Source organism: Cervus elaphus, chromosome 20 (genome assembly GCF_910594005.1).
Source record: "Cervus elaphus chromosome 20, mCerEla1.1, whole genome shotgun sequence".
NCBI classification, from domain to species: Eukaryota; Metazoa; Chordata; class Mammalia; order Artiodactyla; family Cervidae; genus Cervus; species Cervus elaphus.
In genome coordinates, this window is record NC_057834.1 from 98,127,034 (window position 1) to 98,254,514 (window position 127,481).

Here is a 127,481-nt window from a genome sequence, read left to right on the forward strand (position 1 = left end):
GCCTGGGAAACAGCAGGGGGTTGACTGGTTTCTTCAAGTTGCCAGCTGCCTCCCACCAGAGGCCTCTGGAAACCTATAAAGTTTCTTACCTGCCCTTCCAGGTTGCAATTTCAAAGAGACAATTTTATGAGACAATAATTAGGTGTTTCATAGCTCTTTGGGGTTTTCTTGTTTGTTTGTTTGTTTGTTTCCCCTATCTGGGAACAGAAATCTCCTTAACAACATGCAAAATGGTTGAATGTCCACTTTGTTGCTCTGTGCTGGGCACTTTGTAACATTATTTTGTTTAATGCTCACCACAACCTATAAGGTTGATCTTTTCACCTTTTTTTAAAAAAGAAATAAATATCAAAAAGGGATGTAATTTTCTCAAGCTTATTTATACAGTTAGTAAGACTTAAAGATGAGCAGGAAATGGCAACCCACTCCAGTGTTCTTGCCTAGAGAATCCCAGGGACCGCGGAGCCTGGTGGGCTGCCGTCTATGGGGTCGCACAGAGTCGGACACGACTGAAGCGACTTAGCGGCAGCAGCAGCAAAGATGAGCATGAGTGAGTCTAATGTCTGAAATGTATGAGGAAGGTGAAAGAAAAGGTGAAGTGGAGAACGGCAGGGCAGGTGCTGGTGTGTAAAAGGGAGCAGAGGTGGGGATGTTTATTGCTTAAATAAATCCATGTACAGATAAGGTTGAAATACTGATCTTCCAAGCTCTGGGTTCTAAATAGCTGCTACTTAAGATTAGCGTGTGAAGGGAGGGACTGGGAAAAGTCTTGTACATATACACAAAACAAGACAATGGGACTCGGAGAAAGACGGGAAGGGTGGTTCTGTCTGGAAAAAAATAAGTATTTTAGAGGAAACTGAATATATATATTCATAGACACACACACACACACACAGAGGAAGGGAGAGTGGGAGAGAGAGAAGTGACGCTGAATAATAGAGTGTGAACCCAAAACGCCTGCTCACATTCACAGGCACCAACTATGAGGAAATACCAACAGCGGAGGAGCCATGGGGACGCCATTCATGGATAAAAGCTATTTATGAGAATGAGAAGCCTCAGAGTGGGATTATTATGCTTGTTAGGTCCCTCTGAGAAGTAAATTAGGTGTTTGAGTAGGTAGATATAATTCTTTTCTATTTCTATGTTACATTTACTGCAATGACAATCATCATATGCCACCCTTGGCTTCCAGAGGGGACTTTCTCAACTCAAGGAACTGAGCCCTTCTCTGTGCAAGCTGCTGTGCCAGGCTGTGAGAGACACAAAGGCTCAGGTCATACTCTCCTTGTTTCTAAGAAGCTTGCAAGCCAGAGGCGACAACGCAGCACATATATAGATAGGTGTGCAAACTTCGGTGCAGGGAAATATGCCAGATGGGCATTTAATCAGTAACTGCTATGTAGGAATGGGATTGAGGGAGGGGGAGGAGTTGCAGTGGGTCCACCTGCAGTTATTCATTTATTCATATGTTCATTCATTCATTCATCCATCAATAAACATGCATTGCACATCCTTAAGAACTTCCATATGCCAAACCCTTCAAATAAATCAATGGATAAATCAGGATCCCCAATTTAAAGTCTAATGGTAAGAAACTGGAATGATCAATTTCAGTTGGCATAGTTGGATTGCACCCTTGGATTATCTGTCTTTTGGACAATCTATCCAATGACCACAAACCCTTGGAGAGGAGAATGGCTACCCACTCCAGTATTCTTGTCTGGAGAATTCCAAGGACAGAGGAGCCTGGAAGGCTACAGTCCATGGGGTCACAAAGAGTTGGACATGACTGAGTGATTAACATACACATGCACTGGTGATTGGGAGTAGGTTTTAGAATAGGATGTTTTAATGTCTAAACATCACTGAGTGTTTTTCAGAGTTCAGTACCAGATGTTGGCCTTATTAGCACTTTTGTCAAATAGAGTTAATCACTCAGGAAGCTCCTAAAATATGTTTTCCAAAAATAATTATAATATGATAAAATTTTAGAGCTGAGAAAGAATCAGTTAGTGATCAGTTTTACTAGTCTTTTAATACCAGGGTTTTGTTTTCACTTAAGGGCTCCTAAATTTAATTATCATTATCATCAACATCATCATCATCATATCTTGCAAGAATACTGTGAAGCAGATACTATTACTATCTCCATTTTACAGATGAGAAACCTGAGCCTCAGAATGGGTAAGTGACTGTGTAATGACTTACAGTGATCACATATAGCAAGGGGGCAAAGCTGGGATCTAGGCGCCATCCTAGATCCAGCAACTCAAATGCTCATGCTTGTTTCTACTTAGCTGTGTTATTCCCTTGGGAAATATGGATCTAATAGTCACTTTTAATATTCATAAAGACATAGCAGACATTGTGAGTTTTTTTTTAAGGCAGTTCAGGGTGATGAATATGTGTCTGCCCTACACTCAGTTTGGCAGTTTTGGTAATCTCAGACAAGTTAGAAGTATTGATAAGCAATTAGAAATATCTGTTTTTAACTAAATTGGTTGTATACGTACCTGTTCACAATAGGGGATAATCTTTGTGAGGAACAGGACTTTAAGTCTCCAGTTTCCAGATGTGGACACTGGAACCTAAAGAGTTAGGCCAGTTATTCTGAAGAGATGCATTTGTGTGTTGTAGCAGCTGATAAGAAAATGAATTGAGAACTCACTAATCTTAAACAAATAAACCAATGCAACTAGCTAAGAATATCTAATGGACACAATTCATACTTAAAGTGCATTGGATACCATTTCTTCTTAAATAGTGAAATGTGGTATCAAATGGAGAGTAAATCTTGATACTGAATCCTGTCAACCTTACTTTAGAAATATCCCTTGGTATTAAAAAAGATATTCTAACCCTAAGGCAGTATTATTTAAATGTGTGGAAGCTGGCAGCTTGCTGAAATGAGAACACAGAATGGGGAGTTAACTAGCGGTAGAGGAGAGAGGACATTCTTTCTTCTTTTATATGATGCTCTGGAACCTCCTCCTGAAGAGGGGAAGAAAAGATGTAAAAAGTTCTGAAAAGGTAAAGAAGGAATACAAATAATCCACTGCTGGTCTATCTATGTTTAGGTACCAGTCAAACTGTTAACCCCAATTCTGTGCTCTTCTGCCCATTTGCCATTTGAACTGGTGTTCTTTAAAGATTATTAATGACTATTTAGTGAGTAACAGCTAGACTAGGGCTCCTCCAGGACAAGGGCAAGTGTCTTCATATCTTGGTACCCTCAAGTACTTAGAAAAGAAAGCTCAGGACAAATTAAGTATGTGCCTATTGATTAAAGGATGAAAGGAAAGAATAAATAAATGGCAACTATATCCCCAGAACTGTTAAAAACTGTTAGATGTCAAGGAGATGGAATGTACATATTGTATATATATATAGTTTGGCACCTGTCCTTAAGGAGTGTCTAGTCTAGCTGGAGGGTAGAAATGAACACTTCTAGTAAGTGTAACCTGCATGGCATCTTCTATAAGGGCAATGAAAAATCAGAAACAGAGGAGGGGGGAGACAGGACTTGGGATAGTCCCTTGGCATGAAGAGGGTGTAGCTGGAGGGGAGTGTCAAGAGACTAGGTGTGTAAGGGGTGGTGGGTGGTGGAAACGGTGTATGTATGGGAATAGGGTGTTACCAAACCAACGGTCTATTGGGCAGTGTGAGTGATACTGGCCAAGTGGCCAGTTTATGAAACATGGAACAACCAGGCCCAGGAATTTAGGCTTGATGGAGCAGGAAATCTCTAGGATCCCACTTGCCTTTCCCCCTGAAAGTTAAGCATAAATATAAATATATCCTTACCAAAAAAAAAAAAAAAAAGACAAACATTGTAACTTAATATGTGTTCCCTCTAAGTCAAATAAGGTCCCGGGCTTTTGAAATGCACACTGTGGGTTTGCTTTCATATTCACTTATTTATTCATTCCACAAAAGTTTACGGAGGACCTACTAGAGCTAGAATTTTGTTAAGCACCACGGGGGGTACAAAGATGAATAGCACTCGGTCCCTATCCCCAGGAATTTACAGCTCAATGGTGGAGACAAACGTGTACACACTAGTCCTTGCAATAGGAGGTAAGAACGTAAACACAAGAATTGTAGGGCTTAGTGCCTGAAGATATCAAAAGGAGGTGGTTTAGAAAATAAACAAGATTTTTCAGATGAGTTGGTTTTTAAATGAGGTTTAAAACTCCGATGGGGTAAAATATATTCTTTTAGGACAAGAGCCAGAGTTAAGGCTCTGGAAACCTATGGAGCTGGGGGGATAATGTAGTAATGAACAGTGGCCTGATTTGGCTGGAGCGCAGGGTTCTTCAAGGGGTGCAGTGGGGGTATTTTGCTGGGTGTTTGCCCAATAACGAGGCTGGGATCTGGCAGAAGGAAGCCCAGCTGAGACTTTATTCCTCATCTCCGTGCTTTGACTTAAGCATCTTTTGGGTCCCTTTAAAAAATTCTCCTCTTTCCTAAAGAGAGTTCTAGCAGTTGGGGGCGGGGACCATTTCCTAAAGTCAACGCGTAAGTTAAAGGTCTGCAAAGCTGCCCACGGGTGATTTAAATCTCGCACCAAAAGAGGAAACGTGTGGGAAGCGGAGTAGGGGGAACCCACTAAACAACAACAGCAGCCCCCTCAACCATACCAGCTCCTGGCGGGACAGGCTGCCTGCCAGACCCGGGAGTGGGACACCGGCACCCGGCGGAGCTCGGAGCCCCGCACGGGCGGGCAAGGGGGAGAGGAAGAGAGGGAGGGAGGGAGGAAGCGCGAGAGGGAGGGAGGAAGAAAGGGAGGGAGGCGGCGTCATGTGATCGCTTCCCTGCTCCTTTAAGCGTCCACAGGCGGCGGAGCGGCCACAATCACAGCTCCGGGCATTGGGGGAGCCCGAGCCGGCTGCGCCGGGGGAATCCGCGCGGGCGCCTTTCGTCCCGGTCCCATCCTCGCCGCGCTCCCGTACCCCTGAAGTTTTGCAGCGCCTGGAAAGGAGGCGAGGGAGAAGGGAGCGTGAGCGGAGAGGGAGCAAAAACACACCCTAAAACATTTATTTCAAGGAGGAAAGAAAAAGGGGGGCGCAAAAATGGCTGGGGCAATTATAGAAAACATGAGCACCAAGAAGCTGTGCATTGTTGGTGGGATTCTGCTTGTGTTCCAAATCATCGCCTTTCTGGTGGGAGGCTTGATTGGTAAGTGCGAGAGCTGCAAACTTTTCCCCCTTTCTCTCTTTTCGGGCCCCTTCCCTCTTTGCCTCTCGGGCTACTTGTTACAGTATCACTGCCTTGCTTCTATGATCTAATTAGTCCGGCTATTGTGCTTAAGAAAGCAGAGCTCCATGGGGCTCCGTGGGGCACAATCCAGTCTAGTGGCTGAGAAAAGGAGGGGAAAAAGTTTTGGCCTAGTTTCAGTATCCACTTGAAAGGAAAGAGGGGGGTGGCGGGGGTGGGAATCTTAAGCATGGCGACGGATCGCGCGAGGAAGCGCTGGGTTACAAACTTGATTGCTGCTCCCCCCGGCTTTTTCCCGCGTTCCCCCCTTTTCCTCTCGGTTCCCTCCCAATCAGCTCTGGGAGGGCAACGTAATCGACTTTATTAGGAACAACTGAAGAGTCGGAGAACTGCGCCCGGCGCAACCCCGAGCCCTGTTACTGGGCTGTGATCTCTGCATGTGTAAACGCTTTTGGTTGTCTCAGCTGGGGGTTGAGAGTTTGCATTTTGGGTCCTGACCTTCGTGCCCTCTTGCTTCCTCGCCGCATCCCCAAGCCACCCCCAGCCGTGGCAGTTGGCGAAGTCCGAGCCTGGGCTGGGAGCTTGGATGGGGTGAGGTTCGGTGGGAGAAAGTCCTCGGCCAGCGCCGCGGGAAGTTGGAGAGGTCGGAGGGAAAACGCCTATCAGAAAGGTGTTGCATTTGGCCTCTGGGGAATCTCCCTTCCCCCATTTCTTAGAGCCCCGAGAGCCTGTGAGCCTGGAGCCCCAGGTCTTGCCCTGGCGCCTCGGAGGGCGGCCCCCGCCACAGCCCCCCGCAGGTGACAGCTTCCCCCGGGAGACCTCCCCTGGCGTGTATCGCCCGAACCTCTCCAGCTAAACAGGCTTCCGGGTGAAGAGGATGGTTTCATGGACCTTCCACTCAGAAGACTCCCTTCTTCTCGCTGTGTCTCCGTCTCATCTCCATCCTCCCGCCCCTCCGCACGGTCGCTTTCCCCTCCCCCTCGAGATTCAGGACGTCCCGGCGCAAACTTCAGCGCCAACTTCGCCGCGGGTGCGGATGCAAGGCTTGGCTTCCTTATTTCGCAGATTTGTACAACTTTGGGGAGCGGAGAGTCCACGGAGGGGCTTTCTGCGAGCGTCTCTTTTCCAGAGCCCGCGTGGTGCTGGTGTCGTCGTAGTTGGGAGGGCTGCACAGGCTTGGGCACCTCGAGTGGTGTGCGTGGCGTTTTGTCTCCAGGCTGGGGTTGGATGGGAACAAATGAAAGGGAGTCTGGTTCTGTAAATCACTGTAACATCCAAGCTAACAGTTTAAACAAAGGAGAGTGGGTGAAGCTTTCTCAAGGAGAGAAATTTCTAGAGGAGAACATGCCTTTCTCTGTGTATGTATCCACAAAGCAGAAAGAGGTTCCGAGTTTTCCAAGCTCATATCCTCAGTTTGGGTCAAACAGCTTAATTTTTTTTATTCTTGAAAACCTCCCCGCCCCGACCCCGATGAGCTCCTGTTTAGCTAAGTGCAATCTCCATGTTACCCTGTATTGGATTTTTCGAGGCTCTTAATACATTCTCTACTGGGAGCTGAAGGCAGCCTTCCCTGTGCCCTCACAGTGATTATGCAGCGGTTACAATTATACCTCTTGTCTCCCTTGATGAGCAGTTGCAGTTAGATGCCATTGGATCTTGTGTGATTTCAGTGGCAGACCATAATTAAAATTTCTTGCACCTTGCGCTTTCAGAATTAAATTGGCCTATTATCCCTGTCTGACCTTCATCCTCTTTGAGGTTTTTGCACAAGCAGCGAACCATTACACACAGTGCCCTGGTATTTGTTGGTGTGTGTTTCTTTTTCCTTTTCTAAAGCTGATCTAGCCCATTATCCACTGTTGTAGGTTTCTTAGAGCCTTTCTGGAACTGGCATCATTTCTGGAATCTTAATATGGAGGAGAAGGTCCAAGGGCACTCATGAGTGGCCGCTGGAGTTGCCATAGGTTCAGAAAGGTTGCGTGTTCAAAGAGAAGTTTGTTTGGAGTAAACTGGGCCAAGGGTTGTTTTTCCAATAGAATTTTATAGTGACCGTACCTGGTGACAATCTGAAAAAGTTAGTGATAGGTCTAGATTTCCCCTCAATATATGAACTGCTTCAGTCCCAGCTTTCCTTGAACAAGACAACTATTTCTGTATAACACTTCTTGGGGAAAGTTGTGAAGTTTACCTCTTACCTTTCCTCCTCCCTCAGTTGCCAAGACTGTGTCCCTAGTTCTGGCCTGAAGGCTGAAAAGATCAGATCCGTTTCATTGTAAACACTTTGAATAGTGGCTTAGCCTTTATCTCAACCACTTAGAGAGTGATTTGGGGGGGGGGGGCTGTTAAATCTAAAAACTTAGGTATGCTCCAAGACCCAAATATGGGAAATATCAACAAAAGGTAAGTGATATGTTTTCCCAGCAAACTGGAAGGCAGGTGAAACTAAGCAAAGGATGGAACTTCGAGAAAGTGGACAAGTGGAATCAGTAGCTCAAGGAGCAGTGGAAAGTCTAAATCCAGAAACCTTTGCTTCCACCCTCCCCAGTAAAAGGAGAGCTCCTTCACTGCTCAACCCTGTTGATGGTAGGAAGTCAGGTATCTTGCTTATGCAGTGTCTTTCTAATTCATTTGCAGAGGCCAAGTGAGAAAGTGAAATTTTCACTTTGAATTGGCCTTGGTATTTTGGTATAATGTTCCTTTTTGATCACTGTTGTCCTAGATGAAAGGAAACATTACTGCCTTGAAAGGGGAGGAGCTGAATGGCAAAGCTCCTTATTCTAAGTGTGTAAGTACACCACACACATATTCGCAAAACAAAAATGACCCCCACCCCAAACAATATTGACAAACCATGCACCTAAGTTGATGAGGAGGCACCTTTTCAGTTAACTAACAGGCTTCAATCTTCTCATTGGTAGGTTGATGAGTTTAAGATTCCTTTCAGTTATGAAACTGTATGAATTTCTCAGTGCTTTTGAGAGTTTTATATGACCTTCAGACTGGCGTTTGGTTATAGCTTTCTAGAATTGATGGAGGAAAATTTAAACACTACGTAAAAAGGAAATAAGAGGGATCTTCCCCTACCCCAACAACCTTCTTACAACCGAGGTTTTTTTATTTTGGTTTATTTGTTTTTGTACTTGTTTTGTTCATTTGTTTTGTGCCAGGGTCTATATACTGCTAAACCTTTAATGGGATTTTGCAAGAAGGCTCTGGAAAGCAATATCTTATATGGTAGAATTTGAGATACTTAAGAATTCACTGAATTATGCCATGCCATGCTTTTGTACAAACTTTGAGCCTTTATAAAATCATGCATTTGATTATTTTCTTATGTATTGAGAAGGCTTCCTAAGTGGATAACTTATTTTGTATTTAGAATTCATTTAAAAATATAAGAACCCCTGAAGGAAAAGAAAATATTTTTAAAGATATAGCTTAATCTTTAGCCTTCTTAAAAATAAGCCTGCAGAAAATTTAAAAAATAATTTTCCTTTGATTTCACGTTTGGTGAATTTTGTTCCTGGAGAAGCAGCTGCAGGGTGGTGGAAGGGGGGAGGGGAAGGAGACCATGTTCCCTGAAACAAGAGTGCAGCCGACTAAAAATCATGAACTTGATTCCCTGGTCTATTATGTGCAATTTGCTCAGCTTCAAATTAGTCATGTCTGGGAGATATAATGGTTGGAAAATCGGGTCACCATTCCCACCTGTTTTAAAGACTGGTAAGAGTATAAAAGATCAGGATTGGATGAATAGAAAATTATTGCATTGTTTTAAGCGTACCCATAAGTGGGAACATTCCAAACTTAAACCCAAATAAATATCAACAAACTGACCATTATTATTTCTTTAGGAAAGATTACTTTCTTTCAGAGGCTTAGTATGTGAACAATCTTTCATTGTTTTTTATGCTGAGAATTTTTATGCTGAGAATATTATGTGTGTATATATGTATGATGTACATACATATACACACATTTACTATCAGTTTTCTCAGTTTTAACATGGACTTATGACTGCTTTTCAAAGAGCTAGCCCATGTCTTTATGCTATTGTTGTTTGAATAGGTACTGTGAATGGTTTTGATCATGGTCCATTCATATAAATAGTTTTTGCTACTGTCACTTATTGCAAAGTGGCAGGATTTTAAGAAATTAAATAAAATTACAGTTATGCAAAGTGTATAAGGGTTTGTTTCTCAGTGTAGTCGGTTTTAAGCTTGTGTGGTATTTATTTTAGCATATATTAATAATGCAATACTTGGCAGTCCTGAGTGTTTGGCTATCTGTTGAGAAAAGAACTAATAAACTGACTTTTGGTTGAGGTTACTCCACATTTTTCTGTATTTGATTCTGCTTTTTATTTTGTAACATTTCATATTTGACTAAGCTATGTCATTTTTTTTTTGGTCAACTACCAGAATATCTAATATGGTTGGTAAAAGTACTGTGGAACTTCAGAAATTCTTTTGTAAAGAGTGGAAAATCTTTTGTAGATTGAAATTACATTATTTAACTTTTAAAAAACTAAGCTGTCTCCTTGGGTATTGCAACAAAATCAATGCTAGTGCTAACAATCTCTAATCATGCTTTCATCTAATCATTTAGTACAGCCTGTCTAGCCTTCGATTGGAACTTTCCCTTTTTCTTTTTCAGAGTAAGAAACATTTCCTTGAGATAATAGTGTGGCTTTGTAAGATTTTCAAGTTCCCTGCTTGGAACCCAGACCTAGACTCAAAGTCTTTCCTAGCTGGTTGACATTTTGCAATAATGTGGCCTTTAAAAAGATTTTTTTTTTTTTAAATCCATGTAGACCGAGGAAAGATTCTAACCTTATCTTCCTCATAAAGATGTTTCTATGGAGATTTAGAATTTGAAATTGTATGAAAGTCCTTCACTGAGAGTTCATGAATGGTACCTGCCTAGTGTGCAAAATATTGGTTAGAGCCTAATGTGTACCTAGGACAGGACTACAATGCTGACTGGTGCTTAGAAAAGATCAGATTTGAAGCCTGAGTATCATAGGGGAGCCAGAGGCAGAAAAGAGTCCCTCTTAATACAGGTTCACTAACAAAAGATTTCCTACAGTGAGGTTTCTAACATGATGATAGTTCTCACTTGTTTATAGAGAATTTGAGAGTATGTGAAATGAGAAGCCTTGTTAATTATGTCATCAAATTGCTGTATTAATATTTCATCTTGAAATAAATATATTAACAACATAGATAATTTAATGTGCATTAAATGTGTACTATGTACCAGGCTTTATTTAATTTGAGCCACACAAAACTTGCCACACTGATGCTGTTGTACTCATTTTACACACAAGAAACTGAGATACAGAATGGTCTAGTAAAATTGGTCAAGGCCGCCTGTTAATAGCTGCTGCTGCTGCTGCTGCTAAGTCTCTTCAGTCGTGTCCGACTCTGTGCGACCCCATAGACGGCAGCCCACCAGGCTCCTCTGTCCCTGGGATTCTCCAGGCAAGAACACTGGAGTGGGTTGCCATTTCCTTCTCCAATGCATGAAAGGGAGAAGTGAAAGGGAAGCGTGCATGACTCTTAGCGACCCCATGGACTGCAGCCTACCAGGCTCCTCCATCCATGGGATTTGCCAGGCAAGAGTACTGGAGTGGGGTGCCATTGCCTTCTCTGACCTATTAATAGCTAGTCAGGGTCAAAGCTAGGATTGGATTCCAGTCAATCAAGAATAATCAACTATTAGGTACTCCTGTGCCCACCTGCCAAGGCCTTGACTTCTAGGGCTGAATAGAAATGATTTGAATGTAGGCATGATAAATAAGACTGCAAATGCAAATAACCTCCCATTTTTAACCATTGGGTAACATGTTAAAGGAAAAAAATTCAAGTCTGATGATAAGTGAAATGGAGTCCAGCGGTACTTAATAAAGCAGAGCCTTGCCAAGCTAAAGGAGGACAACTTCTGGGAAGTCTACATATGCCAGTCCACCCAGTGTCTTCAGGTTCTAACCAGTCCCTGTAATTCTGTGAATCATCTAGATGGCTGAGCAGCCAAGTTCATTAGCCACAAGGCGTTTGAGTTCTACGGCCTTAAGGAAAATTACTTGATTTTATTTTCTCTAGTTAGTGGTTTTAACATATTTAAACAGTTATAGAGGTCTAGGCTTTTTCAAAGGAAGAGGAGAGAATAAGTCAACTGAGGTTGTAGAGATTTTAGAGGGTGTGGTTTGGCAGTGATAGCAGAGCAGTTGAAAGAAGAGCTTCATACCGAAAGTTGAAAATTCAGTTTCCCCAAAGGATGATTTTTGTTTATATACACACCCATGCCTAATAATGAGGGCGTTTCAAACCAGAGACTTGCATGCTGATACCTTGAATAGGTACATCTTGTTCTTTGGAAAAAATGCTGATAGATTTTCTCTATTGAAAGATTTACTGCTGTCAGTTTTGGTAGAGACTCTAAGAGATAATGGGAGCCAGAGAGCATCAAGACGTGAAATGATCATGTCTGTTTCATTGGTCTTGTGTTTTCTCAGAGGTGGTATAATGGTGGTGCAGTAGAACAGACAAGTGTGACGTATGTGGATGGTTCCCAGAAACAGTGTCCAGATGGGGATGGGAATTGAGAGGAGGGTCTTGAGGCACTGAAGTTCTCAGACTTGACAGTGAAATGTTTTGCATTTTTCCCTTTTCTTTACAGGGCTAATCTAAAAGGATTGATAAATAACAGAAAAGATCAGCTGATATGTTTTAGAACAGGGGTCCCCAACTTCTGAGATCTAGTGCCTTATGATCTTAGTTGGAGCAGATGTAATAATAATAGAAATAAAGTGCACAATAAGTGTAATATGCTTGAGTCACCCCAAAACCATCCCCTCCCACCTGGCTCTGTTGAAAAATTGTCTCCCATGAAAACTGGTCCTTGGTGCCAAAAACATTGAGGACTGTTGTTTTAGAATACACAAAACCCTAAGGTTCTTTAACCCTTTAACACTAGCTCTCCCTCCCTCTCTCCCTCCCCCACCATGTTCCACACACAATTAAATTTTGTAGAGGAGCAAAAGCAATAATCAGAGTGTCATCTGACCAGTAGTGAAGGATTTGGCCAATTACGATATGTTGCCTTTTTGAAGATTTACTGGGTGACTATGGAAAACATTTTACATGTTGTGTTGATTTATTTAGTGAACATAACAACCTAGAGCAGCAGGTACTTTCTCCAGAGTTCAGATGAATCTGAGGTTCTCATTTAATCACATCAGGATCTTTTCGGGTTTAATAGAGATAGTCAGTAAGAGGCCTGGCATTCAAGTCCATGATCCTAAACTCAGTCAAGCCATGCTCTCAAGTCTAATGTCACTCTCCTTCTATTGTTCCTTCAGTTTCTACTGGAAACAAAGAAATAAGTGTGATGAAACATTCTACACAAATTCAGTAGAAGGTGAAAGTTCAGACTGGCTTGTTCTGATTTTACCCCTTTCCCAGACCATATGCTCCCATTATTGCCTGGGTACTATTCACCGACCTGGTTACTTTCTGTACAAATAATCCCAATTCCTAAAATATATTATGCTGGGAAAGCTTGAGGGCAGGAGAAGAAGGGGGCAACAGAAGATGAAGTGGCCAGATGGCATCACCAACTCGACAGATGTGAGTTTGAGCAAACTCAGGGAGATGGTAGAGGATAAAGGAGCCTGGTGTGCTGCAGTCCATGGGGTCGCGAAGAGTCAAACACAACTTAGTGACTGAACAACAACAAAAACATATTAACCTTTTTCAACAGCTACTGTAAATGTTGACCAGTGCTTACAAGCCATGCTGGGGAAGGCTGACCCTAAGATAATTATGCCCCAGCTCCCCCTGCCAAAAGAAATTATTGCACATAGCCAACAGTGACTGATAGTTGGAATCGAAAACTCATTGAAGTTCCTGACCTGAATGCCAGCTAGACTTAGCATACACAGTAGGTCCTGAATATTACTGTTGAATACAAGAGAGGTGGATGTGGATGTGGAGGAAAGAGATAAGGGTAGCATGTGGACTCAGGAAAGAAAAATTAAGGCCTCTGTAAACAGATGAGAGGGCTTCCCAGGTGGCTTTGTGGTAAAGAATCTGCCTGCCAAGCAGGAGACACAGGTTTGATCCCTGAGTTGGGAAGATCCCCCAGAGCAGGAAATGCTAACCCATACCAGTATTCTTGCCTGGAAAATCCCATGAACAGAGGAGCCTGGCAGGCTACAGTCCAGGGGGTCAGAAAACAGACGGACTCCACTTAGTGACTAGACAATAACTACAAATACATGAGAACACTCTTTGGGTCTTAGCTTATGCCTGGATTTCCAGAATCTACTTCTGATGCCACACACTTTCCCCAAACTGAGCTAGTGTTTCTGTCTTCAATGCCTGTTTAAATCCTGGGACTCCAAGTGCAATTTCTGCTCCTTCTTTTTTCTTCCTACTCTATTCTTTTAATATTCCTTGGTAAAGGGTGTTTTTTTTTTTCACTGACCCATAGGAATTATAGGGCCTTCTTAATCTTCCAGTTAATTCCCTGGATTAACTCAGAGGCTTTATCCACAAATACACATTTCCAAGAAAGCAGAAGTGATTGAAAGAAGAGGCCAAGTTATTACATTTGTTTTGGCAAGGCATTATGATTTTTCTTTAGGAAGAAGGTAACCGATCCTTAAATGATGCAGTCTGTCCCCCCTCCCTGCTCCTTGCCCCGCCAGTCCCAGATTAATAAGGTTAAGCTCATGAGAGCTGGCTGGGGGCCATTAACTGCTGCTTTTAGTTTTGGGCTAAGCTCCTCCCAGAGAGACAGCCTGGTGTCAGGGCAGCATCATGTCGGTGAGATGAACTTGACTGTAACTTAGCAGACCATCTGTGGTCTCCGTGATCTCAAATAAGTTACAGAAGCTTCTTGACTCCAGCCCTCAACTGTGATGTGGGGCAGAGGCCTCCTATTTCATGGATGATTGTAGTGAGGAAGCCACGATCCCGAGGACAAGGCACCCTCTGGATCCTCATGGAGCCAGGGCCACCAGAGATGTAATTCTCAGAGGACTTTTTGCTGAAAACATCTGCTTAACCCTGTATCCGTCTCTCCTACTTTTCTTTCTCTGTACCTCTCTGCTCTTAGATTTGGAAAAACGTAGCCTTGAGGTCGTTTATTTTCTATTCTTTTTCTTTCTTGAGTCACCACCACTTTGTCAAACACCTCCAGATTCATGGATCAATTTAGACAGAGGGAAGTGAAATAACCCAAAGCATTACTCATTTTGGGTTTGAGAGTGCATACAGAGTTCAACTACTTTCTAACATGGATTCCCATTATAATTGTTATGCCTCATAAGGTGCCTTCCCAAGATGGTAGATATAATAATATTGTTGCAGATAACTAGTGAAAAAGAATATGAGTCTAAGTTGTTATCCTAAAGCATGCACATTTTGCTCCAGGTCTATTACTTTGGCTTTATACACAATTTTAATAGAGGTTGGTTATGCCATTTTCTAAGTCTACAACAGTTGGGATGATTTGCTGTAGAAATTCACTGGCAGCAAAGAGATGTAGGCATGTGGTAAGTAATAGGAGGACACAGGAAGAGAAAGGGAGCATTCCCAGGGTTGTGGGGTGTCTGGATATAGGCAAACCATTTCACACTAGAACCCTCTCCCACCCCCACTGCAGTGGCTTCATTACGTTATAGGCTGGCGCATGTTAATTGTTCCACTCTAAAGCTGTGTGATCTTAATGCTTGCCATGGGTGCAGCTTTTTGGATCCACAGTATCTGTCCAGTTTGGTATTATTTGGGCTCAAAGGGAGCTGTGGAACTTTCTGCTATTAAATTGCAAAGTTGAAAGGGCCTTGGAGATCATCTTGTCTCACTTCCTTTGAGGAGGGATCAGAGTCCCAAGAAAGGGAAGAGGCTCAGTTTACACAATTAAGTGTCTTGGTTTAGACTCAGACTCTAATGACGGTCAGCACTCCAAGCATGTATCTCCTCCCGAGTTGCAGGGTGAAAATCATCAGATTTCTATCTGAGACCTTCGAGTTATTGGGCAGAAAATTCCAGTTTGTGGTTCTTAAAGCTCTGTTGACTTTTCTGTTCCTTGAAAATAAAATAGTAATAACTTTACTGTCCTCTCCTGCTTGCTTTTGTGTACTTAATATTCTTAGCTCATTTCTTATGAAGCAACAGGATTGTATGGAATGTTAAGCTGTTCTATGTGGATTTTAAAGAATACTACATACTTAAAAACAAGCTAAATTCCTTGCTTTCTGAGAGGGTAGTATATCCCCTTTGTCCTGACTGAGAAACTGTAAATTTAAAATTAAAAAAAAAAAAAAAATACATGTACTGTGGTCCTTACCAAATTGAACCAAAGTGCCATTCTCATGTTTTAAGATTTCATCAGTCTGAAGCTTCTTGTCTAAAATTTTGTGACTAACTTTTGTGCTTCCAGCGGGTGTTTGTGGCAGGCATAATTCTGAAATTGTAGTGAGTTTAGGGGAAGTGACGTGCCCTATATTTTTTGGATCTGTTTTACATACCAAAGAAACAACAAAATTGCTCATGCTTTGTTTCTGCCATTTCTTCACTCTGAAGGTAATTGAAAATAGGCCTCATACCATTGTGACTGACAAGCCTATTTTTGTGATTTTAGAGGTACAAGTATTACAGGGTAAATTCTTTTATTTTTGTTGATATTAAGCAGAGTCACAAAGCACTGTTTTTTGCGTCCTCTGATTTAACTATAATTATTTTTTTTTTTTAAGTCTGTGTTTAGCATGCAGGTCTTCAGGTGATCACAACCAAAAAGTTGAGTTCGATATTTGTGAAACCCAGCCATCTCTCAAGGCAGATCAGGTTTTTTTTTTCCTGTTCGTTTTACTCTGGGTTCTTATGTATTTTATCTGCTCTCATTTAGGTTGTAATTCGCCTGAGAATGGAATGCCTCAAGTGGAGAAAACACACATCCCCACATTCCTTTCTTTTCTCTGGTCTGTTGAGCTAGTCCTGGCTTGTGTGAAATGGGCTCTGACTTTAGCTCCTGCGTGCCTGGGCTATGGGAAGTTGTAGATAAGATTTTAACTGAAGCTTTGGAAAGATTGCACCAGGAGCCTTACTGTCACTTAAAAGAACACACCTGTACTTAGAAGGGATCCGCTTCTGCAAAATTGTGAGGTGGAGGTGGGGAGGGTGGGGAGGGACTTGTCTGTGTCAGGCAACTCCAGGGCCTTGGACATCCTTTCAGGCACCCTTCCTCCTAACTGTACAGCATTTGCCTGCTCATGAGCCAGCCCGTGTTAAACCCTTGGCTGGCATTGGTCTTTGAACATGCCCAAACGGAACAGAGTTCTGCTCTATGAGAACATGCTGTTTCTGGATAATAGGTGATGAAAGAGAAAGAAACAGGATAATTTGTAGACACCCAAGATTTTTAAATGAAAAGTATACTAAAGTCACCGTTCAATTAGCATTTTCTTTTTTCCTTTATAAATATCAGGAAATTCTTTCATGTCCCTTCTTCTCTACCCTACCTACCTGTTAAAAAAAACAGAGAGAAAATATAGTTTGGGAGAAAGATGAGCAGTAGGCTTGGTATTTAAACAAAATCAGCACTAGTATCTATTTGAGAAGATCACATTTCCAGGTCAGGATGTGGTTAGGTACCGATACCAAGTCTGTCCTGGGAAGCCACTGACTCTCTGTGCATCTCATGTTAGAGTAACTCTCCCTGCCAGGCAGCGCTGGTACAGAAATTTGAAAGTTGCCTTTAATGACTTGGGGTGCTTATAAGATTCCTAGGAAATTGTTGCACTGAAAAACAGCATGGTGTTAGCTCCAAGTTTTCCATATGTTTCTGTTCAATGATAGACTTACTGATCCTTGCATTCAAATAATCAGATTTTCTAACAAATGGCATGCAGTTTTACGGTTGATCAGTGTGTGTGGTCTGGTTTGTTATCCAACTTGGACAAACCATATGCATGTTATGAACCTCAACTTTCTCATCTAAAAAATGTCTCCTTCCTAGGTGGTTGTGGGTTTAAATGAGACAAGTTACCTGTGCATATGTGCTCGATTGATCAGTATACATTAGCCATTTCCCTGAATTCGAAGTTGACAAAATTAACTTTTTAAAGTTTTTTTAGTCATCCCACATCTAGTTAGGCTCATGGCAGCTTATTTCTGCCTCTTAGTGGATTACATAAAATTAGAACCCCAGCCACCCTGCTTGATCACTTTCCCGTTTAGCATAATCCATGCAAGCCAACAGTTCAAGAAGCATGTCATCCATACATTTGGTGAACTAGAGCAATTAACTTTTTGATCCAGTTAGTGATAGTTTTCATTAAGATTTAATTTGAATCTTAAATTTTGCCTTTGAAAATGCTTGCCAGTACTCATGGCTCTTTGTAGCATAGATGAGCCTAGGTAGCTTGAGTTTTAAATGACTATCACTCAATGCGTGGAAGAGAGATTCCATCCATGCTTGCTGCATAGCAAATCCCAGTTGTTCATCTGTTTTACATTATAAAATTGAAGTCATCATCCATTGGGAAATGTTTTTACTTCTAGATAGAACGTAAATGACAAAGACGTTTGAAAGTCAAGCTTCAAGGAAAAAAATGATCTTTCCCTTATAAAATATTAACTAATTCTGAAACTTTAGCTAGAATTACCATGGTGTATCATAAGGAATTATAAAGAAAAAATAAAGTTAAAATATAGTTCCTATAAGACTGTAAGCTACATGACAACATGTCATCTATCTTGTGCATCTTTATTTTCCATGATTACCACAGGGTGGTATGGTATAGATGCTCAGTAATACTTTTTTTTTCCATTTATTTTTATTAGTTGGAGGCTAATTACTTTACAATATTGTAGTGGTTTTTGCCATACATTGACATGAATCAGCCATGGATTTACATGTATTCCCCATCCCGATCCCCCCTCCCACCTCCCTCTCTACCCGATCCCTCAGTAATACTTTTTGAAGAAATAAACACCTTGCATTTTGGACCTGTTACAGAGGCAGCCAAAATACTTCAACTTTAAGATCAGCCCTAAAATTTGTAACACTCTCTTCTGGGCTAGTCTTTTATAACTAAAAAAAAAAAAATTTTATTTGTCCAGTTTTGGCTGTGCTGGGTCCTCAATGCTAGGTGTAGAAACTAAGGCTCTTCTCTAGTTGTAGAAACTAGGGCCTGGAGAAGTTGCAAGGAGAAAAGGTTTGAACCAAAATTACAGACTGCTAGAAGAATGTTTCATTACCTATGCCTACTGTTACACTGATTATACTACCAGGTCTGATTTATGTATTTGGTCTTTGTTTGGCTATAAGGGCAGATCAAACCAGTCAGTCCTAAAGGAAATCAACCTTGAATATTCATTGAAAGGACTGATGCTGAAGCTAAAGTTCTAGTACTTTGGCCACCTGATGCGAAGAGCTGACTCATTGGAAGAGACCCTGATGCTGGGAAAGATTGAAGGCAAAAGGAGAAGAGAGCAGTGGAGGATGAGATGACTAGATAGCATCACTGACCAAAATGGACATGAGTTTGAGCAAACTCCAGAAGAAAACGAAGGACAGTGGATCCAGGCATGCAATAGTCCATGGGGTCTCAAAGAGTCAGATGTGACGTAGCAACTGAACAATCCATACTAGTTGATAAAGTTTGCTTGGAAAAAGGGAACACACCTTGTACATGAATTTTGAATATTCAGATGGGAATGTGAACCATAATAGAGTTTTGTGATTTCTTTAAGAAGTAAATGTGTTTCTTCTGTTCCATGAGGGCTGTTTTTTTAGGAGCTTTTTAAAAAAAATATGACTTGCTTAATTTTTTAAAAAAAACTTTTAAAGATGGAAAATGCATCTTTCAAAGTTTTCTTTCTAAAATTTTGCAGATGTATTTATGGTTCTTCTTAGAGATCAGTAATGTATTTATGATGTCAACTTTTATAACTGCTCTTGACAAGACAGCACGAGACATTCGAATAACCACCTCTGCATTCCATTGTGCTCAGCTTGTCGGTCTGGTGGGTGGGAATGAATTCATCCACACATCCTTCCAGGTTCATGAACAGTACTGAAACATGCTGTGCAGAATATGTGCCTGCCGGCAAACAGGAACCTGGGCCTATTGACTTTCCAGTGGAGATGTGGGAACAGAGATTTGAGAAGAAGATGTAAACCGAAAGAGAAGGAAGCAAAAACCAGGGAGAAGCCACACAAAAGCTGGACTTGGACTTCTCTTAGCCACACCTACCTTTCATTCTAGAGGTGGGAGTGTTGGGGAGGGGACACAGGCTGGCACAAGAGTCGGGGGAGAGGTAGGGGAGTGATGAAGAGAAAATGGAGGCTTGAAAGAGGCCACAGAAATTCCTCCTTGGTTGGGTCATCACACATCATCATTCAGGCCTTCCTCTCTAAAATAATGGCACTTGTGTATGTGTGTTCATGCACTATGAACCTATCTACTGCTCGAAAGGCTAGGTAAAGCCACACTGGAAATGGGAGTTTGCTATTCTAAATGTAAGCAAGGGTTTGGAAGGACTGAATAGAAATCCTGTTTCTTAACAAGGTACATAGCCCTTGTTGGCTATGTGGTCTTGAAAAATTATTTAAACTCCGAGTTAGAGTTTCCTCATCTAGAGTAATAGTGCTTGTTTTATAACATTGCTGTGAGGATTATGTGAAATAATTTGTGAAATGAAAACTGTGTGTATAGTAACTTGCAAACAGTAAGCACATAGACTGTGCTGCATGTTATTTTATTATTAGTCTTATTCTTTTAAGCCAAGAATGAACTCCCAGTGTGAAGTCTCGCAGAGTTCATAAAAGGTTTTCTGCCTGCTCTGAACCTGGATACACTGGTCCAGGGAGAAGAAGGTGGTTCTAGAGTCATGTTTAGATTGCTTATGTGAAATTAAACTCTAGTGACTAGCAAGACACATTTTTGTTGCCTCCTAATTTTATTTGTTTTCAACAAGAATACAATGATGTTAAAGGAATTAAAAGCAAAGAAAAAAGGAAAAGAATCCTCCTAAAATCCACCATTTAATACAGTTCCATGTTAATTTTTTATTCTTTCACACTTCTGTTTGACTATTTCCAATTTTATATAAAAGAAATGTAAAAGCCTAGTTAGCAGAGGCTCAGAAGTTTATTGTTTATGCCTCTACCAATTATGTGCTTTCTTTGGAAATTCAGCAGTCAGTTCCTCCTCTCCTTCTAAAACTCCTCTCTAATACTTAACTCAAGATTGCTTGTTGAACCATTGAACCATGGGAAATTCATTTTCAAAATCTGCTTAATTGCTGTGAGACTTTTAATTTGTTCTGGATGATGGTGCTAATGTCTGGGAACTGGGACTGAAGCCCTCCAAAGTTGTTAATTCAATCAGCTGCTGTGTCCTTGCCATGCCTAATGAAGGGGGGGGCATCCAGACCCCTCTCACAAAGAGGCTGGGTCCCTCCTGACCACCTCGTCAAAGATGAATAAGAGGGGCCCCCAAGTTAGGTCGAACACTTGGGGCAAATTACCAGGGTGTCAGTCCACATTATCCAAAGCCCTGGGTTGTGCTTCCCCAAATAATTATTTGGTAGGTTTTATGTAGGACTCCAGAGTTTTAAGGCATGGTTTTTGTGTGCATGTGTTCACACCTGCTAATCTGAAAAATTCTTTAATCACTGAGAGCCCATTTGGCTCTGTCTGCAATCTGTAAGATCATAAACATAACCTCCAGACTATTGATATTCCTGTTAACCACTGAAGTTTTCCATGGCGCGACTGGTGAAAGCTTGCTCTGTCTTCATGATAAATTAGCTTGTTTATTCCTCTTCTGCTTATTTCTATCCTGCTGTTGGTTAGTGTAATGAAGCAGAAGTCCATTGTGTATGTTCATTGGGTAGCGATCCTCTGGCACCAAAGGGGGTAATTGAGTAGAAAGGCAGAATGCTGTTGGTGCATGGGAGAAGTTAACACCACATGAGGTCACCAGGCTTCAAGCTTTAATCAATGTGGACACAATGCAATTGAGATTTTGAAAAGGGTTTGTTTATAGTGTGAGAGTAAGGGTCAGTAGTTAATTTGAAATGCTGTAGGTGTGTTTTCCTTGAACCAAGAAGGTACAGAGCATGTGTCATAGAGGATTGTAAATATCCTCAAGGGAGGGATGTAATTGGGGTGGGGGTTTAAAAAGAAGGGCATTTGAGAACTTCAGTATTCTTATTATTGACCCATCCATTTTTTATTTAAACTTTTATCATTCTTCAAAACTGATAAAGAGAGTGTAGAAAAAACCTTAAGTCTATAGTATAGAGGCACAGCCTTACCAAGAAACAACCTTTTTTTTTTTGCTTTCCTTTGGGAAGATACTTGAAGTGCTATAAAATATCATTAAATTACTAAGAGTAGTACTGAGTGCTAGTTCTCAAAGAATTCTCACTCTCAAACTCTCAAACATTTATATCTTTTGGATTGTTAATTGCAGTGGCTTGAATGAGATAGAATGAAAACCCTTAACCCTATACTCATTTATGCTGCTGCCTTTTTCCATTTCAGGCTCCAGTCTAAACCATGCATGTCTGTCTGCTTTTTGCATTATCTTTGACATTTCTCTCCATTACTTAAGTATCTTTAGTTTCAACAGCATGGAACACCACACTTTTATAATCCCCCTTCCAATTTGAAAGTGGAGAGGGATCTGTCCTTTTGTTGCAAGGAAACTGCAGACCAACGTCTGGTTTTCAGAAATGACTGTGGGAAGAGAATGTGAAGGCTATGCAGAGCTGATGACTAGATAGGGACTCAGAGATGCTTTGTTAAGTGCATGTTAAACCTTTGATGAATTCATACTCCTAATACCTTGTATTTGTACAGTGCTTTTATCCTTCACACTTTCATAGGAGTTATCGCATTTGATCTTACCAGCAACTGAGACAGGCCATCTACCAGGAATATTCACATTTTTAAGTTATGGACACTGAAATGGAGAATAGCTGTGTTTGTGGTTGGTTTTGTTTGAGAGGGATTGATTTGGTGAGATCTATTTGTCATGGAATTACTCTGAGGATTTGAAGAGTAATTGCTACATGATGATAGGATAAAGAATGGGAAAAGAGCTTTTTTTTTAATTTTTAAATATATTAATTTTTGTAGAAGTTGCTGTATGTTAACCAAACATTACTTTAAGAACTATCTTTTAGGACAAGTTCATGCCATCTGTGGTTCATCGTCTTTAATTTCCCATTGTAACACTCAGCTGCTCTCTTAAACAATTGTTAAGCAAATATGTAAAAAATATCTTTGAAGGAACAACAGATTTTAGCCATTGAAGGTGTTCAGGTGTTTTGACCTTTCCCTGAGCAGAATCTCAGTCCTTAGAACCCTATGGAAAATCTTACAGACGGAGCCATGGAGCACCTTGAGATAAGAGTGAAACTAATTTACTAATCTTCGCTAGTAAATGATGCTGTATGGTTACCCACTATAGTAACTCTTCCCTGGCCTGCCTTTCTCCCTTCAAGTCATGCCAACAAATATGCATTGAAAGGCCATTTCTGGTGTTGGTATGATAGCCCATAGAATGGATTATCATAATTAAATTATCTAGTCTCCTACTGTTGGACATTAACGATATTTCCTCTTTGGGGGCTATATAGTAGCAATACTGGGAAAACCTCCCTTGTAGCTAAATTTTTATTCATACCCTTATTTTTTTTTTTTAGCAATTTCACATCTGTGAATTTATCTGAGGTCAAAAATCATGCCAAAAAGTTAAGACAAAGAAAAGGAATTTGCCTGGCAGTACAGTAGTTAAGACTTTGCACTTTGATCCTTAGAGAACTAAGATCCCACATACCGCATGGCCAAAAAAAAAAGTCATGCTCATTTTAAAAGATTTTGATAATAATCTCCGCTTACCCTTTGAAATCAATAATAACCACTTATATACCTCATAAGTCAATCCTGGGAGTGTTCCAATCCCTGAATCTTGGCCAGTACTAGGCATTACTTTTATTTTTTTAGCAATTTTGCCAATGTGCCAAGAATGTTGTTTCTATTAATTTACATATCTTTGGTTACTAGTGAGAGTGAACCTGTTTCCATATGCTTATTGGCTATTTATACTCCTTTGTGACTTGTCTGTTTCCTTTCTTTAGTATGCTATTTTCAAAGCTGACCATTTTTGTAGTACAACTTCTTAGAGATTAGGGAAAGAGGAAAGACTTACTAGGGAGAATGGTTCAACCTAATTCCGTTGATAGCAGGATTCTTCATTTCCTTTGTGGTACCTCCCTTTTCTCAATATCAGACCATGAGGTTTAAGAGATTCTTCACCTCTGACTCCAGTGATGGGATGTGACCAAGCCACAGGGGCATGTGGCTCAATTTAGTCTAATCAGAATGAAGTCTGAGACTTGTGGAAGCTACCAGGAGGAGATGTCCTCTCTGTTTATTATTGAACTTGAACTCAGATAACATGAGCCTGGGACTAGAATCCTTCCCACGAATCCCGAAAATGAAGCTAGTAAAATATAAGCTAGAATTCAGTGACTGTAAAAAAAAAATGAGATCTGTTGATAGAATTTGACTTCTCAAAACAATCGCTATCTAAAGACCACTCTGTCTCTGGACATTTTTCATTGTCTGTTTGCTAATTTATTGATTAATTTTTGCTCAAGCAGCTTGATGCAGGGTTTCCTATCTTTTGCAACCAAAAGATCCCAGACAAATACACTTACTATGCCTTTGGTTAAAGATAGATCAATGGAGACCACTACTCTATCCTAGAAAGCATATTTGGAGAGCTTGCTCATGTCTGGTGGAATAGGCTTTTAGTAGCAATTAAAAAATAAAACTAGGCATGGAACCAACCTCTGTTAGGCACAGCTCTTCCAACTAGAGCAGTAGTTGAAATGGGGGGGTGTGTGTGTGCGTGTGTGTGCGTGCATGTTGCACCACTGTTGGAGCACCAACTGGCTGGTAAAGATCATTAGTGACAATTCTTGGAACTTGGCCAGGCTGTTGGCTCTGAGGCAAAGCTCATTGCAACATGTACTCCTGCTGAGCTGGATGGGTGTGTGTGAAATGAATGGCAAGAGGATGTCCTAGCAGCTAAAATGAGGTTCTTGAAGGCACAGGAGAAACTTTAATGACTACCCAAGTAGACTAGTATTTGAGGGGAATGGTTGGGAAACTTGAGTAGGTATTTTGATGACTCGAAGATTTTTTGGGACATCCAGAAGTCTGTGAGGCAGAACAAACAATGAGCTGGTACATGTTACTACAATCCCTGAGCTGGGTTAGTCATGGGCTATAGAAGGAATGCACACATGGATCTTGCCTTCAGGCAACTTAAATTTGACTGGAGAGGCAAGAGCGATAAAGTGAAGTTATTTGTTAAGGTCAAAGTGTTTGAAATAGACTAAGTGTTCTAAGTATTTTCTAGATCAGATAAAAGTAATTTTTTTTTTAAGAATTAGGGAGTTTGACCTGGGCCTTTGTGGTATGGGTGATCATTGGAAGTACAATTTGATGTGCATAATTCAAGGCAAGATTCATATCATTCAAAGTACTGAATTAAGAATAAACTTAATAAAAAGCTATGAGTGGCGTATCAGAGAAATCTGGTTGTAGCCCATTTGCCTCCCTAGACATATCATTTAATCCCTTATGCTTCTTGCCTTTGATTATTTGCTATGTAGAGCTAGTAATGCTTTCCCATGGCAAATAAAAACAGAGGCATGTTTTTCTCAAAGCCAAATATGTTGGCCTTTACCACTCATTACTTTTCTTTGTGTCAAGGGCATTAAAGTAAGTCCTCAGAGTCTTTGACAGATTAGAAATCTGTTTAGATACATCAAGAGGCATAAATCATGATAATCTGCTCATCTATCTTGTCATGGAAAGAAAGCATGAAGTTAATGAGTTGAGATCTCAAGGAACCTACTTCTCACCAGCTGTGAGACTAGGTTTAGTATCTTGTCTGTAACTTGCCACAGATCTGTACATCTGTAAATAAGATGTGTATGAAGGCAGGGAACTTATGTTCTGAAATGTACCAAAGAAAGATAAGGTGGCCCTGCTTTAGCTGAGTAGACAGGCGGGACATATATACAAATATCATTAATAAAACAGCAGGATGTGGTAAAAATGTTAGGTAGTATTCACTGAGCACTTACTATGTGCTAGGCAATGCTCTGTTTTATATGCATATCTTGCCCCACTGACATGGTTGAGCTGGAACTTTGAGCTAAGAATCTTTGTCTTACTTGCTGTTTTCATGTTTAAAGGTCTAGGGAGACTGGATGATCCTGAAAGCACCGATTTTGACCTCTTTAACTCGATAATTATATTTTCTTTAAAAACTGCTTTCTAAAAGCAGTGGTTTTAGGGACAAAACCTGGGGGTGGCTGTAAATTGACTAGAAAGTTTACAAATACCCATAAGGACAGGCATTGTGTTAGTCATTGTGGGCAAATCCATTCAGCCTAGAGCCTTCCGTCTGTATTTCCCTTTGTGAACTCTTTTGCTGAATGTCCCGTCATCCTTTGTGAGATGAGGTCCTGTTCATCCTGTCTGCTTTCACGACATAAATGTTTTAGGAACTCTCCACAGACTGGCTGGATTGTCTCTTTGGGCTATGAACAGATTGTGTGGGTGATGAGACAAGTAGGAAAAGACTCAGCAATCAAAACAGGGGGGTGGAAAGCTCTTTCTCTGGCTCTCAGAATGGAGCCTGGACACAAAGGGAACTTCGTTAATCATGCCTCCTTTGTAATCAGAATGGTGGAGGCATTTTTTAAAACCACAATTATTTTGTCCTCTGTCTCGTCTGAGTGAAACCAATTGTTAATAGCTAATCAAGGAGTTAAAAATTTCCCAGACATGACCAAGCAGAATCAACTTCACTTGATAAAGTAGTGGGTGGATTCTGGTTGGAAAATCAAGTCAGGTGTGGTGACAGGCTTCTTGCAGACGTGGTGCTGACATGATAGGAGCCCCTTGTCCACGATCAACCTGGTGGCAGCTTTGTGCTTAGCAGAAAATTTCACCTGTGTTTGGAAATGGGGAGGAGAGAAGCTTTAGGAATTTCGGTGAGTTAGAATTCAGTCACTTTGTAATACTAAGCAAATACTGAATGGACAGCTTCAAACATCTCAATTTACTGAGCAACTTGGACAACTTACTTGTTGAATCTTTCTGTAGTCCCTTTCTTAGAAATTGAAGGAGGATAATAATCTTTGCTACCCACTTAATGGGTGCAAAATAATGAGAATGTAAATGCTTTGTGTGTCCTGGAGATGAAGAGATAGGGAAAATTCCCTTAGTGTTATTCATATTTAATATGGTAAGATGAATCAGTATTTTTTTTTTAAACCTGTTATTATTTTAGCACCTCTTCCCTTTTACAAGGGAGGTTGTGTGCCTTAGCAGAAGTTGACTTTGTAACAATTTTATTTTCCAAGACAGGTCCAACAAGTTTACAATGTGGCTGGTTTTCCAAGTGGAAAGTTTGAGGTTAGCCCTGTCCTATCCATCATTCTCTGAATCTAGTGATGAATTGTTCATTGAGGCATATCAAAGATAGTGAAGCCAAAGGCAATATTAGCATTTAGAAGAAAGCTAATGAACTATTCTTCTAATTACTCCTTTATTCAGTCACTAAGTCATTTTTCGACTCTTTGTGACCCCATGGCCTGCAGCACTCCAGGTTTCCTTGTCTTTCACTGTCTACCAGAATTTGCTCAGACTCCTGTCCATTGAGTTGGTGATGCTATCCAGCCATATCATCCTCTGTCATCCCTTCTCCTCCTGTCCTCAATCTTTCCCAGCATCAGGATCTTTTCCAGTGAGCTGGCTCTTCGCATCAGGTGGCTAAAGTATTGGAGCTTCAGCTTCAGCATCGGTCCTTCCAATGAATATTCAGGATTGATTTCTTTTAGGCTTGATTATTTTGATCTCCTTTCAGTCCAAGGGACTCTCAAGAGCCTTCTCCTTATCTGGATGTTTTTTCTGTTTTCTTTAAAATACTGAATGGATTTTTGAAATCAGATAGTGAGAGGTGGCTGTAAATTCCAAGGAAGATGCATCACAGTGTATCTTAGAGTTGGAAAACAATCCTTTAAAAAAAAAAAAAAAAACCCTACTGCACTATCCCGTGTTCATCTATTCAGAACAGAAAAAAGTCCCCCACAAGGTCTTCCTCTCTTAACCTGTTTCACCTAAATATTTCCTTCCCAGGAAAGATTGGAGTCTGCCTTTCCTGTTATGGCAATGAGCTACTGCTGGTGCTCTTCGCTTAATAGAGGCCTCCAGCTTTCCCCACCCTCTGTTTTCACTGGAATCTGAAATTTCCCAATTCTTTAGAAAAACAGAGATTCTTGTTTTATAAGGGACCTGAGAATTTGTTGAGTCTGACCTTACCAACACTGGGATCTCCCCAACAGCCTCCCTGCCAGCATTTTTCCATTCCAGTGACAGTTGCTCAATAGACAATTAAAATTGTTTAATTTTTCAATCTAGTTGAAACACTATGATGGTTAAATGTTTTTTCTTATGATTCAGTGAAAAACTGGCTTCCCTTACCAGATTGTATTATAATTCATTGTAATTTTCACTCATGAATCCTGGATTTTCCTTTTAGAATAACCTAGAACATGTGCTGCTTCCCTTTTGTTAGACGGTGACTTTTCAAATGTTGAGTGGGCCAAAAAGTTCAAGTATTGTGTTGGCTGAAAACTTCATTTGGGTTTTTTCGATAAGATGACTATATCATTTCTGTCTCTTGACTTTCTCTTTTCCAGGTGAAAACACCCTTTTCTGATAAGATTCCTCACCATACTTATTGTTTCTATATGGTGCTTGTATTCTCAGTCAAGATGAAGTTTACTTCTGCTACCATGGCAACCAGATACTGCTTGTTTCTGCTTACAGGAAACCACCATTTTCCTGTTTTCAGCAGGAAATCCATAAATCAAAAATCAACTTATTAGTATCCTTAGAACAAACACATCTCTATTACTGGTGATCAGCTTAGTTCGGAGAACACTGAGTTCTATAACAATCTATGCACTGACCTCCCCATTTTAGCTCATGTAACTTATGCCAAATGTACTTCCCGTATATGTCTGCATTAGTTTTTCTCATTAGGAGAAACAGTGTGACCTAAGATAGAGACTCTGGACCTGCATGGATTTAGGTTTAAACCCCAGCTCAACCATTTATTGGCTGTGACCTTGTTTGAATTATTTACATTTTCAGAGCCTCATTTTATTCATCTCTAAATGGAGATAATGATATTTACCACTTATTGCTGTATAAGAATGAAAATCAACCCAGTTAAATCCTCTGTACTACTTCCCGGCTCGTAAGAAATACCCAACGACAGGTAACTTTTATAATCATTTATAATTTGTAGATGACAACTGATGCATAATGCAACCAGTCCAGCATGTAGGCAACTATGATGGTTATGGACTGAGGGCCTGGAATCCCCGAGTGGTAAACTCTGAAAAGGGAGTTGTCACAGGTTGGTTTAGCAGGGTATGAATTCTTCATCTAAGTCTGAGGGATTGGGATAAAGCAGGAGTTCTTAACCAGGGTTAATTTTGACCCCCACCCCTACCCCCCACCTCCCCAGAGGATATTTGGCAGTGTCTAGAGACATTTTTGATTTTCACTACATTCGAGAGGAGAGAAGATGCTACTGGCCACTAGTAAATAGAAGCCAGGGCTCCTGTCAAATACCCTATGGTGCACAGAACAGCTCCACAAAATTTATCTAGCCCAAAATGTCAATAGTGCTGAGGTGGAAAAATTCTGGAGTGGAGGTAAGGGTACAGGGTAGCCAGGAATATTAAGAGGGAATAGGCATGTGCAGCTCTCTGACTGTAAAGAGCTCAGACTTTGAACAAGATATTGAAATAAAATGATGATCTAGCATAGCTACAGCTCAAACCTCATATGGTCAGCCCCTAACTTGCCTTTCTAAAATGTCAGTCCTTTCCATCTTCCCAATGTCATGTGTTATGTGCTAATTAAATAAGTCCTGCCAGAGGTTTGTATGAAGTTTTTGCACCTATTATCTTTTTTTTTTTTAATGCAGCCCCTATTTAAAGACATGACTGACCTAACTGATTCATCTTGAAGTAGTGATTCTGTCAGAGAAATGGGCAATCCACCAAAAATGAATTTAAAATAGTATAATAACTGAAGTTCTCTATTCATACTGTGAAACACAGTAAAGAAGACATAATCAGTAGCATTGCTTCTGGAAATCCCCATTTTCTTTGATGTTTCTAACCTCTGTCTTCCAAAATACCCCTAAAACCGCCGCAGGTAAAATTCTCTGTAATCCAAGCCCTTCTCTTCTACTTGTCCCTTTTCTCTTGACTATGTGTCATGAAAACTCAAAGAATCCATTTGGCAGTGATAGTGGAACGCTTGTTGGGGACCAGACGAGGGCATGCAGCAGACCAGCATTGCCTATCTGCAGGGAGGAGTAGGGAAGGCCTACATTAATACTCTTGGCTATAGTTATTTTCTAATAATTTATGAAAATGTGAAAAAAGATGTTAAAATCCCATTTCGCTGAGGAGAAAATTAAGAGCTAGTTCTGTGTTCAAATAGCATGCTACTTAGGATATCCCTGGGATATTTCTTAGGGAAAGACATCTTAGATGTTCAAGTCAAAATTCTGATAGTATCCTCTCTGACTGTTGAGAGCCTCTGTTTTTAATGACCCAAATTTCAGACCTTTTAGTTCTTTGAATGTTTAGATAAACACATCCCTGGAGGGAGGAGGGAGAGACAGGATAGAGAGCAAGGAGTATGTTGCCATCTCCCATCAGATTCTTCTTCGCCATCTGCTTGCAGCATCCTTACTATCAATAGTTAACACTCATTAAGACCTTGCTATGTGCGAGGTACTGTGTGTGATGGACTCTTTTTATTAATTATTTTTATCTTTACAACAAACTTACAAGGTGGGTTCTCTCGGCAAACTTTTCAAAGGAGAAACTGGCGTTTTATAAGGCTATGTAGTAAATAGCCCAGCTAAATTGCTAGTAAGTAATAGAGCTGGAATTTGATCCCAAGTTTTTCTGAGCCTAGAGCCCTCACTTTTAAATTCTCTTATTATGTTTTTGTAGATGCCTACAATAATCTAAAAAATCTTTCCAGTGAAAACATTTCCCTTGCTGCACAGTAATTGTTGTTTTCTCTTATGGAACTTTTTTTCATGAAGGGCAATCTGAATAAACTTTGAAATATATTAAGAACCCAGCAGTTTAAATGAAAATCTGAATGAATGTTATGAATTGATGTCTTGTTAGCAAATTTTGCCCATGATCTTTTGGCTTAGGGCAGTGTTTGCCGCGATTTCCATTTCTTCTGAATAGTAGACTCAGCTCTGTTGAGCCTATCTCTATCATCCTGAAAAATAGAGTTTGGACATACTCCAGATTATTTCATTGTATTGGAATGTCTTTGTGTTGTGTTATACTGTGAGTGTATGGGCCATCAGCTAGAAGCTGGAATGGAGCTTTTTGTTTTTTTCCCTAAATGTTTTCATTATGAGTAGATTGGACCACCTTCCCATAGTATTTATTATAGAGTATATTTCATTGTGCTGAATTCATCAGGATGAAATTTTACATACACAGGTGGCTCTAGCTTGCCCTTACTTTCCGGAATAGTTTGTTGATATCACTAGTTGTTGGAAGATAGAAAACACCCAGAGCCCATTTCGGCCTCAACAGGCAACAGAAAGTGTAGGAGATTACAGTCTTTTCCTCTAACAGATGTGAAAATAACAAGGAAAATGAGATAAGGGGCTAGATGGGTAAGGCATGACAGCCTATAGTATCAGCTTATACATTGATTCTAATTTAAAAGGGTATGTTTTAACCTTAAAAAGAATGACTTTCACCATGACATGGAATATATAAATTATCTTTAGAGTGGAAACATTTCTAAGTTAGGAGTGTCTAGCAGTAAAAGCACTGCCTTTTACAGTTGAGAGAACTGGGGGCTCAAGCTTGGTCGAATGCTTTGTCTGCTTAGTGGTATATCTAGTGCTAGAAAGCCACAATTCCCATCCCTGGGATAATTTATTCCACCAAGATTCTTATCCTCAAACTTGTAGTAATTCAGGAGTAGCAAGCCAATTTGTGGCCAGAGTTGAAGCTCTGAACCTATAAAGAGTGCTCATGAAATGTAATGATGGAGAAGGCCTCAAGGCAGTCTTTCATCCCCATCCAGGGCAGATGTCCTCTGCACTTTTTTGTTTTTTTTAAAGATTTATTTTATTTTTTGGCTGTGGTAGGTCTATATTGCTGCACACAGGCTTTCTCTAGTTGTAGCGAGCAGGGGCTTCCCCGAGCGATGGCTTCTCTTGTTGGGGAGCATGGGCTGTAGGCAACCAGACTTCGGTAATTGCTTCGTGTGGGCTCAGTAGTTGTGGCATATGGGCTTAGTTGCTCCATGACATATGGGATCTTCTCAGACCAGAGACTGAACCAGTGTCCCCTGCTTGCAGGGTGGACTTTTAACCACTGGACCACCAGGGAAGCCCGCTCATCCTCTGTACTCTTTGCACTTACCAAGTGTTAGTAACAGGAACCTTCCTCACATTGATTGTCTTCAACTGGTTAGGTCAACTTTGGACTGTCTGATTTTTATTGCTCTCAGATTTTCTTCCTTCGAACTTGCAACATTGGAACCACCTAGAATAATTCTAACTACTCTTTCAAATCTTAGTCATTTGTGTATTTGACCTTTTAGCTGTAACGCCCCCCACTTCATATAAACTGAGCTCTTCGATTTAATAAGCTTTATACTCCAACTTCTATATAGTCTGACTGTCATATGACATATCACTCAGTTTCTTTTGATCCCTCTCCTAGCAAATGATATGGCCCATGCAAAGAACTTGGACATCCTTAACTTCGCTCTCTCACTCCCATGCCCTCAGAGTCTTTACCCTAACTAGATCTTCACTCTGGTCACAGTTGCATTTGCCTGTCACCATTCAGAAGCTCTGAGTGTCATCTCAAGACTTCTGTACCATCCTGTGCCCCACAGTTCCTTGAATGTCAAATATTCCACTGCTTTGCTTTGCTACTCTTTTGAGAACTTTCATATGTAATTCATTGGACCAGAAAGAAAAACTCATTTAGAGATGCAAGGTCAATTGATCATACAGACAGCAGGTTTCTGTCTGAACTGTTTTGTAGATTTGGTCTCAAAAGTATGATTTGATGCCTTTAAAAGGAAGTGACTTGAAATTCACAGGCAAGAATACTGGAGTGGGTTGCCATTTCCTTCTCCAGGGGATCTTCCCGACCCAGGAATCGAACCCATGTCTCCTGTGTCTCCTGCCTTGGCAGGTGGATTCTTTAAGTCTAAGATGTGAATATTTTATCTCATTTTGTCTCCTATTTTCTTTCCATTGTGCAGGCCTTGATCCCTTCAAGGCAGTGTTGGCAGGGTAAATAACTATCTTACCTTGGTGAACTTTAGTTTCCAGGAAATATGCTAAAGAGTAGTATCTAAACATGCTTCTATAATTTTAATATTGGCTGCAAACCCTTTGGAAGAATTTTTTGCTTGTCTGCTGTTTGTCTTATACACCTTCTTTTGGTGTGTGAATTTACTTTTTTTTTTTTTTTTTCCTGTGGATTGGGGTGTGCATGTTTCAGTTTAGGACAAGTTCATTTTTATCCTCAAAATTCAGTATTCATTTCATATATAGGTTAATGAAGATCTGCGTGAACCATCATGTGCTCAGTGGAAATGAGCATATGTACAATTGTGAGGCTGGCATCACAGAAGGCAGCCGTGGCTTCTTCCCAAACTCTCTGAATGCTAGTCTAAATTGTTCTTTGGTATAGGTGGGCCATGGATGTGATACACTAAAGACATATTTAAATAATCTAATGGATGTTTGATAAAAGCTTGTTAGATAAATCGAGCATAACAATGTGTTTATTATGACATAAAGACTCTTCAATGTAAATAGTTCATTTCAGGTTCGGAGGATCTATATATTCAATCTTTGTGCTTGATGCTATATAAGACTTGGTCCCTCCCCAGTGGAACTTATAATTTTGTAGGGTTCAGAAGCTATGTTTACAAATAAAGTAAAAGGCTCTAAAAGAGACATAGACCAGATGATAGTGACATCAGAGGTAGTGTAAGGATTATTTGTTACTGATGGGAAGTTGGTGGAGGCCTTAGATGCTGGCATGTTATAGGTATTTAACAAATTGAATGAAGGAGATGGGACTTGAGCTAACACCTGGACCTGATGAAAATATTAAAATATTTAACCTGTATTTAGTGACTTTACCTTTTTTAAATTTTTTATTCCACTGGGTCTTTCTTGCAGCACATGAGCTTTCTCTCTTTGCAGGGAGCAGGAACGACTCTTTGTTGTGGTGCGGTGGCTTCTCTCATTGCAGAGCATGGGCTCTGGGGTCATGGGCTTCAGTCGTTGTGGCAGAAGGGCTTAGTTGCTCTGTGGCATGTGGGATCTTCCCGGAGCAGGGTTCAAACCTGTGTCCCTTGCATTGGCAGGTGGGTTCTTAACCACTGGACCAACCAGAGGAGTCCTATAGTGACTTTACTCAATTTTTTGTTATTTCAGTGTTTTAAAAAACCCAATTCCTAAGAATGTGACCATTAAAATTTCAGTTTACCCTTAACATGTACCTCTACCTCCAGTTTTAAGGAATTCACAGAGTATAAGGTCCAGTTTTTCTTGAGTAATCAGGGAAGGGGAAATGATTATTCTTAACATTTGTGAAATTCCAGATAAAGTCATTAACAGACCTTGCTTGACCTTAGCCTCAACTTGTACTGCCCAACACTAAATTTTTGACCGTTCAGCATGTCCTGTACTTTTGTTCTTTTCCTAAATGGATCAGAATATGGAGAAAAAATAAATCAGTAAACTCCATGACCCTCTTTATTGGACCCTAAGGTCTCCATTCCCTAATATCCTGAATGTGTTAATACATTGTGACTTTCCTATTTTGTTGTCACTGAGAAAAACTTATTTAGTTCAGGCTCTTATCTATTCAGTTATTTCCTGAACGTTTCCATGGATGTGGTGGAGAACTTGCCCTTTCCTGAGTCAAGTTGTGCCATTGTCTGTCTACCCAGATTATCAATGAATTCTTCCTTCAGTTGCTCTGAATTCAGCCTCTGCCTCTCATTTGTATCCTTGGCCCTTATTCTGCCTACGAGGTCTGTCACAGATTCTTCCATGGCAACTTCATCATGTGTTCCTTGAGTTGGATCTTCTCTAGGTGAAATATCCCAGACTGCTGGCCCAGAATTTGAGGTTAGAACCAAAACTCTAGTAAAATTAGTTTCGAGTGAGTTGAGTGTATTTTGGGAGCCTGTTATTCCGTCACCCTTTTATGGAACTTGGTGGAGGCCATCTGTTGCTGACTGTAGTCTTTCCAGAGAAGCTCTCGGTGGTGCTAGGTAGTGCCTTGTCTGTGGAGCTCCTTATGGTCCTATTCAGTCATCCTTAGCCATCATTTTGCTCTGCAAGTCACCTCTCAGGTACTAATAAGTAGTGAGGGCTAATAAATAAGCTGGCGATCGAGGCAGTGTGGTGTATTAGAAGGAGCAGCAAATGTGAAGTGAAGACCAGAGTTCCAGTCCCAGCTGTGCCACTTACTGGTGGGAGAAAATCACCAATCTAATGCATATGCAGTGGGGACCATTATAATGCCAACTTGCCCTGTTTAATAATCCAAGTGTCTGAAAGTACTTTGTAAAATGCAGTGTGCAAGTCATATATTAGTTAATGTTCATGTTTATTTTTAACATTGATAATATTGATAAAAGTAGAATATCTGTAATTTATAAAAATATATGTCTGATAATAATAATTATAGGTAATAGAAGTGTGACATTATTATAGAGTGTCATACATACTTCAGAACAAAGCAGCTGTTTCTCCTAGAAGATTTAATTTGAAGGTTTTCTAACCCTAGAGTGTCACCCCACAGATGTGCCAGTGGCAAGCTCACCGGCTTGTAGAGCCAGCTGGCTAACTTGATGTCTTCCCCACCCCAGTACTCTGCCAGAGCAGCTTTGGGGGCCTCTATAGGGACTCTTGAGAGATTTCCCACACAAGAGGTGGTTTGCCCTCCATGCTGGGTTTATGAGATCATCGCCAAGGTAGTAAATTATAAGATGCTATAATTCACTTTCCATAGGTGGTCTTGGCTGCATTCCACAGCCTTTTGGCTGAATGGTGGCTGATTTTGACACAGTGGCACAAAGTCAAAAATTCAGCCCAGATAACTGGTTTGCCGAGTGATGAGCAATAGGATCAACAGATGAGCCATTTGGTTTTTCTTTGGAGGCCTTTTTTGTTCACTTCATGTGTGTTTAGTTTATAGTGTTCTGAGTATTTCTAAAGTGATGGAGAAACAGTAACTGTAGGTATTTTTCAGAGCTAGAGGTTAGAAATGGTGATTTGATATACTCTTGTCAAGCTTCTTAATTTAATCGCTCTTTGTTGCCAGACACCAAAGTTGAGGGTCAGTTTTTTAACCTGAATTTGGGATTGCTCCCCCAATTAGCATGTCTAATGGTTGGCAGATTTTATGTGCTAAACCTCTGGCAGGGCTCTTTATGTGCATTTTATTATTTTTTTAAAAAGAAAAAAAAAACCTGGCACTAATCTTGAGCCTGAAGAAACTTCATGTTTACCACAGCATTTCAAATACTATGTAAGAATTTGGCTCAGTTTCCCAAAGCACTCTAATTTTTTTTTTCCTCTTGGTTCCAACACTCCTCAGTTCCACGGGATCCAAGCCAGGCAAATAATGGAAGCCAAGTGGTGCTTCATGTTTGCTGTGTGGATTCTGACAAATGTAGAGTAATTCTTCTATTCTTCAAAGCTGTTACATCTTTGGCTCCAGAACAATTGAGGTTGCCGGCTAAGCATTTAAAATCCTCTCATACTAAGATATAAACATATACTACTTTTCAATATTTTTTAAAAGAAAGAATGAATTACACCAAGTGTTTGCTACAATTTATGAAACTTTGATGTCAAAATGTCATTTATTCATAAGTTTCTGTTGTAGGGAGCTGTTTTAAAATATGTGCTTGAATTGTGTGTGTACAGTACAAACTACTTTGCATTCAACTCTGCTATGTGGGGTGTGTGTGTGTTGATAGTGGTAGGTTAGTGTAGAGGATTGTTCTGCTATGTTTAAAAATTTAGCTTTCCTAGAACAGATGTTAGCATAATTAATTACTACTTACTGAAAACTGCTGGCAAGAATGAATTACATATCACTTAGTGTACCCCATTACATGCACTAGGGCATAGCTAGGGTAATTCTGAAAATTACTTCCCCAGATCTTGGTCCTGTACATCCACTCTCAGTTCTCCAATAATTGAAATTGAATTGTAAAATAATATTTCACTTAGTAATCTAGTAAGATTTAATTGGTCTGGTTGAAATATAGGAGAATTTTATCTTCAAATCAGTGGCAGAGGTAGAGTGTCTGGCCATTATAACTTCAGAGCAATTTCAGTAAAGGAATTAACAGACTGAGTCAGTTAATTCCAAAGCACTAAGTCAGTTTAACACAAGTATTTACACTTTCTTTGGCTGAAAATTTTGAAGTGGTCATTATTATGAGACATTCTAAAACTGAGGTACATGTTGTGGTAGATGCTAAGAAATCTTTTTTAGAAACTGACCTAGTGGGAACAGTAACTAGAATCAGCTCAAGGAATTGCTAGTGTCTGAAACCTCACAACTAAATCAGATAATATGACACGGCTACTTTGTCCCTATGGTATATGCCACATGTATCTTTTTAACTAGAATTCATGTGGGAGGTTTCTGAATTTGAGAAAGGTAGGTAGGGTCTCTGAGGGAGCTCTATTTAATACATTTAAATGCTAATTTCTAAATTTAGCCAGATTCCTTTATGTTAAATAAGTGTTTTTCTGGAGGGGGGTCTTTGAATAAAAATTGTGGTTGTATAAAAGATATCCATCTGGTCTCCTTGGTTTTTGCCATTTATGTACCTCTTTCCCTCATGCCCTTTCTTGGGAGGGGATCAAAGAATTCTAAGCAAACCCTGGAACTGTCCAATGGACTTAAATGCCTAATTTATGTCTTATAAATTCTCATTTAGGCAAGCATAGATATTCGGATAGGCAAAGCTTAGAACCAATTTGAGTATATAATCTTTTATAAATGTCTTATACATACCATTCATACCCAGGCAGTGGAAGTTTTCTTTATATTACAAAGTGAAATGGATATTGAGCCATTTAGCGTTGTATCAGTAGTTCAGGTGAAAGTTGTGGGGGCTTAAATTATCCAGCTGTTGCATCTACTCTCTACTTTTAACATATAGTCATAGACCAAGTAATTTTAATGCCCCAAACATTAATTCCATCCTTTAAAATCAGTTTCAACTCCTTTTTAAAAGTAAAAGTCTAATATTCATTGGTAAACCAAAATCTTTTGGGGGGCAAAGAGAATAAATGGGATTATGAAAAATTGATAAATCAATTATTCGTGTTTATAGAGGTGCAGAGATCATGACAGCAGATTTTGAATTAAGACTAGATTTCAAGAGTTAAATCAACCTCCCTCTTGAGTCAGCAGAAAGTATCTGTTAGCAGTTGTCTGCATGTTTTTATTAAGAAAATTTTTTTGTCCAGCTTTATTGAGATGTAGTTGACATACAGCACTGTATAAATTTAAGGTGTACAGCATAATGATTTGACATACAGACATCATGAAATGATTGTGTTTTTAAATCAGTGTGTATGGTTTTTGTTTTTTTCATTTTTGTTAGCTAGGATGCTATTAGAAAAAGAAAATTCTCTAAAATATTTCTGAAATGGTTGACTATTTTTAATTAAAATCATTGGTTTTTACTTTGAGGGGTTCTGGTTATTAATGCTTATGAACATGAATTATCCCTTTACCTGGTCTATTTTCCATATTCCTTCACCTTGAACCCAAAGCAGATTAATCTTGAAATATCATTTTGGTTTCGATGAGAGTCTTCCTCTCATTCAGTGATGGCTATTCCTGATAATGGAGACTGCAAAGCTCTTTGGAGACCCTATTGCCTTCTCCATTCCTTCTGGGGCACCCTGTTAGCTACCTTGTAGCTACCTCCAAGATATCAGCTTGTCTTAGAAGGAAAGATCCGTGCCCCGCCCCGCCCCCGCCCCAAATAAAAATTCTGTTGTTTGTGGGTCTCTTCTTTATGTTGCTATATAAGTGAAGCTGAGACTCTTGGGAGCAGAAGCCAAAGCCCTTGAGAGAACTGTACCACTGGTCAGAAAAAGCCAAGGGCTGTACCAAGGTTGGTGTGATCCAGCATTTTCACTTATTAAATGATCACTTTTTAAATTTAATCCTCAAACACAGACCATGCAATTAGCCTTCAGTATCTGCAGATCAACCAGCCAGGGACTGGTCTGCTGATCAGGAGGACTGACTATACTGTGTCATTTTATAGAAGGGACTTGAGCATCCTCAGAATTTAGTATCTGTGGGGGTTGTGGAAGCAATTCTTAGTGGACACATAGGGACGACGGTACTGTGATTTTCTAGCTATCTTCTGACCCAGCACATGCTCTTCTTCAGTGCCTTCCCCACTCCTGTCCCCTTTTCCACCGGCTAATGAACACCTGCTCTCTTTGAAGTTTAAGTCCAGGCCTCAGGCAAGCAGCTCTCCCAGCCCTCTTCACAAATGATGCATCCTGTGCAAACATCTGTAAGGGCACGTTTCAATCAGGATGTCCTTCTCTGCCAGCTACTCACCCTCCCACACTAGACTGTGTGAGCAACTCAGGCTCTGGGACTGTCATTTGTCTCTATCTTTAGGTAGCACAGTGCCCACATAATAGTAATACTTCTAGATAATTGCTAAAGGAATCGTCTTTATTTGTAATAAAGCAAAGAAATAAATAGTCTGTGTTGGCTTAAATGGAGACCATGTGTCATGTCAGCATGTTGTTTTAATTTTATTTTAAATTTTCTAGGAGGCGACCAAGTCTTGTATCTCTGTCCAACTCTCTAATTATGGGGTTTGGCGGGAGTAGGGGCTAATGATTTGATGTTGAGTCAACTTTGAGCATGATAGCGGTAGTGGTTGGCCAGATAGCAATTTGTAAACTGGACAGCCATTTGAGATGCCATAACAGGAAGCTGACTGGAGTCAATGAATATTCTTCCAAAAGAAGTACAGGTTTAGTCATTGTTCACTTGAGTTTTTATTCAAGGTTACATTGTAATGGTGACTGGAATTTTTGCCTCATTCTAGTGAATTCATTTCTCCTAGCTTCCAAATATCCAACTATTGCCCTTTCTCAGGTAATGTCAGGGTAAATATAGTATCACCACAGCTATAATTACTTTTTCCTGTAATTATTTATGTATTGTCTGTTTTCCCCATTATTTTTACATTCCACGTGGCTGGTGTCTATTAGGTTCACTTAAGTACTTCATGTATAGTAGGTACTCAAGGTATATTTGGTGAATGCAATATGACCCTTAGTAATAAATTCACTGAAAGGTCACCAACTTTTCAAAGAGGCTTCAAGTTGTGTTTGTTCAGTTTTCCACAGCCTTGAATTAGAAGTCTTATTGATTTCCTATCACTTTAAAATTAAAGGTTGTATAGTGTCAGATTTCACAGTTCTCCATTATAGTGGAGAGGTGGAGGCCAAAAGTATGGTGTTAAAAATACAGATTTAAAAAGTAGAAAATACAGCTTATGTTTAACATGGTAAAGAGGACTGGTCTTAAAATGGGGTGGTGTTTTCAAAGGGTAGCTTGTGAAGGTATTTTCAAAGAGTAGCTTTGGTGCCTTCCTGGGAGAGTGGTATTAACCCGCATAGACTAACCCGTCCACAGTGCCTGGGCATATTCATTTTGGGCCTGATGGCTCTACTAAATTGTACTGATGTGGAAGTAGCTTTAGGCCACTTGTTTTCAACTAAATGTTATATGGATGGGTAGAGGGGACATTTAAAATGTGTGCCAAGGCAGCTGGATGATATTATATTACTATCCTAGGAACACTGAGGAGTGGTTATTTTTAGCTTTCACCTGAGCAAACATGACTCAGTTTGTTGACCTGAATCCATCCAGCCCCCTTCTTAAATACACAAACTATTAATCCCTAAAACCACGCTGGTGACTAACTGAGGCCTTCCTTATGTATAACTGTTGGTTAGTCAACTGGGGCTTGTTCAAAGGTTACAGGTAATTTCAGCTTCTCGCATCTCGTTCTTTTCTCTTACAATAAAATCTTTCACAATTCTAAAAAAATTTAAAGACAGAAATCAGAGTTCTTTTGACTTTTAAACACTGTTTTGTGACCTGTGTATTCACTGGCCATAGCTGATGAAAACACCTGCTACAGTAGCCAGCCAGCTAGTAGCTGTAGACTTTGTTTTTGGTTTACATTGATATGCTCTCTACTTAAGAAACACCTGGAAATTCACTTTTAGCTGGAGTAGGAAGTTGTCTTGAACTGTAAATATATTATTCAGGAAACATTATTCTGTTTAACTATCAGCATGTCTGTTTACTTTCTCAAACAAGTGTTTTGCCTTTTGAGCACTCCTAGAAATGGAAAATGTTGAATTAGCTTCAGGTTTTTAAAGTTATGCAGAAGGTTTTTTTAGACTAGATTTACTCAAGTGGAGAAAAATACTTGTGATTCTCATATAGCTTGAGATGCACTTGTGGCTTCTCCAAGTTATAATGTTTATGAAAATATTAGTATTCCTGGGATATTTTTCTCTCTGCGAGAAACACTAGACTAATGAAAGAATGAAAATAATTCAGGCTGCTACAAAGGCAGGCGTTCACCATGTCCATTAAAAATGCGGCCTTTGTGCCCGTAAAGTGTTCAGCTTCTCTGTTATTAAAGTTTGGAATGTGGCTTTGGAGGTTAACTAGAAACTCAGATAGTTATTTTTCATTTTGGTCTAAGAAGAGAGTGACTTGTTTTTCAAAAGGATTAAAAAAAAAAAAGAAATGAAAAAAGGTTAGGTTCATTTTGGAAGAATAGAAGTTTTAAAATGTAGTAACTATTTTCTGCAGCAAATAGTCAGTTTGAGTATGTTAGCCAAAAATAGAATTCATGACTTTCGTCTCCCTGTTTATACCTCTAACCACATTAAAAGGAGTTTAGTTAAATATGCCACTTGATCTTTGTAACGTTGGTGGACTATTTAGCTGAGTCAGGATGACCAAAGTTTGATCGATTCATATTTCTAATAATAAGTAAGATGTCTGATTTCAGATGGATTAGGTATAAAATGTCTTCATGATACATTTTGAGTTTTAAAGAAAAACTTCTCTGGTTTGAATTAGTGGCGGCTCTGTGTTGCAGTATTCAGGATACTGCACTGAAGGGCTTACAGATAGAGTTCAGCAGTGTTATGTTTTCTGATAAGTTTTAGTAGGCATTATCCCAGCTTCCTGGGACTATAACGTTTTACTTCTCAAAATTTACCATTAGGATGGATATTTAGGGGTAGAAAAATGTGTATTTGAGTATTAGAAGTAGGGCAAAGTATTAATAATACATAATACATACTCGAGTCATAAATGATTTTTTTCTCTTACTTTATATATTCGTCTAGTTGCTATTTGATCTCTTCCAAATAAGAGATGATTTCTGTTCATTAAGTGTCTGAAAGCACAGTACATCAAGTATCATATGTACCAAATTAAAGATATTTAAACCATGAACATAAACCATAATTTATGTTTTCCATTCACTACTTTCAGAGAAAAGCTTTATAAATAGATTTTAAAATATATTGTAATAGAAGGATCTACATGAAGCAAACAATGAAAATTTTCAGAGATATCAAAATGGACTACATTTAATAAAGACGTAATCTCTGTTCTTAGGTGAAAAAACTAAGTGTTGGGAAAGGAGACTGACTTTGTCCACATTAATTTATAGAGTTACTGTAATTTCAGTCAAATCCAACAAAAAATACAAATATTAAATGGAGTAGGGGAGGGGTTTTACTCTATCAGATATTGATATAAACCATTCATTTACATGATTTAAAATCAGTTGGTTGAGCCATGAATTTAAAGTTCAATACATGGAAAAAAAGAAAAAAAGTACAGTACATGGAATAGAGTAGGTTGTCCAGAAAAAAATCTATTGGTAAACATAAGACAAAGGTGCTATCATAAATCAACAAAAGAGAAGCATTTGTTCAGTAAGGAATAATTTAAAGATTTAGAAAAATTAGATTTTTACTTCATCCCTTGGTGCAAACCAAATTTCAAGTGGATCAACTATTTAAGAGTTTTTAAAAAATGAAATTGTTAAAAATAATAGAAAGTAAAAAGGTGACTACTGAATCTGGAAATTAGAAAATCTCTCTATATACAGAAGAGTGGAAAAAATATAAGGGAGAGATTATATATGAGATCTGGAACTTCTCTGTAGTATTAAAATATGCCATAAACAAATGAAGGCAGCAGATGGAAGAGCTGAGGTAAATTACTAACAAAACATATTAGGTAAAGAATTATTCTTATTTATAGACAACCTTTTCAGATCAAGGGGCTCGGGTGTAAGTAAATTAAATTGGTATATCACATGATTATTTTGCAACCACTAGATGAAAATTTTTAATTATATGGAAAATACTTACATATAACAGCTAAAATTTTGTATTTTTTCATGTACTTTCAAGCACTGTTCTGAATGCTTTCCATAGGTCAACTTGTTTAATGTATATAGTGACTCAGATAGTTACTACTAGGATTGCCATTTAAGAGATAGTAAAAGTAATACACACACAGGTTTAGAAATTCACCCCTAACTTTGCTAGCTTGAATTAATGGTGACACAACCAGAAATGACAGAGCCAGGCAGTTTGGCTCCACAGGTTGTGTTATTTACCACTGTGCTACTTTGCTTTGCTAAGTGAATAGAAAAGAAAACACTACAAAACTATGTATGGTATGACCCTATTTTACAAAAACATATGTTAATATTACTATGTATTTTAAAGTTATACAAATTAATTCCTCTATGAATTTTTATCTTAGTATACACTGATAGAAAAAACATAATATTTTGATATTTTTACAGCAGTGGTTCCTTCTCTCAAGTGGGATTTTGGGTAAATGTTGTTTTGAACTTAAACATTTCTGTATTTTGAAACTTTTCTTTTATAGTGATATGGCCATTTTATAATTACAAAATTGTGTTGTTAATGTTCTATCAAATGATCCCTCTCAAAATGCAGGGATCATATTTTAGTATATCCCTAAAGTGTCAAGTCAGTGTTTGGGTTCCCACTCTCTGATAGGTACCTTCATTGGGATCCCAAAGTCAAAATAATTCTTTCTGTCAATCAAAAGCAGTGTTGTAGAATTTCAGAGTGTAGAAAAGCCTCAGAAACCAACCATCTTGATTGAATTTTAGAAGCCAACCATCTTGTTTCTCAGATGAGGATCCTGAAGAGATATACTTTGTTTAACCAATTTATTCCAAATTACCGGAGAGTAAGTCATTCGACCATGCCTCAGACCCCAGGTTTCCTGACTTCAGACACTGTGTTCTGTGAAGCCCCAGTGCCCTCCAAGCCTTCAAGCAGGTGAAAGTGAAGCATAGTTGATTCTTGTGACATTTGTTTGGCGTGAGGAGATAACTGAACAAAACTGGCTACACGTGTTTTCAATCACCAGTTATTTATTGAAAGAATACAATGAGAAGGCTCTTGGGTATTATGACACCTCTAGAGATCACTGAAGGATCCTCACCTGGATTTGGGAGATCTCTTGGTTTTAATAGGGCTTCCTTAATAGGTAGCTCAGTTGGTAAAGAGTCTGCCTGCAATGCAGGAGACCCTGATTTGATTCCTGGGTCGGGAAGATCTGCTGGAGAAGGGATAGGCTACCCACTCCAGTATTTTTTGGCTTCCCTGGTGGCTCAGCTGGTAAAAAGAATCCACCTGTAATGCGGGAAACCTGTGTTCGATCCCTGGGTTGGGAAGATCCCCTGGAGAAAGGAAAGACTACCCACTCCAGTATTCTGGCCTAGAGAATTCCATGGACTGTATAGTCTATAGGGTCACAAAGAGTTGGACATGACTGAGTAACTTTTACTCACTTGGTATTAATAGACTTTCCTGGTGGCTCAGACAGTAAACAATATGCCTGCGACCTAGAGGCCAGGCTCTATTCCTGGATCGGGAAGATCCCCTGGAGAAAGGAAATCTTGCCTGGAGCATTTCATGGAGAGAGGAGCCTGATGGGCTATAGTCCATGGGAGTTGCAAAGAGCTGAATACAGCTGAGCGACTAACACTTGATATTAATGATCCTAAGTTATGGAAGGCAGTGTGAAAAATGGAGAGGACAGTAGTGGAAAGAATGTTAGCCAGAATTAGGTACTTGCATGGATGATTCTTCTAAAACAGAAAAACATTCTCTTTTCAGCTCCAGGACCCACAACGGCAGTATCCTACATGTCAGTGAAATGCGTGGATGTCCGTAAAAACCATCACAAGGCAAAATGGTTAATGCCTTGGGGACCCAACCAATGTGACAAGATCCGAGACATCGAGGAAGCAATTCCAAGGGAAATTGAAGCCAATGACATTGTGTTTTCTGTCCACATCCCCCTCCCTTCCATGGAGATGAGTCCTTGGTTCCAGTTCATGCTATTTATCCTGCAGCTGGACATTGCATTCAAGCTGAACAACCAAATCAGTAAGTGCACCCTCCCTACCCCCTCCTGTCTTGGGGAATTTCTCTCTTCAGGCTTTTCAGAGCCAGTTATAATAGGAGTGAAATAATAGTGTTACTGGTGACAATTATTGACTGCCTTCTACTTACTAGATGCGTTTCTCAGTACTCTACCTGAATGAACCCATTTTATCTTCCTACCAGTTCCTAAAGGTAGGTCTTATTTCACTTTCCAGAGAGAAAACTCAGGCATCAGTGAGGTTGCCCAAAGTCAGAAGGCCAGAGAGTGGAAGAGCTGGAATTCAAAGCCAGGCAGCCTGGCCTAGGAGCCCTGCTCTAGGCAAGTTCCATGCCTTAGTGCCACAAGGGAGCTGCCAATGGAATGATTGGAGAATTACTGAAAGGTCCCATGTTTCCAAATGTCTCTTCTGGTGAGGCTTTGAATTAAGCCATTGCCCAAGAAAAATATACCTGTCAAAATGGGAACACCAACCCAGGAGCTCCCATTTTCCCATAAAATCAGGTTATTTTTCTAGTTTGCTCAGTTGTGATTCAAGACTCTGAGGGCATGAGGCATATCAGCATTTTGTGAGGGGGAGATTGGTGATTTTTGAGAGGCAGATTCACTTGTGACATCTGGAGATAATATAGGGAATCTGTCCATGGATGAGAGTACTTTTTTTAATTCTAATTTTCTTGTATCAGAAATTATTGTGATACATAATTGTTTTAATTTTACTCCACTTAGGAGTTAGAACAGTATATATGCCTGATTGACATTTTATCTGGAACAGATTATGCTGAGATCATTTTTCAAAATGTAATTCTACCCCTGATTCATTCAATCTCTTACTCATTAATTCAGACTGTTTTTGAGTACCCACTGCTACCACACACTGAACTGATGGCTGGACATGTAGATACATATGAAGACACTGTCCTTCAATGGGCTTACAGTGGAGATGCCAGGCAAATAATCAATCATTACAGTACAGTGTCCAAGGTATACCCAGGAGCTGTGGGAGTATGAAGAGAAGGCTTTAGAGCAGAGAAAGGGAAGTCTGCCTTGGCATATACACATACACACATCTGTGCACGTGTGTGTGTGTGTGTGTGTGTGTGTGTGTGTGTGTAGAGGTGAGCAGACAGATCTTTGAGGTGATATTAAAGAGTGAAAATTCTGACAAGGAACTGGAGATGAGGGTGGGTGCAAGTGGAAGATCATTTTCTTTTAAATTTTTTATTTATTTACTTTGGATTTTTTTTTTTTTTGGCTATGCTGCATCTTAGTTGTGGGATGTGGGGTCTTCAATCTTTGCTGCAGCATGCAGGATCTTTATTTGCTGCATGCAGGATTTAGTTCCTTGATCAGGGATCAAACCTGGGCCCACTGCATTGGGAGTGCAGAGTCCTAGCCACTGAACCACCATGGAAGTCCCTGGAAGAGCATTTTAGCTAGAGGGAGTGGTTGATGTGCACCTGGACCTTCATGTTAATAACAACCTGACACATTCAAGTGGTACTTCCTATGTCCCTATTCTCTTGCCTATTGGCTTGCTTGCTCATTCATCGCTTGTGTAATGCATTTATTCATTCAAACTTACTAAGTCTCAACCATGTGTTAAGTACTAGATACAGAAGATACAAGATTGAAAAAAGCACTAGGGGAGAAATGGTTGAGAAACAGACACTTAAACATACGATTAAGAAAGCTAAGTGCTATAATGAGAGGCGTATACAGTATAATGTTTGAGCTTCAGGAAGGGAAATTTGCTGTGAGGTTAAAAACAGAGACTAAAACCAATGTGTATACCTTGAGGTCTGGGTTTTGTATTCCTAGTTCCCAGAATGTATTCAAGAAAAGGAGAATTAGGATCATTAGAGGAGCCATGGGAAGCTGACACGGATAGATTAACTGATTTATGTTCTGGTGTGAAGGTCAAGGACACAGTACTCTGTTTTCTGGGCTGGTTGCCTGTTGTGTATTTCCATATAATATTCTGAGACAGACTCCTAACTCCAAGGGTAAAGGAAATGATTTACTCTGTAATAGAAATTAAATAATTGCTCTGTATTGGCTGTATTAGTGCTGGGTAACAAATTATCCTAAAATTTAGCAGCATAAATCAATAAACATGTATCATCTCCCTGTTTCTCTGGGTCAGGAATCTGGGCAGTCTTAACTTGGGAGTCTCTGGCTGACTCTTCTGAGGTTAGACTCAAGTCATTGGTCTGATCTACAGTCTTATCAGAAGGTTGAAGCCTCAACCAAGCTTGCAACTGGCATCTAAAGAGTGGGACAGTTTTGTGAGGCTGAGCCCTTTACCTGTGGAATCTGATGTTATCTCTGGGTAGATAGTGGTGTCAGAATTATTGGATGTGTGGGAAATTCCACCCTCCATCCTAATTGGTCATCAGAACCTACTACATATCTGAATAACTTCACAGAGGAGTTGCTTCCCATCATATATTAAATCTAAACATCAAAAATACCTATGTTGTGCTCGCTTCGGCAGCACATATACTAAAATTGGAATGATACAGAGAAGATTAGCATGGCCCCTGCGCAAGGATGACACGCAAATTCGTGAAGCGTTCCATATTTTTGAAAGATGGTAATGACAACCCTATATGCAAAACAGAAAAAGAGACACAGATGTACAGAACAGACTTTTGAACTCTGTGGGAGAAGGTGAGGGTGGGATGTTGCGAAAGAACAGCATGTATATTATCCATGGTGAAACAGATCACCAGCCCAGGTGGGATGCATGAGACAAGTGCTCGGGCCTGGTGCACTGGGAAGACCCAGAGGAATCGGGTGGAGAGGGAGGTGGGAGGGGGGATCGGGATGGGGAATACGTGTAACTCTAAGGCTGATTCATGTCAATGTATGACAAAACCCACTGAAAAAATAAATAAATTATAAAAAAAAAATACCTATGTTGATGACGCTTTAACTAAAACACTGCTATATGTAAATGAAATGTGTATGTTTTTTTTCCCCCAAGTATATCTTCAGGCTCCAAAAGACATTTTATCTTCATCTAGAAAAAGAGTGGATTAAAGATTCTTAAACAACATCCTTTAAATGTCTTGTAACATGAATATCTGTACTTAATAGGGACACACTAAAATTCTAATAAGATGGACAACTAACAGTTGCTTCAATAAATAAAATAAACTGGAACCATCAAGAAAACCAAATTGATCAAAAAATGCTTATTTTGAGCAGTAGCTCTGATGGGGCCTGTTGACTTTAATTTGAAAATGTTATCTGTTGGGTTCATGAGAATATTCTTTCCTTAAGTGCATTTTCTTTGCTGTTTGCTAATGGACACTAAAGAGGGCATCAGTTAAAGAGGGATGGTGTGCCTTTGCTGAGTTATATAGACATATACATGTAATAATATTTATGGGACATAGTAGGTCTAGGTGTCCCCCCGATCCTTATATTAAAGAGTATGTGCAACCTCCTGTCTACCTTTTACATTTTATCATTGTTTGAATGCCTTTTTGATAGCAGTATGTGGGGCAGAAGAAAAAAGATTGGGAATGTGGTTAATAAGATCCTATTATATGTGGATGACTTTCTGTTTATTAAAGATTCAGTGCTAGCAATATTACTTCAAATAGAAGGAAGAGTCAAGACCAATCCTGTTTTTTTTCTTTAAGCTTTCCTAGGCAGTCTATGAAATGAGATTCAGATTTCAAATAATAAGAGATTTCACACTTGGACTATGAAATTAAAGTTAAGATTTTATATACACATGTGGAGTTTTCATGTATCTTTTAAGGGTCCTTAAGCAGACAAAATAATCAAAGGACTATATATTTTACATGACACAGTCATTGGAGCTAAATTGTTTATTCCTTTTAAACTTTCAGTTTAAGATGATACAGGTTTTGGCTAGGATTTGAGATCTTGACTATCCCTCAGAAACTGAATAAGCATTGATATTCACTTTAAAAACTGGTCATTGTTTCATCAATTCCAAGATTTCATCAGACTCATGTCTTGAAAGTGAAAGTGAACGTGCAAGTCGTTCAGTTGCGTCTGACTCTTTGCAAGAATTCTCCAGGCAAGAATACTAGAGTGGGTAGCCTTTCCCTTCTCCAGGGGATTTTCCCAACCCAGGGATCGAACTGGGGTCTCTTGCATTGCAGGCGGATTCTTTACCAGCTGAGCCACAAGGGAAACCCGAGAATACTGGAGTGGGTAGCCTATCCCTTCTCCAGGGGATCTTCCTGACCCAGGAGTTGAACCAGGGTCTCCTGCATTGCAGGCGGATTCTTTACCAACTGAGCTATTAGGGAATCCCTATGACTTTGGAGGGGGAAATAATGATATCATAGAATAATTTATAGTAATAAAAGTGTTTAGAGAATGTGTATATTTTACTTGAGAAAGATATTCCATGTTTGTTATGCAAAATAAGTAATCTATATTTGAAAGAGCAATTTTAAACAGAATTCCTACTTTCATTTTGTAAAAAAATATTTATTTGCTGTGCTGTACAGCGCTGCATTTGGGATCTTAATTCTCTGACCAGGGGTTGAATCTGCATCCCCTGCACCCCTGCATGTGGAAGCACATGGTCTTAACCACTGGTTCCCTGAGGAAGTCCACCTACATCGATTTTTTAAAAATAAACATTTAAATAACCTACTATTGTCATTCATTGCTAAGTATGAAAAGTAGTAACCACTTCAACTTGTAAATGGTGATAGTTTTAAAAGGGCTTTCCTGATAGCTCAGTTGGTAAAGAAACCTCCTGCAATGCAGAAGACTCTGGTTCGATTCCTGGGTCGGGAAGATCTGCTAGAGAAGGGATAGGCTACCCACTCCAGTGTTCTTGGGCTTTGCTTGTGGCTCAGATGGTAAAGAATCTGCCTGCAATGCAGGAGACCTGGGTTGGGAAGATCCCCTGGAGAAGGGAAAGGCTACCCACTCCAGTATTCTGGCCTGGAGAATTCCATGGACTGTATGGTCCATTGGGTCGCAAAGACATGACTGAGCAACTTTCATTTTTAAAACAATAGTCTGCAAGAACTGGGAAGGGAAAGCCAGTCAAAGAGAATCTAGAGACTTCTAGATACTTGAAAACTGGTTGTTGTTGTTTAGTTGCTTAGTCATGTCCGACTGTTTGCGATCCCACTCACTGTAGCCTGCCAGACTCCACTGTCCATGGAATTTCTCAGGAGAGAATACTGGAGTGGGTTGCCATTTTCTTCTCCAGGGTATCTTGCTGATCCAGGGATCGAACCCATGTCTCCTGTGTCTCCTGTATTAGCAGGCAGATTCTTTTCTACTAACGCCACCTGGGAAACTGGACTGTTCAGTAAATGCCAACTCAAGGTGGCTCTCTGTGTCTCATCTGTGGATACTGAGGGTCTACTGAACTGTTTTGTATAGGCGACTTGAGCATCCATAACTTTTAGTATCCACTGGGTGGGGATTTGGGGGTAGGGGGTGGTCCTGGAACCAATCTCCCGTGGATAATGAGGGATGACTCTACGAATTCTGAGCAGACCTGTCTGTCGAAATCTGTGTTTGGGTCAGTGGTTGACTTTTACCTAAACATTTCAGAGGCATGGGATTAATGTGTTTGTCAGGGCACAAACATTGGTGCTTCCTTAGAGCTGAAAGGGACACAGGACTTCAGTTTTTGCTCTGGAGAGTTAGCAAATGGAGGGAGTATGAGTAGACTAAAAGATATCAGAAAAAAGTCAGCCTAAACACCTAGTGTCTGGATGGTTAATTGTTGGAAAAAACGAATGTTTATCTATGTGATGACTTAGATTGTTCTGTAACAACAAATTATCTTATTTGAAAATATCATCTAGAGTGGATATATACTTTTCTTTTTATAGTGTTTTATCAATCACTCAATTTACATCGATATTTTTAAAATACAGATTTGGGATGGCCGAAATCGTACCCACTTGTAACATAAAATCACTCTACTGATTACAACTGCAAGTCATATACTTGGCATAACCTCAGACTCTCTGTGGGGCTTCTTTTGAGGAACTTGGGTGCTGAGACCAAAGAAAAAGGTGTTTTATTTATTTATTTTTTCAACATGTGTCTACCCAGCTTTCAAATTTTCTATTGAAATAGAAGCACTGAAATTCATTGGCAGAAAGCATCAGGATGGATTGATCTGTCTTTAGCAGTAAATCTAGCATTTTCAGATGTCTAAAGAACTCTTAGGCTGAAGAAGTACTGATAAATGGTGTGGAATGGGGAAAGCCAGGGTGTTTATTCTGTTCTTAGGTAATGAAGTCATTATGTTTTGCCTTGAGCTCTATGCTGTATTCTACAACTGAGCATTAAGTCTTAACTTGTTTCACTTTTGCAAATGACTACATGAAATGATCAAATTATTTCTCTAACAAGGGATTTTTCTTTTCTCAAACTGAAAATATTTCTTTGAAATATTTCTAGTAAAAATATAGAACATAATTACTCAGTCATTTTTCAAGTTAAATGTCTGAGTGTCCTGGGAGAAAATTGCCTAACTTTTTATGAAATGATTGTACTCTTCCATTTGTGTAGCTGTTATAGAATGTTAGGTAGACACCAGATGAAGATAATTAGGATAAAGGAACAATCTACTGACTGTAAAAAGTGAACTGTCACTTTATCTAAAATGATTAGGGGAGGATTTATAGAAGGGAAAAGATGGAATCCTTTTGTGATCTTATTGTTGACCACCAGCAAGAGCTGTGGTTCTTAATTCTGTATTTTCGGATACCTCTTGGGAAGAGTCCACAAAGAGAGCTTAACGGAGCAGAAGATTCTCTATACCATAAAACAGTAACTGCTGTGATGGAGCAGACCATTGGTAATATGGTATCCACACAACAGGAATTCCATGCTTCATCAGCTAATCCTCTTTAACAAACTATATTGAAGCAAGCCACTGAGAAGAAATCTAATTCTACCCTCCCACTCCCATTCCCCCACCTTCCCTAAAAGAGACTTCTTTGGTTTATGGCTATGTTACAGTCTCATAAAGAAACCTTTCTGAATGGATAGTTTTTATTACAGGCTAGTGACACCTCATGTGAAGAGTTGACTTGTTGGAAAAGACCCTGATGCTGGGAGGGATTGGGGGCAGGAGGAGAAGGGGATGACAGAGGATGAGATGGCTGGATGGCATCACCGACTCGACGGGCATGAGTTTGAGTAAACTCCGGGAATTTGTGATGGACAGGGAGGCCTGGTGTGCTGCAATTCATGGGGTCACAAAGAGTCAGACACGACTGAACAACTGAACTGAACTGAATTGAGTGACACCAAGAAAAAAAGCTTCCTTGGTGGCTCAGAGGGTAAAGTGTCTGCCTGCAATGTGGGAGACCAGCGTTCGATCCCTGGGTCGGGAAGATCCCCTGGAGAAGGAAATGGCAACCCACTCCAGTATTCTTGCCTGGAGAATCCCATGGACAGAGGAGCCTGGTGGGCTAAAGTTCACGGGGTCGCAAAGAGTCGGACATGACTGAGCAACTTCAATTTGAGTGACACCAAGAGTTTTAAAGTTCCTTTGTAAATTTCTTTACCTACCCCAGCATCAGGGGGGGAAGAAATAAAAACTTTAAATTTTTCCTCTTCTCTCTCCCCACCCCCTCAAAGAAGATAAGCTGAGAAAGATGCAGTAGCCTTAAATGGAGTGGGGTTTGAGGTGGTGAGTAAAGGTAGAGAGGTTGTCAATATTCAAGATGAATTTACATGGCCCGTCCTCTTTCTTATGGAGTTGTGTTTCCTCTTCAAACCAAGGCTAGAACCTAGAATTTACAAGTATAACTCCGTCTTACCTACTGACTTAAAATAGAAAGAAACTAAAATCACAGGAGAGGACCATATTTTGTTGATTATAACCCAGGATAGTGAATATTAAAGACATCATGTTTGTTTACTCTTATTCATGGATTATCTTTCCCTTTGAGGGAATCTTCAGGCACAGCTTTGAAATTAACCATTGTGAACATGTTTATATTGGCAGGAGGGTAAGAACCTTTGGCTTTATTTGGGTGTGATATGTGTAAACCCATGACTTGGACAGCATCCCTATAAAGCTGTCTGGATCTCTATACTTTCTGGCTCAATGGTTTTGTATTATGTATTTCCAAATGAAAAAATCCAATCAAGAAACAGAGTTGGACTCTTTTAACACCTTCCCAAGACTTTATTTATTTATCTTTTTTAATGTTTATAGTTTTCTATGACTTCCCAGGTAGCTCAGTGGTAAAGAATCCATCTGCTGATGCTGGAGACATAGGAGACACAGGTTCAATCCCTGGGTTGGGAAGACACTGAAAGAGGAAATGGCAACCCACTCCAGTATTTTTGCCTGGATAATCTCATGGACAGAGGAGCCCGGCGGCCTGTGGTCCATGGGGTTGCAAAGAGTCTGACACAACTGAGCACGCATATAGTTTGCTATATGAGATCCCTCCCACTTTCTTCTAGTCATCCATTGACTTGTTGGTCAATTTAGCATTAGAATGTAGATTGTGTTGGATTGGTCTCTAGTCTTAGCAAAACACTCATCCATGGTGTTGAATAATTTGTAGTAATTGTTGCTAAACATCCACTGTGTGATTGCAGACTTTGAGCACTGGAAGAAAGGTTAGAATGCTATTTGGTCTAATAATATAAACAGGAACCTATGGGTAGACTTTAAGGACCATTTGAGCCCCTGATACTGTGTGAAATTTTAATTCTATTTACTTGTGTGCATTTTGGGAATAAGAGGTTTTGAGGCTTTGGTCAGATTTTCAATGGGTCCCCAAATGTTAAAGGACTAATTTATGAGATGAGGAAACCTTATAATACTTGCCCACTGTAGCACAGCTGTCTGGAGAGAGAGCAGGATCTCCTGGTTGTGTATCAACTGTGTAGACTAAATATACAGGCCCATGAGGCTTCTATCAAACAGAGACCTCTAAGATTCTTAGACAGAATGCGCTGGTCATTCTAAAACGGTGTATTTTCTTTTTTTCAATCTCCCAAGTTCAAGTTCAGGAAATGTAGTGCAGTCTAGAATCTAGACTAGGAGGTAGGCTGGTCCTGTTTATAGTGCCACAGCTGCAGATCACCCACGTGTCTCATTTCCTGCTCTGAGTTTAGAATATAAATGAGGAGATTCTCTTTGCATCCATAACAAGTATATCCTGGTTACTAAAATAAAAGCCTGGTGACATCAATGAAAAATGTGAGCAGCAAAGCCACCACAAGCAGCAGATTCCTTGATGGTGCCCCACTATATATAAGACATTTTCTGCTTTTTTACCTCCTCTTCTAATTTTGGGTATTGTCAGTATTTAAATGCCAGTCAGTCATCACATAGCTAATGTGAGGTTATTTTATGGAAAATCATACCTTTATTTTGGGTGACCTAAGAAAATAAGAAGTAAAATTATTTTCTGAATGATACTTCTGAAAGCAAAAGAAAGTTAGATGGAGAAAGAAAATCCTTTGTTATACAAAGCAGAATTTTACTTTAAAAAGTGCCAGGGACTCTACAATGGAAAAAACCACTTTCCTCAACAGCTTCGTACTATCTACACACTGATGCTAAAAATGGTTCCAGTTCTTCTTTTGCTTTAGTAATTTAGTGCTCATGGTGTTAGTAGGAGAGGTAGTAGTAATTCTTTGAAGGAAGAGGAGGTTCTGGTTTTTCAATTGTTCTGGTTTAGGTTGTTCCCTAAGGTAATTGTCCATTGAATCTTATCTTTCCTGCCTTACTGGTTATTCATATTATGACCACAAGGGAAAGCCCAGGCCTGACCTAACAGACAAGATTATGTGTTCTTTAAATGTAAGGACTAGGGGAACATAGAAGAATTCAGTGTCTTTAAAAAAAATTGCTGCCATGTAGAAAAGTTTTAATAAATGAAATTGTTCAGCAATGAAAGGGCTGTCTCTCCAGGTAGTGAGCAGCCTGTCATTGGTAACAATCAAGCAGGAGTTGGTTGAGGGGGCAATCATAATGATGACCACAGTGATAACTTGCATTTGGTGTTGATTTCTTTACAAAGTACTTTTGTACTAGAGATGCTGGTGGTTGTCTGTGTTGCCAGCCACCTGGTTTGGCCTCATATCATTTTCTTACAGAACTTGTCTATTTCCCCTCCCTCAGAGTGTGGACTTCCACCATGCCTCCTGAATGGGCACTTGGCCACATGATCAGTCCCTCAGCCATAGCTGATTGGATTAGGATAGGCCCTTGCCCCAAGGGGGAACAATCAGATTCTGTCTTATAAGAAATTGGGGTTCACTATTTCTAGGCTCACCTTCATTGACATTTAAACTGAAAAGTCCTGAGGGCTACCTGGGCAGCCATCATTCATTACATGCCTGGAGAAGCAGAGAAAGTTGGTTGGCAAAGTGGGAAAACCGGATACAAAGAAAAAGTGGAGATGAAGGCCCATGGGGTATAATTACAATCGACTACAAGTGATGAATCTCTCCCTGACTGTTTTATCTTCCTGCTTCTGGTCCCTCAGGCTTATTAGCACTTGAACTTCTCAAGATACCTTTGTATCCTTCCAGCTAATTCTACTTAAGCTAGTGGGTGTAAAGTCCTGTTACTTGCAAACAAATTATCTCTGAGTAAGATAACTTTATTTTTATTTCATCTGATCATCTCAACAGTTCTCCCTTATAGAAAGAGAGGAAACTGAAGTTAAATGATTTGTCCAAAGTCTCCTAGCTGAGAAATAGAGGGGTTGTAAGTGTAAGTGATCTTGGGAATCGAGTGCCTTGATCCCACTGAGTCTATGGCATGAATCCATCGATAGTGCCCTGGAGAGGCTTTCTGATCTGAGTGGGAAATCGTACGAGATGACCCCTAAGGTCCCGTCCACTCTGTGTCTCTTTGGCTGAGAGTCCATGACTCACTTAAGGTTCTTAGACTATAAAAATCTCATGAGTATCCCTTCAGCTTTGTGAATCAGTTACTTCAAAGACCCTCAAGAGTGAACCATTTTAGAAGATGGCTGTTAAGTGGGGATGGATGCCCGTATGTTAGTGGGTAAACTTAGTGTTGAGTGAGTTTTCTTGTCTTTCATTTTGTTACGTGTTACCTTGTGTTCATTTCTAGTCCTTGGGTAGGCAGACAGGGTTGGTGTACTGGAAGTGTATTTTTAGGCTGACATTAAAAAATGTATCATAGACACCAACTCAGGAAGCAGTTTTTAGGTGAGTCAGTATATAAATAACCTCAAAGAGTTTTCATAAAGGGATGGTAGATCTTTTAAATTTAACAGCCCAGCTTCTGAGGCCCCCTTTCCAAAGTCCTACATTCACTTAGTGGTCATTTATTGGGCTTCTACTGTGTGCTGGCATTTTTTACTCAGAAATTAAGGTATAAAGATAAATCCTTATTTTTCATAATACAGTTTCAAAAAACCTCATGGTCCTTCTTTGTTTACTTCTCTCTATCCTGAAAGACTGAATTTTGAGGGCAGGGACTGTATTTTGTTCATCTTTGTGTCCCCATACTTAGCATAGCCCCAAGAACAGTAAATACTTGAGATGTACTCAAAAGAATTAGTTAGGAGCTCACTGTCTAGTTAGAAGAGAAAGAAACAAAAAAATCACACTAGTGTGTTCAGTGCTAAGTGCCCAAAATATTCCATGAACACAGGAGGGGGAAATGATTAACTCACTGTGAATACAGTTTTTTAATTGAGCCTTGAAGGGTGGAGTCTTAATGAGAGATGGTGGAATCTGTGACTCTCTACTATCTGTTGGCAAGGAGACAATCCAAGGGCAGCCTTATTTTGTTCTGAAGCCAGAGTATTGGGCCAAAAACTGGACCTGTCACTTAACTAATTTATGTGACACCTTTGGCAAGTAAGTTTCTGAACTTCCTTATACTTCATTTTTTTATCTATAAAATAGAGATAATAGTAGTACCACGCTTATTAGCATTGTTTTAAGGATGAAACAGTAATACATATGAGGCTTTTACATAGTAAGTATACAGAATAAATGCTCAATAAAGGTGAGTTACTGGACTTGAGCAGAGAGAAGAAATGTAAGTTCTGAAGAGAACATAGTAGCCCAGAAATGGAGCAGGCAGCAGGACCCAGTGTGTAAAACAAGGACCTGAACAGATGCTAGCCACAGGCCTTTCACTGCTTAAGGACAGTGGTTCTTAACTTTGGGTCAAAGACCTTGACATTGAGAGAAAAATGTGCACAAACTCCATACAGATACTTTGTATTCATATTTCAACTGAAGACCTGAAGGTCATCAGTGGGATTCAGAGGTTCGTGAATCTCAAGGAAAGAGTTCTACCTTCATAGTATAGGGAGACCCCCTGGGTGCCCGGTTGCATGTTGATCAGCAGTGAAGCAATTGGAGAACACCCTAAAATAAAAGATGTGGGAAATTCTCAGCACCCTTAGGAGATTATGTGCACAAGGGATGATTTAATCATATTTGTAAACATGAATATGTAAATTACAATATTGGGGAATAGAGTAATAATTCAAGAAGGGAGCAGAGGTATGTGGAAGTAAACCTCTTAGAAGTCTGCAAATGGAGATTATAGAAATTACGTGACTTCTCCAAAGTCGTCTGGGTTGCAGCTGAGGAAGGCAGGACTAAGAACCCTGTTTTTCCACCATGAAATACTGTGAAATAACATGTTGTATGCAGAAGATGGTAAATTCCTTTGTTAGAAGAATTTCATATTAGAGAGAAAAGATGAGCTCCTAAAAGAAAGAGAGGCTGATTTGGTGAGTTGCCATGATGACTGGGCTAAGAAATTTGGAGTTTGAACCTTAAGAAAAAGAATTGAAAATCACATATTTAGTACTGAAATGAAATGTGGAATTCAGGATTTGAGACTTGTAGCTTGTCCTTTGAATTATACAGCAGCTGGAAATTGATTTTTTTTTCCTTCCCCCAATCTGGACTTCTCACATGGTGGTCTTCCCAACGGGAGGCATCTGTGAACTTTTTAATGGGAGAAGTCATAAAGCTGGGTTAGGGCTGTGTTCGCACAAGGCTGGCTTCCGAGGCAGGTAAAATCTAACTCCCCTTTTGCTTTTCAGCCACAGACACAGCCATCGCTGCCACCACCAGCTGAGTAACTCAGAATCTAGGGGTTGCCAGTAATTGTGGGTTTTAAGTCACAGAGGAAAAAGATAAGAGGCGAGCAAGGCTGGTTTTTTCACAATTAAATGTTGCCTCTCGGGCTCGTCTGTCGGCAGGAATCCAAGAGGTCAGGACCCACCAGCCATATTATTTTTCTCCCTGGCTGCCTGCTGTCACTCTTATCCCCTCCTCATTCATGGGAATGAGGAAAAGGTGGGTTGGAAATAAAAAGCTTTTGCTAGCCTACTTTTTCCTTTACGAAACTTGTCGGAAACAAAGCTTTCCAGTGAAACAGACGGGATCCCTTTAGGTAGCTGGCTTGTCCTGGCGACAGCACAAAGGTATTTTTATGGGGGGGAAGGAAACCATTGTTGAAATGTCCTCTTGTCATTTAATAGTTGTGACATTGTTTTTTCTCCAGGACTGCTGTGTACTCTGGGATTTTTACATTTGTTTCTGTTTAACTCTTTATGTTAGTCAACATCAAGTTTCTATCCCTGGTCACGCCAACTCCATTGCAAGTGCCCTGAAGGCAGGAATTGTTTTACTGTTCTTTGTTTTTAACACAGTGCCGCCAAGGTAGAAGGCAGTTAAGCATCTGGTGGTGTTTTCATTTACTGTGTTCAAGAGATGTTAAAAGGACCTTAGTCATCATATGTTCAACATCAGAATTTAATGAAAGAATACAATGTGTAAAGTGACTTATTCCAATTGTACAGCGAATTAGTGACTTTCCCAGAGCAAGAAACAGGTCTCATCTCCTAACTCATGATGTCATGGGAGAGGCCTGGAGTGATGAAGTCAGGCAAACCCCATTCAGTTTGCCTCCCTCCCACACTGATCCTGAGACCACATGCCTCGGTTTCCTCATTTTGAGATTACAGATAATCTTCTATATCCGGCTGGCACCTAGGTGTGGCTGAAAATGTCTACACATAATCAGCACTCAAAAATGAGAGCTTTAGAGAAACTTTGTTTTATGTCTTTTAAAAATACAAGACCTCCTTTATAAGAAAACACATTTCTGTGATCTCTTCACCATCAGAAAATGTAACTTGATTGCTGTTGGTGAGAAAAACTTAGGAGGGATAGCAGGCTAGTGGGGCTCTTGGGAGGATGCAGCCTGGAATGGACCAGAAGTGGAAAGTGGTCCTGCCCACAGATAAGAAAGGTAACAAGTGCCATGCCTCGGCCCGTGTTCCATCAGTCCTCGATGGGAGGGAGTTGGGTTGGCTTGTTCAGCAGTTGGTCAGGAATGCCTGCAGCACCCGCCATGCTGGGCAAGAGGCTAGGTAGAGATGTTGGGGGTTGGAGGGGATGCACAAGTCAGTGGGCCTAACTTGCTGCAGGAGTGAGATGAGTGTAAGTGATGGTAAGCCACACAGTGAGAGAGGGAAGGGCCAGGGGCTGAGGGACAGGCACTCAGGAGGACAGTGCCCAGGCTCAGTGTTACTCAGAGGCAAGTGTGGGGGAGGTAGGTGCACGGAAAGATTGACCGAGATGGGGCGGGGCGGGGGGAGTGCCAACATTACTGGAAAGGAAAGAGTCTTTCAAAGGAGAGACTGGGAGAGGTGACTGGGGAGGAAGAGCAGGAGGAACCTGCTCTGAGCATCAGTGGCTGTTACTGAGGGAGGAGTGATGAAGGTCTTTGGGGCCCGACCCAGAGCTCTGGTTTTTGGTTATCCTTCACTCTCACAGACATGGATGCCTTCTCCACCCTCTCTGTGGTGTTGAGTCCGTCTGTCTCCTGGAAGCCTGAGCAGCTCCCCCACATTGTCCCATTGCTGCCTGGAGCTCAGGGAATGCCCTCACTGATGATCAAGGGGAGGACCTCATCTGCAAATGAGAACCCCAATCCCCACCTGTGTGCTTAGTCGCTCAGTCGTGTCCGACTCTTTGTCACCCCATGTAAGCCCACCAGGCTCCTGCGTCCATGGGGATTCTCCAGGCAAGAATACTGGAGTGGGTGGCCATGCCCTCCCAGGGGATCTTCCCAACCCAGGGATCAAACCCAGGTCTCCTGCATTGCAGGCAGATTCTTTACCGTCTGAGCCACTAGGGAAGCCCCCCATCCCCACCTAAGCCACATGAAACAAATACTCTGTGCGAAGAACACTGGCCTGACTCCAGCAATAACACAGCTGTTGAAACAGCTTAGTCACCAGGGCGATGGAGGTAGTGCGGCGCGGGAATGCGGGGTGCAGAGATCTGACATTTAGCTGGCTGGCAGCCGCCCCGGGAGCCAGCACCGATCTGTGGGAGAGCCTCGGAGAGGGTCCGCTTGCCATTCACAAGCATGTCCTTGTTTCTTTTGAAGCCCAACCGTAATCCTCTCCCTGGGCCGGGCAGACTGTGAAAGAAAACTGAAACATTTTGGGACCGAGGAGAGGACAACCAAAATGGTTCACTCCTCTGAGACACCTGGTTTCTTTCCCTTAATGATCCATGTTTATTTCCTGGATAATATATTTTTTTTCCCCCTGCTCCAGGCTAGGCAGAGTGTGATTTAGAGGAAGGTTGAGTGGGAGGAGGGGATGGTGGGGAAGAGCTCTTATCTAGAAAAATGTGACTTTCTTAGCTTTTAGGTGTAGGAAGAAGCAGGCAAGTCCTGGCTCTCCTGCCTGATCTTGCTTGAGCTTCTGCATCTTCATCCGTCAGAGCTCCTGTCTGAAGGACGCTGGGCAGATCTGGGCACACTGCTTCCCCGGTTTCAAGCAGGGTTTTAGGAGGACTAATAAACTGCCACGGAGTGACCCCATCCCTCCTCTAGCCCTTTGAAGAAGTGACCTTTGTGTTTTCTCTTTATCCTGGACTACTTCTGCACTGTTTGTTTTGGGAGCTGTTAAGTTAAATTAGCCATCCCTTTCCTCTCCTGGTTACTGTATGAGAATGCAGCTGTCAGTCTGTAAACTCTGCCATCATCTATTCTTAGATTCAGGGAGAATGAAGCCCTCTTCTCTAATTGCATTTGGGGGGGCGGGGGAGGGCAGGTAGATTTTCATAACCATCAGCTGTTCTTCTAAACGCTCTGTGCACTGCTGGCGTCCTGGGGAGAAAGCAAAGCAGCCCCCTGTGCGTTTCCCTCCCCTGGCTGTCAGGTTTGTCCTCACTCCACATTTATGTTGATTATGGTCAAATAGGAAAGAGCTGTTGCCACATTTGCTCTCCAGTGTTTTAACACTTGCCAGCTTGGATGGTTCTGATTTCTCTAGCTTTGTCAGGAAATGATTGGTTCATTGTTGAGTTCAGGTTCCTTGGAAAACAGGGAAGATCCTTCTGGTGACATTTACTAGGAGAGTCAATAATCTTAAGTATCCTGAGAACTGTGTAAGTGCAGCAGGCCTCAATTTTTTCGAGATCTCTCTACCCTCTCCTCCCCCCATCCCCGCCCCATCCCAGTCTGCCTTTCACACAGCTGCCGGATCTCTCTGCTTAAACATCCTTCTAAATAAGATGCTGCAATGTTCAGAGCACATTTCTTCTCTTTCTTAGCAGATGCTTCCTCATCCCAACCTTGTCTGTTTTCTCTACTCCATCTCCCATTCCCTGCCATATTGAATGAGTTGATTTCTCTGACTGCACTGTGCTATTTTGTGCTCCCATGACTCTTTAGCCACGTGATTCCCTCTGCCTATAATCCCTTCTTCCTTACCTAGTGAACTCTTACTCATCCTGTGAGTCAACAGTTAAACATCCTTTCTTTTAGATGAGATACTTCAGAAGATTGTATATTCTGTGCTGAGTTTCTCATCCCCCTAGCTAGTACTCTTGACATCTTATGCTGACTACAGTTGTCCCTTGATGTCCCTGGGGGTTTGTCTCCAGGACCCCTGTGAATGTCAAAATTCACAGATGCCCACGTCCTTTATATACTGCACCTTTATATGGTACAGTACAGTCAGCCTTCCATTTCTGCAGGTTCTGCATCTGTGGATACAGAGGACTGACTGAATACACCTATTTCATATGCACTGCCCACATGGGGTAATATTCCTTCCCTGGTGGCTCATTAGTAAAGAATCCACCTACCAATGCAGGAAGTGCTGGTTCGATCCCCGGGTTGAGACTATCCCCTGGAGAAGGAAATGGCAACCCATTCCAGTATTCTTGTCTGGGAAACCCCTGGGACAGAGGAACTTGGCAGGCTATAATCCATGGGATCACAAAGAGTCAGACATGACTTAGCAACTGAAAAACAACTGCCTTCCTTACCTTACTGTGAACAATTGAGGACAATGACTCTGCCTTGAAACTAGTAGGTGCTTAAATGTATTTGGTGGAGGAAAACAGGGATTGGATGGTCCAACTAGCATTAGAGGTTTCAGAGGTATATTATTCCATCATGGTGGCTGCATCAGCTGTTATGATTTCTCAGTTCCTGATGGGCTTCTTTTCTGTGCCGGAAAAGTAGGCTTGAGTAGATTATCAGAGACCTAACATGTCATACCCAAATGAGTGCTGTAGATTTTTCTTCTCTGGAGTCTTACCAGTAGTTCAATCTATTCTCTTATCTCTGTAGATGTGGACAGGCATGATTATTGTTGTTCAGTTGTTAAGGCGTGTCTGACTCTTTGTGACCCAGTGGACTGCAACATGCCAGACTTCCCTGTCCTTTACTATATCCTGGAGTTTGCTCAAATTCATGTCCATTGAGTCAGTGATGCTATCTAACCACCACATCCTCTGTCACATTTTTCTCCTTTTTGCCTTCAACCTTTTCCCAGAATCAGAGTGTTTTCCAGTGAGTTGAGTCTTCGCATCAGGTGGTCAAAGTAATGGAGCTTCAGCCTCAGTCCTTCCAATGAGTATTCAGGGTTGATTTCCTTTTGGACTGACTGGTTTGATCTCCTTGCAGTGCGACGGACTTTCAGGAGTTGTCTCCTCCTCTACCCCTACTAGCCCTCTCAAGCAGAACACTATTGCAACTCCATACTGTAATTCAGATGGAGCAGGAGGAAGGGAATGATGACCCCCTCAGGCTCACTCTGTTTCCACCCAGTCCTAGAGAGCAGGTGTATTGCTCCTTGATGGTACCCTTGGCCAAATTTGAAGAACATCCTTTTTTCTGAGAGTGTGTGTGTGTGTATACATATGTGTGGGGGTGGGAGAAAGGAAGCAGGCTGTAGGGGAAATAAAGTGAATGCCCCCAAAATAGCAGGCTGTAGGCTACACACAAGTGGTATAGAAATGATGGAGTGACAGAGAGAATTTTGGATTTTAAGGCAATTTGGAGAAAGAAGAATTATATTCATTCATTGATTTGGCAAATATTTAATGATGTTTTGTGAAGACATGAGTGATGTAGCTATGAACAAGACCGAGGCAGTCCTTGGCTCTCAGAACCTCTCCAAGTGGGAGGTGGGTAGGCAAAGAGACAGAGGCGAGTAGTCAGTAGCTGAGCTGCAGTAGGATACTTGTTACAGCAAGGACACACAGGGTCTATAGGAGCAGGAGGAGAAGCCCTCCATCTGGTTTAGTGGGTGAGGGAAGGTGGGAATGAGTCTGTAGAATTCTAGAAGATGAGCAAGTGTTATTCTGGCATGAGGGGGGATGCCAAGCACTATCTTCAGAGTACTGTCTGCAGCCCAGAGAAAAAGCTCTTCTGTAATATACCCTCTCAAAGAAGGTGCCCAGTAAAAACCCTGTGTGCTAGCAGGGACCCCAAGTGCAGTAAGCGTAGATAACTTTTAGTGAAACTGAAAAGTAAAAGTTGCTCAGTTGTGTCTGACTCTTTGCAACCCCATGGACTATACAGTACATGGAATTTCTCCCAGGCCAGAATACTGGAGTGGGTAGCCTTTCCCTTTCACAGAGGGTTTTCCCAGTCCAGGGATCGAACCCAGGCCTCCCACATTGAAGGCGGATTTTTTACCAGTTGAACCATAAGGAAAGCCCAAGAATACTGGAGTGGGTAGCCTATCCCTTCTCCAGGGGATCTTCCCGACCCAGGAATTGAACCCGGGTCTCCTGCATTACAGGCAGATTGTTTACCAGCTGAGTTATCAGGGAAGCCTTAAAAAAGCAGTCAGCATTTCTTGAGTGCTTACTGTATACTAGGGCTGTGTGAGTGACTAGCATGTGTAATCCTCACAACCATAGGACATGGACACACTGTCATCCCCCCTTTATAGAGAAGTTCGGTGGCTTGCCGACCATTGCACAGGCACCAAGTGGTCAAGGTGGTCCCTGATCCCAGGCTGTGTCTCTCTGGAGCCTGAGCTCTTATCCATCTTCAAGGCTGGAGGTGGGATGGCAGGCTAAGGTGACCAGTGTAGCAGGCAGGGATAGGAAAGCGGTTGTGAGATGAGATCCTGAGATGCTAACCAGGAGCCAGGTCTTAGTCTTGTATGCCATTTATGGAGTTTCAGGATTAGACTGAGGGCAATGTAAAGGCATTGAAAGTATTTTAGAAATCATCTAGCTGACTACAGTGTGAGAAACATACATGGGGCATGTGTTTGAGTCATCTAGACCTGAGATGATGGTGGCCTCAAATAAGGGCTTGCCTGGTGGCTCAAATGGTAACGAATTTGCCTGAAATGTGGAATACCCAGCTTTGCTCCCTGGGTCTGGAAGATCCCCTGGAGAAGGGAATGGCTACCCATTCTAGTATTCTTGCCTGGAGAATTCCATGGACAGAGGAGCCTGGCAGGCTACAGTCCACAGGGTTTTAAAGAGTCGGACATGACCGAGTGACTAACACTTACACTTTGAACAAGTGGAGGGTGGTGGTGAGGAGAGAGAGGGAGATAAATCTGTAAGACTTGATGAGCTCAGAATTTGGTGGTTTGGCTTTCTTTTGCGAACTGTGGAAATAGAGCCATCCATCCAATGGGAAGTGGGCATGCAGATTTGAAACTCAGGAGGGAAATCTGAACTTGAGAGGTGGCTGATGCCCCAGGAAGTGATGAGACCCCTCAGAATGAGTGTGCTGAGTTGGAAGGGGAAGGAGTGGGATTTCCCTGGTGGTCCGATGGTTAAGGCTCCATGTCTCCACTGTAGGTGGCTTGGGTTCATTCCCTGGTTGGGGAACTAAGATCCTGTATGCTATGCAGCCAAGAAGCTTAAATAAAATAAGGAGGGGAAAAGAGCTACTCTACAACTCAGTGAACACCAGGATGTGGTTTTTCTATATTCTGTTGTCCTACCAATTCATTTGTTTACAAAACATTTGATGCCCCAGCTACTTTTTGAAATGTATATCCTTTAAGCAGTCCAGTAGGACGCAGTAGGGCTACGTGGATATTTTCTGAGAAGATGTCACTTTGCAAAGGGCCTGATGTGGGGAACATTCCACCGTGTCCTGCTCATATTTTCATAGACAAGTTACTTCAGTTAGGAGATACTGCTTCAGAATATAGCAAGGGATCATTCTGATGATGCTTAGAAAAATGTCTTACATGTGAAAAATATTTCTCCACAATGCAAATGCTTGACATGATGGGGTAAAAGTGAGACAGGTGAACTCAACTGTTAGTCTGGTTTGTGAAATAATTGTACTCATTCATTTTATAACTACCTCATACCCAGGCCTGTAGGGCATCTTAAAAAAACAGCCAGGACCAAATTTATAATTAGCTGAGTCCATTTTTGCCAGACCTAACCATGGATATAGGACAGGGTTGGTTTTGTTATTTCCTTAATTGAAAGCGTCAAGAAAATACAAGCCAGGTCAGGGAGTTTTTGATCAGGGAAGGAACGCTGGCATAAATAACCCCAGATTATATGTCTGCAGGAGGCTGGGAGGAGGCTGGTCTGCACGGCCTCCTTCTGAGGTTACCCAAACAAACCTGGTGACTGGCAGCTCCCCTATGTAATGTGGGAATGTGTGTGAGCATTTTAAATCTCTAATTTTTTCTCAGGGCAAGGGTCCAGGGAAATCAAGTTTTCTCAGGGAACTGAAAAGCTTTTGACAACCATAAAATAATTCTTTATTTTCTCTTAATGTAACTTGCCCTCCCCCTTTTCCCCTTTATTTCTTTAACTGATCAATAATATCACCTAATCATCATGGGACTGGATGGAAAAGAAATGAGGATTTTTAAGTGTTTATATGCCAAGTGACTCTGTCAACAACCTTGGGAAGTAGGTCCCCACTGTTGCTATATTGCAGAGGTGGAAATGGACTTAATCAAAAGTCACTTAGCTAAGAAGACATAAAGATAAAACTGAAAAGTGGATCTGTTTGGCCCCCACACTCTGTAATATCCTGACTGGCAAATGCCTATTTCCAAAAGTGTAAGTAAGAAGCATTCTGATGAATTCCTCAAAGAAGGCTCATCTTTCATAACTTCAGCCTCTCTCCCAGGGGCCATTCTGACATTAAGCAGCTGCCCTAGGTTTTTTGGGGTGTTCACGCTGTTTCCTAGCTCTTTGTCCCCCCTCCCCCATCATTTTTGGCTTATGCTGAGGACTTGCTCACCTCTCTGGCTTTCCACTTGTCTTCACAAAACTGATTGGCAAACACTTTTCCCATGAAGGGCAGGATGGTTTAACTCATGCAGAGATAAATGCTTCTTAAGGGTATGCTTGGTCTGTGTGTCCCAGTGTGGGAAGGCATGGATCTTTCTGCTTGTAATGGTACTCGGTCTGGATCTGCTCCCACAGAACCCTGCACTCCAGGTTCCTCATGTCAGAGCACTGCTTCCATAACAGGGTGGAAATCCCAGCTGTGCCTTTCCACACCTCCCTTCCCAGTATTGAGAATGGATTTTCCGAGCAAACAAAATGTTATCTCCAAAGTCATTTGAGAAATGTGAGTCTCAGACAGCCCACAGGACAACAAGGCTGCTGGTCTCATTTAGGTGTGGAAAGCATGCATCTCAAATCTATAAATGCCCTATGCTGATACTTTACAGCTTCACCCCATAGAACTGGTGTAACCAGCATTCTTGTCTTATAGAGAAGCTTCTCCGGGAGCCAGAGGTAGTCTTGGCCTTCCTGCCATTCTCCCAAGGAGTTCAAATTGAATGCTTCCCTTTTATTCTCTCTGTGGAGGTGGGGAGGGGAGTATTGCCCAAACAGTACTGTAGGAGTCATGAGACCAGTGTTTTATTACCTGCAACATAGTCATTAAAGCTGAGCTTGTTTCCGAATCCATTGGAGACAGAAGAGAAAGTGATTCTGGCGGCTGACTTCACAGCTCTGCTGGGTTCCTCTGCCCAGTGTTTTCCTTTCTCTGTGTTTTGTGCTCCAGGTTTGGATATGGGTTCATAGTGGGAGGTTCATGTCTCTGAAACCTGGTAACTATTTTGAATTAAAGTAGATAGGAGACTTACTTTCATATCCCTTATGAAATGATAAAAACAATAGCTAAACCCACCATGCTTTCAGCACTGATCTAAGAATTTTTCGTGTAGTAACTGATTTAAAGATCACAAAGTCCTAGGTGTATGCTCGGTTGCTTCAGTCATGTCTGACTCTGTGCGACTCTATGGACCGTGGCCATCCAGGCTTCTTTGTCCGTGAGATTCTTCAGGCAAGGATACTGGGATGGATTGCCATGCCCTTCTCCAAGGGATCTTCCCAAGCTAGGGATGGAACCCATGCCTCTTCTGTCTCCCGCATTGGCAAGTGGGTTCTTGACTACTAGCACCACCTGGGAAGACCCAGCGTCCTAGGAGGCAAGTCCTCTTCCAACAGGGTGAAGAAACTGTGAGTGTCCATGGGTGGGGGGAGATCACAGAGTCCTGAGAGGGGAGGCTTGCACGTCACTTGAACTGGCCATTCTCCCTGTGTAAGAACCACAGGCCATGAAGCTCTAGAAGCTTGAGTCTGATGTTTCTAGGGGAAGCTGAGTCTTGGCTTCTCTGCCTTATGAACAGGAATGATAACATCTGCCCCAGACAGCACAGAAAGTAGGGAGGTGATCCATGAGGATTAGGCAGAGCCTGTGGTAAATTTCAGGAACAAAATAGAAAAAGTTTAGAAAGAACTTCACTTGATGGTAAAATGGGAAGAAAAGAATAGTGGTATGGGGCAGTATGAAAAGTGTCTCCCTTCACCCCAAAGAATGATGTTTTCTTAGCTGACCTGGGCAGAGATTTTGTTTCCTTTTGGTGGTTTTATTTTAGATATTTATTTTTATTTATTTGGCTGCATGGAGTCTTAGAGGTGGCACGTGGGATCTCCATCGCATCACACAGGATCTTTTGTTGTGGTGCGTGGACTCTCTGGTTGTAGAACGTGGGCTCCAGACCATGCAGGCTCTCTAGTTGCAGCTCGCAGGCTTAGCTGCTTCACTGCATGTGGGATCTTAGTTCCCCAACTAGGGATTAAAACTGCATCCCCTGCATGACAAGGCAAATTCTTAACTGCTAGACTGCTGGGGAAGTCCCTTCGTTTTGTTTTTAGTGAGTTGGTTATTGACATTCAAAAATTGAGAGATGTATAACCATCTGAATCTGGCTTCTCGAAGCAGCAGGTCTGGAAAGATAACTTATGCTGTCTCTTGAGGGTTGGAGTTGAAAGCAGCTGCCCCCCGTACATGGGGCTGTCTCCCGTCCCTGATCACACACCAGGTTGGGGCCAGATCCAAGATCGGAACACAGGTGTCGCTGGGCTTCCAGCTCCAGGCAGGGTGGGTCCCTTTATCCTTCTCCAGGCAGTTTTCTGCAGTGATGCTCTGTAGGTCTGGCCATTCCTCTCCTCAGTTCTCAGGTTAGAGAATTGCAGCCATGCTCCCAGTGGTCTCCTGGAAGCACTGCATGTTTCTTTCCCCTAGACAGTTGTGTTTGGTCAGTTAAGTGGCCTTTGCATGCAGTGTGCTTGATTCAACTATTAGGTTTCTTTTGAATTCTGTTTCTGCCAACAAAGATGGTAGAGGGTGATGGGGTCTGGGGGAACCAGACTGAGGTGTAAGGCCTAGCTCTGCCACTTACTAACATGTATTCTTGGGCAGTTTTTCTATCTGACTTCTTCCTCATAGGATGGGTGTGAGGATAAAAGAGTACAGTGTTCACACGGAGCCTTGTTTTTATTAAAGACATACCTGTTCATGTTTTGTGACTCATTTGAGGGGCTTCTTTCATCACAAGTTACCCAGTTTTCTTTAAGCAATACAAAAAAGATGGTTGTCTGTTAAGAAGGTTTCAAAATCGTTCTTTCTCATATTACCAACAATACAACTTCAGGCAAGTCACTTCATGTCTGAGGGCCTCAGTTTACTTACTAATCAAAAGGAAATACCCATGCCCACTTTATAGAGTTGTTTAGTAAGGTCATTTAAATGAAAGCACAGAAGTCATGAGGGCCTAATAGAGAGTAATTGTACATGAAAACAGTCTGTAAAATTTTTGTTTTTAACAGCATATTTTAAAACAGTTTGGAGATTCCCACCAGGTAGCAATAACTCTTAAAATAGGAAGACAGACAGGAGGCAAGTGTGTCTGGCCCTTTCTCTCCCTGAGGTACCTGCTCTGTAAGGCCCACCCCTAACACTTGTGGCGCTCAGGGCAAGAGTACCTATGAAGGCATGGCTGCCATATGTCTACATATTCTATAGTAATAAATCACACCAACAAATTGTTAAGCCAAACAAGTCCTATCACCCAAATGTAGCTAATCTATCTTCATGATGAACTGGAAGTCTGGATTTGAATTTGGGATTCTTGGACTCCTTGGGATTCTGTGTCAAAAATGTGATGGGTCAGGGAGTGTGGGTTTCTCAATGTCTTTTCTTCCCATCCCTGACTCCATCCCACACAAAGAATATGTTTATGTGTGGACACCCCGCCCTCCAAGCTCAACCTCTGTCCATGTCCTCCTATAAACAGCAGCCCTTTGATCACTCATGAGCCCAAAGGTGCACAAGTAGTTTTGTAGTTCCCTTTGGGAGACCAGATCTGGGGAAGTTGTCCTCCTCCCCAGGATGTGGAAATAGGCTTAGAGCTGTCTGAGTATGTATTCTGGATTCCTGAGTTCCTGGGCCATATTCTATAAATTGGGGGAGAGGTTAGGCTCTTGATAAGCATCTCCCTTTCACTTCAGGGTCTTCTCATCCGGAGAAGAAATGAACAGCTGGGAAAGGGTGAGACAGAGTGGGACCCTTTATTTATTTGCTAATTTTATATATATATTTATTTATTTACACTGGGCTTCCCTGGTGGCTCAGATGGTCAAGAATCGCCTGCGATGCAGGAGACTTGGGTTCGATCCCTGGGTTGGGAAGATCCCCTGGAGGAGGGCATGGCAACCCACTTCAGTGTTCTTGCCTGGAGAATCCCATGGACAGAGGAGACTGGTGGGCTACAGTCCATGAAGTCGCAAAGAGTCGGACACGACTGAGAGACTTTCATTCATTTCTTTATTTTTCGCTGCTCCGGGCCTTCGCTGTGGTATGCGTGCTCTTGGCTGCAGCCTGTGGACTTCTCTCTTGTTGCCGTGCATGGGTTCAGTAGTTGCAGCTCGCAGGCGTCTCTGGTTGTGCCATGTGGCTCTCTAGTTGCTGTGTGTGGGCTTAGCTGCCCTGCAGCACGTGGAATCTTAGTTCCCTGACAAGGGATCAAACCCATGTCCCCCTTCATTGGAAGGCAGATTCTTAACCACTGGGCCAGCAGTGAAGTTCCTAGAGAAGGACCCTTTAAAAGTCTGGGGCCGAGATTCAGGACCTCTCCTGCTGTGTTGTATCTAAGGCCAGTGCTGCCCTGAACCCTGGCCCTCCAAGGAGCTCAACATAAGAACTGATAACTTCCTTTATACCTTTCCTATTTATGCTGTTGAGTTCTGTGGAAATGCCCTTTCAATAGAGTTGACAGTCCCAATTCCTAATCCCAGGGTTAGAAGTGAAAAGGAGGTAACTTGGTACCTGATACTCAACTCACAGATGGAAGCTCTGGCCAGTTCTTTCTTTGGACCACTGAGGCTGCCAAGCAAGGAGCAGTTGTAGTCACTCTGGCTCCTAACCAAGAGGATATACAAACTCTGATTATTGCTTCTGCCAAGCCAGGCATCCCGCAGTTTCTTACACAAACTCCTATTATTCTGCATTCTCAGCCCTGGGTCTCTGCACAGCCTGGTGTCCTCAAGTCCAGGGTCTCCTCCTGGACTGTGTGGAGCTGAGAAGATGGATGAGAACTGGGGTTCCAGTGACTCTGTGTATAGACTTTGACCCCACTTCTCTGTCATCAGCATCTTGCCTTTCCTGTCTTATGCAACACCTGGTACTTTCCAGTTCTGAGTGGCTTGGGGGGGTCTATTGGACATATTGGCTCACTTTTTCAAAATATCCCTTCTGTGGAGTTTCAGCTGTGCCCATCTTTGTGGCTGCCAGGAAATCCTACTTCCTCTATTTTTCATCTTCAAAACAATTGTTGCAATCTCTGATCTGCTCCTGTCACTATCATTTTCCCCCCTTGTGATTTAATGGCTTTTATTTTCCTTTCCTGTTTTTTGTTTTGTTTTTCGGTGGAGTTTCAGGAGTGAGATAAGGAAAACACAGGTGGCCAATTCACCATATTTGACTGAGGATTTATTATCTTTAGTTATTTTTTTCATTGAAGTATAGTTGATTTACAATATTATATTAGTTTCAGATATATAGCATGGAGATTCAGATTTTCTTTTTTGCATGTTATACTCTATTCAGTTATTATAAGATAATGGCTACAATCCTCTGAGCTATACAATATGTCCTTGTTGTTTGTTTTATACATAGTAGTTTGTATCTCTTAACATCATACCCCTGACATGCCCCTCCCCGTCTCCTCTCCCTACAGGTAACCACTAGTTTGTTTTTTATATTTATTTCTGTTTTGCCATATACATTTGTTAGTATTATTTTAGATTCCACATGTAAGTGATAACATACGGTATTCGTCTTTCCCTGACTTATTTCACTAAGCATAATATTCTCTAGGTCCATCCACATTGCTGCAAATGGCATAATTTCATTCTTTTTTATGGCTAATATTCCACTGTGTGTGTGTGTGTGTGTAATTGTACCACATCTTTTTTATTTATTTATTTATTTTTCAGGTGAAGGATAATTGCTTTACATAATTTCGTTGTTTTCTGTCAAACCTCAACATGAATCAGCCATAGGTATACATATGTCCCCTCCCTCTTGAGTCTCCTTCCTATACCACATCTTCTTTATCCCCTCATTTGTTGATGGACGCTTGGGTTGCTTCTATATTTTGTGTTGAAACTATGGCTGTTATGAACATTAGAGTATATGCATCTTTTTGAATTAGTGTTTTTGGTTTTTCTGGATATATACCCAGGAGTGGAATTGCTGGGTCATATGGTTCTGTTTTTAGTTTTTGGAAGAATCTCCATGTTCTTTTCCATAGTGGCTGCACCAATTTACATTCCCAACAGCAGAGTACAGGTTTCATTTTTCTCTACATCCTAACCCCAACTTGTTACTTGTAGACTTTTTGATGCTAGCCATTCTGACAGGTGTAGGTAATACTTCATTGTGCTTTGACTTGTATTTCTCTAATAATTAACAATGTTAAGCATCTTTTCATGTGCCATCTGAATATCTTCTTTGGAAAAATGTCTTTTCAGGTCTTCTGTCCATTTTTTGACTGGGTTATTTGGTTTTTTTAAATATTGAGTTGTACCACCTGTTTTTATATTTTGGCTATTAACCCCTTGTTGTTTGCATCATTTGTAAATATTTTCTCCCATTCCATAGGGTGTCTTCTTGTTTTATTATCGCTTTCCTTTGCTATGCAAAAGCTTTAAAGTTTAATTAGGTTTCAGTTTGTTTACTTTTGCTTTTATTTTTTTGCCTTGGGAGACCGGTCCAAAAAAAATACTGCTGTGATTTAAGTCAAAGAGTGTCCCGCTTATATTCTCTTCTTTATAGTGTCATGTCCTACATTTAGGTCTTTAATACATTTTGAGTTTATTTTTGTATATAGTTTGAGGAAATGTTGTAATCTCATTCTTTTACATGTAGCTGTCCAAGTGTCTCCAGCACTGCTTATTGAAGAGACTTTCTTTTCTACATTGTATATTCTTGCTTCCTTTGTCATAGATTGATTGACCATAGGTGCATGGGTTTATTTCTAGGTTCACTATTCTGCTCTGTTGATCTATGTGTCTATTCTGTATCCATACCACACTTTTGATTACTGTAGCTTTGTGGTATAGTCCGAAATCTGGGAAGATGATACCTCCAGCTTTATTTTTTTCTCAAGATTGCTTTGGCAGTTCAGGGTCTTCTGTTGTCCCATATAAATTTTAGGATTATTTGTTTTAGTTCTGTGAAAAAGGGCATGGGTATTTTCATAGGTACTGCATTCCATCTGTAGATAGCTTTGGGTAGCATGGCCATTTCAACAGCATTAATTATTCCATTACAAGAGCATGGGAGATTTCTCCATTTCATTGTATCATCTTCAGTTTCCTGCATTGGTATTTTATAGTTTGCAGAGTATAGGTATTTTACCTTCTTGGTTAAGTTTATTCCTAGGTTTTTTACTTTTTTTGATATCATTTTAAGTGGGATTTTTTTTTCACTTTTTCTCTCTGATAGTTCATTATTAGTGATTGAAGATTTAAATGGTACTAATAAAAGAGTGGGCACTGATGTTCATTGGGAGTTTTGTCTATATCAGAATAGCCTCACATCCCTTCTCTCCTGCATTATTTCTTTCTCTTCCTAGATTTCCTCGGAGAGCTAGGGATTCGCACTGTCAAATTGTCTTCAAGCCACACTGGGTCAGGGATAGTAAAGCCCCAATTTTCTAGACAGCAGCTATTCTTACCTGTTTCCTATGTGACATGGAGTTAAGGTTCCAGAGCCCAGAACTGAGCCCAGTCTCATAACCGCAGTGGGAGCTGGCTCACCCTGGTCATTTTAGAAATGTAGTTGTGCTTTTTTCCCCCATTAAGACTCCTCTATTCTGAAGCTTGCTCAGCAGAGTATAAAACAGACCAAATGGATAGATGTAATTTTTATCAAACTAATCTCTTTAATGAGCTCTGTGATGAGTTAAACCCATTCATGGTCCTTACTGATACAGAAGTATATTGAATGCTCATTTGTTTAACTATGAACTTATTTTAATATTCCTGCCTGTGTATAAGTCATCTTAAATTTAGAGAAACCCTTCACATCTTAAATTAACTTTGTCCACACTCTGAAGAAAGAGTTTTGCATTTTAGAGAAGCAGGAAAGCCTGTATTTGAGAACTTCTTGGGGAATTTTAGAAAGGTTCTTTCAGACGAGAATGTTCCTGAAGAAAGCACCCAACGTTCTTGTCATTTATCTGAGAGGTGGTGAAAAATCTTGGTCATTTTGATCAGAGAGGAGAGGACAGATGAGCTGTAGGTTTCAAGTACTAAGGCACTTTTGTGGAAAAATGACCTCATGTGCCATGGGACTTATATAGGGAGATGTAGGACCAGTGGTATAAATTAAGGAGGATACATGTTGAGTTAGAACCTGACCATTTGGAACTGTCTGTGAGAGACTATGACTGCCGTCTCTGGAAGAATTTCAATGGGAGCTCTTTGACTTCTTAGCAGAGCAGTTGGTTATGGGAGGGGACCCAGCATCCAGCTCAGACATTCATCCTGTGATTTTTAAGTCTTCAGAGTTGGAAAGTCAGGTTTGGTGCTTGATAGGAACTGATACATCTCTTTTGTCTTATTGGTTTCCATGGTGGAGCCTAGAAGAGTTTTAAAACTGTTTTTCAAGTATCTTACCAGAAGCCATTTCTGAATTGTGCATCCTTTCTTTTGCAGGAGAAAATGCAGAAGTTTCCATGGATGTTTCTCTGGCTTACCGTGATGATATGTTTGCTGAGTGGACTGAGATGGCCCATGAGAGAGTGCCCCGGAAACTCAAATGTACCTTCACCTCCCCCAAGGTAGGGTACCTTGACGTCCTAGCTGATGGGGTTTTTATTTGGTTTCCAGGTATGTGGGAACATTTGCTCAGACAGATTCCTTGTTCCTAAGCCGACATGACCCACAAAGGTTAGTAGTCACCATCCTTTGTCCTAGGAGAGGGCAATCTCGATATTTCATGTCCCTGCAAAGGAGCAAAGAACAGAAGAAGGAATGTTTGTTTGAAGTGATTTAGTTGTTTCTCTAAAATACCTCCATAAACATAAGCTCTTTGTTCTTTTGTTAATCAGTTAAAAGTGTTTGAAGAATGTTGCTTAGTTAATTTTAGGTGGGGAAATCTGTTCCTACTGGATCAATGCGTGTGTCTGCTCTCTGTTTCTTAGGCATCTCTGTTGCCAAAATCAGCGTGTAGGTGTGAAGACTGACAATCCCAGGGAACAAACATCATAGACAAAAAGAAGGGCCTGAGGGAGGAATCTAGTTTCCTTTGGGACCTCTCAGTCTTTCTGCACATCTTTAGGACTCTGTTTCTTTGGTTCTTCCAGGAAGATTTGTTTAACCACCCAGAGGGAGGAATGTCACTATCCTGCATTGAGTGTAGGAAGACCCTTTCTCTTGGACGAAGGCCTCAGAATCTTGAGGAATTAAAATATAGGGATGGATTCGGTGACCCTCAGAGAACAGTGGGATTTGATTGTATAAGGACCAAATCAGAATTAGCGGGGGCCCTTTTCCAGTGCCAAGTGCTGCCCTCAAACATGCCTCCCCAAGATTCTGTCCCGCTCACCCTCCCCCACCTGCCAAAGTCTCTGAGGTTGAAATGGAGCCGTAGTTACTGTTACTCATGGTTACTCACATTCCTCAAGAGTGTTGACAGGGAGCATCACCAGCTAGGTGATCTCTGATGTCCCTTCCCGGACAGAAATAATCTTATTTTCTTTGCATGAAATGGAGGAGAGGCCAAACTGCACTGAAGCACTTTCCTGATTATGTTGTTTATCACATCTTCAGGTCAGTTGCTGCTGAAGAATTTGGCTACTTTGTAGTACCTGCTCTGTTGATCAATTTAGCGCTTCACTTTTGCTTATAACTGCAAAGTTGGGTTTTCCTGTGGAATAGTAAGGATGACAGGTTGAAGCCTCTGAGAACCATGCCCCCATCCTGCCCTGAAGAGGACTAAAAGGGGGCTCTGCAGGTTCATTACTGTTGGTTAAAGGCCTGGATTTGGAGCAAAACATTCCCCGGTGGCTCAGTGGTAAAGAATCTGCCTATAATGCAGGAGATGCGGGTTTGATCCCTGGGTTAGGAAGATCTCCTGGAAAAGGAAACGGCAACCCACTCCAGTATTCTTGCCTGGGAAATCCCATGGATTGAGGAGCCTAGCAGGATACTTGGCTTCAATTCCAGACCATTTCACTCACTCACTGCTTTCCCTCAGGCTAGCTTGCTTTATCTGCTCAAGCTTCAGTTTCTCCTTTGCCAAATGAAATAATAATTAATACCTGCCTGTGGAATCTCTGTAAGGACTAGATAACAGAACGAATCTTACCACTTGAATCTAGTCTGGGACATGTTTCACCAGACGGGCCACCAGGACAAAACATATTAACTAAAACTCTCATGGGCCAACCATGCACCCTACACATAAGCATCTTTTGGGACACCTGGTTATTGTTAAGTCTCTCTTTCCCTAGGGTTCCTAGACCAGAGCTACAGAAAGTGTGGCCTAAGAATTAACAGCATCAGCATCACCTGGTAGCTTGTAGGAAATGCAGATTTCCAGATTTCACACTCCAAACACAACAATCAAAATTTCAGCGTGTTCAGACCAAGGAACCTGTGTTAACAGGATTTCAATGCCTTCTCTTAAGCTTGATAAAGTTTGAAAGTTACTTCAGTAGATCCTTTCCTTAATGATCAAATGTAGGGTTCCCCCCACCCCAAATTCATCCAGAATTGTTTTGAGTAGGCCCTTGGGGGTTATCTATAGGTGAAAAGGAATGGTAGAGAGGAACTGGAGGGAGCAGAAGAGAGATATGTGATATTTCTAGATCTTTGTATGCAGTGGAGGAAATTAATTAAAACCTTTCTAACTATTGCTGCAAGTTGATTGCGTCATTCAAGGGTAAGACTGGTTGGATGTTTAAAGCTAAAGGATATAAAGCTTTTGGATATGGAATTTCATTCTCAGAAAAAGGGAAAAGTCATTTCTCACCTTACTTAAACTCTTAGAGGGCACAAGAAGCAGAGTCAGGGGAGGTTGTTAGGAAGCCTGCAACTGCTTCTTAATGACAGTTGCTTAATTATCTTTAGGATGATCCCTTTCAAGAAAGATACTAAACCTTGAAAAGTGTGAAGGAAATGAATCATGAAATCTATGCTTTTTGATTGCAGTGAAATTTAGACTTGAGTCTGAAGATTAAATGAGAAATTGCTTTAAAGCTTTTTAGTCCCTGGTGGATTGTGAAGTTTAAAAAAAAAAAAAAAAGTCAAGTTGCCACCTGCTGTAATTTGTCCTAATTAGCCAGTCTCATGCTGGATTTAGGGGAGGGCTGAGGGGGCTGGGGAAAGCAAAAGAAGGGAGAGAGAGCAGGAAATCTTTCTTTCTAAGTGCCCTAAATACCGTCAGAGTCAGAACCTCAATGCATAAAGGAAAGTCCCCAGCAGGATATGGTGAATTTGTCTGAGACAGGTAGGACAGGCCAGGATCCCAGGACCCTGTGTGTCTCTCTAATCTGTTGGATTTAAGTACATTTGTCTCATGTGGTGGTGCTACCTTCTGTGTAGGGACAAGGGAGTGGAAGACAGGGGACCGAAGACCCATGAAGGGGCATTAGAAGGAACTCAAGAGATCACATAAGTAAACCTTCTTGCTTTACTTAGGGGGCTTCCCTGGTGGCTCAGATAGTAAAGAATCTGCCTGCAATACAGGAAACCCAGATTTGACCCCTGGGTTGGGAAGATCCCCTGGAAAAGGGAATAGCTACTCACTCCAGTATTTTTGCCTGGAGAATCCCATGGAGAGAGGAGCCTGGCGGGCTACAGTCCATGGAATCGCAAAGTGTTGGACATGACTGAACACGCTTTACTTAGAAAGAAAGTTAAGACCAAATGAGGTGGATGACCTTCCCCAGGTACCGAGTAAGGGGTGAGGTCAGGACTAGAATTTGAACCTCTTGACTTGAAGTTCAGTGCCTGCCTTCTTGGCTTGAAGGTCATGGCACAGCATTCCTTTCTTTCTGCTGCATTCACGTGTCCTCCTCCCTATCAGAGCTGGAGGCTGGACTTGGAAGTCCTCAATCCAATTCTGCCACAACTTTTGGGACCTTGGGTGAGACACGTAATGAAGGCAGTGGCATTAGTAAATAAGTTTTTTTGCCTTCAAGCTCTCAACTTCTGTAAATAAGCTTATTGGAAACACATCAGAATATCCACTTTTTGCTGTTACAAGAGCAGGTAATCAGCCTCCTTAGTTCAGTTTCATCTGAGGCTGAATTAGAGCCTATACTGTATTTTCAGCCGTTTTGCGGAGTCCTTCCTGCCTTGATTTATAAGTAGAAGAGAAGGGAACAGAGGAGAGAAAGATCTATACAGGAAGACTTATCCGACTTGCAGCTGAGGTTTGGAAAAGAAGGATTCTTTCTACAGAAGAATTTTTAAAACTTCAAATGCCATGTCTAATCAACTGGTCATTCTGATAAGAGCCCCTAAGACCTTAGAAAATGACAAACGATCATGACTGATCAGTGATGTCTACCATGAGTAGGAAAGGAAAGAGGGAAGCCCATGAGCCAGGTCTGTACCTGCTCTAGCTCTGTTTTTGTCATTTGTGTCTTCTCTCCCTGTATGCAGGTCTGTTTATTGCACTCTTAAGCTCTGACTGTCTAGTAAATCGCTCCCCCACCCCCAAGATCACAGAAGGAACAGACTCCTTGTTATCTTTCTTTCTCCTCTGGACTTTTTGCTCTGAAGATTTACAAAAGCTTTTGGAGGCCCTGAGAATTCAAGCTCAGGAATACCAAATTCCATCCCTCCATCACTTCATCAGAAGGTACCAGGCAAACATTAAAGCTGAAATACAAACCCAGCATGAAGGCAGACACTTGTCTGGTTCATTGGGAAAGAGTCCTCAGTTGCTGAAGCTCCTGCTTCTCCATGCCCATACTTGAGAGCTTCCCCCACCCCTCAGCTAGGCCACAAAGCTTTGTGTCCTGTGGGGCTGGAACAGAATCTTGTTTTCAAAAGCAAGCTGTGCCCCTACTCACCAGTCTTCCCCTGCCTTGTGCTGGGTGGTACCTCTTAAATTGCTTGGCAGGAAGTCCAGGAGGCCTTCCTAGCTGTTGTTGTTCAGTTGCCAGTTGTGTCCAACTCTTTGCGACCCCATGGACTGCAGCATGCCAGGCTTCCCTGTCCCTCACCATCTCCTGGAGTTTGCCCAAGTTCATTTCCACTGAATTGGTGATGCCATCCAACCATTTCATCCTTTGTCGCCCTCTTCTCCTTCTGCCTTCAATTTTTCCCAGCATCAGGGTCTTTTCCAGTGAATCGACTGTTTGCATCACATGGCCAAAGTATTGGAGCTTCAGCTTCAGCCTCAGTCCTTGCAATGAATATTCAGGGTTGATTTCCTTTAAGACTGACTGGTTTGATCTTCTTGCAGTCCAAGGGACTCTCAAGAGTCTTCTCCAGCACCACAATTTTTCAGTGCTCTGCCTTCTTTATGGTCCAACTCTCACATCCATACATGACTACTGGAAAATCTGTTTCCTTGACTATATAGATTTTTGTCGGCAAAGTGATATCTTTACTTTTTAACACACTGTCTAGGGTTGTCATGACTTTCCTGCACAGAAGCAATTGTCTTCTAATTTCATGGCTTCAGTCACCATCTACAGTGATTGTAGAACCCGAGAAGAAGAAATCTGTCACTGCTTCCCCCTTTTCCCCTTTTATTTGCCATGAAGTGATAGGACTGATGCCATGATCTTAGATTTTTTTAATATTGAGTTTTAAGCCAGCTTTAAAAGATAAAAAGGACTTCCTAGAAACTGTGCTAAATGTTTATTTAATTTCTGCTCCCTTCTGCCATTTTGTCTCTTGGGCAGTTAGAAAGATTTAAAGGCAGAAAATTCCAAGAGGTCATCTCTATCAACCTAATCTCCTTATTCCACTCATCCCTTTGTATCTTCTCCAAATTCCAAGGCTCCTTGAGTTGCTTCTTCTATTTTTTTTTGGGTCAAATCAATAAAAAGTAGATATTTCCTGCTTCATGTAGCATCTCCTACAGGCCAAAACTATGTAAACAAGTGATCATGATACAAGAATGTGATGAACATTAGCAAGGACTTCCTCCTGAACATTTAAGGAGTTGACTGTTCCACAAAGCCATACAGTATCTGATAGTACGCTGCCAATTAAAAGTTCTTATATAGCCCTTATAGACCAGGCTAGTCTGATCTGAGGCTGTAATAAGGATTGAAGAGCTGAGAAAGGTGTTGAAATAGAAGAAATCCCTGCTTGTTACCTGAGATTTCTGGTTCCACCTCAAATGTGGCTGGGTTTTATTTTGGGGAGGGAGGGTGGCAGCTTATATAAACCCATGTACCCTATTGTGTGTACCTCTGATGTATACATTTAAGCCTTAGCTTTTAGAATTGGTGATATGAGTCAAAGGCAAGACACTTCAGACAGTTTATTGGAAATGGTGACCTTGCCTCAAACCCTCTACTCTTCTTTCAGACCCTAGAACATGAGGGCCGTTACTATGAATGTGATGTCCTTCCTTTCATGGAAATTGGGTCCGTGGCTCATAAGTATTACCTTCTAAATATCCGGCTGCCTGTGAATGAGAAGAAGAAAATCAACGTTGGGATTGGAGAGATAAAGGATATTCGGCTGGTGGTAAGTGAATCTGATTGATCACAGTAGTGGTATAGGTTCTTACCATTTTGTCTCTTTAGTAGGGGAAAAAGTAAAATGTGGAGTAGATTTTTTAAACCTAATTTAGGTTTTTTTAAATCTAAAAAGCAACTGCATATTTATTGTAGAAAATTAGAAGCACAAATAAACACATAGTAGAACATGAAAGTTATCTGTAATATCCTACCATCTTGAGAAACAACCATTTCGAGGTTTTGTTATTATCTCCTTCTTGATTTTTTTCTGTGTGTGTAATGTATATATGTGTGTGTGTGTGTGTGTGTGTGTGTGTGTATGAATATATTTAAAATTGTTCCCTTCTAGAGAAGGAAATGGCAACCCACTCCAGTATTCTTGCCTGGAAAATTCCATGGACAGAAGAGCCCAGTGGGCTACAGTCCATGGGGTCACAAAGAGACACAACTGAGAGACTGAGCTCAATCCTTCTCTTAAAAAAGGGGGGGCGGGGAATCATATTCAACTGACTCTTCCATTCTTTGCTTTTTAAAATTTAATGGTATATTATAAATATAATGTAAATATACTTTGCGGTACTGCTTAGCTTTCCACAGGGTTTATTCACCTTATATATACCAGTGCCATCATTTGGGGCCTCTAAGATAGCTCCAATTTTTCAATGAAAACCTTGGAGAAAAACCTTTGATCATGTTCCTAATCATTCCCTTAGGATAAAGTGAGTCTATCTTCATGCCTTTTGATTTAGTTTTCTACAGTGCCTGAGGAGGAGTTGAGGGGAGTGTGAGGACATTACCTGCTGTGAATGTTAAAGCTCTTGATCTTGGAAGTTCAGCAATAAAGATCTCCACTTACTGCTCTTCAAAATGCATCTGCTGGTAGAAAATAACACCCAGATATATTGACCTTCAAAATTATGATTGGTCTCTATCTAGGGAATTCACCAAAATGGAGGCTTCACCAAGGTGTGGTTTGCCATGAAGACCTTCCTTACACCCAGCATCTTCATCATTATGGTGTGGTATTGGAGGAGGATCACCATGATGTCCCGACCCCCAGTGCTCCTGGAAAAGTAAGAGCTGATTTTGAAGCACTCTTAAGAAACACTGGCACAGCCTGCCGTGGACCTGTTGCTGGGAGTCTAGTTCAAGTGGTCAGTGTGTTATTTGGACTGGAGATTTGACTCCTTTTTCTCCTTCAGCTTTTACCTGCAAGTTATTGTTAAATCCTAAGGGTTCTACTGCCCTCATATTTCCAGCTGTCTGTTCTCTCTTTGCTTTCTCACGTTCTGTATCAGATACATTTCTCTGATACAGTGGATGAACAGCATTGTTGCTCACTAATCCCAGCGCCTCTCAGCACCTCTCAGCAAGGATGATTTTCCTGTAGAGATAGCCCCTTCTCTCCCACATTATTGACTTTTTGCTTTAGGTTGGGTTATTCCCATTAATATACAAACACACTCTTCCATCCCCTTTCTTAGTTAGAACTCTTTGTACTTCCCCTCAAAGCTACTGCATCATTTTTCGGCTCATCTTTACAACAAAATTCCTCAAAAATCTTGTGTATATATCTTCTCCTGTTTTTTCTTGAGCCCCTTCCACCCCTTATTAAAATTGTTCTTAATAGGATCACCAATGACCCCCACCTTCCAAATCCAATCCTCATTCCTCAGTCCTCACTTTTCTTGACTCATTGTCAGCATTTAGGTCACATCCACTATATCACCTAAATCAAATCCCTTATGATTATACAATGGAAGTGAAAAATAGATTCAAGGGAACAGATCTGATAGACAGAGTGCCTGAAGAATTATGGACGGAGGTTCGTGACACTGTACAGGAGGCAGGGATCAAGATCATCCCTAAGGTAAAGAAGTGCAAAAAGGCGAAATGGTTGTCTAAGGAGGTCTTAAAAGTAACTGAGAAAAGAAGAGAAGTGAAAGGCAAAGGAAAAAAGGAAAGCTATACCCATCTGAGTGAAGAGTTCCAAAGAATAGAAACGAGAGATAAGAAAGCCTTCCTCAGCGATCAATGCAAAGAAATAGAGGAAAACAACAGAATGGGAAAGACTAGAGATCTCTTCAAGAAAATTAGAGATATGAAGGGAATATTTCATGCAAAGATGGGCACAATAAAGGACAGAAATGGTATGGACCTAACAGAAGCAGAAGATATTAAGAAGAGGTGGCAAGATTACACAGAAGAATTATACAAAAAAGATCTTTATGACCCAGATAACCACGATGGTGTGATCACTCATCTAGAGCAAGATATCCTGAAGTATGAAGTCAAGTGGGCCTTAGGAAGCATCACTACGAACTAAGCTAGTGGAGGCGATGGAATTCCAGTTGAGCTATTTCAAATCCTAAAAGATGATGCTCTGAAAGTGCTGCACTCAATATGTCAGCAAATTTGGAAAACTCGGCAGTGGCCATAGGACTGGAAAAGGTCAGTTTTCATTCCAATCCCAAAGAAAGGCAATGCCAAAGAATGTTCAAAGTACCGCACAGTTGCTCATCTCACATGCTAGCAAAGTAATGCTCAAAATTCTCCAAGCCAGGCTTCAACAATACATGAACCATGAACTTCCAGATGTTCAAGTTGGATTTAGAAAAGGCCAGGGAACCAGAGATCAAATTGCCAACATCCATTGGATCATTGAAAAAGCAAGAGAGTTCCAGAAAAACATCTACTTCTGCTTTATTGACTATGCTAAAACCTTTGACTGTGTAGATCACAGCAAACTGTAAAAGATTATTAAAGAGATAGGAATACCAGACCACCTTACCTGCCTCCTGAGAAATCTGTATGCATGTGAGGAAGCAACAGCTAGAATTGGACATGGAACAATAGACTAATTCAAAATCAGGAAAGGCTTATGTCAAGGCTGTATATTGTCTCCCTGCTTATTTAACTTCTATGCAGAGTACATCATATGAAATGCTGGGCTGGATGAAGCACAAGCTGGAATCAAGATTGCTGGGAGAAATATCAATAACCTCAGATATGCATAAGATATGTCTTTATGGCAGGAGGCAAAGAAGAACTAAAGAGCCTCTTGATGAAAGTGAAAGAGGAGAGTGAAAAAGCCGGCTTAAAACTCAACATTCAGAAAAGTAAGATCATGGCATCTGGTCCCATCACTTCATGGAAAGTAGATGGGGAAACAATGGAAACAATGACCGACTTTATTTTTGGGGGCTCCAAAATCACTGCAGATGGTGACTGCAGCCATGAAAGTAAAAGACACTTACTCCTTGGAAGAAAAGCTATGACCAACCTAGAGAGCATATTAAAAAGCAGAGACATTACTTAGCCAACATACGTCTGTCTAGTCAAAGCTATTGTTTCTTCATTCGTCATGTATGGATGTGAGAGTTGGACTATAAAGAAAGCTGACTGCCAAAGAATTGACAGTTTTGAACTGTGGTGTTGAAGAAGACTCTTGAGAGTCCCTTGGATTGCAAGGAGATCCAAACAGTCAATCCTAAAGGAAATCAGTCCTGAATATTCACTGGAAGGACTGATGCTGAAGCTGAAACTCCAATACTTTAGCCACCTGATGGGAAGAGCTGACTCCTTGGAAAAGACCCTGATGCTGGGAAGGACTGAAGGCGAGAGGAGAAGGGACTGACAGAGGATGAGATGGTTGGATGGCATCACTGACTCGATGGACATGAGTTTGAGCAAGCTCTGGGAGTTGGTGATGGACAGGGGGTCCTGGTGTGCTGCAGTCCATGGGGTCACAAAGTTGGACACGACTGAGCAACTGAACTGAAGTGTCAGCATTTGGCATGGCTGATCACTCCCTTTTTTTCGTAGAGCCTCCTCCACATTCTCACGGTTATTCACTCCTTTGCTGACTGTCACTCAGTCTCCATGGCTGTTTCCAGTCATCTTTCCAACCTCTTAAGCTTCTGAGCTGAGGCCCGGTCTTTGTGTTGCAGGAAGGGGGACCCCTTCCAGGGCCCGAAACTGGGCTTTTGTCTAACCCTTGGAAATGAATTGTCCGAGGAGACACATCTCTTGCTTTGCCAGTACATGTGTCTCCTCGGACAATTCATTTCCAAGTTTTAAGACAAGAGCCCAGTTTCGGGCCCTGGAAGGGATCCTGCTTCCTGCAACATTTGGACCTCTTCTCTTTACTACCTACATTTGTTTCCCCAGTGATCTCATCTAGTCTTGTGCTCTTAAAAACCATCTGTACTCTGATGCTCTTCATGTACATGGTCAACCTCAGCTACTCCCAACTCTGGACTCTAGTATTCCACCCGTTTACTTAAACACCTTCATTTACATAGAAATGCACCACATACAAAGAAAAACACTTGTTTTCCTCCCACTTCAAACTTGCTCCTCTTTGGGGCATCTTCATCTTAGGAAGTAGCAACTCTGTCCTTTCAACTGCTTAGGAGCAGCTGAGCAGACATGTAGGAGGCATCCTTTACTCCACTTTTATTCACACCTCTCTTCCAACATGCCAGGAAATTCTCACCATTTCCTTATCTACCACTCTGATCTAACCCTGATTTCTCGTTTCTCACCTGGATTATTGAAATAGCCTCTTAACTGCACCTCTTATTCCCATCATTTTATTTCCTGCAGTCTATTCACACAGCAGCCTGGCTTTTTCTTTTAAGTAGAAATTGGATCACTTCGCTACTCTGTTCAAAGCTGTCTGTTGGCTTTTCATTTCCTTTACTCTGGCCTATAAACCTTCAGTGATCCGGCCCTTCACCACCTCTAATTTTATCTCCTGTTCTCTTCACCACGGGCCATCCACCTTGATGGTGCTCAGACATGACCAGCATGCACTCCCTTTAGGGCCTTTGCACTTGCTGTCCTCTTCATCTGAAATGCTCCTTCCTAGATACCTCTGTGGCTCAGCGCCTCATTTCCTTCAGCCCTAGTATAATTTCCGTCTTACAGGCTTTCTCCCATCTACCTTATTTAAATTGCCTCCCATCACTCTCCATTCTCCCACTTGGCTCTTTTAATACTTCTTCATAATACTTATTCTCTATTTATTATCATTCCATCTCTACCCCTCTGCTCACCCCATCTGAATACAAGCATCACTAGAGCAGGATCATTGCCTACTTTGTTTACTTCTATATCCCCAGCATCTAGAATAGTGACTGGTACACAGTAGGAGCTCAATAAATATGAATTTGTTGAGTGAATGAATGAAATGATGATGCTCTATTTTTAAACCTTCTTATTGGATCCTCAGTCCTTTCAGGATAAATTTCAAATTCTCTAATAATGTATGCAAGTTTCTTTACCAGCTCAGCCTTTATATATATATATATATTTCTCTGGTCTCATGGCCTGTCATTTCCTGATATGTCCCATATTCAGACCCCCAAATGCTTCAGGCTCTTCTAGGCTCCATCCAGGCTTTTCCCTCTGTTTGGAATGCCCTTCCACCTCCCTAACCTTGACTTGCAACTAAGCTTAATTTCTGTCTCTGTCAAAGTAAGAAGTCCTGGTAGCAATCTGTTGTACTCATCTATCATATTGCTTATCACACTTTATCTGGTTCAGCTACTGAATAGCCATAACGGAAAGAACTGGTCCTATTCATTTAGGTATCTATAGCCCTAACAAAATGCCTGACACATGACTTGTGGGTATGAATGAAAGTATGGATAAATCAGTAACAAAATAAATGAAATTTTGATAGGGAAGTGGCCATTAATGGGAGAAAAGCAAAATAAAAATGAAACAAGCAGCTAAAATAATTTGTATTTCATATTCTTTGGAGTCATGTGTTATTGAAATTAAAATGCTTGTATGATTCATGTTTGCTGAGGATATCATAATAATGAGTGTTCTTAATGATCAGGTTAATGATACCCTGAATAGGTAAGAGAGGATAATTATTGGTATATTCAATGAGGTCTGTGTAAGAAGGCAAGGGAGGGTGAAAACATTTAGGAAGCACTTAATCTGAGGTGGCACCAAGATAAAGTTCAGAGCATTCAGGTTAGGTTCAATTACTGTGTAGAGGGATTAATGTAACAGTCCTTCATTCTGCAGTGGTGCCAATGAAAGAAGACATTTAGCGTCTCCATGTAGATACTCGTTGTAATGAGAGCAAAGAAACTGATCACATGGCTTCAGTGCCTATATGGAGCACCTCATATCCCAAAACTGAGTTTTGATTTTTAAATAAAAAATGTTTTGCCTTCCAGATAAATAAAATAGTTTTCCTGATATTTTTCTCACCATCAGAGTCATCTTTGCCCTTGGGATTTCCATGACGTTTATCAACATCCCAGTGGAGTGGTTTTCCATTGGGTTTGACTGGACCTGGATGCTGCTGTTTGGTGATATCCGACAGGGCATCTTCTATGCGATGCTTCTGTCCTTCTGGATCATCTTCTGTGGTGAGCACATGATGGTAAGTGCATCCTGGGCAAGGAGCAGTGGTGAGGCAGAATAAACTAGTGGTTATAGAAGTGGGCTCAAGAGCCCTGGAGTCAGACTCATGGTTCAGCTTCCTGCGTCACCGCTTATCAACTAGCTGGCATGTGACTTAATTGCTCTGAATCTCAGGTTCCTCATCTATAAAATGGGTTTTAAAGGCTAATGGGTAGGTTTTTTGTGAGGTTTAGATGAGATAATGTGAGTAAATATTTAGCATAAAGTAGATGCACAAACATTAATGATTATCAGCATTTCCTGTCCTTTGACTTCAGCTCTGCTTGTCCCCAGGACCAAGGTGACCACCAGAGAATGTGGGCCAGGCATTTTCCAGCTGGCAGTGGGTTCAGGTGGCCTAGTAACCCCTGTTACCCTAAATGCTGACCTCTCTGGTTTCAGTTTGCACAGACACCAAATCATATTTCAAGAGGGATTGATGATACTGTGGATAAAAATAAGAATGGTGCAGCCATCACGCTGTGGCTAGGATGATGTGCCAGTTGGAGCCTGGTCCTTGTGTTAGGCACATGAGCCTCATAGTAGCACGGACTATTTTTAAATTCCATCATGGTTTGATCACGGCTTGTGAAGCCTTGCAGCCCTTCCAGGAGAATAGTGAGAGGAGAGAGAGGCTTTTTCTTACAGCTGGGTGGCACTGGGGGTCCTCCAGCAAGCTGCACTGACCACGAGCCCTCGTCAGCATGGACGGGAATGGAGGGGACTGTCTGTTTTCCTAACTGAAAGAAATCTCTTACACTTGACATATCTTAATGCTTTCGAGTCTTTATTTTGTCCTCTGGGAACTACCCCACCTTAAAAAAGACCGGTGATAAGTCACATCGCAATTTAAATCTGAAAGAGTTACTTTATGGATGACAGAACTTCTACTACCTAAAGTATGTAAGGGAGCAAAATTTGCTACCACAAACCAAAATATCTCTTTGACGCATGAATTATTTCTAGCTGAAAACAATCAAGGATCAAAAGACTGGAAAGAGGGCTTCCCTGGTGACTCAGTAGTAAAGAATCCGCTTGCCAATGCAGGAGACACGGATTCGATCTCTGATGCGGGAAGATCCCACATGCCTTGGAACAACTGACCCTGTGTGCCGCGCAACTATTGAGCCTGTGCTCTAGAGCCCTGGAACCATACTACTGAGCCCAAATGCCCTAGAGCCCATGCTCCGCAAAGGAGAAGCTGCTGCAATGAGAAGCCCACACATCACAGCTAGAGAGTGGCCTCTGCTCGCCGCAACTGAGCAACGCCCCAGCAGAAATGAAGACCCAGTAGAGCAAAAAAAAAAAAAAAAAGGGAGAAACGTTGACCTTCCCCTTAACTGCCTAAAAGAATTTCGGTAGATGACCTGTTACCCTGAATAGAGCTATCACCAGAGATATCTGCAAAGAATATGGGCTGGGTGGTGGAGGAAAACTTGTCAAGGCAGGGCCTTAAAGATCAGCTTACTGCCTGTCCCATTGTCTCAGCATGGCCCAGCAAACATTTGTTTACCAAATGTTTGCTTTTCTATCTCCATGTGAATTGCCTTCTTCCCCTTTGAAGTCCCAAACCACTACTCCCAACATCTTCTGTCCTTAGCTGAAGACGGTATTAGGTATTAGGTCTGGTGATTAGGTCAAAGTATTTATGAAAGCAAAACAACAAATGGATCAGTTATTTAGATAATTTCTGGAAGATGTTGAGAAAGAATTGGTAAGAGTCTGTGCTGTAATTTTTTAAAATAATCAAAAACTATGTGCAATTTAGAGAAATTTTTTCCATTTGTTAGCACTATGTTGTTGGTTTTTTTTTAACCTATATCATGATTTGATACACAGCAGATAGGCAGCAAGGATTGTTGGGTGACTGACTCACCTGTAGAATTGCTTTGCTTTCCCCTATCTTTTTCTCATTTCTCAACTTGGTTTTCCTCAGGACCAGCATGAGCGGAATCACATAGCAGGGTATTGGAAGCAAGTCGGACCAATTGCTGTTGGCTCTTTCTGCCTTTTCATATTTGACATGTGTGAGAGGTAAGCAGGGGGCCTGTGGAACTCTGGACTGAAATGCATGTCACCAGGTTCACCCTCAGCTCTTTAGAACAAGTATCTGAAAAGGCGGAGGAGGTGATTGGCAGCCTGTAGGATGAAAGCAAGGACATGACCACATCCTCAGGTTAGCACTGGGATTAAGAGACAGAGCTCTCTAGAGATACAAAATATTTGAGCTAATCACATTCTTCAAACTCTGTTTCTCTCTACATCCTCTGCGACTTAGTCTGAATACAGACACCACCCCTCTGGCTGAAAAGCTGAGAGTGTGTAGAAAGGAAAGCTCCCCTTCGCCCTGTATTAATTGTGTCTTGCCTTTCCGTCTCATTTCTCTTTGTAGAGGGGTACAACTCACGAATCCCTTCTACAGTATCTGGACTACAGATGTCGGAACAGAACTGGCTGTATCCTTCCTTGATGGGCTCAGGGTTTTATTTCTTCCCGTAGCTGCCTGGTCCCCAAGGTCATTTTCTAAGTCTCACTGATGCTCTCTCCATGTGTGCTCAGCCGGGGCTTTGATCTTCAGACCAATGATAACAGCACAATTAGGGCAAATAATGAGGAGAATTAATGCTTGCTTTCAAGCCTGGGTGAGAGCAGGCAAAACGAGGAGGTTGCAGCAAGTCCACACAGCCCAGGGATCGGAGTGGCTAGTCTTGCCGCTGCCTGTCTAAATGCTCTATTATGTACTTGTTTACCACAGACTGAAGCATGACTGCTTTTTCCCTGCAGCCACGGAGGTTCATCTCAGGGCCCCCATTACTGACATCATCTGTGTGCCAGACTTCTTACAGTGACCTTGGTGTGCTGGCATCCCATGCCTCTGCTATTCATTTCCAAGACCAAGTGGAGATAAGGCTAAGGTGATTAGTTCCAGAAGAGTCACCCAGGCTTCTGGTTGGTTGGCATAAACTCTCTGAGTCATCTTCATGAAGCAGAAGTGACAATCTTAGCTTATCCCTTTTAGGATGCTGGATTTAAACATTTTATCTTTCTCAATAATATGTTAAATGCTTCAGGAAAAAAAGACTGTCCTAGGGAGAGGAGAGAAAGGCTTGAGTTGTATTCTTTCTTGATGGATAATTAATATCTTGTCATATGCTGATAAATAAGCTTTGTCCAGCCATGGTCTTTATATTGGCTTCTTGGTACCACAAAAACTTTGCAAGTAAACTAGATCAAAGTATCATTGCTTTAAAGATGAGAGAATTGAGCTCCCCATTTCTGCCATCCCACCACCAAAAAAAATTAGCTGTACCACCTGAGGACTGTTTATGATCCTTAGTCTGCTTCAACCCCTTCATTTTTTAGAAATGCTGGAGGTCCAAGGAGGCAAGTAATTGGTTAAGTTTTGCAGCAACTAACTCTTTTCCCATCATTCAAAGGCACCATTGATTTTAGGAAAGGAGTGTAGTAGTAGTTAATCGCTCAATCTTGTCCAACTCTTTGTAACCCCATAGACCATAGCCCGCCAGGCTCCTCTGTCCATGGAATTTTCCAGGCAAGAATACTGGAGTGGGCTGCCATTTCCTTCTCCAAGGAAAGAAAGCGAAACTGCATTAAATCTATTATTTAGTGAAATATGGGGCTTCCTTGGTGGCTCAGACGGTAAATAATCTGCCTGCATTGCAGGAGACCCGGATTCCACCGTGGGTTGGGAAGATTCCCTGGAGAAAGGAATGGCTACCCACTCCAGTATTCTTGCCAGGAGAATTCCATGGGCAGAGAAGCTTGGTGGGGTACAATCCATGAGGTCGCAAAGAGTTGGACACAACTGAGTGACTAACACTTTCACTTTAGTGAAGTGTAAATGCTGAGTTCACCCTTGTTTAATTTTTTTCTTTAAATATGCTACTTGGCCTGGAGTTATAGCAGAAAAAAGTTGGAGTCTGGTCATCTGCCTCCCAAGTCAGATCACTCCACCCCAAGCTTTGCTAATTGTCAGATTAAGTTTTGAAGATCAACCTCAGAGTATATTGCCCCCACCCTCAACTCCCACCTTGGCCATGTGTCCTCTGCTCCCTATTCCATCTGACAAGATTTTTCTTGTGTTGAGAGAAGATTGCAACAGAACTTCATCTTGAAGGTTTCACTTCAATACCTTCAACCTCATGCCTAGCATCCCTTATAGCAGCAGTTGCTGCTATTGTATCCAACCCACACTCCATGCTCTCCAAATTCCAGGGTACCTCAACCTCTTAATAAAAATCTGGATACTAGGCCAATGGTTCGCAAACATGGTTATACTTGGTTTCCTAGCCCTTGGAAAATCTGATTCTGTAGATCTGCAGTGGGACCTAGGCACCTGTATCTTTACTTTTGTGGTGATTTTAATACAGCTTTCTACTTGATCAATATTTTACAACCAATATCCAATATTTTAGTGCTTTTCCAACTTACTGTGCATATGACTCTCCCTAGGACCTTGTTAAAAGGCAGATTCTGATTTGGTAGGTCTAGGGTGGACCCTAGAGTCTGTATATCTAAAAGCAAGGTTCTGTCCCTCTTGTTATCCAGCTTAGAAAGCTATTTGGAACTATTGGTACTTTTATGTCAGGGAACCTCTCTAATGTTGATATTAGAATGCCAGGTTTTAATATTTTACCCTCCTGAAAATTGCCTACATATTTGGAGACAGAGAGTGTCACCCTTGAGTGAAGTGCTTGAGTCCTTGGCGAGCTGACTGTTTCCTTGACTGGACACCATCAGATGGCCTTCATCATAGTGGCTGGGATCTGCCTCTGCCTCTACTTCCTGTTTCTGTGCTTCATGGTCTTTCAGGTTTTTCGGAACATCAGCGGGAAGCAGTCTAGCCTGCCAGCCATGAGCAAAGTCCGGAGGCTACACTATGAGGTGAGCAGGAAACAGAAGGGAAGCGGGCAGGGCACAACCTTTAAAAGAATGATATGGCCATAGGACACGACTGAAACTGTTAGAAGCAACTACGCCCAGGATGGCAGAAGATTTGGCTTCCAGTAGACCTTGGGCCTCATTATACACTAATTGTAATACATTAGTATAAGCCAAATGACATACCCACCAGCTCCATGACAGTTCTGAGGCTAACGCATAAAAAGCCAAAAAGTGGGTGGTGGCCCAATCCCTGGAAATCATTCCCCCTGCCCCCAAATAATTGGAATAATCCTCCCACTCTCTAGCTTATGAATTTACCTAGTCCATAAAAACTAACCACACCATATTTCAGCACCTCTCACCTTCTGTGAGACTCCATATGTCTGTGGAGTGTGTTTTTCTCTAAATAAATCCATTTCTTGTCTATCACTTTGTCTCCGAAATCTTTTGAGGCAAAGCAAGAACCTCAACTCACCAGCAACATATTGGTGAAGCCAGCCAGGAGGATTGGGTAAACCTCAGCCTCTGGCCTCCATTATGCTCAAGAGGCACTACCTTACTTCCTGCCATTACTTGCCCACTCTCTCCCTTACTCTGTCTCTTTTGCTTTCTTACTCTGTCACCTTTTAGACTTAGCCTCTCACCTCCCTTGCCCTTGAGAGGTGCTGCCTTACTCTGCTGGAAATGGGGAAAGAGAGATCTGCCAGGCGTTTTCAAACCTTGCCACTTGGTCTTCCACTTTTTACTGTTATGTATGCACAGGGCATGTCAGGGAAACTCTCCAGCCATCCTCAATGGCATCCTCGGATGGGAACCGAGCCATATGATGTTTGCCCTTTGGGTTTACCTTATCCACCATACAAGTAACTGTTAACAGGTGAAATTGTGTAAAAATATGAAATACAGCCTTAGAGTTTGTACCATGGGCTGCAGTCCCGTCGGGAGCTCCCTCGAGTAGTAGGTCATTTGTGCCCTTTACCCCTGGGTGTTGGCAGGGCGGGGGTTGGTCCTGCTCCGCTTGGTGGTAGCCCTCACCCTCCTGGTGTTGGCTGGCCTCCTCTAGGGTCCACATGACCCCACCCTGCCCTTGTAGGGCAAGGCAGGAGACTCGAGCTGGGTTGTTGCCCACATGGCTATGCCCCTGGGGCGGCATGCTGTGGCAATGGCCTGCATTTGCTGTGCTTGACACCCCCGGGGTCCTGTGATTAGGAATGTCCCTCCGGTGTCCTGGGGTGCTCTCTCCCCCTACCTGCAGTCATGATGTCTCCACCGTTGCTGCCGTATCCGTGCCTGCACCCAGTCCCCCTGTCTGCTGACCAGAGCATGTGTGGGAAGGCACAGGGGGAGGATGACACTGAAGCCCCGGGGATGCTGCCCTCAGAAAGGAAGGGGAAAGAGGTTTGTTTTTTTCTTTTTCACACACCATCTCCCTTAATGGCCAGTGCCTGTTTTCCAAAACGTAACCACCCTTTTAGAGAAAAAGGCTGGGACTTAAAAATAGGTCTGAGAATAATGAGGGGGCTTCCCTGGTGGTGCGGTAGTAAAGAACCTGTCTGCCAATACAGGGGACGCAGGTTCGATCCCTGGGTTGGGAAGATCCCCTGGAGGAGAAGATGGCAACCCACTCCAGTATTCTTGCCTGGGAAATCCCTTGGACAGAGGAGCCTGGCGGGCTACAGTCCATGGGGTCACAGAGTCATACACAACTTAGCCACTGATCGCACATGCAGAACCATGAGGATGTCGTTCCAAAAGCAGCATAACCTGGAACACAGGGATTAATCTATAGAGAAACCTTCAGGAAGGTCACTCATACTGGGTACCATGGAGGTCAGGATAGGACACGGGCCCCATTACTGCCACAGGGGGGAGTAGCTAACTCTCATCGTGGATAAAGTTGACAGGATAGGTGGTCAGGAGCACTTGGAACCAGTCCTCTCTCAGAGAGCCCCCATGGGACCTTGTAGTGAGAGTGTTCCTCTCTGGTACAGGAGCATTTTCTCCCGAAGGAATGATGGGGTACACCTCCTCCATCCCCAAGAACTCACCCCTGCAGTGCATTTTGAGCCACTGGGACATGTTTTCTCTAGATTCTTTTTCTAAGAAGTAATTTTATTTATTTATTTTTGACCGGGCTAGGCCTTTGTCACCATGTGGGCTTTTCTCTAGTTGCAGTGAGTGGGAGCTCTTCTCTAGCTATGGTACTAGGGCTTCTCATTGCCATGGTTTCTCTTATTGTGGAGAATGGGCTCTAGGGCACTCAGGCTTCACTGGTTGTGGCACATGGGCTCAGCGGTTGTGGTTCCTGGACTCTAGACACAGGCTTAGGAGTTGTGGTGCATGGGCGTAGTTGCTCAGTGGCATGTGGGATCTTCTCAGACCAGGGATCGAACCTGCATCTCCTTCATTGGCAGGTGTATTCTCTATCACTGAGCCACCAGGGAAGCCTCTAGATTCTTTAAAACAAAAGAGCTCATTTGTTTTTGTAATGAAGCCTGGCCCCAGTATAAAAATGATGAGGCCTGGCCAGAAAACGGGAACCTCAGCTATAGTACCACCCTACAGTTAGACATCTTTTTGCAAAAGGCAGGGAAAGTTAATAGAAATTCCTTATACAGGCTTTTATGGCCCTAGTAGAAAACCCAGACCTATTCAATTTCCATGTTAGGGAACCTTGCTGACTAGGACCCATTCGGACTACACAAAAGCCCTCTCTAGTGGAACCCCTGGAAGAACAGGAGCCCCAGAGAGAAGACCCAAGTCCCAGCACTCTTCCATCATCTTCAGCCTCTCCCCCGCCTGTTAAGCGTCTTTGCCCTTCCACACCTGAAATGCAGCCAGAGCCTCCTTGCCCCCTTCAGAAAATAGTAGGTGCGTCTCAGGGAATTACCAGAGTCCACACCCCTTTTTCCTTGTCTGACCTTAATGCCTCACCTGCTTAGGCAGACTCTCAGAGGACTAGCTGGTTCACTGAAGAATTCCAGGCACTGACTCTTTCCTCTGACCTTATCTGGAAGGATGTAAATTTTATCCTTTCCCACTGCTGCATCAGTGAGGAAAAGGCCGGCATTGGGGCACAGGCTCAAAAATATGCTGATGAGTTACACATTGCCCAGCCACATCGATGCCCTGTTGGATGTGCCTCTAATGGATCCCAGTTGGGACTATCAGCCAGGCCAGCATGGTTTTGCTGGTAGGGATCCTTTGCCTCATTAAAGGGATGAAATGATGCATAATTAAACCTGTGAACTGTGGTAAGGTTAAAGAGATCACCCAAGCCCAAGATGAAAATCCAGCCCAATTTCAGATTTGATTATTTGCAACCCACTTCATTAGTCAGTCAGCCCCTGACATCTGTCAAAAGCTTCAGAAACTTGCCATAGGGCCCCAGACCCCTGTCAATCTTCTTATAGACCCAGCCTTCCGTGTTTTTAACAATAGGGAGCATGCTGAGGAGGAAAAGAAGAAACAGCATGACTTAAGGAAGGACAGCAAGCCAGGCTTTTGGCAGCTGTCATGACAAGACCTAACTCCCATCCTGGTTACCCCAGAAGTACCCCCAGAAGACTCCCACCAGGAAAGGAAGTATGTTTTAACTGTGGGAACCCTAAACACTAAAGCAAGGAATGCTGTGAAAACATGTCCCAGCCTCCATCCTAGCTGCCATGCCCAGTTTGTAAGAAGATGGGTCACTGGAGGAGGGGATTGCCCCCAGCTCTGAAGGAAGTAAGGAAATTCCCCCATGCTAGTCATGACAGTGGTTGATTGACAGGACCTGGGACCTCCCAAGGGTTCCGAGAAGACAGTCATCGTCACATGGGAGGTACTATAGGTGACCACTGATGTAGCAGGTAAGCTTGTCCAATTCCTAGTGGACGTGGGAAGCACTGACTCTGTCCAGACTTCTGACACTGGGTCCCTTGCCCCTGAAACCTGCTCTGTTGCAGAAGGAAAGCCAAAACTAAAACATTTTACCAGCCTTTTCACTTGTACCTGACTCTTACAACTGTCAAGTTTCTTGTCATGCCTGAATATCCCTAACCCATTATTGGGAAGTGATTTTCTCTTAGCTTTGGGGGCAACGCTTACTTTCTCTGAAGACCAAAGTGAAGGATTTTTTTGACTGGACTGTGTATTATATAAGACATGGATGATCCAATCCAAAATATTCCCTCAGAATCTGAAAAACTTATAGATCCATAGGAAACCCCAGGGAAGGCAAAATTTGCCACTCCTATAAAAATCACCTCAAAGGAAACTAATCACTACCCTTCTAGGCAGCAATACCACATAAAATCAGAGGTTTGATGAGGCCTCCAACCCCTAATCTAAAAATTCATTAAATACAGGCTTTTGGTGCCATGCCAATCTCCCTGTAATACATCAAATCCTACCTGGTCTTCTTCAGGAACCCTTATCTCTGCCATCTTTTTTAAATGCAAATTTTGAAAAAAGGGGTAAGGTAATTTAGAACTTGACTGGTCAAGGATAAATGGAAATCCTAAGTATCTTTTCTGTAAACACCAGTAAGAAAGCTGTCTAGATAAGTGACCTTGATTTGTTCCAACTGCCAGGAGCCCAGTTTGAATCCAACCCCTTGCAACTGATGCGTTTTACATTTTTGTAACCGACTCAGGGCTGAAATTTTGAAATGGGAATTATGAGGTCTCTGTGTTTGCATGTTTGTATGTATCTGTGTTGTAGATGTATGGTATTGCCAAAAGGAAATTAAGTGCTTATGGTAATACAAACACTCAGAAATAGAAAACTGGTCAGAACGAAGTTCAGGTTCATGTCATCTGTGAGATATTCAGTACTAAACAGATATCTGGGATTGGAGGTGCCTAAACTTGTTGATTTGATTGATACAAACATGTCTTTAGTGTCATCAACGTTAAATATAATACCTTTATTGTACCTAGATTTATTAGAGGTCAAAGAAGACCTCATTCTGTCTTTTACAAATTTGTCAACAAGAAAATTAACTCGATATGAAAAAAAGCTTTTAAGGAAAGTGGGTTGTGTGTTTTCAGTAAAAAAAGTTATGAGCAGTGGGATTGCATTTTATTAAGGGAAAAGAAAGTAAGTCTGTCTTCCAGTTGTTTCTGGATAGAAAAAAATAAAGTGATGGATACAGACAGTGATGGAGGGTTTGTGGAAACTGGACCCTGAGGAAAGGGAAATTGCATGGTCAGAATTGACTAAGTTTGGAATACATGTAATTGAGTAAATTAATTTTAAAAGTAAGTTGGTGCAGAACCTGAATTTGGGCTTTCTCTTTGTTAAAAGGACAAGTTTTCTTAAAATGTTGAATTGCCTATGATAACAGATTTAAAATTTCTTTGCCTTTAAAATCTTTTATTTTCATTTTGTTTAAGGTACAAATATTGTCTCACAGTGACTTAGATCCTAGTTGATCAAGTGTTTTAAAACTTTTTGACAAGCTTCCCAAATATTGAATTTTAATTAAAGTTCTTTTGATTTCCAGCTAACTTTGGGATACTTTAGAGGGTCCCTGAGGTATCTCAAAGAAAAATATTTGACTAGGATTATTTAGTATGTTAATTTAAATGTAATCATTTGTAATTCTGGTTACTGTAACCAAATTTCTTTATTGATTAAACTGTAATCAGATGTTTAACCTTGTGTTTCTAAGTCTTCTATGATTTATAGATATTTTTGTATTCTGTTGCTATTATAAAAAGTGCTTCATCATCAAGGAGATTCATATAAAATCTATGGAAGCTTTTACAACAGTTCCACATCAAGATGATGGCTACATGAGGATTCCAGCCCACCAATTTAAAACAAGACTCTATCCTGCCCCTGCAGCCCCTAGATCAGGCACCCAGAGATTTTTACTCCCCGACAGGCAGGGTCAACACACCTACTCAGCCTTGAAGCAGAAGGCAGTTGCCCCTCTGTTTCCCATAAGAATATGAGTGTAAAACTACTGAGAGGGGAATGAAACAGAAGGGAAGAGGACAGGGCACAACCTTTAAAGGAATGATATGACCATAGAACATGACAAGAACTTAGAAGTAACAATGTCCACGACCAGTAGACCTTGAGCCTCATTATGTGCTCATTGTAATACATTAGCACATTAAGTAATACATCCACTAGAACCAGGACAGTTCTGAGGCTAACCATAAGAGACCGAAAAGTGGGCGGTAGCCCAATTCCTGGAAATCTCCACCCTTTCCCCAAAATAATTGGAATAATTCTCCCACTCATCAGCTTATGAAATTACTCAGCCCATAAAAGCTAACCATGCCCTATTTGGGGGCTCTCAAGCCTTATGAGATGGAGCACACTCTATGGAGTGTGTTTCTCCCAAGTTTTTCTCACTTTCTGAGATAGCCCATACTCAGCCTGTGGAATATTTCTCTCTAAATAAGTTCACTTCTTATCTATCACTTGTCTGAATTCTTTTGTGACGAAGCAAGAACCTCAGATTCACCAGGAGCAGCACATCTCTGGGCTCATTGAGGAACTGGTGCTCACTGGCCCCTGCTTGATAAGAACACACACAAACACCCCACTATGCCTGGAGATGTGGGGGATATGGAAGCCTCTATTTCAAATACACAGAGATTCTCATGTGTTATAGGCTCTCTGGGCAAAATAAGAGGCTAAATCCTGCTCTGAGAGGCATCTAGCTTTCTGGCTTATCTAGGTCTTAGAGTTTTCTGTGGTATAAATGTCTTTCTATCCTCAATAAAGAGTAAACTTGTTCAGCAGGTTCTTCAGCTTTGGAATGGAATGTGGGTGCGAACTAGATAGGAGACCTGACTATAGCAGAATTGGGATTTAGCTTGGAGTGAGGCTTTATTTAAAATTCTCTTGCTGAGAATCAGTCTTTAGAGTAGGATTCAGTCCAGGTGATCTGATTTCAGTTAGCCAACTTCCAGACTTCAGTTAGCCAACTTTTCCCTAAAATATCCAGCAGGTGCTCACATAGAGTTCGGTGATCTCTGTTTACAGATCATGCCCCCTATTCAAGAGACACACTCGACAGACTGACATCTCTGATGCAGGCAACACATTCTTAATTTTTCAAGGATCCCTTGGGCTCATGCCACTTCCTTGGAGGCATGGGCCTCATTCCTTTGTGTAAAGAGAAACAGAAACTGCAGAACTACAGGGTTTTCATAGACAGCAGAAATAAGAGTCCCTGAATAAGAGGCCTCTCTCCCTGAAACACAGGTTTCCTCAGTCCTCCTCTCAGGAAAGCGGGGGTATTTTCTGAAGCTTTGCCCGTGTCTCAAACTGGAATGACACATGAGAAAATGCAACCAAATACACTTCATGTTGATTAATATGCACATTTCTTTTTGTTCACTGGAGCAGAATTTTATTACAACCGCAGAAAACTTGGATTTGGTAACTTTGAACCCTTGCAGAGAAGCATAACCAGCTTAGCAGGGAAATTAGCAGCCTTGTGACGTGCTGTGAATGTCATTTCCCAGGCTCTGGTATCACTGTTTCATGAGAGATAAGAAGCTAGGAAATATTTGGCCCAATAAAATTTTCAGCCACATTCACCTCTGCAAGAGAAATGTTACTATGTGAAATTATTTTACTGTCACTCTTAGGGATTGGCTTTACAGATTTCTTTAAAATTAGCTTTGGATAGGTTTATATTTTGAGAAAAGGATTGGTGGTAGAGTGTTAAACTATTCTTTCTCTCTTTCCTAATAGGGGCTAATTTTCAGGTTCAAGTTCCTCATGCTCATCACCTTGGCCTGTGCTGCCATGACTGTCATCTTCTTCATTGTTAGTCAGGTAAGTGGACCCAAAGAGGTCAGGATGAGAATGTCCTGAAAAGGTGCCTCTACTTTAGAGGAAATTCTGTAGAGCTACTGTGAACGGAATGAAGCAGCTGTTATGCTGGGCAGCTCATCAAGCTATTTATTTTAGGCTGCTCTGATCTGGGACTTGTTATCACTTTTCCAGAAGTAGACTGAATTTTCCTTTCAGTGCAGCCTCATAGGAGGAAAAAGTAAATAAATTAAAAGCCTGCAGCTAGATTGAAGGGCACTTGTTTCATTCACTTAAGAGAATAACTTTTCAAGCTCCGTAGCAGAATACCAATGAGCTAGTATTAATTTGATTTGATCCTTATCTAGCATTAACATAGATCCTTTTACAGTCCATCAGCCATTCTTTAAAATAATTATGTTGCTGCTTACAACATGAAATATATTTCAAAAGTCCCCTTGATAGAGCTTTATCCTTTTGCTAGTTATTTCCAAAACTCAAAATTTTGCTATACTTGAAAATCTCAGTCATGATAATGATTTTTAAATACCGGTAACTTGTTTTAGAAAGTGGAAAGTACTGTTTAAATCATGTACTGTGTTTAGTCACTCAGTTGTGTCCGACTCTTTGCAACCCCGTGGACTGTAGCCCACCAGGCTCCTCGGTCCATAGGGATTCTCCAGGCAAGAATACTGGAGTAGGTTGCCAAGCCCTCCTCCAGGGATCTTCCCAACCCAAGGACTGAACCCAGGTCTCCCAAATTCAGGCAGATTCTTTACCGTCTGAGCCACCAGGGAACTTTACGTATCTATCATTCTTTTGAGCTTCGCAGAAGTCTTACGGGTAAGTAGGATATCCCAGTTTGCTAGAATATGAAATTTAATGGCCTTAGAGACATTCCCCATTTATGCTGTCTTCCATTGGGTGAGCTGTGAATGGATTACTTAACAATTCCAAAGATTAATTTTCTTATCCATAAAATAGAGGTAACAATAGTACCACCTGAAGTAGGTGGCTGTAAGGATCATCTGAAGTAATGCTTATTAAGGGGTTTGTGGACTGCCTGGCACACCATGAGCATGAATAGCTGTCCTCTTATGAATGGCAACAAGGGTGAATGTTGTGTCAAAGGACGTCTAGTAAGTTAGGGACCAGAATCTAATCTTTCAGATTTTCTTTGCCAACTGCTCTGTCATCTCTATATTTGGTTAAAATTGAGAATGTTAGTAGTGCAGGTAGAGCCTTACGACAAGACGTGCCCCATTCAGCTAGCAAGCTTCCTTTTAGAAGAGAGGCTCCTAAGCTTTTTGTGTGTTCTGGACCCTTTAGGCAAACTTGGGTGAAGGCCCTGGCCTTCTAAACAACCAAAAGCCTCTTCTTTGTGTGTTTTTAAGTGAACAGAATACTTGGATTTAAAAGGGAATCATATAGATAGATGGTACATATTTGCAATTATACTTTTACAGATATTTCAGATCTGTAGTATAATTGATATGAAAACATGATTTCTATTGGAGACAAAATTGCAGGTGGTGCTAAAACTAGATAAATAATGGGAATTTATTTTTTACATTCACAATGGAAAGAAAGCTAGCCTTTCAGTTAGAGGCTGGTGAGAATAAATACATAATTTTTTCTCACTCTAGTTCATGGACCCCTTGAATTCTATCCAAGGATACTCAAGGGTGCCTCTAAGCCCTAGAGCCCTGTTGGCTCCGTCCGCCGGGCAGAGCTAGTGCTGCTGAAGGCTGGAGTGAGTAGAAAAAAATAAATACGCATACATATCTTAAGAAGTCCTGTTCACCACCTTTGCTTTGACCTATAACAGCGCTGTGTTTGTATCAGACTGTTTGTTTATAAAACCTTGGAAACTTCACTCCCCGCTCCAAATGTGGTAAAAATATTTCAAATTCTGAATGAGTTTTTTATTCAACCAGTTGAGGCTCCAATAAGGGTGTCTGAGGCCAGACTTACCCCTTGGTTGATTCCCTCATGTGACCAAAAAGCTTTCTCGTCCTCCAGTCCCTCAGTAATGCACTGTGACACATAATACAGCCAGTTCTGCAAGGCTGAGAGAGAGGACGCACTCTTGGAGAAACAGAAACTTGAGGAAGGTAGCTGAGGATTAAAAGGTATTACCAAGATACGTTCTCAGGGAGACAAAAAGAAAGGGCACTTTTGCTCCCAGCACATGTTTCTACCACTTAATTTTCTTACTTATTTATTTTTGGCTGTGTTTTGTGGCATGCAGGACCTTAGCTTCCCAGCCAGGGATTGAACCCATGCTCCCTGTAGTGGAAGGGCAGAGTCTTAACCACTGGACTGCCAGGGAAGTCTCTCTGCAACTTTTGAAAGCTGAGGTCATCCCCCACAGCCCCACCCCATCCCACTTACTTTCTGCAGAGTCCCTCCCACCTGAAGTCAGGAGGGACTTTGTGCTGGTGTTTCAGGTGGCTATGTGTTGCCCAAATTTATCTTGTACATATTTAATTAGTGCACCTTTTTGAAGCAAAGGAGGCCAGTCTTCCAAGTTGCAGACTTTGTGGCTTTTAGAAAAAGATTGCTATTCTACTGCCCTTGTATTTTCTAACAGGGCTCCAGCCTGTGGCTGGCCTTTTATATCTGCTGCGACAGTCAACAGTCAGCCTGGAGTGGATTTCAACTCTAAGAGGGTAGCAATGAGGTCTTTTGGATTCCATTAGCTCCTTACAGTCCTCCTGCTGGGTTTTTTTTTTTTTAAGGTTTATTTTTAGATATCTAAGACGTTTTCAGGCATAACTCTCAGTGTCCCAGGTACTGTATTAATATAGTCATCAGAGGATTTATTTTTTAATGTCATTTTGGAATGTCTCAGCAATGAGCTCACCTGAAAGGAAACCTATTGGGTAACTTTTTGAAATAGATCCCAGCCTTAGGTAAAAGGAAATGTATTAAAAACTCCCATTATACTCTCAGACTTGCTGGGAGAGCTTGCATTTAAGCCCCATGAAATATAATGCGAGGGGATCTCGCCAGGATATTGAAGCTCTGAGGCCAGGAATGAAAGGCTGATGGAAGCTGTGGAATGCAGTGACCTTGAGGCTTTGTAGCTGGGTACTGAGGTGCAGTCTTTTAATGCCTGCCATTTTAATGGCCTCAGTCATAGCAACCAGGCGATGGCACATCACAGTCTGGTATTTTAGCCCCTTCACTCTGGAAAAGAAAGAGGCGTTCCGTTTAGAGGTGGCAGGCAGTAGGGAACAGAAGTGCAATGCAGGAGAGAAGGTCACTGACCTTCACGAAGGGGACTCCAGGTACCTGACATTCAGGTCAAGTCATATGCAGCAGACTCCCAGAGAGCCAGTCCGCAGCTTTTTTTTTTCTCTTGGGTGGGGGTGGGCATGTCATCACTTCATTCTGTTACTTATAGAGGAAATGTTTCCAGTTAGAGAGCTTGTGTCTGGGATCTGGAAATCTTGTTGTGAAGTGGAATGCTGGTTGTCAAGACTACTGGGTGTAAAGGGATTTGACCTTCACTTGGCTACAGGAGTATAATTGGGTGGTTTCACACAAAAGTAAATTGTTCAAATGTGAAATCAGGAAAAACGGGGACTTTTAGAAATAAGACTTTAGGTAGAGGGGAGATTCTTTTCTTTTTTCTTTTTGTGGTTGGGGCTACCTGATTTTTCTCTCTGAAAGTTTAAAGGGCGTGACTGTCACCTCTTTGCCTTGGCATTCATAAGATTTGGACTCAACAAGGCCTGCTCTGTTGAGGCTGCTCATTGTGGTACGTATTGGTGGGAATGTACTCAGAGCTCAGGATGTCTCAAGCATGAATAATTGAGAGAAGAGAGAGGAAAGCACAATGGCGTCTCCCAACAGTAGAGTGACGTTATGTATACAGTCCATTTATGCAAATTCAACTCTTTGCCCTCAGCAGGAAATAACGCATTTAGAGATTACAAATGAAAGAGTGTGGGTAATTCTGCAACTCCATTCTAAACAAGTGCACGTGTCCTGAAGCAGGCATGAGCAGGGGCCATGAATCTACTGTTTCTTCAGCCAGTCTTGGCTCCAGTGTGTCCCTCATAAGCATTTCATTTCAGTGGTTCTACTGTAAAATTGTATTTTGCATGTATATGTAGTTATATACCAAACATTACTACATCTGAGATATACAGTGCATACATATTTTTATACAGATTTGAATACACAAACTATATATATAGTATATATATAATGCATAATATTCTCTCTATATATACTGTATAAATACATGCATAATGTCCAATTAAGTGAATTTCAAAGGAAATTTGACCTGACATAATAGTTGCCTCTTAGTCTGTCTAAGTGAGAGACTCATCCTATTTAAGATAATATTCCTACTCTTTTGTTGTAAAGTAGTTAGGAACACCCACCTTCTTTGGTGGGTCAGAGCCACAACTTTCTAACTGAATAGTCTTGGGCAAGATACACTCTGTGTCACAGTTTACCCATGAGTTGAGATGTTTCCTGCCTATCTCATAGAGCTGTTATTAAGACTAAATGAGATCTTCCATATACATGGAAGTACTGTACTTTAAAGTAAGAAGAGTGACATTTGGTGATGTTTCTAAGAAGCAGTTCTGAATAGCTTGAATGCTGGTGCATTATTCTAAAATCACTGATGAAATCCTTTTTTGCTAACACTTCCCTGAGCATGTGATATAGCGAATTATTTCCCAAAGGAAATAGCTTAGTGATGGTGGTTTGTTTATGAATCACAAGAATGAAAAATTATGTATGACCAAGGTCAAACTAAAAGTAAATAAGTGATAAGTCTATAATTCATTAACCTGGTTAACTGACACTCTAGGCCTTTCAGAAGGAAATACCTGTCCTTATATCTTTATTCTTCCTGGGGGCCCTGTGAGTCGTGGATTATACAGAGGGTACCAAATGAATATAGACCCACAGCCTCATAAACAGGAGGTGAAAGCAACCTGCTTGTATAAGTCATTAATATTTAGAGATGGCTTGCCATCTTATACTTTAGCTCCTAGAAGGAGGGGCTCCTAGAGATGGATTATATAAGCCAGCCTCATTAAGCTATCACAGAAACAGCTGTCTAGCACTTTCTTTTATTCCCATTTAAGGTTTCCTTTGGCCTTCCTTGTAGCTCAGCTGGTAAAGAATCCACCTGCAATGCAGAAGACCCTGGTTCGATCCCTGGGTTGGGAAGATCCCCTGGAAAAGGGAAAAGCTACCCAGTCCAGTATTCTGGCCTGGAGAATTCCATGGACTGTATAGTTCATGGGGTCGCAAAGAGTCGGACATGACTGAGTGACTTTTACTTTCACTTTCAAGATTTCCTGTAGCAGGCAGAGGTAGTCAAATCATTTCATTGATCTCAGAGCCAGCACAAATTTTTAGTTCCTCTGCACCACAGTTTTCCTGACAGGTCTTAGTGCAATCCATGTCATATCAGATAGCCCTTAAAACAATTACCATGTTACTAACATAGACAAAACCAGCCTCAAAACATTCTTGCCAAATTGTAAAGCATATGAAACCTTCATAATTACCTTCATGAGTGGCTTATATATGTAACATTATAAAATAAGATTTATGGAATGTTTTCTATGAGCCAGGAAATTCCTAAAAATATTTTTACTTAATTCTCCTTAGTGGTTAACCCTGCAAGTTTTTGTTTTGTACCTAAGAAAACTGAAGCTTAGAGTCTTAATCTTACTTCTCTTACATTAAACAGAAAGGGAGTGGGAGAGCCTGGATGTGAAGCCAGGTTTCTGACTTCAAGCCTGTGTCTTTCTGCTTTGCTACACTGCCCCACCCAGGAAAACTACTCAGCCCAAGGACCATTTGTTTATTTAATCAATTCTGTGGTACATCAGGTCCTGAAGATATGGCAGAAAACAAACCAGAACTGGTCTTGCCTGCAAGGTGTTTACATCCACCTTGCAGAAGGTGGAAGGTGGATAGCCGGGGAGGAACTATAACTGTGGAGAAGTGTTAGACTCAAATGCAGGTTCATTAAATTAGGTGTAACAATGTACTACTGTTCTAGGAAGAAATACTCTCCAGGTGATGCTGATGTGCAGACAAGATGAGAACCACTGACTTTGTGCCTGACGTAGGAAACCCTCAGCTAACCTTAATTCCTCCTAGTATGATTCAGATTGAAAAATGGGATCTTGGGGCTTTCTTGGTAGGCCAGTGGTTAAGAATCCACTTTGCAATGTAAGGGACACTGATTCAGTCCCTGGTCTAGGAAGATTCCACCTGCTGCAGAGCAACCAAGTCCATGTACCACAACTACTGAGCTGGTGCTATCAAGCCCATGTGCCACAACTAATGAGCCCATGTGCTACAACTGCTGAAGCCCCTGCATCTAGAACCTGTGCTCTGCAACAAGAGAAGCCACCACAATGAGAAGCGTGCACACTGCAACAAAGATTAGCCTCCACTCACTGCAACTAGAGAAAGCCCATGTGTAGCAATGAAGACCAACCACAGCCAAAAAAATTTAAAAAGAAAACCTTTAAAAAAAAAAATGGACTCTTACATGGCCCTTCACTTTTCCATATATGGGAGAGACTTGGTGTTTGTATTAGTTGATTGTTATGTTCGAGTTGTTTCTTGTTGGGTCCAATTGAATGTCACCCCTTTTTCCCACAGGTGACTGAAGGCCATTGGAAGTGGGGCGGCGTCACGGTCCAAGTGAACAGTGCCTTTTTCACGGGCATCTATGGCATGTGGAACCTGTATGTCTTTGCTTTGATGTTCTTGTACGCGCCATCCCATAAGAACTATGGGGAAGACCAATCCAATGGTGAGTTCCAGTCTCTTTGGCATAGCTTTATTCAGGATAAGTAGGCTTCTGACTCTTCAAGACTTAGGCAGCAAAGGCTCTGGGTTCCCTAGTCAAATGTTTTCTCCAAGTGTGAACAAGTACCTCTAGGGACTCTGAGGCCATAAGACTAAAAGCCAGTACGGGACTGATATTTCTATGAATCCTCATTTTTTAAAATATTTAAAATGCATTGGGAATATTACATGCTAGTTTACAATATCTCCCAGTCTTAGTACAAAAATTAAATTTGCTTTCCTCAATTTTTTGAGCAAAATGACTGTTGGAAAGTGTGCCAAATACATTGTTCTAGTTTGAGAACCACAATCTGAGATATTGGGTGGATGGGGATTGGGCCCTGAGTTGAAGTGGAGCTGGCTTCATTTTTTTCCCTGCTCATTCTCCTATAAGCCTGTTGACTTGTCCAAACCAATGGCCATGCTCCTGTCCCCATCACCTTCCTCCTCTTAAGTGCTAGTATGGGCTGTCTGTGGCGCTGATGCTGCAAGGAGCCTTGGAGAGCTTAGTCTAGCGGTTCTACAGACAAGGAAACTGAGACCCAAGAGAAGGGAGGGACTTGCCCTGGGACTTCTCTTCCAGCCATGGCAGAGGGAAATGAACATTACTGCCTGGGCCAGTGCTAGTAGCATGAAAGAGCTGGCCTGGTAAGCAACGCATCTGATAGCTCCTTCCTCTTCGCATACTTAAGCCTACATTGTTTGGCTCCACCTTTATTCCTTTTTCTCTTTCTCCATACCTGCTTTACCCTGAAGTGAAGGTGTTAGTTGCTCAGTTGTGTCCATCTCTTTGTGACCCTATGGACTATACAGCCTGCCAGGCTCCTCTGTCCATGGAATTCTCTAGTCAAGAATACTGGAGTGGGTTGCCATTCCCTTCTCCAGGGGATCTTCCCAACCCAGAGATTGAACCTGGATCTCCTGCATTGGCAGACGGATTCTTGACTGTCTGAGCCACTAAAGCCCTGGCCATATGCCTATTCCCCAGACATATCCCACCTCCATCTGGGCCTGACAAAATCCTATTCATCTTTTGGGTCTATTCAAAATGTTTCCTTCTGATCACTCCAGTTGGCATGTGGCAAATTATATTCAATAGAATATTGTTGCCATGGGATGCTGGTAGGTTTTAGTGGTCAAATAAGTTTGAGAATCATTGGGTTTTTAATCAGCATTAATGTGATTTACTGTAGGATATATTAATGCCTTCAGCACATTAATTTGTACTGTAAGTCTTTTAAAATGGGTGGGAGTAACAGCATTTCCAAGTTCTTAAGTCATTTGACCTTGCAACCCTTTTTCCAGGCTATCTTTTTGATGTTCTAAAGAACAAGCTCATGTCCCCTGCATTGGCAGGAGGATTCTCAACCATTGGACCACCAGGGAAGTCCTGCATTAATGCTTTAGAAATAAGAGTTCTAGATTAGCTTTCTTATTTCACAGATGGGCCAGTGATCTTGAGACAGGGCCGTGATGACATGAGAGAGAGGGCAGGGAGAGGAGGGCATCTGTGCTGCGGGTCAAGGGTAATGGAATGGTCTCACCCACTGTCTGCAGTACTACACCTGACTCTCTGTACAAAAGCATCCTAGACACCAGGGTTCTCTTTCTTCCTACTCCATGACTTCCTGTCATACTCAGTATTTCTGGCTATAGGTCCTGGGCAAGAGTAAAGACCTTTGGCTCACCTATCCACCTGCCAACTCTTGGTTTGATTGACTTCCCTTCTAGAAAGCATGTGAGCTGGGTAGGCTTTGGCTTCCTTTCTCCTGCTAGGACTCTGCGTTTTACACATGCATGGTGGTTGGGAGCATGTGGTCTCTCTGATGTTGTTGTTCAGTCGCGGTCTTGTTGTTCAAGTTCAAGAACTTGTTGTTGTTCAAGTCGTGTCTGACCTTTTGTGACCCCATGGACTGCAGCATGCCAGGTTCCTCTGTCCCCATGTATCTCCCAGAGTTTGCTCAAATTATGTCCATTGAGTCAGTGATGCTTTCTAACCATCTTATCCTCTGCCACCCCTTTCTTCTTTTGCTTTCACTCTTTCCCAGCATCAGGGTCTTTTCCAATGAGTCAGCTCTTTGCATCAGGTGGCCAAAGTATTGCAGCTTCAACATCAGTCCTTCCAATAAATATTCAGGGTTGATTTCCTTTAGGATTGATTGGTTTGATCTCCTTGCTGTCCAAGGGACTCTCAAGAGTCTTGTCTAGCACCACAGGTCTCTCTCCATGGCCTTCTAAAATGCCAGAGGAAGAAGTTCTGGACTTGTTAACAAAAATCTTGATCTCATTTCATGACCATCCTGTTGGACTGTGACAGAAACCATATGGAGTTGTCCTTGACTTGAGAATATTAAGCAGGAACCTAGTAGGTGGAGTTCCTACCTTCCAGGGAAATACCACCTATAGCAGTAGCTAGACGTCCCCAGGATGTTGGAATGATAATCCTGAGGGTAAAAGTTACGGGTGTGCTGCAGCAGGTTTTAGATGTAAACTGTTCTGCTTGTTTTTATTGTGTGACTTGTCAAACAGCTTGCCCTCCCTGGGTACCACTGTTCCCACCTGTACATGATCTCTTAAAGTCTGCTGGGACCATAAAGTTCTATGATTGTCTTCCTGCCTGTTATCAGGGAAGGGGCTATCCAGGGGGTGATTCTGTCACATGTAAGGGTTTTCCAAACACTGGCAAGAATTCACCCAAGCCCAGCACTTTCAGGCACGTGCGAGGCCAGAGCTGCGGCCAAGCCTACAGGGGCAGGATGACTGCCTTCGACCCGGTGACACCGGATGCTTGACCTGTGGGCCAGGTGCTAGGCGGCTCCCATGACTTCTCACCCAGGACAGCAGCCACCCTCCTCGGCTTCAAACCTTGCAGTTGAGGAAAGTACTCGATTTGTTCCCCAGTAGATTTGTTGCTGTTGAAGACCACACAACACACGGATCTGCAATTTCACAGAAAGCGCAGAAGTAATTCTCCACAGGAGGTCATATTCCCCAAGTCCCATGCCAAGAGGTATTTGGAAATAGACATGGTTGTTCTGGATTGTCGTTTGCGACCGGGATGTGCTGCCTGCATGGAGTGGCCACATTCTAGGGGCGCTCTATGTCCAACATTGAGGAAAACAGTCCCTTATTGCAAAGAGTGGTCCTGCCCAACATGCCAGTAGGGCCCTGGTGGAAAATCATTCAAGCAATCTGGTGGCAGACTCTTTGGGGACCCTGTTCTGATCATAAACACAGTAGGCACACAATTCGGCATCTCTGCGGTGATGACACGACCCGCTGTGACTGCAGCAGTCAGCGAGCCCCTGGTGACTTTCTGCTTCTCGCTTCCCTGGGCAGTGCTGTGTCTAGAAAGGGCTCTTCCAAATTGGGCTCTCTGATCACTTTCCTTCTCTGCTCTCTTTTCATCTCCTCATCTGCTGCCAGACCACACACTGTATCACAGGAATTATGGAGCGTTTACCAAGATTTTGAAGCTCCTTGGAAAGAGCTAATTTGGAATAGTACGTGGAAACCTAGAAAATGAACTCTCAGAGGGATACGCTGTATTTTTAAATTCTCTGAGTCTCTGGATGGCGCTCCTCCTCCTCCCCCCAGCCTTCTTTTCCTTTCTTGTGGAAAGTTTTTATTTTTAAATGGCTTGGACTCCCTCCCTGCTCTAGCTTTTAAGGTCCAGAGCCAAGAATTCGGATTTCTTGCTATGGAGAATGAGTCCCAGGTGTGTTGTTCTTCTTGCCTTCGTGAGATGGATCCTGGGTGGACCGCTGGAAAAAAGCTCATTTCCAGGAACTTGGTAAGCAGTTTCTGATGCAGCGGAAGCCAGGGAGTCTAAGGAAAGAGAAAGAGATATTAAGACGCATTTTGTTTGGGAGATGGAGAGAGATGCCGAGAAGTATGTATACATGGAGGGGGAGTGGGTAGGAAGAAAGTGAAAGTAGAGAACTTGGATTTTTGCTTCTCCCATTCCGTCCAGGAATGGCGGAAAGAAACGAAGTGGGAAGCAGGTTTGAGAAAGGGTCGGTTTCCAAAGAACATTTTCTCTCACATTATTCTGTTTCTCTTTATTGTGTGGCTTGGAAAGCGACCCTTAGAAATGAAGCTGTGGGTGCCACAGTGCTTAGCACTGTGTGGAGTTTGAGAGGATGAGCGATAAAGACACAGCCCTTGCTCTCACAGAGCTAGTAGCCTGGTCTGGGAGACGAGACTTCCTCCTCTGCCTCTTGAAACACGGGACGTGGCAGGACAGCTCCAGCCAAAGTGTCCAAGCCAGAATGTTTTCATGTGTCAGCAGCTGATCGGTGCCGCAGGGGTGTGGTGTTCTGGGTTCCAAACTGCCGGTGGATCCACTGTAGCTACAGTGTTGGTACAATGAACACATTCAGTTCAGTCTATATATGTGAGACAATCAATGTGTTCGTTGTTTACAGACAAATCATTTTGTCTGTATGAGTATGCATATATAAATATATGCAGTCAACATAATACACTTTTTTTTTTTAATTTAGGAAAGATACTTTAGATTCTCTTTTAAGGACCATTCACATTTTCTGCCTTGCTGCTCCTAGGTTTTCATTAAAGCTCTTCCTTTTGCATGCGTGCATGCTAAGCTGCTTCTGTCGTGTCTGAGCCTTTGCAACCCACTGGACTGCATCCCACAAGGCTTCTCTGTCCATGGGATTTCTAAGGCAGGAATACTGGAGTGGGTTGCCATGCCCTCTCCAGGGGATCTTCCCAGCCCAGGGATCGAACCCACATCTCTTACATCTCCTGCATGGCAGGCAAGTTCTTTACCACTAGCGCCACCTGAGAAGCCTGCTCTTTCTTTCACCTGTTTCCATAACCACTCTGTGACTCATTCCTAAGTCTTCCCAGGCAGAAACGAACTCCAGCTGGTGGTAACCCTTAGCCCGGAGAGAAGGCTTCATACCCCAGGGGTGTGACATCGATGCCCTGCACACAGGACACAGTGACCAGATTCCCTCAGCCACCAGTTCATGTAGAGAAAAAAGTTGGAGCCGCTTAGGAAGTCAGACAATTCTCGATACTAGGTTTCATTTTTGTGTTATTTTGTCTTCGAAATTCTTGTCAGGTTTTAGAGAAAAAGTAAGAAATGGAATTCCTGACTGGATGACAGAGGGAACAGGAGACACTAATTGCCAACAGGCTCCTTTCTATTTCTATTAGTACTGGGTGGCTTCTGTCTGACACACTCTTTCTTTTGGAAGCCACAGCAGCAAGCCCGGGCCCCATGTCTTCGGAGCCTCTGCTTGGTGTCAGCTTAGCTTCTGGAGGCCCCTGAGGTCTCCAGCTGCTTGCTTCACAGAAGAGGTGGCTTTGGACTCTGTTGCCTCAGTAAATGTTTGGTTTGAGTCATGAGGCTTAAACAGTGGCTGCTTTTTATTGTGATCTTTCCCCTGCTTGTATGTTAGATACCATGCACCCACCCATGGTTTCCCTGGCTTCCCCTTGATGTCTGTGAGCAGTGGTGGCCTGAGCCTTACCCCCTGGACTGGACTCAGATTCTGAAGTGGGGCTTGACATCCTGTGTCTTCACATGGTCTCCCCCCCGTGTGTGTCTGTATCCTAATTTCTTTTTCTCATGAGAAGTTGTTCAGTTGCTAAGTTGTGTTCGACTCTGTGACCCCTTGGACTACAGCACGCCAGGCTTCCCTGTCCTTCACCATCTCCTAGAGTTTGCTCAAACTCATGTCCGTTGACAATGATGCCATCCCACCATCTCATCCTTTGTCGCCTCCTTCTCTTCCTGCCCTCAATCTTTGCCATCATCAGGGTCTTTACCAATGAGTCAGCTCTTCACATCAGGTGGCAAAGTGTTGGAGCTTCAGCTTCAGCATCGCTCCTTCCAATTCAGGGTTGATTTCCTTTTGGATTAACTGATTTGATCACCTTGCTGTCCAAGGGACTCCCAGGAGTCTTCTCCAGTACCACAGTTCGAAAGCATCAATTCTCTTGGATGCTCAGCCTTCTTTATGGTCCAACTCTCACATCTGTACATGACTACTTGGAAAAACCATAGCATTATGGTTATGTTGGATTAGGGTTCACCCCAGCGACTTCATTTTAAACTAGTCACCTCCTTAAAGACCCTGTGTCTAAACACTGACATCCTGAGGTACTGGGAAATAGGACTTCAGCAAATGACTAGGGATGGCATATGATTCAGGCCATCATGCTAAGATTTCACGCAAAATGTCTAGGCTTTATTGTATTCTTAGAGAGGCCTGGCGCTGAGTGTCTGGAGACAGGAAATGGCATACTTCAAGCCTGTTACAAACTGTCTTGATGGTTGAAAGGAATGGAGAGATGGCTGGACCCAGGGTTTCCTGAACGCTGTCTCACCAAGATCTCACTCTGCCTTATTGCCCAGAAGGGATCACAAAGGCTGAGTCATCCCAAAGCACACCTGTTTTCTAGCTGCGTGTTTGTCCCTGAACCCTGGTGGGGAACACCAGTGCTGGGGTGTGGGACTAGAAGCCATGCAGAGCAGGCAGCAGCTGGGCCAGCCCGTGCTAGGACGTCTTGGTGGGTATTTTAATGATCACTTAACTATACACCAGATACTGTCCTGGTGACTTACATTCTTTAAAAAAAATAGATAAAAAAAGTTTTTTTAAAGATTTAGAAAACCCACCATTCACTACTTTGTTAACACCCAAAATGCCAAAAGGATGTAATCTTAAGAGTAAACAACAGTCCTTGATATGGAAATAATTTCACTTTACAAACATTACTCGCGCCTTGATTTTTTTCATTTTGCAGTGAACCAGGGACATCATTATCATTTGAGCTTAGCTTTGTAGGTGAATAGGAGGAGGTTTGTTGTGAGAAAAAATTCCACAAAAAAAGCAGGGGTGTTATAGAAAGAACATAAAGTTTCCAAAAGGACACAGATGGTTTGGAATCCTGGCTCCAATATATACTGTGACCTCAAGAAATAAATATGAACTCATAGTGTAAGAGTTGTCTGGCTTCCACATCTGGATAATGAGGTGTTAATTTATCCTAGTGCTTGTGAGGACAGAATTAGGTAGCCCTTATTAATGTTTGAAAACTGTGGCTCTCTCCCAAATTTGTGAAACAGCCTTGAAATGCAATTAGAAGTTCCCCTTCTTTTGACTAAAGTATCCAGAGATATACAAATGATTGTCATTAGAATGCTGCCTATCTTAGGAAGCTGTGCTCATTATTGTATCATTAGAGTGCATTTTGTGTAGCTTTCTACATCCCCAGTATGCATTCCAGGCAGTTAAAATCCAGCAGCAGCTGCATATCCATGGATGTGATATGGATCCACTGATAGTCCTTTGAGATTACATTCAATGCCAGAGATTGGTCTCATTTCACAATAGTGAGAAATAAGCCTTCATCTTATTCTTTATTAGCTGAGATGAATTGACATCATAACTAGGGAAAGAGACTTACTGCAAACTAAAGAATTCTTTTCTTTTCCTTTCATAATTTATTCTTTTCCATTTATTCTGCCCTTCCTCCCTAATAAGCAACATATCACATTTTTGGAAGGGCTTGTTTTTTTGTCTTGGAAAGGAAAAGACTTCAAGCATGTTTGTGTGCTGAGCAGCAGAAGCTGAGAGAGGGAGGGTAACAGATGGAGTGAGACCTTGGCAGAAGAGGGGGTTTGATGGGATCCCCACTCCTACTATGTCACTGCCATATTCCCGTCCATTCCCTAAGGGGAAAATGTTGGCCTTCATGGTACAGTGAAACCATGCATGCATCATAGATTTTGCTAGCCAGAATCCCATTGATCTGGGCTCTCATTCCAGCTCTGCCGGGAGCAAGCCTGGTCACATTATAGAAATTCATTGCCTATTTGAGCCTTGGTGTCTTCACATCTTAGTAGGAAATACTGGGCATGCTAAGCCCCTAATCGTGTATACGGTAAATACTCATAAATAATAGCTCTCTTTACTATCAATGCACTGATGTTGTGTGCTATAAATTCTCTTTCATCAGATGCAAAAGCAAAATTAATATGCTGAACAATTCATCCAAGTTGTTGTATGTGTATATTTATGATGGTAATGCATTGCATGGGGACTCATACTTCACCCGAAGTCTCAATGGCAGTTGGAAACTTGAATATTTCAGAGTCAGCATAGCATAAGGTTGAGGAGCCTGGATTCTGGAGCCTCATTGTTCCAGTTTCAACCCCAAATCCTGTTATCAACTTGGGCTTCGGGAAAGTTACTTGACCTCTCTCTGCCTCAGTTTCTTCTTCAAAAGAATGAAGATGATGAAATAGTACCTCTATCAAAGGGTTGGTAATGAGGATTAAATGCATTAATATTTGTAAAATGTTTAGAATAGAGTCAGACACAGGACAATATCTGTTAAAATTAAAAAAAAGTAATTTTGTCTGTTCCTTCATGTGATGTGATCTGTAGTGTTAGACAGATTTTCTAGGACCTGCTAATTGGAATCACATTTTTAGCTTAAATACTTGGCACCTTCAGTTCAAAACTGAAGTAGAAATTACACTCTATGTCTATTTCCAAGAAGTCTTCAATGAAAGGGATTTCTTAGGTAAACACTTGGAGCTGCTAATGGGTCTACTGGGGTGGTCAGGACTCTCTTTGAAATTTTGATGACTTTCAGACATGCAGCTCATGGAATCTGCTTTGAAGTTTTGGTGGCTCAGCTAGATATGCAAATCCAGAACTAGCTTTGAGCAAGAAATTCGAGGCTTATGCCTGTTCTTGAATGAGGAGTGAGCCAGAAGTTGCAGCAGTGAGAAAGCAAGTTAGTGACCTAGGAAAGGTTCTGTGTGGCTCCAGGCAGCTCTGTGTAAAGCCTTTAGGCAGACTTTCCACCTATTAGTGCTGTGCCAAGGGCCAGGAGTGTTGGAGGCTGGATTGACACCCCTTTGGTACCTGTTCCACCCCCTGTCCTTTGATGGGATACATGCTGTGCTGTGCTAAGTCAGTCATGTCCGACTCTGCAACCCCGTGGACTGTAGCCCACCAGGTTCCTCTGTCCATTGGGATTCTCCAGGCAAGAATACTAGAGTGGGTTGCTATGTCCTCCTCCAGGGGATCATCCCAACCCAGGGATCGAACCCAGGTCTCCCGCATTGCAGGCAGATTCTTTACCATCTGAGCCACCAGGGAAGCCCATGAATACTGAAGTGAGTAGCCTATCCCTTCTGCAGGAGAACTTCCTGACCCAGGAATCAAACCGGGGTATCTAGCATTGCAGGCAGATTCTTTACCAGCTGAGCTATCAGGGAAGCCCAAAAGGGCATGTTGCCTCCCCATCAAGGGAATCGAACCCTGGTCTCCCACATAACAGGAGGGGATACTCATCACCATACTAAAGAGGAAGGTGGTGGGCTACTTGCTAGTACAGCCCCAGATTGCCATTAGCAGTCTCTGCAACACTAATGACCCTCCTTCTAGGACGAAGGATTCCCCTGGTAGAGAGCCGCCATGCCAGCACTTCATACGACTGATGTAGTTCCACAGCCTCTGAGGGTCTACAGTGAAAACCTAACACCATGTGGCATGCATGAAGGGCACCAGTCAGGCAGCCTGCAGGGCCAGTGAGTGGGGTGGTCCCTGGGTTCCTAAGGCCTTCAGATTCATGGATGCGCAGCAGGTACTAAACTAGTGACAAGATGTTAGTCCTGAAGGTCAGGCTAGAGCTTTCTTCTAAGTAAAGGTATGGAATCCCAGTAGAAAACAGAGCTTGTGTATTTAATTCCATGCTTTGAACTAGGAAAAATTTTAATCCCCAAAACTATGAAATCATATGTGTACATGTGTAAGTATAAAAATCCCAGATACAACCATAACCTTTTGTTCTGCAGTCCCCCTCTCTGCAAATATGACTACATATATGCACCCCATACACAGCCTAACTGAGAAGCATTGGGTGTGGTTGTTTTTCGTTTTCCCTTTGCCAGTTATATATTCACGGAAAAGGAAATGACAACCCACTCCAGTATTCTTGCCTGGGAAATCCCATGGACAGAGGAGCCTGGCGGACTACAGTCCATGGTGTTGCAGAGAGTCAGACATGACTGAAGCAACTAAGCATGTGTGTAATTATATATTATTCACTTAAATGTCCTTTGGCAGGTAGCAGACTTTAAGGGTTTAACATAGAAACTTATTTTTCTCCTGATAGTTGAGAAGAGGCCACGTTATGCCATTTTAGCAGAGGAATACCTGTGTTCACTGGTGATGATTCCAAAACACTGGTGTTGTGTAGAATCCTGTAGGTAACAGAAAATTCAGAGCACATTTCTGGTACTATTTTTCTTGGTGGAGAAACGCCCTAATTATTCCTAAAGGCATTACATGTAATACCATCCAATCTTTTGGTAAATATAGGCAGGTTTTCTTGGCCTTCACATGGCATAGCTGCTTCGTAAATTATTCACAGCAAATGTGTGTGTGGTCTTGGAATCAGACCTTCCTTCCTGTCTCCATCATGTGTCTGCACCTCTTCCTGGCCTCCCTCCCTGCTTCCTCACCTGTAAAGCTGGCAAGACCAGAGTGCCTGCCTCAGAAGGCAAAACCACATGATCATCTCAACAGACACAGAAACAGCATGAAGCATTTGACAGCGATCATGTATAAAGTGTTGAGAATAGCGGTAGGCACAAAGTAAGCTCTCATTAAATGTGAATAATTACTATGAATAATATAAGCCTTAAGCTGACTCATCTGTTATTAAAATCTTTTTTGGAAGACAAAAATGTTAAGAAACTACTGCCAAGTCCGAGTGCAAAGGGTGGGAGTCAGCCCCAGTTTTAGGCGTCTGTGCCATAGTTTTCTCTCTAAGCTCAGAATGTGAAAGAGGTCTGGTTGGACAGCTGTTAGTGAGGCGAATCCCTGCTTTCTCCTTCCTCCTTGATCACATCTAACAGCAAAATCCCTGTTTCAGGTGATCTGGGGGTGCACAGTGCGGAAGAACTCCAGCTCACCACCACTATCACTCACGTGGACGGGCCCACTGAGATCTACAAGTTGACCCGCAAGGAGGCCCAGGAGTAGGAGGATGCAGCCCCCGACTGGGACTGTCCGCCACATCCCAGCTGTTTTTACTGGAACGGGGAGCATGCCAGAGAGCTCCACATGCCAACGAATGCTCTGTCTCTTAGCTGTGGTTTCTTGGACCAATGGTGTGGACATTTGTCAGCTTGCCTTCCGACAAGTAGTTCTCGGAGGAAGACTCCTGCAGCCACTAATGTGTTGTGTATGATAACAAAACCTCTGGTATGACACATTTTCTGTGATCATTGTTGATTAGTGACATAGTAACATCTGTAGCAGGTGGTTAGTAAACCTCATGTGTTGGGGGTGCACTCCTTGGGGGATGGTTTGGGCCAGATGGGGTCTATATGGAGTGGAATATTTGACTTTTTTTTTCTTGTTTTAGGTTCTAGGATAGAATTTAACATTCTTTGCAGTCCAAGATGGGCTGGTGTCATAGTCTTCTCACTCCTAATCCATGACCACTTGTTTCCCTATTTATATCACCAGGTAGCCTATCGAGTTAATATTTAATTTGTCAATCGATATGTGTCCCTATTTTTTAAGGCATAATCTAAAATAACTGAATTTCATGAGAAGATCTATTACATCAGGGGCATTTCAGCTTTGAAACCAAATCTGTATATCCAATACTAACCAGTCTGTTGGATGTGGGTTTTTAAAAAAATGTTTGCTAAACTATCCAAGTAGGATTTATTGTATTAAATGGCCTTTGGGTCTAAAAAACTTTTTTAACCTCTTGCTTAAAATGTGTTTTCTTTTGATAAGATGCTTCAAACAGCCTCCAAAAGTGTAGATCTGATCATTTAAATAAACCTTTATGTATATGCATGTATGTATATGCACACCTCGTCCTCCTGCTCAGCCGGAACACATGCATGCAGATTCTTTTTTTGAGTTGTGTCTATGGGGTGGGGGGAAATAGCTTTATGAAAAATTAAAATATTTTGCCATCAAAGTTTTGGGGGCAGTATATATTTCTGGAAATAGGGTAACATATTCTGTACTGGATGGCATGTGTGGCAAAAAGTGTGTGTGTGGGGGAAGTTAAATGATTTAGAAGTAGACTATGACTCCTCTACTACGCCCAATTCCCCAAATAGACTGTTTCATTGTACTTTAACTCTGCCATTGGAAAGGCAGTGTAGTACAGCAGAGAAGGAATAGTGGGTGGGAGGTTAGAAGGCAGCGTTTTCTAGCAGAAGTCTGACATTTATTACATAGCGTGACCTTGTTAAAGCCACCTGACCTGGCTGTTCCCTCACGTACAAACTGCCATTCATGAATTTTTAACTGCTCACGGGTTGGCAGTGCAAATTAGATCAGTTAATGTGTATGGAAATGCATTTTAAACTCTAAAACTGTGTAAATATGTTCTTCTGGAGTCTAAAGACAATTTCATGAGTGTCCTGTTTTTCAGACATTGATGCCTGGAGGTTTGGGACACAATCCACTTAATTTACCCACTCAGCACTCCTTCTCTATCATTTCTTTTCCCTGATTTTGGCAAAAGCCATGGTAAATAATGATGGGAGGAAATATTTTGGTTTTGGCTGTTCTCTCAGGCCTTTTCCTGTCCTGGTAAACATTTGATCATGTCTGATCCAGTGCACTCAGCATCCACTTCCGATTGATCACTGTGGTGCCAGGCTTTAAATGTAGCCCGTGTCTCATAGTCTGAAAGGGAAGACAAACTTAAAATACGACAAGTAATCTCATGCCTCAGAGGATGGAGGCAGAATTTCTCCAAGGAGGTCAGAAAAGGGCCTGAGATAGGTCTTGAAGAAGAAGTAAGATTTTACCAGGGCTGAAGGACAAAAGGAACAGCAGTACAAAAATCAGAGAGGAAGCGAAGAATGGAGAATGTTTAGATAAGGCCGGTCATCAGGCCTGGCTGGCATATAGAAGGAGTAGAAATAGCAGAAGGTAAGCCCCATGCATCTGTGAGCCAGAATGAGAAGGGTCCTTAATGCTGTGGGAAGAGTTATCAGACTCAGCGTAGGGTTTTATGTGGAGAAGTGATATGATCAGAATTACTGCTGGAGCGACAGAGAGGCTGGACAAGCCCAGGAAGAAGATCACAAAGGCTGAAACCAGGGCGATAGTAGAGGACATGGAGAAGAGCAGATTCGCTTTGGAGATAGAAGTGGCAAGGTTTGGGCATTCTGAATGTGGACATGAAAAGCAACAGCAGAGTCAGATGTCAAGCCCTTCTGGACGAGAGAATGGCCCTTTAAGGATTCCTGGAGGAGCAGCATCAGTGAGTGTATCACCTAAGGGTCTGTATCAATACTAGAAGTCAAATCTAGCAAGCCTACCTAAAAGAGAGACTTTAGCAGAACTTTCCAAGAGCACCAATACCAGTAATTCATGGACCTTTCCACTGAAACAGTACCATTTACTAGCTGTCTGTCGCTCTAGCTTTTGAACTAGGGGAGGTGCATGAGTGGCCCAGTCTTAGGCAAGTGGCTGCCCCTTGCTGATCAACTGTGATCAGGAAACCAAGTCAAATGGCCGCTAGCAGATTGCCCTGTGGATTGGGGTCGGTTTCTGAAGAAATGGAGAATCCATTTTGAGCTGACACACAGTCAGAAAAGATGTACTACAGTGGGCCAGATGAGAAGTGTGGATTTGCTTGGGCTGGGTTTTAAAAGCCGTCTTCTGGAAGAAATGACAAGCTAACAGAAGCAAGAGGAGAAGCAGACCATCAGGGCAGGGGGCTTTGCCGCCATCACTGAGAATGAAGTTGGGCTTGGCAGAGCATCAAAACATCACATAACTATGGTGAATCAGGCACGGCCATATTCAAGAGGTGACAAGAGGAAACTGAGGTAGGTGACTCACAGCCACGCAAAGTATCAAAGAAGCCAAAGAAAGAACCAGATTCAAGGTGGGGGGTAGGGGGGTGGGGGGAGTTAGATACCCTGAGAAACTCAACAGTGTTTAAAGATTGAATGAGGCATGTTGGATGCGGCACTGATGTGTGGGACCTCCTGGCAAGCGCAGAAATTAGACGTAGAATAAGGTCAGTGAGTGCTCGTGATGGGAAGATAAGAGGTAGGATGGTGACTCCAAGAGAAACCAGAGTCTGGGGAGAAAATGGGACTGGATTTGTAGACGTTGAGGGTGAGAATCAGCCATGAAGTCAAGATGATGATGAAGTAGCTTAAGCCCCAAGGAAGGTCAGAGACTTGGGATAAAGGACAGAAGCTGATGAGTTAGTTTTGACAGAGTGAAAGGTCACTTTTATCCAGAGACAGGAGAGGAGTAACCAATGGATGCTGGAGGAGAAACTTGAGGTCAAAAGAAGGGAAGTTGGCAGCCTGTCCCTCTGTGTGTTCTGTTTTTTCCTTGAACGTGAAATGAGCTTGGAGTTGTCCTGAAGAATTTCTTGGTTTCATCAATGTAGGTAGAACACAATTGTTTTCAGTCAGCAGAACGTTCAAGAAACTCTTCAAAAGGTGAGAAAAAGCCTTTAGTAAGGACTATCAACCCAGAGCAAAAATTAATTATTGGTCATGTATATGTTTTAAGAATTGTCTTAAAATGTTTATGTAGTTTTGAAGAATATTATAGTAAGTGTAATGAGTTTAAAATTCGCCAACTGTCTGCTTTTTAAAAATAAGAAAACTTGCCATTATATGCAACAAACAGGTAAAGTACAATCGGTATTTCCCATAGAAAACAGTCAGTTTTATATTAACTTACTGGGTTCACCAGGTGTTAATCCTACATTTTCCCCTTAGGGGAAGAAAATGTCTATACTAATGAAATAAGTAGTTTCTTTCACAACCTCTAGGTAATTCTAATCATTTCTCAGAACCAAGATGATGCCTCAATTCTGATGCCTGAGAGCTCATGAAGCTTTTGGAAGTCGCACCCTGGGATCCCTGCAGGTACTTTGCGAAAGTCTACAAAAATGTTAGAAGGCAGGTTATGGGTCTCATCCTCATCTTAGCAGTTCCAGAAACTCTATATTGTCAACTCTTTCAGACAGATCAAATTCTGAGAGGCTGCCTGGCCACACTGGGGCATCTCAATGAATGACAATTTCTATACAATCTTTTATAGTGACAAGTTTGCTATGTCTTATGTCTCCATCATTCCAGACACATTCTACCTTGCTATTGTTGAGTAACCATGGAGGCTAAGAGAGGAAATACAAAGTGTTTTTTTGGTGGACAAACGATAAAAGTACAGAGGAATGAGTGCACTTGAAAGAAGTAAAATCTCAACCACGATAAAGCCTGAGGGATCATCCCTGTTCCTCTAAAGGAAATACACGCAGCTCACTGGAAAGTGCCTAACACAATGTGGGAATTCAGCTGGGGAGGGTTGGTGGGTGAACCAGTGAATGCACCTCAGCTCATCCCAGTCTCTCTGACTGCTGTGGACTCCTCCTTCCTTTGGTTCAATCAGGCCCTGCTCCTTTCACGGCCATTCAGCATCAGGATATGTTAATGCAGTAAATTAGGCTTAAGTGTGGATGCAGCCTGACTCCTGTGAGTCTATGCCTCACTCATAGAAGGTCCCATCATCCTTTCATGCTATGGGAATCCTTCTGACTTTGGCTGCTTGCTCTTACCCCATCACACTTTGCTTTGTGACTGATTAAGTTGTACGGGGGTGACTTGGTTTCTGAGACTGTGTCAGCAATGCCTTTCTTCTCTCCTCACATCAGATGGATCTTCTGGGCACTCCTTAAGCCACCTACTGTCTGGGACCTACTCCTGTCTCAATGACCAGGCATTTAGCTTCAGAGGTTGAGAAGACCCATGTGTATGGAGACCAGACCCTCTTTGTGACTTTGCCTTTTTGTTCTGACTGTACTTCCTCCCACAAATCCTGTCCTAGCCAGGACTTTTCTCCTTCAGGCTCATGTCTCAGTTCCTCAGTCCCTCCTCCAGATGTGCTTTCCAGACCCTTGCCTCAGTGCCCTGTTAACTGCATTCTAGTTCCTCACTGTTCTCGGATATGATTATCAGACGGCAGCATTGCTCTAGCTGGCACAGATTAGTGGAAAAATAATACTTCTCCTAGGGTTCAAATCCTAAGAAAATGGCCCTAGATTTGAACAATTATCCACTTCTTACTTCTTTGCTTCTCATGAACATTTAACCACTAAGACACAGTTTTAAAAATTAATACAGGTATACCTCATTTTATTGCACTTTGCAGATACTGCCTTTTTTTTTTTTTTACAAAATAAAGCTTTATGCCAACCCTCTGTCATATGATGGTTAGCATTTTTTATTTTAGCAATAAAATATTTTTTACTGAGGTATGTGCATTGTTATTTAGACATGATGCTGTTGCACACTGAACAGACTACAGTTTGTGTAGACATAACTTTTATATGCATTGGGAAACCGAAACATCCATGTGACTCCTTTTATTGTGGGATCACTTTATCCCAGTGGTCTGGAACCAAGGCTGCAGTATCTCCAAGGTATGCCTATATCACCAAAAATATTGTATTCAGCTAAATTTTAGGACTTTACACATAAGAATTTCACTTTTCCCACACACAGATTCAATGGGTAAAGCACATCTTTAACTTTTAAAATACGCACAATTTGATATATCAATGAAAGTAGTTAAGTCCTTTTTAGGTGCAGAATGTGTTGGTTTCAGCTGCTGGAGAATTGCCTCCCTTGGCTTGGTCCTCTTCTTTGTCCCACTCTCTCTGTCTACACACACAAATACAAACACACACACACACATACATCCTATTACTGTTAAACTCCTTTTTTCATGTGTTGGTGTTTTGTAATATGGAACTTTATAATTTACATATGTTTCCTTTAATATCTCCTCTTCATAGTCAAGGGGCTTCTCAGATGGTGCTAGTAGTAAAGAATCTGCCTGCCAATGCAGGAGACATAAGTGACCTGGGTTCAATCCCTGGGTCGGGAAGATCCCCTGGAGGAGGGCATGGCAACCCACTCCAGTATTCTTGCTGGAGAATTACATGGACAGAAGAGCCTGGTGGTTTGCGGTCCATAGGGTCAAACATGACTGAAGCAACTTACCACACATGCACCCACTTCACAGTCACATAGTGACTGCTTTACATAATAAAGAAGTGAGGTTCAGAGAGGTGAAATGACAAAATTGGAACCAAGAAGAGATCTTCAGTCTCTGAACCTGCCCCTTAAGTAGCTTACTTGCAGCAGAAGAGTCAAGAATTTTGTTTTGAGCTGCAGCTCTCATTAGAACAGAATGACCTTATTGGGAATTGTTATTCCAGAGGAAGAAAATATCTGCCTACTCTCCATTTTCATCGATGGCAAGTGTCTGCCCTCTTCTGGCCAAAGGGAGGATGACGGTTATCACTGAGCAAATTCTTAGGACAAAAGTCAGACCTTCATATGGGGGAGTTTGTAGCGGCTCAGTGATGATTATTGCTTTTTTAGTGAGTTCTTCTCATAGCTTTGCATATGACTTTGCTCTGGGACCTTCCAGACGACTGCCTGTACCCTATCCCCCTTGAACTTGGTGATCTCTGAAGTCCTCACCAGCCCTGATTGCAAGAATTGTAAAGGAGGCTTGTGTTAATGACGTCTTACAGCAACGCAGGGCCAGGTCCGAATGCAGGGCCAGGTCCGCTGTGGATGGATGCGAAGGCATGGCAGCGTGGCAGCCTGAGCGTGGGCAGGTGCTAGTGCAAATAGACCCCCTGCATTTATTCATTAGGAAGCCCCTTCAATCCTGCTCATTATTCTCCTGAGCCCCTTTAAGGCTCTGAGCTCCCTCAAGTGGCTGCTATATCCAGCAACCTTTTTCTTCGAGGTAAGTCAAGGTCAGGATGGTCTTCACTCCCATGATGAACTCTTCTCAGTTCAGGGACACCAAGAGACTGAAAGTGAGCCATAAACAGGAGTGGCCAATACACGGGGTCTTGCGGACGTTCCTCACATGCTGACTCAGTGGAAACTTCATGGGCGGCACAAAAGGCCAGAAGCCAGTCAAGACATAGGAGAACTGGGAATCCAATTTAAAGACTCTTCCTTTGTCTGTGAAATGCTTCACAAAGGCAGTTGCTCCTAGGAATGGGCAAGAGCTTTAAATCACGTATCTGTATTTTGGCTGGGTTACCCTAAAGGCAGCTTCTGAGTCAAGAATTCATATGTAGGTTTGGAAGGCCACCAGAGGAGACAAAGAGAAGGTGGGAGACTGGGAAGGCCCCGAGGGTGAGGGGCAGCCCTACTGGGCAAGGAGGCAGAGTCTAGGCAGCTCCTGCCCTCTGTTGGTGCAGGGTCACCCCTGAGCTGTTAGCTACCTGGAGCCAGGGTCAGCTTGAAGAATATGGGTGCTACACTGTGTGCTTAGCAGATCCTGAAAGCAAAACAGGCTTGTTTTAAAAACCTTGGAGAGATGCGTAAGAGTCAGGAACAAAAGGTAAACTTTTCATTGATCATACGAAGTTTTAGAGATAAATACTAAACTGTCAGTGTTCTTATACAACTTGTGATATGCATGTATATATCATGTATATGTGTATATATCAAATATACATGTGTATGTAATTTTTATCATGTATTTTGCATGTATTACGATGGTATTATATATGGAAGATTTCTGGAGAATTTCTCCAGAAATTCTCTAGAAAGCAGTATTATGTAACCTACCGTTTTTACAGTTTACTATATTGTAAAACTCTTTCCCTTTTTCCATCACCTACAACATGATTTTAATGACTTTATTATTGTAGTCTCTGATAAGGATATGTCATCATTTGTTTATTAAAGCCCCTACTTTGGACATCTAAATGATTTGCAAAGTCTGACTATTATATGCTAAAATGAACATCCTTGGATATAAATCTTGTTGTAGATCTCTGATGGTAGATGTAGATCTTGATGTAGATCTCTTGGCTGCCTCAAGATCAGTTCCTAACGGTAGAATTACTAGGCAGAAGTTCAATTATTCATTTGTTAAGTGTATGTCAAACACTTTATTATGTGCCTATGCTGTCCCAAGTCCTTGGGACAGACCAGTAAGCCATGTCTCTGTCACTAAGATGTGTATTGACTGGGAGGGGGAGGTGGTGAGGGGGCAATCAGTTCAGTTCAGTCATTCAGTTGTGTGCGACTCTTTGCGACCCCATGAATCACAACACACCAGGCCTCCCTGTCCATCACAAACTCCCGGAGTTTACTCAAACTCATGCCCATCGAGTCGGTGATGCCATCCAGCCATCTCATCCTCTGTCGTCCCCTTCTCCTCCTGCCCCCAATCCCTCCCAGCATCAGGGTCTTTTCCAATGAGTCAACTCTTCACATGAGGTGACCAAAGTATTGGAGTTTCAGCTTCAGCATCAGTCCTTCCAATGAACACCCAGGACCGATCTCCTTTAGGGTGGCAATAGATAATAAATAAATACAGTGGTGCTTATAAAAACTATCAAGAAAATCATTTATCATGGACACCTGAAAGCTTACCATGGCCCCCAGAAACATGCCACCAGTAGAATGGGGCCTGTGGCTTCACGTCCTCACTGACACTATGTAGTTTTGACATTTGCCACTTCAAGATGCAAAAAAGTTGCATTTTATATTTATTACATGACCAGTGACATTGAACACATTACTGTGAGTTTATATTTTTAAGTTATCAGTTCAGATTCTTCATCTGTCTTCCTCTGATATTCTGCTTTAGGATATTCATCCTTTGTCTCTCATACCCGTAACCAAACTTTTCCCAATTTACTACTTGCTTTTAATTTTGTTTTTGATGTTTCTTGGGGGCATGGAGCTTTTAAATTTTGTGTAATCAAATCTGTAAATCTTTTCCTTTATATAATCTATGTTTTCTATAATGCTGAAGGAAATCTTCTTAATCTAATGCTTTAGGTCATCCATATTTTTTTCTATTTTTCTAAATTTTCTTTTGAAGTTTTCTTTAATTAAATTCATATGGAATTTGTTTTTCAGTAGGAATCTCAGATACTTTTTTCTGAAGTTTTTTTGGAAAATGGTTGGGAAAGACCCTCTTAAGCAAGCTGAGGGGAGGGCTGGGGGTGGGGCTGTGGTTTGGGGCCACCCCTGAGCTGACACTCTGGGGCAGCCCTGAGGCTGAACTGTGGGAGCCCTTCCAGCCTCCAGTGATGCCAGAAGCTGCCTTGGAGAAGTAGAGCCCTCTCTGCTCTGCTGCCTAGGGGCTCCCCATGTCTTCACCTTGACTTTGCTGGTGTGGGCCCTGCCATATAGGGAAGGTAGACTCTCACAGGGTCATGGAAGAAACAGAGCTGTGGGCAGGGGTCGAGTTTACTGAGGAACAAGTAGGTAGTGGTTGCTGACTGTCCCTGGTACTAGGCCTCCCAGGGGATGCACTAGAAAGACATCAGCTCCTCTGATGTGGAGCTCAGGGAAATAGCATCTGGGATCAGAAGCTATTAGCCACATTGATTGGACCAATAAATGGCGACCACTTGAGCCTCCTCTGTGGGTAGAAGGGGAGGTGAGTGATGGCCTGGTGGGATAAACAGAGCAGAATGTCCTCACTGGCGCTCTAACTTTGCAACTAATTGCTGTGTGTCCTTGACCAAGTTACAATACCTCTCTGGTTCGAGTTTTATCAGATCAGATGTTCTACTATACTATATCTAGCAACATTAATTGGTTGGGAAGAATATCCACTGTGGACTTCTTGGTTTGGAGTGCTTGGTACAGTTGTACAGATAAATTTGGGGAATGTGTACA

The 127,481-nt window shown here is 41.9% G+C and overlaps 1 protein-coding gene and 1 non-coding gene across 2 annotated transcripts; both read left to right on the plus strand.

The window, feature by feature from the left end:
• Nucleotides 1-4,802: 4,802 nt before the first annotated feature.
• Nucleotides 4,803-118,612, plus strand: WLS (Wnt ligand secretion mediator). The gene is made up of 12 exons (XM_043878752.1): nucleotides 4,803-5,184; nucleotides 44,735-45,007; nucleotides 74,799-74,923; nucleotides 80,643-80,804; nucleotides 81,734-81,870; nucleotides 87,038-87,206; nucleotides 89,163-89,260; nucleotides 89,619-89,682; nucleotides 91,988-92,131; nucleotides 99,836-99,919; nucleotides 106,550-106,703; nucleotides 117,668-118,612. The coding sequence occupies exons 1-12, from the start codon at nucleotides 5,079-5,081 to the stop codon at nucleotides 117,775-117,777; spliced, it is 1,626 nt and encodes a 541-aa protein (XP_043734687.1). The 5' UTR covers nucleotides 4,803-5,078; the 3' UTR covers nucleotides 117,778-118,612.
• Nucleotides 47,484-47,590, plus strand: LOC122678433. Its single transcript, XR_006336107.1, has one exon. It is a non-coding gene; the product is annotated as a U6 spliceosomal RNA (small nuclear RNA).
• Nucleotides 118,613-127,481: the final 8,869 nt, after the last annotated feature.

What these genes read in the sequence shown, in the direction of transcription:
- WLS (XM_043878752.1), top strand. Translation starts at nt 5,079, where the DNA reads ATGGCTGGGGCAATTATAGAAAACATGAGCACCAAGAAGCTGTGCATT. An exon ending in ATGTCGGAACAGAACTGGCT is followed by an intron (nt 89,683 to 91,987) that starts GTATCCTTCCTT and finishes GGACACCATCAG; the next exon opens with ATGGCCTTCATCATAGTGGC. An exon ending in TGGGGAAGACCAATCCAATG is followed by an intron (nt 106,704 to 117,667) that starts GTGAGTTCCAGT and finishes TCCCTGTTTCAG; the next exon opens with GTGATCTGGGGGTGCACAGT.